This window comes from Eschrichtius robustus, chromosome 15 (assembly GCF_028021215.1).
Source record: "Eschrichtius robustus isolate mEscRob2 chromosome 15, mEscRob2.pri, whole genome shotgun sequence".
NCBI classification, from domain to species: domain Eukaryota; kingdom Metazoa; phylum Chordata; class Mammalia; order Artiodactyla; family Eschrichtiidae; genus Eschrichtius; species Eschrichtius robustus.
In genome coordinates, this window is record NC_090838.1 from 64,808,378 (window position 1) to 64,952,556 (window position 144,179).

The 144,179-nt window shown below is 43.3% G+C and overlaps 1 protein-coding gene across 3 annotated transcripts; it reads left to right on the forward strand.

The window, feature by feature from the left end:
* The first annotated feature begins 58,603 nt into the window (after nt 1-58,603).
* Nucleotides 58,604-119,708, forward strand: HK2 (hexokinase 2). 3 transcript variants are annotated; one of them, XM_068563937.1, is made up of 18 exons: nt 58,604-59,124; nt 78,018-78,180; nt 93,847-93,995; nt 98,574-98,693; nt 99,302-99,397; nt 100,194-100,293; nt 100,618-100,801; nt 103,222-103,377; nt 105,061-105,294; nt 106,444-106,748; nt 108,088-108,236; nt 108,492-108,611; nt 111,696-111,791; nt 112,241-112,340; nt 112,442-112,625; nt 113,931-114,086; nt 115,296-115,529; nt 117,397-119,708. In XM_068563937.1, the coding sequence occupies exons 1-18, from the start codon at nt 59,062-59,064 to the stop codon at nt 117,539-117,541; spliced, it is 2,754 nt and encodes a 917-aa protein (XP_068420038.1). In that variant the 5' UTR covers nt 58,604-59,061; the 3' UTR covers nt 117,542-119,708. The 3 variants fall into 3 exon arrangements, with proteins under 3 accessions (XP_068420038.1, XP_068420040.1, XP_068420039.1); XM_068563938.1 differs by lacking the exon at nt 58,604-59,124 and adding an exon at nt 74,968-75,030; XM_068563939.1 differs by lacking the exon at nt 111,696-111,791.
* The last annotated feature ends 24,471 nt before the right edge of the window (nt 119,709-144,179 follow it).

The following is a 144,179-nucleotide window of genomic DNA, read 5'->3' on the forward strand; positions in this document are numbered from 1 at the left end:
TGGGTTTGTTTTTGTAGGTCCTTTTCTTCTTTTGTGTTTTCCACTTAGAGAAGTTCCTTTAGCACTTGTTGTAGAGCTGGTTTGGTGGTGCGGAATTCTCTTAACTTTTGCTTGTCTGTAAAACTTTTGATTTCTCCATCGGATCTGCATGAGATCCTTGCTGGGTAGAGTAATCTTGGTTGTACGTTCTTCCTTTTCATCACTTTAAATATATTGTGCCACTCCCTTCTGGCTTGTAGAGTTTCTGCTGAGAAATCAGCTGTTAACCTTATGGGAGTTCCCTTGTATGTTATTTGTCATTTTTCCCTTGTTGCTTACAATAATTTTTCTTTGTCTTTAATTTTTGCCAATTTGATTACTATGTGTCTTGACGTGTTTCTCCTTGGGTTTATCCTGCCTGGGACTCTCTGTGCTTCCTGGACTTGGGTGGCTACTTCCTTTCCCATGTTAGGGAAATTTCCGACTATAATCTCTTCAAATATTTTCTCGGGTCCTTTCTCTCTCTCTTCTCCTTCTGGGACCCCTATAATGTGATTATTGTTGTGTTTAATGGTGTCTCAGAGGTCTCTTAGGCTGCCCTCATTTCTTTTCACTGTTTTTTCCTTATTCTGTTCTGTGGCAGTGAATTCCACCATTCTGTCTTCCAGGTCACTTATCCGTTCTTCTGCCTCAGTTATTCTGCTATTTATTCCTTCTAGTGTATTTTTCATTTCAGTTATTGTGTTGTTCATCTCTGTTTGTTTGTTCTTTAATTCTTCTAGGTGTTTGTTCTTTAATTCTTCTAGGTCTTTGTTAAAAATTTTTTGCATCTTCTCGATCTTTGTCTCCATTCTTTTTCCGAGGTCCTGGATCATGTTCACTATCATTATTCTGAATTCTTTTTCTGGAAGGTTGCCTATCTCCACTTTATTTAGCTGTTTTTCTGGGTTTTTATCTTGTTCCTTCATCTAGTACAAAGGCCTCTGCCTTTTCATTTTGTCTATCTTTCTGTGAATGTGGTTTTCCTTCCACAGGCTTCAGAATTGTAGTTCTAGTTGTTTCTGCTGTCTGCCCTCACCAAGGTCATCTTTAACAAGAGAAACAAGGTTTCTCTTTACAAACGATTGAAAACACATGTATACATATAGTGTTTACAGAGTTTAAGCAAACTTCATTTTTGACAGAAGAAAAAATGTTTCCATTCCATGGCCAAATGTTAAACCAGAGGGAGTTTGTTAGCCTGGGTCCACAAAAGCTCTTGTCCATGGGGAGCCTGAGGTCAGAGGTAACAAACTCATGTTTGTTGGGAAGACAACATAAATAATGAACCAAGAAACTGTGATGCAATAGGAAATGGTGTAGGCTACGGCTCACTGGAGAGCAGACACCCCATTTAAAGAGGACAGCTGCTATTTTCTCCCCAGTTTTATATCTGTGCAAGAGTGAGAGTCCACTGTGATCAAATTTTCTAATTTTTTAAGAGAAGCCAAAAATGCTGACTTTTGTAAGAAATTTCCCAATCTAAGGAATATTGTATGGGTGCTTCATGACATGAATCACCAGTTTCCAGTCTCTGCCCACTAGAGGCCATCTACTCATGGAAATCACCTGCACTTGTCCTCACTTTTCCTAGAAGGAAGAGTAGCCATTTACAGGAAAAAGTCCAGTCTCCCTAGTCTGACGTGAAAGACTCTTGACTACTTTTCCCATGCTCCCCTCATGGTTTACACTTCAGCTCTGCTGAGCTAAGTGTAGCTTGTCTCATGTGCAAGGAACAAAGAGTCAACTTCCACCTTAATTTAAACTCTTAGGAAAATGGAGTTTCACTTAGGCTGAGCTGAGATGGAGTGAAATTCTAAGGTGTGTTCACAACTTTTTTCCTACATTCCTTCCATTAGGTAGTGGGATTGAAAACTGGCTGGGCTTTTGTGACAATTTCAACCAAGAGAACAGGTGGGAGTGATGCTCTATAACCTCCGAGGCTAGGTTGTGATAGGCAATGCAGCTTCCACTTTGCTGGCAGGAACTCTCCCTCTTGAAGTCTTTGGCCGCCATGTAAGTAGTCTGACTTCAGCAACTCTTGCTGAAAACCAACCTATCATAGTTTACAAGTTTAGGGACCTGTGCGTATGGTGCTTTCAGTCTGAAGAGGAAGTTAGGGTGGCAGGTGTGTGGTGGACCTGTATGGTACCTGTGACTTGGTATCTTGCCTTTCCATGCTGTGCTCCATGTTTTATACTCACCCCACTCCCAACACCTACTCATCTTTTAAATGTCAATCCAGATTTACCTTCCCTGTGAAGCTTGACCATTCCACTTGGAAACACCCTTTGTCTCTTTGCACTCCTGCCTCACTTGAGAGAACTCATGTCTTCCCCATCCATCTCCTGCAGGAGGCTAACCACTCATGGAAGGCTGGGCCCAGAGTTCATTCATCTCAGTACCCTCAATGCTGGCCTCTGCTGCTGGCTTATATTGGGGGCTGGATAAATCATTGGTGAATGAATAGATGTGTTTAGTTAAAGGAGGAGAAAAGGAGCCATAACATTAGCTACTCTTGAGCTTAGAATGCTTTTTACATCTGGGTTGAGAGGCCAGGTTCTCTTTTACTGCTTCTTGCAGCACTGTGACACTGGCTCATTGGTTATGTCATTCTGTTACCTGCAGTAGGAGCAGGTTCTGTCCTAAGCGTGTAGTCTGGAACTTGAAGCACATTTTCCCTCATAGAAACAATGCTGCAAGTCAGTAATTTTCAAATTGAAAATAAAACAAACAAACAAAAAATTCATGAAACTCTCTTCAAAAGAGATTGTTCTTTGAAGCTCATTTCCTCCTTTGCCCCCTACACTCCTTTCCTCCACTGTACCCCCAGCAGATTCCCTAGGGATTCCTAGAAGCTCAGATTTGAAGCCACAGCCATAAATGAGTGTTGGGCCCTAGTAGGACCTAGGAAGCCCAGCGAGCACCTGAAATAAAGGCCTCAGTCCACTGACTACATGCCCAAGACATGATAATGCTTTAAGTGAACTTAACTCTTTCTGAGCTACATTTTCTTCATCTATGAAATGGGGAAAATGATAAAAACTTACCTTGGAGGGTGTTGGGTCTTAAAGATAATGTACGTAAAATGCCTGTGGCAATGAGGACTGTAGTAAATGTTTGTTGATTATATGACCTTGTCCTCAGGCTGCCAAGAAGTTTCACTCAGCCTAGGAGTGTTTTTCTCTGAATTGTCCTGTGCTCATGGGGTCAGGGTCTCCAGCCTCACTGCCAGTGGTGAGTGACAGGAAGGGTCACATTTATCAGTGACCCTGTAACTATCCATAAGGCATTTATATGAGAGGGTGTGGGGGAAAGATACCATCCAAGATCTACTCTAGTGAAGGATGGTCAAGTGGTCAGACATTCCTCAGAAAGGTTTGTAATGTGAGGTTAAGCATGGTAAAATGGAAGTTGAAACTTTTGGGTCCAAAATCTGTCTTTTCCAATTACTAGTGTGTGCATCAGTTTCCTCATCTGTTAAAAGCAGATGATGATGACGATGATGATGACAATGACAATGATACACATCTCCTCAGATTGATAGAAGAATAACTGAGTCAATGCATAGGAGAGTAGAGCACATTGGCATTGCTCACAAATGTTAGCTCTTATTGTCATGCTTTCCCCCTTTGCTCTTTCTGTAGCTAGTGATAGAAGAATCAAGTCCTCCAACAAGAGTGTCTCTCACCCTTTTCTTTCTTTTTCTTAGCCTCTAGATTTTTTTTTTTTCATCCCAGACCTGCTTAGTCAGAAAGTCTGGGGTAGGGACCCAACTTAACCTGTATTTTAACAAGACTTCCAGAGGATTCTGAGGCATGCTAAAATTTGAGAACCCCTGTTAGAGATCAAACTTCTGGAATCACTTGCTTAAGAAACTCTTGTTATCTAAGCTCTCAGAAGTCCTGGGTTTATATATGTAAAATAGATGCTGCCAAAAATAATGAAACCCTGGAAAAATTTTCTACTTGCTACACTGAGACACCATATTGAAGACAGCATTATTCTAAATGTTTCTGTATCACTTCATTTAAGTTTACTTATTTAATAATTTTTAAATATTTATTTATTTATTTATCTGGTTGCACCAGGCCTTAGATACAGGTCGCGGGCTCCTTAGTTGCAGCTCACCAACTCCTTAGTTGCAGCACGTGGGGTCCTTAGTTGTGGCATGCGAACTCTTAGTTGCGGCATGCATGCAGGATCTAGTTCCCTGAGCAGGGATCTAGCACTTTAAAAAAGAACTTTGGTTCATATATCTAATTCCCTTTCAAATTTGAAAGTGGAAAGTACTTTCCCATCGTTGGCACCTATCATATGTAGTTTGTGTTAGATAGACCTACTCTGTGTTACTATAGAGTACTCACTCATTTATTCATTTGCCATTCATCAATTAATCACCATTCAGCTCTTTGAAGTGTTGATTTATCATCTATCAGTTTAGAGCAATCCTTTATGCATTAGGAAAGAACAGATCTGCTTTTATTTTTAGGTTTTATTTTAAAAATAAGTATTTTCAGTGGTGTTGGGAAGCTTGCAAAGAATTTGAGTGAAATTGGAGAAATTTTCTCTAGCACTTTAAAAGTCTCTGGAGTCCCCTTGGGCTTCTGCCACACTAATGCCAAGATAAAGTAAGAGTTTCCAGGATTTTGCTGGTTTCGCTGAGTTCTAGACTCTGGGTGCAAATGAATTATATCCCAGTTCCTGGAAGGTTTTCAGGATAGAGGAATGGCTCCAGTGGTGCTCTTTGAGCCATTTAAAGGCAATGACAGAAGGCCTAGAAGAAAAGAATTAAATAAAAGTCATTTGCATGGCCAAGGGAGAGAACACGGCTTGCTCAACTACCACTGGCTGTGTTTGGCTTCAGTCCCAGACAAGATTCTAGACTACATTATTTATCATAATAATAATAATAGTAATAACAATAATAACAACAATAATAATAAAAGTTCATGAGACTTATGGGAAAGCGACAATCACTGGCATTCAGCTTGAGATTTTTAAAAACAGAATATGTCAGTCTGAACTTTTTCTTTCTTTAATATTGTTTCTAGGCTCATCTATTAAGGAAATATATACAAGGCCTGGAGCAGAATACAGACTCAATCCATATTTGTTGATTGAACAAATGGAGGTTTTTGATAAAGTCTTTTATGACCTAGTTGATAAAGCACAATGCAGGCTGGATGCAAGGGCAACTAGCTGGGTTAAAATAGCCCAGAATATGTCATTCACACCAGTCTGGAGGCAGAGTCCTGATGCTGGGCCACAATCCCCCAGAAAGCTCTCCATGACATGGATGTAATATAGAGAATAGGCTCTTTGAACTGCATTGGGCAGGGTAACATATGTACTGAAGGATGGAATCCAGATCGACAGACCTTTCTTATCAATCTTTAAAACCTCCCCTTGCTCCCCCCATATAAGCAATACCTGCTCATTGTAGGCAGTCTGAGAAATATAGAAAAGACTAAGGAAGAAAATAAAAAGAATTCATGATCTCCTCTCACTCAAATATAACTGTAAGCAGATAAGGTAGGGGGTTCCCAGAGAAAGAGAACCAGGCATGGCTTTCTTGACATAAGAGAAGCCACTTTTGGCCTAAGCCATTTTGTGATCTAAGCCTGGCCACAATGCTTGCCCTTGAACAGGTCTCAGTAATTAAAGATCTTAAGGGAACAAAAGAACCCAGAAACTGTTATGGCAAGAGAAGTAACAATAGCAAAGATAATATATCAGGTGTAAAGACTCCCAGTTCTGTTTCAATGATAAAGATTAGCCTGAAGTGCTCAACCACCAGAGCAACTGGAACCTAAGGGATGATGATGTTGACCTTCTCTGACCCTTGTGACTTCCATCAGCTAAAGCTTAGACTCTGTCCCGCCCAAGCCCCTTCATGAATGTGCATATCCCCATAAACTTCCCCCAAAGGAAAAAAAAATAAATTAAAAACAAACAAAAAAACAAACAAACAAACTTCCCCAAATTTGCTGTGCAGGGAGATGCTGCTTTGGGGAAGGTCCCTGGTGTTCTTACTTGCTGCAAGTAATAAATTCTCCTGATCTTTGGCTTAGAGGGGAATCCAGTTTTCAGGTAACATAACCATGGCTAATATGTTGGTGTATTTCTTTGCAGAACTTAATGTATATGCATTTTTAGCTAGATAAGTTAATTTTATAACCTCTTTTCACTTAAACTGAACTCTTTTAAGGTATAATTTGTAATGATTATGTAACACTACATTATATTTGTGTTGGCTCTCCATGTGTTCATTTGTTGAATTGAAACAAATAATAGCAATGTTAATAGTACCATATTAATATGGTAATTTACTAAGGCCCAGATACTGTTCTAAGTGCTTAAATTTATGAACTTTTTAAGTCTTCAAAGCAACTCTATGAGGTATTATTATTATCCCCATTTTACAGTTGAAGAAAGTGAGGCATAGAGAGTTTCACTTGCCCCAAATCACCCAAATACTAAGTGGTGGAGGCAGGAATTTCTCTTTCTTCTGAAGTCAGTTTTGATAGTCCATATTTATTAAATGGTATTGGAATAACTGAATAACCATCTAGAAAAAAATTAGGTTGGCATTCACATCACACTTTACCTTAGTATAAATTCCATATGAACCAAAGACTTAAATATAGTCGATGAAATTGTAAACATGCAAAAACAGTAGTTCTCAATGCTGGCTGAGCTTTAGAACCAACTCAGGAATTTAAGAATTACCATAAAAAAAGAACACAATTTTGCCATCTGCAAAATGGATGAACTTGGAGGACATTACGCTAAATGAAATAAGTCAGACAGAGGAAGAAAAATACTGTATGATATCACTAATAGGTGCAATCTTAAAAATACAACAAATTAGTGAATACAACAAAAATGAAGCAGACTCACGGATACAGAGAACAAATTGTGGTTACCAGTGGAGAGAAGGGTGGGAGAGGAGCAAGAAAGGGGTAGGGAAGTAAGAGATACAAACTATCAGGTATAAAATATGCTACAAGGATATATTATACAACAGCGGTCCCCAACCTTTTTGGCACCAGGGAAAAGTTTCGTGGAAGACAACTTTTCCACAGACTGGGGTTGGGGAGATGGTTTTGGGATGATTCAAGCACATCACATTTATTGTACACTTTATTTCTATTATTATTACATTGTAATATATAATGAAATAATTATGCAACTCATCATAATGCAGAATCAGTGGGAGCCCTGAGCTTGTTTTCTTGCAACTAGATGGCCCCATCTGGGGGTGATGGGAGACAGTGACACTCGAAGTGTGTTGCTTATGCCCAGTCTCCTCTGTGATCTCGTTTTGGTTGCTGTCACTGCAGAAAACCCTGCTTCACAAAGATAGGATGTTGGAAATGGAAGCAGGCTTTTCAGTGCTTCTGTGGCAATCTCAGGATATTCCCCCTTGACTTTACTCCAGAACGTATGGAGATTTGAAGTTGTCTCAAACATACTTCTAAGGCCACTGCCTTAAAAGTTAAAAGCAGTTGATCCTCTTCTAGCACGGACAAAGTCGATTCACCTGGCTTACACATGAAGGGGTCGTGGATCCATTCCTTCCCAGTTCAGGGGTCTTTTGTGGTTGGGAACTAATGCCCAAACTCTTTTGGAAGCTGAGATAGGTGATCATGCACCAGGTAGGAAAAAGAAGGCCCTGGCTCAGTCTCTTTCAAAATCTCTGCTAATGTTTGAAACATGTCAAAAATCCCAATGTTCACTCATCGCCGCCATAATTCCAGTCTGGCTTTGAATGCATCCACTTTATCTGCCGACTTGAAAACAGTTGTCGTTCTCCCCTGAAGTGACAGACTGTCGTTGAGCAGGTTGAAAATGTCACAAAAGTAAGCAAGTTTTGCAACCCCTTCTGTGTCACTGAAATGTGCTGCCAGTGGTGACTGTTTTTCGAAAAGAAATCTCTGGAGCAGCTCTCATAACTCAAAAACTCAGGTCAGTGATCTACCTTTAGAAAACCATCTCACTTCTGTGTATAAGAGAAGACGTGTGTGCTCTGCGTCCATCTCCTCACAGAGCTGCGTGAACAGACGTGAGTTAAGGGCGTGTACTTTAATGTGGTTGATAATTTTAATCACATCCTGCAAAACGTTGTTAAGTTCAGGTGACATTTTTCGGCTAGCCAGCATTTCTCTATGGATGACACAGTGCGTAGACTCACATTCAGAAGCGACCTCTTTGACCAGAGAAGTGAGACCAGAAAGCCATCCAGTCATAGCAGCCGCTCAGTACGTGCATATACCGACACAAAATGAACAATTCAGCTTTCCTGATATGTAATCATTCAAAGACTTGAATAGTTCTGCCGCTGTGGTGTTGGTTGGCAACAAAAGTGCACATAACATATTCTCATGCACGTCCTCCTGAAAAATATATCGCACAAAAACAAACATTGTTGCCTTGTTGTCAACATCGGTAGACTTGTCAACCTGGATTGTGTACCACGGTGACACATTAACAATTGTGCCTCAGTATCCTCTGCTATTTCATCAATTTGTCTAGTTAGTTATGGCACTAGACAAAAGAGGAACACATGCCACGTTTTGAACTGCAGCCTCTCGTAAAAGTTCATGACAAATGTCCTTAGCAGCAGGAAGGATCAACTCTTCACAATAGTAAAGGGCTTCTTAGCTCTAGCAATGTGGTTAGCCACTAAGAATGATGCTCTCAGTACAGACATATTTGATGAAGTGGTGGCCTTCAATAATTGCTTCTGTTCTTCATGTTCACATTTTTTTCTTTTGAAAAACTCCAAAGGCTTGTCTTTTAATGCAGGGTGCTTGGGCTCCATGTGGCAAAGCAGTTTCGAAGGTTTCATGGCTTCGTTGGATAGCCAGTCGCCACATATTATACAAAGCGGTCTTGGAGAATATGAATCACCTGTTGCAAAGAACCCATAATTTAAGTAAGACTCTTGGTATTTTCTTTTAAATGTAGCTTTTTTGTTGTTGGCAGTCTTAGTCTTCTGCTGTCTCATCATTGGGTCTTTCCCCCTTTTCACAGAAGCTCTCCACTGACGTTTGTATTTTACTCATTTTGGCTAGGGTTAGCTTGTGGGCTTACCAAAACTGACTGAGACAAGTGTGCAGTGCAGGAAAGAGGGGCGGATGGAAGTGGTAAATAAAATAATGGGCGGGCCATGGGCAGACCAAAATAAGTGTCGGATTCTGACTTAAAGCCTGTCACCAGATACAGCTGTACAACTGAAGTACATCAACTCACTTGCACTATAAAGCCTGCCACCAGATGCAGCTTAATTGTCACTTGTCACTCGCTGATAGGGTTTTGATATGAGTCTGCAAGCAATTGATTTATTACGCTCACTGTGCAGTCAAACCTCTCTGCTAATGATGATCTGTATTTGCAACTGCTCCCCAGCGCTAGCATCACCGCCTCAGCTCCACCTCAGATCATCAGGCATTAGATTCTCATCAGGAGCACGCAACCTAGATCCCTTACATGTACAGTTCACAGTAGGGTTTGAGCTCCTATGAGAATCTAATGCCCCTGCTGATCTGACAGGAGGCGAAGCTCAGGTGGTAATGCAAGCGATGGGGAACAGCTGTAAATACAGAGGAAGCTTCGCTCGCTGGCCTGCCACTCACCTCCTGCTGTGCAGCCCTGTTCCTAACAGGCCAAGGACCAGTACCGGTCTAGAGGTAAGGCCTAGGCATTCATATTTTTTAAAAGCTCCACTGGTAATTGGTATGCAGCCAGGACTGAGAAGCATTGACCAAAAGAAAAACTGTAGATTAAAAAAAAAGTCTGGGAAAAGAGAAAGCTTTTCTATGTATTATATAAAACTCAAAAGTTCAAAAGAAAAAGGTGATAAATTCAGTAGTGAGCAGTTACTGTTTAATGGGTATGGAGTTTCAGTTTGGTAAGATGCAAAGTTCTGGAGGTGAATGGTGATGACCGTTGCACAGCAATGTGAATGCACTTAATGCCATTGAACTGTACACTTAAACATAGTTGAAATGATAAATTTCATGTTGTATAAACATTTCCACAATAAAAAATTGCATTAGAAAAAAATCATAGGACTTCCCTGGTGGCACAGTGGTTAATAATCTGCCTGCCAATGCTGGGGACACGGGTTCGAGCCCTGGTCTAGGAAGATCCCACATGCCACGAGCAACTAAGCCCATGCACCACAACTACTGAGCCTGTGCTCTAAAGGCCGCGAGCCACAACTACTGAAGCCCGTACACCTAGAGCCCATGCTCCTCAACAAGAGAAGCCACCTCAATGAGACGCCCGCACAACGAAGAGTAGCCCTAGCTCGCCGCAACTATAGAAAGCCAGGGTGCAAGCAACGAATACCCAATGCAGCCAAAATAAATAAAATAAATTTATAAAAAAAAGAAAAAGACAACATAGGCACAACAGACAGTTTACAGAAAAGAAAATACAAAAGATTCTTAAACACATGAAAAAAGACCTTTTTCACTAATTGTAAGAGAAAATAAAATTAAAACTACACTAAAATATCATTTTCACTTAGATTGAGGAAGATAAAAAAAGTTGGATAACTCAATTGTTGGTAAGGACCTTAGGAAACAGTCATTCTTATTCCTTGCTGGTGAAAGTATAAATTTGTATATTTTCTATGGTGGGCCTATTTGGCAACATCTATTGAAATCTCCAATGTGCATACAATTTGATCCCATAATTTCACATCTAGGAATTTATACTACAAAAATATTCATATACAAAATGACATAAGTATAAGGTTATTAACTGCAATATTATTTGAAATAGCAAAAGATAAATCCAAACACCTATCAATAGAAGACTTGTCAAATAAGTTTTGATATGTCTATTTTGTGTACTTTGGAGTACTCTGTGGGATGTTAGAAAAATAAGGTAGATCTTTACATGCTAATATGGAATGATTGTCATTATGTGAAAACAGCAAGAGAAAGGGTAAAGATAGACATAATTCTATGTATGTAAGAAAATGGTTAAAAAAAAAGTAGCCTCTGGGAAGAGGACTGGGATATAAAGAAGACATTGTATGTTTTTAAAAATATTGATTAAAAAAGACCCCTATGAATATTTAACTTTTTTTCTTTAAATAAAGCTTCACTGGGGGAGGGAAAGAGCAATATAAAATAGCATCTAAAATGACAAAGGGTCTAGGATTTGTCGTTGTCTGCTTGTTTGTTTTTAAACAGCTGGGGAAGACTTGGGTATGTTCATGTGATGCAGGGATAGCATCAGTAGAAAGGAAAGGCTCCCGGAGCCAGTTATCTGGGGAGTGAAATCAGGATTAGGCAGGAGGCCTTAGCTTTGGGCAGGAGCAGACACACCTCCTTCCCTGACCTGGGTGAGATAAGGGGAGGATTGGTCCCTAAACAGATGAAACTGGGTGCGTGGGGTGGGGTTGAAGGAGCTCCAGACTTGAAGTCTCTATTTTCTCTGGAAAATATGAGATAAGTTATCTTCTGCTAGTGAGGGAGGAGTTGGTGGCCCAGGGGCATGAGGAGAGTGGTTAAAATTTAAAGCAGCTTGTAAAGCAAGCAAGCATTGAGGAGACTCAGAAAGTAATATTGGACAGATTTGAGGGCCTCATAAACCTTCAGTGATGGCAGTCTGTGAGGCTGAGTTTTCTCCAGCAGTTTTCAGCAACCTGGGTCACTGGGGCAGAGGGCCAGCAGAGAGTGAAGAGCAAGGGGATGGGCAGATATGAAGTGTCAGAGTGGATGAGGTCTGAGGCCAAGTGGGGAGCCGGTGAGTTGTTTGTCCTCTTTGTCTCCCCAGTGGACTGGGACCACTTTTTACCCTCAGGGCAGGGAGCCCCATCCCATCCCAGGCCCACTTTTCAGGGTCCCCAGGGTCTGATAGGGTGCCTAATCATGGGACACACCCACGGAATGTTTTCTGAATTATTCATTGACCTTGCAAAAGTAAAAACAAACAAAATCCAAGTCCTTCACTTTATTAAAGCTGTAAGGAGTCTTTTTTTTTTTTTAACATCTTATTGGAGTATAATAGCTTTACAATGGTGTGTTAGTTTCTGCTTTATGACAAAGTGAATCTGTTATACATATACATATATCCCCATATCTCCTCCCTCTTGCGTCTCCCTCCCACCCTCCCTATCCCACCCCTCTAGGTGGCCACAAAGCACCGAGCTGATCTCCCTGTGCTATGCGGCTGCTTCCCACTAGCTACCTATTTTACATTTGGTAGTATATATATGTCCATGCCACTCTCTCACTTCATCCCAGCTTACCCTTCCCCCTCCCCATATCCTCAAGTCCATTATCTAGTAGGTCTGCATCTTTATTCCCATTGTAAGGAGTCTTTTATCACATTAAAATAAGCTGGCATTATCCAGCTTATTTACCTAATTTGTTCACCAGAGTTGTTTGCTACTTTCAAATGTGAAAACCGGGACTTCCCTGGTGGCGCAGTGGTTAAGAATCCGCCTGCTAATGCAGGAGACACGGGTTCGAGCCTTGGTCCAGGAAGATCCCACATGTGGCAGAGCAACTAAGCCCAGGCACCACAACTACTGAGCCTGCACTCTAGAGCCTGTGAGCCACAACTACTGAAGCCCGCACGCCTAGAGCCAGTGCTCCACAACAAGAGAAGCCACCGCAACAAGAAGCCCGTGCACTACAATGAAGAATAGCCCCCACTCACCGTAACTAGAGAAAGCCTGCGCGCAGCAACGAAGACCCAATGCAGCCAAAAAATTTAAAAAAAAAAAGAATAAAAATTAAAAAGGAAAAAACAAATATGAAAACCACTCTCAAAGATATTGAAGATCTATGTTTTTAAATACGCTCCAGGCTATGATTACAATGACAAATGATTTGCAGGATTCCAAGCATCCCCTCGTCTTTGCTAAAAACATTTTCATCACTGTACTTAATATTCCCCTCTTTAATGATTCACTGCTGCCTACCTCTCTCCCAAAGTGTGTGTGTGTGTGTGTGTGTGTGTGTGTATTGGGGGGGGGTGGTATGGGAGGAGGGTTCTGCAGAGGGAGGGGAGCACTTGCCCCTGTGATGGGGAGACACTTTGGTACTGACTCCTTAGTGTAGGTGGCTTGCAGCTCAGAGGGGCCAGCAAGTGCTCAGTTTGTGAGGAGTGAAGAGGGGAGGCTCTTAGAAGTGATTTGGAGATCAATATGTGTCTTCTGTAATTGGAGAGGGCCAAGCTTCCTCTCTTCCAGCCTCTGGTTTTCTCTCACCTCCATGAGCAGAAGAGCTTACTGTAGCCTCAGAGAAACTCTCATTTGTTCAGGCATTCATCCAACAGTCTTTAAGCAGCTGCTGCATGCCAGCCCTGTGGTAGGAGTAGAAAGGGAGAGGTGCCCAAATCCTGGACACTCCCGAGGTGGCCTACAGACACGTGCTCCAGATGGTTCAAGGGCCCACAAATGCCTTTAGATATTATTATTTGGATTATTTGAATATCACTATTAGAAACTCACTCCTGAACCATCAGCGAGTGAGAGACAGTAGTGCCCTCTAGGGACCCGGCAAAGTACACGTGCCAGGCAGCACGTAGCTGCTAGGGCAGAATGGAGGCGTTGCTATGGAAACTGCCCGGGCAGCCTTCCCTCTCACAACCTCTAGGTTCCTTTCTTTGTAGCCATTTATTCCAGGGAGACACGTGCACAGCTGTCTCTCCTCCTTTTTCTCATCTCTAGGAAGCTACAAAATTGAGGAGGAGTTGTCGGCAAGTGGCATGGGGAGAGGATGAGTGGAGCCTGGGTAGGAAAACAGCTGCAGGGCGGGGGCAGTGGCGGTGCTTCCAGCAGACCAGCGGGGCAGTGGCTCGCACCAGGCTTACAACTCTGCCACTGTGGCTGGAGAAGCCCCTCAGAGCTGATCACATTACATCATACCCACTGCCCGCCCCTCTCCCTGCCCCCACAGGCTGCATGGCATTTAGGAGCAAGGCCAGGCAGAGCAGGATTGCTATGATTAAGCCTCGCTCAGTTTCCCAGAAGCCAAGCACAAGGGTCTGGGGCCTCTAAGGCAGAGCAGTGTAGTTGAGAGAGCACTGGAATTGGAGTCAGGAGGCCTGAATTCTGGCCCTAATCCTGGCATAGTGTGACAATGTTAAGTCATTTCCAACCTTCCTGGCTGTTTGCTCATTTGGAAAATGAGAGGACTGGAGCAGAGCAATGATTCCAAAGTGTGGTATCAGATCCATCTGAGAATCTTTATTAAGAAATGCAGATTTCTAGGCTCAACTCCAGGAATTCCTATTAAATATGTCTGGGGTGGGCCCTGGGAATCTGTATTAAGATGAATGCAAATTCAAATCACTTGCAGAGTCTGTTGATATACTTGAGACAGAGACACCTTGAGAACAGTCACAACCAGGACTTTGAATCACAGAGGTAAATGTCAAGGATACTCAGATAATTGGAGAGAGTATACTAAGAGAATGTTATCTGACTAGTCCCAGGCCTTTATGGCAGTGGTGTCAATTACCTCATTATGTAGTGTCTTTTAGTACAAGAAAAAATTCCCATCACTGAAACCCTCTTAGGAAGGCATAACTTCAAATGTGTACTTTAGCATCAGAAATGGATGGGCACTCATCCAGCCTTTCCTGGGTGACTGTCATCCACCAACTGCCACACCAATGCTGCAAGAGGTGAGGGGCAAAGAATAGAACTCCTAATACTTTCTTGAAACTTTCCTTCCTTCACTTTAGTAAGTCAGTTCCCTCTGAGTCTTTCCTAAGGGAAAGACCTTTTTCATTTATTTACTCAGCAAATATTGATTGAATGCATATGTGCAACTAGACTCTGTGCTGGGCACTGGGGAGACAATGAAGGACAGGATCAAATATAATATGATGTCATGTGTGCTATGAAGGTGTTATAGGACCTAGAGGGGTTCTCAACCCAGGCTGACCCCAAATATCTTCTTGCCCTTCTCCGCCTCTACGTATGGGCATTCTTCAAAGCTCAGTTTTATACAGACATAAAATGGCATTTATTGGCAGAAGGATGGAGCAGAGCAAGGTTGGCCATGACCAGCACACTGGATAGACTGAGGAAAAGAAGGTGGCCCTGGCAGGAAAAATCTCAGAGTTGGTGATGAGAAATTCAGATTGGAGGTCAATCAGTATCCAGAAAGTCCAAAGAGCTTGAAAGAGATGACTATCCCGATAGGCAGGTAAAAACTAGACAGGTAGGTATATATTCCATGACTCCATCAGTGGTCATGTGGACTCAGCCTCAGGGTTCTAGGGCATGACTAGGGTGGTGCTTTGTCCAGGGAAACTGGGAGACTGAACAGGACATCAGGCGTGAACACAGACATGGACTGTCACAAAGGAAGTGGCACAGATTTTCCTGGTCCCAAGACCTAAGAGAAGTATCTCCTGGGGTCCTCAGAAATAGTCTTGTAATATGCCTTGGAACTATTCAATGAAAGCTGTACTAAGAGGGGTTAAAACAAAGTAGACCTACCATGAACTCCAGGCTCTCTTGGTCCTATCCAGACTCTCCTGCCAGAATAGGGGCCGAAGACAACTTCTAAGCATTATATCTAGATGAATGGGTGATTTGCATATCCTTCAAGCCAGGGGCTGACAAACTTTTTCTGTAAAGGGCCAGATAGTAAACATTTTAGACTTTAGGGCCATTAGGTCTCTGTTACAACTACTCAATACTGTCATAGGGTAAAGGCAGCCATAGAGAATCTGTAAACAAATTAGTGTGGCTGAGTTCTAATAAGACTTTTTTTTGGGATACTAAAATTTGCATTTCTTATAATTTCCATATGTCACAAAATTTTTTTTGGAGGGTTTTTTTTCTCCAACCATTTAAATGTGTAAAAACCATTCTTAGCTTGTGGACTGTAGCTATTCAAAAACAGGCAGCAGGCTGATTTGGTCCATGTGCCATGGTTTGCTGACCTCTGCTTCAGATGTTCCTCCATAATGAGTAATTTTTATAACTGATTAAGAAATCAGGAGGTGAAGGGTTTGGGTAACATTAGCTATTCTTACAGACAAACCTCAAAATCTCAGTGGCTTACCATGAATGTATTTCTGCTTATGTCAGGTGTTCCTAATGGGTGGGCAGCTTTCCTCCAACGGGTGACTCAGCAACCTGGGTTCCATCTACCTTCTGGCTCCACTCCCAGTCAGCAGACGGGGGGAGACAAGGTGACGGTGGGGCTGCTTCTCAACCACATCAGCCCAGAAGTGGCACATACAACTGGGCCATGTTTAGATGCAAAGGGTTGGGCAGAGGGAATGCTGAGAAAGACAGCAGCTGGCCATGTCTGGTAATGATGCTCCCCTGTGGAAGAGAGTGTAAATCTGCCGGGTTGCTAGCTGCCCTGCTACAGTGACATTCTTGGACAAGAACTTGAGGGTTGATAGTGATGCTGATTAAGCATGGTTCTGTGAACCAAGCTGAGTGTAAAGAGGACATTCTTCTATGAAGTTAAAGCTACTGACCACACCACATGCCTGAAGTACATGGAGGGCCAAGACTTCCCTCTGAAAACCACTCTGGGTGTGCTCAATACAAACTCTAATATGTAGATGGTGGAAGTCTCAACATTCTTCACACAAAAACATGACTATAACATATTTTGTCTGGAAAAGCTTCAAAGAGTTGTAACCAATTATCCAATATGGCCATAAAAAATCATCAACAAAGAACTCAGGGAACCTATAAGATTAAGCGATATAATCTCCTGTTGAACCTTCCAAAATACAGTTATCTTAAAATGTAGTTCCAGGTAACTTAAGGATTCTCAGCTTTGGCACTCTTTACCTTCTGGGCCAGATACTTCTTTGTTGTTGGGGGTGACCTGTGCATTATAGGGTATCAATAGCTTCCCTGGCCTCTACACACTAGATGCCAGTGGCATCCTTTGCCACCCTTCCTTGGTTGTGACAACCAAAAATGTCCTTGGACATTGCCAAGTGTCCCTGGGGGGCAAAGCTGCCCTGAGTTGAGAAACACTGTGTGACTAAATGATAGAACTTTGTGAATAAAATTGTTGAAAATGAGCCAACTAAATTTTGCAGGTGTGAATATAAATGACAATGTTGATTCTAGAGGTTTGTCTTGGTTCAGGCTTTCTGACAATGATTAGGAATTGGGCTAAGTCCTCTCTTGTTAAAGATGACACTCGATCAGCAGCATAGACAAAAATAGCTGCCTTCAATACATTCCTTTCAGTTCTCAGTATTAGGAGGGCATTTAGTTACATATCCCAAAGCGGTTTCATGTAAGGATACGGGATTGCTGCTAAAATGTGCCAGAATTAACTTAATTAACTTAATAGTTTAAAAACTATTCTCTGATCTGCCAGGTTTTTCCTACCAACCCTAGCCCTGGAGGTGGCTCTAGATTACAGGTTTCAAATACACAAATACTGCTCAGAACCCCTGACCTTTACTATTTTCTGGCTGCAGTCTCCAAGGCCAAGATATAATCAATAAAGCCTGAAAACTGAATCTGTTTCTGAACACATGCTCTACAGTGTGATGGAGAATGCACTTAGCCTCATGGCTGAAACAAACAACAAATTGTTAGTTAGCTTTGTCATTATTATTGCTATTATTATTACTACTGTATAACAATGGGCATTTGCAGAGTGGCTTGCATTAAAGCTATGCAAGCTTGTAGTATAGAATATCTCCCTACCTTGTAGTTCATTAAAGAGGAAATTAGAGCAGAATAAAACCCAGACTCTTTAACATGGCCTTCAAGACCCTGAGTGATCTAGCCCCTAACTAAATCTAAGCTCATCTTGCCCCACTCTTCCCCCGGCTCACCAAACTTTGGCTTTTAAACATTCCTCTCACCTCTGGAGATTTGGCTTCAGTAGGTCCAGGAACGAGTACTTTTTTAGAGTCTCCCACTGGTTCTTATGGGCTGACAGATTTGCAAGTTGTGGCTACAAGTTGTGCATGGCTTAAACCTCAGCCAGCTCCAAAGCCAGACAGTTGCCAAATGAAATAAAAAGCAGGGGCTCTATGAACCAAGGACTTCCTATCTAAGGATGGGGAGGCTGTTGTTTTAGTGGCAATGTGGTCTGAGACTGAACTTGCTGAGAGTGAGGGGGCAGAGGGGACAAGCCCCAGGAGGGCAGATCCTAGTAGGCAAAATGAATAATGCAATTTCCACTTCAGGACATTCTTCTAAGTGTGAGGGATGTGTGTGTGTGTATGTGTGTGCGTATATGTGTGTTGGGGGGAGGTGAGCTCAAGGCCTCAGCTTAGAGCTAGACACTCTGGGGGAGGAGTGGAGTAAAACTTTCCTATTGTCAAAATTCCCTTCAATGGCCTGCATCTGCCCATGAAGTCCAATGTTCAGGATAAACATATCCTACTCTGCTTAGGAATTCATTTGCACACTGACATTTAACGCTTAAGAGCCACTAATGATGGTGGTACAACCTTGTAGGTGTAATGAATGCCCCTGAATTGTACACTCAAAAATGATGTTTTATGTTATATATATATTTTACCACCTCCCGCCCCTCCCAAAAAAGAACCACTGAGCTGGACTAGAGGCTGTGATAAAAGGCAAATCTATATGTATGTGGATGTGGGACATTTAAATAATTCCCTTTAACCTCCAAAAGGAGGATGGGTGGTCAATTTCAAAGAGTTCTTGCTTGTCTGCAGGATTTATTACATTCTGACCTTTCTCGTATTGAACTTTTTATTATGAAAATTAAAAAATACACTTAAAAAGTGGAGAGAATTGAACAATGAACCCCCTTTGAATCCAGGACCCAGCTTTAACAACCATCAACTTTTGCTGTTCTTGTTTATATAGCCCTCTAACTTTCCTTTCTTTCTCTTTCTCCTTTCCTTTTTTCTTTCTTCCTTTCTTTCTTTCTTTCTTTCTTTCTTTCTTTCTTTCTTTCTTTCTTTCTTTCTTTCTTTCTTTCTTTCTTTCTTTCTTCCTTCCTTCTGTATTTTAAAGCATATCACGGGCATATTTACAGTTCATCCATAAACACTTCAATTTTCCTATTCTAACATTAAGTTTTCATAGCTTAAATCTCATTAAAGGATTCATTTGCTGGTCTAAGGATTAATGAGATAAGTTAGCTTTGTCATTATTATTGCTATTATTAGGTTCAAAAGTCAGCTCAGTTTCTAAATTAGTGTTTGATTCTCATTCCATGTGATAGGTGGTCCAACCTTCAAAAACTTTACACTCTACCTGAAAAAACAAACAATGGATATAAAATAAGATTGTGCAGAATTAAAGGCTACAATCACCAAACCACAAATGTCAAAGGGCAGCGAGTGTAAATTCTGTAATAAGACCTGAATCTTGTGCATGTCAGCTGTGCAGGAATTCAAGAGAGGGGGCTGCCTCTCTGAACCACGCAGTTGGAGAGGTCAAGATAAGAAGATACCAGGAATGGGTCTGGAATAGATAATCTCTTTTCTTGGCCCTGAACATTTGGTGTCCCTCACAAGATCATTTGTAACTGGCAAGATTTAGAGATCTAGATTGCTAGTCTTTTTTAGTTGATAATACCTTTCTTTTCTTTTTTTTTAAAATAGATCTTTATTGGAGTATAATTGCTTCACAATACTGTGTTAGTTTCTGTTGCACAACAAAGCAATTCAGCCATATGCATACACATTTCCCCATATCCCCTCCATCTTGAGCCTCCCTCCCATCCTCCCTATCCTACCTCTCTAGGTCATCTCCCTGTGCTATGCTGCTGCTTCCCACCAGCCAACTATTTACATTTGGTAGTGTGTATATGTCGATGCTACTCTCACTTCGCCCCAGCTTCCCCCTCCCACCCTCACGTCCTCAAGTCCATTCTCTATGTCTACCTCTTTATTCCTGCCCTGCAACTAGGTTCATCAGTATCTTTTTTTTTTCTTTTTTTAGATTCCATATATATCCATTAGCATACGGTATTTGTTTTTCTCTTTCTGACTTACTTTACTCTGTATGACAGTCTCTAGGTCCATCCACCTCACTACAAATAACTCAATTTCATTTCTTTTTATGGCTGAGTAATATTCCATTGTATATATGTGCCACATCTTCTTTATCCATTCATCTGTCGATGGACACTTAAGTTGCTTCCATGTCCTGGTTATTGTAAATAGTGCTGCAGTGAACATTGTGGTACATGTCTTTTTTTGAATTATGGTTTTCTCAGGGTATATGCCCAGTAGTGGGATTGCTGGGTCATATGGTAGTTCTATTTTTAGTTTTTTAAGGAACCTCCATACTGTTTTCCATAGTGGTTGTATCAATTTACATTCCCACCAATAGTGCAGGAGAGTTCCCTTTACACCACACCCTTTCCAGCATTTATTGTTTCTAGATTTTTTGATAATGGCCATTCTGACCAGTGTGAGGTGATACCTCATTGTAGTTTTAATTTGCATTTCTCTAATAATTAGTGATGTTGAGCATTTTTCATGTGCCTCTTGACCATCTGTATGTCTTCCTTGGTGAAATGTCTATTTAGGTCTTCCACCCATTTTTAACTGGATTGTTTGTTTTTTTGATACTGAGCTCCATGAACTGTTTGTATATTTTGGAGATTAATCCTTTGTCTGTTGTTTCATTTGCAAATATTTTCTCCCATTCTGAGGGCTGTCTTTTTGTCTTGTTTATGGTTTCCTTTGCTGTGCAAAAGCTTTTAAGTTTAATTAAGTCCCATTTGTTTATTTTTGTGTTTATTTCCATTACTCTAGGAGGTGGGTCAAAAAAGATCTTAGTGTGGTTTATGTCAAAGAGTGTTTTTCCTATGTTTTCCTCTAAGAGTTTTAGAGTGTCTGGTCTTATACTTAAGTCTTTAATACATTTGGAGTTTATTTTTGTGTATGGTGCTAGGTAGTGTTCTAAGTGCTTTCAAATCCTCTGCTGAATACGATCTCTTCATTTCTCCTATAACCTTCTTATACCACTGGTCCCCATCACAAACTCTTTATTCAGTTCTCTCCTTGGGCGTGCTTCCATCTACTCCTTGCTTCTTCTACCCCAGAACCTTCAAGACTCTGTTTATGTTGGGCACTGGGAAGGCACTGTCCCATCAGCCTTTCTCCAGCCTCCTGGTTCTTTAGTGGGGCTGTGGTGGAGCCCACTGCTGCTGTTTGAAACCAGTGAACTTTACTTGTTTTTTGGACTTGAACTAGCCATGGACTCAGAGAGAGAGCCTGATGGGCAAATCCATGTAAATGGTGAATACAAGACTCCAGTGACTAAAAAGCAGCAGGTAGGGGAGGGAAGAAAAGAAGGAAGGGAGAATGGGATGAATTAGGAGTGTAGCTGAGGGTGTAGAAGAGGCTGGTGGCAGAGATCCAGTGCTCAGAATGTCTGGGGCCCAGCTCAACTAGAACAAAAGCAGGACCTCATCATTACTACTCGATGCCTTCCTGGTCTATCCAGGCCATATCAGGGAAAATTCAAGCAGAAATCTAAGTTGGGTCAGAGTGAACAAATTCTGAAGGGAGAGAGATGAAAGATGACCTGAGTTGGCAACAGGCTGATGTCAGGTAGTAACAGTACAGTGGGATTTAGCACCCTGGTGCTCTGTAACCTCTAGCTTCCTGTTCTAGACACTTGTTACTTACAGTGTGGTTTTGGGATTGGCAGCATCTGTATTACTGGGAGGTTGTTAGCAATGCAGAACCGCAGGTCCTGCTCAGACTTACTGAATCAGAAACTTGGGGGTGGGAATTCCCTGGCAGTCTAGTGGTTAAGACTCTTTGTTTCCACTGCGGGGTCCGGGTTCAATCCCTGGTCGGGGAACTAAGATCCCAAAGCAGCGCAGCACAGCTGGAAAAAAAAAAGAAAGAAAGAAGAAGAAAAAAAGAAACTTTGGGTTGACATTCCTTGGCTTGTGGCTACATCACTCCAAACTTTGCTTCTATTGTCGTCATATCCTTCTCTGACTCTGACACTTCTGCCTCCTTCTTATAACACTTGTGATTACATTGGGTCCACCTGGATAATCCAAGACTTCTATCCATCTCAAGATTATGAACTGAAGCACATCTACAACATCCCTTTTACCATGTAAGGTAATATATTTGCAGGTTCTGGGAATTAGGATGTGACATTTTGGGGGGTCCACTATTCACCCTACTACAGGAAACCATTAGAGAAGTGATGAAATTTGACATATATTTTAAGAGTAATTATGGCTGCTGTTTTGAAAATAGTTTTGTGGGGGCAAGAATGGAAACAGGAAAATTAGTTACTATATCAGAGTGAGTCTTTAAATTCTGAGGGCCTTGTTGGCTGTTCCCACATAAGCGAGCACATAATTCTGTTATGGGCTGAATTTTGGCCCGTAAAATTCCTGTGTTGAAGCCCTAACCCCTAGTACCTCAGAATGTGGCCATATTTGAATATAGGGCCTTTAAAAGGGTGATTAAGTTAAAATGAGCCTGTTAGGGTGGGCCCTAATCCATTCTGACTGGTGTCTTTATAAGAAGAGGAAATTTGGACAAATGAAGAGACACCAGGGATGTACGCACACAGAGAAAAGATCATGTGAAGACACAGTGAGAAGGTAGCCACCTGTAACCCAAGGAGAGAGGCCTCAGGAGAAACCAACCCTGCCAACACCTTGATCTTGGACTTCCACCTTCCAGAACTTTCAGAAATAAATTGTTGTTAAGCCACCTAGTCTATAGTATTGAGTTGTGGCAGCCCTAGCAAACTGAGACAAATTTAAAATGTCTTCCTGAAATCCAGATGCAGACTCTCCTCCTGACCCCTCAGTTCATGATTCTTGTCAGAAAAGGAAGTCGTGTCAGAAAAGTAGTTGGCAGGATCTTCCTGAAGTAACCTCACCTACATCCCAAGAGTGAACACTTAAAACAATCTTTGCTCTTTAAAAGACACTGTTTAAAAAACGAAAAGAAAAGCCACAGACTGGGAGGAACAATTTGCAAAACACATACCTGATAGAGGCTTGTATCCAGAATACATAAACCACCTAAGTAAGACATGGGCAAAAGATTTGAACAGATACTTCACATTAGACGAGGTACAGATGACAAATAATCACACAAAATGATGATCAACATCATTAGTAACTAAGAATATGCAAATTAAAGCCATAATGAGCCATCACTATGTACCTACCTACTAGAGTGGCTTTAAAAAAACTGACAATACCAAGTGTTTACAGGAATTCAGAGCAATAGAAACCTCATACACTGCTGGAAATGCAAAATGATACAGCCACTTGGGATGGTAGATTTTTAGAAGGTTTAAACATACTCTTACCATATGACCCTGCAATCTTAAGTATTAAACCAAGAGAAATAAAAATGTTTTACTGAAAGACCTGTGTGGGAATATTTATAGCAGTTTATTCATACTATCTCAAGCTGGAAACAACCCAATGTCTCTCAACTGGTGAGCAGATGAACAAACTGTGGCACATCCACACAATGGAATACTACTCAGAAATGAAAAGGAATGAACTATCAATATAAGCAAGAAAATGGATGACTCTCAAAAGCATTATGCTATTGAAAGAAACCAGAAAACAAAGGCTACATACTGCACGTTCCATGACTCTTTGAAAAGGCAAAACTATAGGGATATAAATAGATTGGTGGTTGCTGGGGGCAACCCAGTTGCCCGGGTGAATTTTGGAGGGGTGATATATAATACCATATAATTGTGGTGGTCCTTACATGACTGTATATATCTGTCAAAATTCATTAAAGTGTACATTTAAAATTGGTAAATTTAAATGTGTGTGAATCATACCTTGTAAAGCTGATTTAAAACAATAAGACCCCATACTACCTGGACATGGGGAGAGGATATCTAAGCTATGACTCAGGATAGATGCAGTCCCTGTGCCTTGAGTCCTGATGGCTACTTCTATACAGGTCACTCTACCACAATGGTGGAGCACTGAACCCCCAGCTGTCCTTGTCAGTGGAGGAGACATCGGGATCACTCACAGGCAGCTGTGACAATGTCTTTTTCCACAATGTAGCTGAAGAGCAGGGAAGTGATTTTAATGCATATTAAAGTTTGAAAACCACTAGTTTAAAAGAGGGGTCTTTAGCAGTAATGTATATGTACACACAGGAGGCGCTATCTGTGTGTGTGTGTGTGTGTGAGAGTATCTGTCTGTCTGTTTGTAGGAAGGAGGCTGAGGGGGAGGGAGCATTTATAAGTGCATTTATAAGTGCAAGTAGAATGGGGAAGACAACCTATGAGATTTTAATACCCTTAGATAATCTGGGCTCAAACTACTTTGGGAGAGCTAAGACCCTGTAGATAACCATTATCTTTGACTCCAACTACCTTCTCCACCACTTTTTCCCTGTGACTCCAAAGTCTCTCCCCCATCAGAGGCTCATCCCTTCTCCTTGAGCTTTAGGGACCTTACCATTGTTTTCATCAGCTGTTAATGAGAGTTGCTTAAATCTGTTCCTCAGTTCCTCAGTGTTACATCCTATTATCATCCACATTTTACAAAGAAAAAAGTTTCTTGTCTCAGTTCACCCAGTGAGTAAGTGGACAGCTTCCAGGCTTCCAGCTCCAGGGTCTCCTGGTCCAGATGGCTTCCATAATTTCCCACTACCCCTCACCATCCGAGAGTTTAATTCTGAATATTCCCTTTGTGACCACCAATCAGAGCGAGGAGGAAAATGGGGTGGTGGGGACAGGGGGCCTGGCAACAGGGTACAGAGGTGACCAGGAGAGAATGACTAGGAGATGATGGTTTTGAGCTCCCTACAGTTTCTGTCCCAGGGTATTTGTCTGGGGACAGTGGGGGGCAGAGTTGGGGAAGGTACACCTCTATAAGAGAAAAAGCTGCTAGAAGTGGCAAACAATGTAACTATAATTGTCAGGAGACCACCTCAGGAAGTGGACAACATGCTGTGGTCACAACTATGAGACCCTGATAGAAAACCTCACCATGTGGGAAGAGCAGAGCCCGGAGCCCGGAGATAAGGATTTCTGTCTTGACTTATGTTTACTAAACCTTGAAAAAGTCACAAACCTTCTTTCAGCAAATGCTTAACCCAAATAAGACAATATATTCCAATGTGTTTTGTAAAATGCTACACAAGAAGGAGATATTATTCCCAAAACTGGCAAACCTTCATTAGAAGAGCAATCCTTGTGACATGAAAAATGTCTTGTACCACCTTTCCTGAGGCAATGGTGCTGCTGCTTTACACTTGAGCATTTAAAAGCCAGCACTTGAAAGATTTATTTGCAATCTTTGTTCCAAAGTAACTTGCTGGCAACTCACTCAATTCTTTCTAACCAGGCACAGCCGAATGTCAGTGTCAGTTATCTCTTGGGTAGCAGAATTAGAGTTGATTCTTATTTTATTTTTTTATGGTTCTGCATTTAAGAAAACAAAGGCATGGACATGTGAAATAGTGGGGAGGTTTTGGATAACTACAAGAAGTCAGGTGTGTTTGGAAGTTGGAATATTTGCGGAAGGAGATGGGGTGGGAGCTTGATGACAGCTGTGCTGGGGACTGTGTTTGTGGAGTCCTCTTTTCAAAGGCCCTTAGCCTACTCTGCTCTGGGTTTAAAGCTGTGGCCCTCAAAATGTGGTCCCTAGACCAGCAGCACTGGCCTTGCCTGGAAACTTGTTAGAAATGCAAATTCTTAGGCCCCACCCCATATGTATTGCAGCTGAAACTCTGGGGCTAGAGCCCAGCTCTGTTTTAATTAGCCTGCACGTTGAAACCTGAAAACCACTGGTTTAAAGCATGCCTAAGCTGGGACAGTGCTCCTTGCTCCCAGTGAGCTGGCAAAAAAGAACCAGTTGCCTCAATCATCTATTAGCCCACCCTTTTGTGTGGGGTCCCCTGGGTTGGTTCTCCAAGCCCTAGATAGGTCCTCTTCTCTGACATAATGGCAGCGAGGTGAGGCCTTGCAGTTGAATGATTAGTTGGGATTTTATTTACAGTCAGAGAACCATCTGGGAGGGACAAACTTCACAGCGCTTGCTCAAATTTAGTTGCTTCTCACTTTGGGTTAAAAAAGATCTGAGACTTCCCTGGTGGTGCAGTGGTTAAGAATCTACCTGCCAGTGCAGGGGACATGGGTTCGATCCCTGGTCCGGGAAGATCCCACATGCCATGGAGCAACTAAACCCGTGCGCCACAACTACTGAGCCCACATACCACAACTACTGAAGCACGCGTGCTCTAGGGCCCGTGTGCCATAACTACTGAGCCCGTGCTCTAGCGCCTGTGAGCCACAACTACTGAGCCCACACGCCACAACTACTGAAGCCCGTGCGCCTAGAGCTCGTGCTCTGCAACAAGAGAAGCCACCCAATGAGAGGCTCACGCACAGCAATGAAGAGTAGCCCCCGCTTGCTGCAAGTAGAGAAAGCCTGCACACAGCAATGAAGACCCAATGCAGCCATAAATTTAAAAAAAAAAGATCTGGAAGTAACCCAAAAGAGGTCCTCAGAAGGCACTGGGTCATCTAGTTCTAGGGTGTTACAGTGTGCTCCTTGCTGGTTCTCCAGACTCTGCAGTTGCTCCCTGCTTGTTCCCATTATCCAAGGACAGAGCCTCCCACCTGGGCCTCCCCACAGATCAAGGAGGCCAGGGGTGCATTGAATTGCTATAAATCCCTCAGGGCCACCAGCTCCAACACCTCGGACTCTCAGATCCCTCACCTGGAAACCATCTCTGCTTTACCTGCATTTACCTTACTCTGAAACCCTACTTAGAAATACAACCATCCCTGTAGGTCTTATCTTCCTTACAGTCTAAAGTGTTTAGTATATAGTAAAGAGTTCAGTAAATAATAGTTACTACTATGGTTATTATTATTTTGTGTTAAACAGGGAGAGAAGGGGTGGAGGGCATCCCAGTAAGAGGAAACAGCAGGGTCGGCTGTATAGTTTGTAAGGCCCAGTGCAAAGTGAGGCCTGGCCAGAGGGCTGAGAAATCATTTTCCCCTTCCCACGGGCTCACTGCCCCAACTCAGGTCTGATGGGTTTCCCCCAAGAGACTGCAACCTCTGTGCAGGGACATGCTAAGAACCTGTGTCAGGGGTGGGAAAGGGGCCGTTACTGAGTCACCTGCCAAAAATCATCACCAGAGCACTGCCAGATCAGGGCAGGGATGGTCACCACCACCTCCTCCAGGAAGCACACCTCACCTTGACCCTCCTCACTCATGCACCCATTGCCCTGAGGCTGGAGGGCAATGGAGGCAATGACCTGGGCAATGACCCAGTTGTCACACGGGCAGGGGGCAGCAGTTGTTATGAAGTGGGAAGGGGGATAGTGGGCTCCAGTGCAAGGAGCAGATGGCCAAAAACTCATCCCAAGTAGGCGGTGGAAGTGGGATCACACATGAGCCGAGGCTCTGAGCCTTTGTGCATGCTCCATTACCCCATTGGACTTCACTTACAAATTCAAAGACATAATTATTAAGAATTTCAAGACAGCAACCAACCAGAGAGCCCTCTAAGTGTGGAACCCTGTATGACTGCCCTGGTCATGTGTCCATGAAGCTGGTCCTGTGGGACAGAATATGTAAAGACATGGCATATAGTGAAACTGCAAGATGGTCCATTGTAAGAAAAAAGTAAGAGTAAGTTCTGAGATGAGGAGACGTAGGAGGGGAGGCTAGAAAGACAGACAAGAATATAATATTTAACAGATAGGCAAAAGTAGAGCCATAAAACTTTGATTTAAGTTAAAGGATATAGTAATATATAATCAATACAAAAAATTTGAAATATGGGACTGTATTAGTTTCCTAGGGCTGCTGTAACAAATTATCACAAATTGGGTGGCCTAAAGCCACAGAAGTTTCTTCTTTCATAGTTCAGGAGGCCAGAAGTCCAAAAGTCAAGGTCTTGGCAGGTTGATACCTTCTGGAGTCTCTGAGGGGGAAAGCTGATGCCTCTCCTAGCTTTTCCTGGTTTCCTGGGTGCCAGCAATCCCAGGCATTCTTTGGCCTGTAGATGCATCAGTCCAGTCTTCACCTCCCTCTTCACATTACCTTCTACTCTGTATCTTTGTCTTTTCCTCTTCTTATAAGAACACCAAGCATTGGATTTAGGACCCACCCTAAATCCAGGATTATTTCATTTTGAGATCCTTTACTAATTATTCTTTTTACAAATAAGGTCACATTCTGGGGTTCTACTGGACATGGATTGGAGGAATTGGGGGGGGGAGGGGACATTATTCAACTCACTACAGGGACAGTAAAAAGAAGAAGAATAAAATCATCCATGCTTCTGCTACCTAGAGCTAACATTGATGAATACCTTGTTATATTGGTGGGCAGTGGTAAGCACTAAGGGCTGGAGCGAAAGATGGGAGGCTGCATGAAGAGGAGTTTGGGAGCCATGCAAAACGATTAGCAGTTGAATTTTAGAAAGATAATAACTTTAGAAAGATAAGACTTCCTTCTGGACTTCAGCCCATCTAGTCCCACCTAGCTTCAAAGGTCTTTTACACTCAGAATTCAAATCTCATTCCAATATGTCTCTGGAACCATTGGTTATCATAAACAAACCTCCTTATTTTATTTATTTATTAAAAAAAATTTTTTAAACATCTTTATTGGAGTATAATTGCTTTACAATGGTGTGTTAGTTTCTGCTGTATGACAAAGTGAATCAGCTATACGTATACATATATCCCCATATCTCCTCCGTCTTGCGTCTCCCTCCCACCTTCCCTATCCCAGCCCTCTAGGTGGTCACAAAGCACCGAGCTGATCTCCCTGTGCTATGTGGCTGCTTCCCACTAGCTATCTATTTTATATTTGGTAGTGTATATATGTCCATGCCACTCTCTCACTTCATCCCAGCTTACTCTTCCCCCTCCCCGGGTCCTCAAGTCCATTCTCTACCTCTGCATCTCTATTCCTGTCCTGCCCCTAGGTTCTTCAGAACCATTTTTTTCCCTGTAGATTCCATGTATATGTGTTAGCATATGGTATTTGTTTATCTCTTTCTGACTTACTTCACTCTGTATGACAGACTCTAACTCTATCCACCTCACTACAAATACCTCCATTTCATTTCTTTTTATGGCTGAGTAATATTCCATTGTATATATGTACCACATCTTCTTTATCCATTCATCTGTCAATGGACACTTAAGTTGCTTCCATGTCCTGGCTATTGTAAATAGAGCTGCAATGAACATTTTGGTACATGACTCTTTTTGAATTATGGTTTTCTCAGGGTATATCCCCAGTAGTGGGATTGCTGGGTCATATGGTAGTTCTATTTTCAGTTTTTTAAGGAACCTCCATACTGTTCTCTAGAGTGGCTGTATCAATTTACATTCCTACCAGCTGTGCAAGAGGGTTCCCTTTTCTCCACACCCTGAACAGCATTTATTGTTTCTAGATTTTTTGATGATGGCCATTCTAACTGGTGTGAGGTGACACTTCATTGTAGTTTTGATTTGCATTTCTCTAATGATTAGTGATGTTGAGCATCCTTTCATGTGTTTGTTGGCAATCTGTATATCTTCTTTGGAGAAATGTCTATTTAGGTCTTCTGCCCATTTTTGGATTGGGTTGTTTGTTTTCTTGATATTGAGCTGCATGTGCTGCTCATAAATTTGGAGATTAATCCTTTGTCAGTTGCTTCATTTGCAAATATTTTCTCTCATTCTGAGGGTTAGCTTTTCGTCTTGTTTATGTTTTCCTTTGCTGTGCAAAAGCTTTTAAGTTTCATTAGGTCCCATTTGTTTATTTTTGTTTTTATTTCCATTTCTCTAGGAGGTGGGTCAAAAAGGATCTTGCTGTGATTTAAGTCATAGAGTGTTCTGCCTATGTTTTCCTCTAAGAGTTTGATGGTGTCTGGTCTCACATTTGGGTTTTTAATCCATTTTGAGTTTATTTTTGTATACGGTGTTAGGGAGTGTTCTAATTTCATTCTTTGACATGTAGCTGTCCAGTTTTCCCACACCACTTATTGAAGAGGCTGTCTTTTCTCCATTGTATATTCTTGCCTCCTTTATAAAAAATGAGGTGACCATAGGTGCGTGGGTTTACCTCTGGGCTTTCTATCCAGTTCAATAATGTATATTTCTGTTTTTGTGCCAGTACCATACTGTCTTGATTACTGTAGCTTTGTAGTATAGTCTGAAGTCCAGGACCCTGATTCCTCCAGCTCCATTATTCTTTCTGAAGATTGCTTTGGCTTTTCGGGGTCTTTTCTGTTTCCATAAAAACTGTGAAATTTTTTGTTCTAGTTCTGTGAAAAATGCCAGCGGTAGTTTGATAGGGATTGCATTGAATCTGTAGATTGCTTTGGCTAGTATAGTCATTTTCACAATGTTGATTCTTCCAATCCAAGAACACGGTATATCTCTCCATCTGTTTGTATCATCTTTAATGTCTTTCATCAGTGTCTTATAGATTTCTGCATACAGGTGTTTTGTCTCTTTAGGTAGGTTTATTCCTAGGTATTTTATTCCTTTTGTTGCAATGTAAATGGGAGTGTTTCCTGAATTTCTTTTTCAGATTTTTCATCATTAGTGGAGAGGAATGCAAGAGATTTCTGTGCATTAATTTTGTATCCTGCTACTTTACCAAATCCATTGATTAGTTCTAGTAGTTTTCTGGTAGCATCTTTAGGATCCTCTATGTATAGTATCATGTCATCTGCAAACAGTGACAGCTTTACTTCTTCCTTTCTGATTTGGATTCCTTTTATTTCTTTTTCTTCTCTGATTGCTGTGAGTAAAACTTGCAAAACTATGTTGAATAATAGTGGTGAGAGTGGACAACCTTGTCTTGTTCTTGATCTTAGAGGAAATGGTTTCAGTTTTTCACCATTGAGAACGAGGCTGGCTGTGGGTTTGTCATATATGGCCTTTATTATGTTGAGGTAAGTTCCCTCTATGCCTACCTTCTGGAAGATTTTTATCATAAATGGGTGTTGGGGCTTCCCTGGTGGCACAGTGGTTGAGAATCTGCCTGCCAATGCAGGGGACACGGGTTCAAACCCTGGTCTGGGAAGATCCCACATGCCGCGGAGCAACTGGGCCCGTGAGCCATAATTACTGAGCCAGTGCGTCTGGAGCCTGTGCTCCGCAAGAAGAGAGGCCGCGATAGTGAGAGGCCCGCGCACCGCGATGAAGAGTGGCCCCCGCTTGCCACAACTGGAGAAAGCCATCACACAGAAATGAAGACCCAACACAGCCATAAAAAATAAATAAATAAATAAATAAATAAGTAAATAAATAAATAAATGAATAAATAAATGGTGTTGAATTTTGTCAAAAGCTTTTTCTGCATCTATTGAGATGATAATATGGTTTTTCTCCTTCAATTTGTTAATATGGTTTATCACATTGATAGATTTGTGTATATTGAAGAATCCTTGCATTCCTGGGATAAACCCCACTTGATCATGGTGTATGATCCTTTTAATGTGCTGTTGGATTCTGTTTGCTAGTATATTGTTGAGGATTTTTGCATCTATGTTCATCAGTGAAATTGGCCTGTAGTTTTCTTTCTTTGTGACATCTTTGTCTGGTTTTGGTATCAGGGTGACAGTGGCCTCGTAGAATGAGTTTGGGAGTATTCTTCCTTTGCTATATTTTGGAAGAGTTTGAGAAGGATAGGTTTTAGCTCTTCTCTAAATATTTGATAGAATTCTCCTTGAAGCCATCTGGTCCTGGGATCTTGTTTGTTGGAAGATTTTTAATCACAGTCTCAATTTCAGTGCTTGTGATTGATCTATTTATATTTTCTATTTCTTCCTGGTTCAGTCTTGGAAGGTTGTGCTTTTCTAAGAATTTGTCCATTTCTTCCAGGTTATCCATTTTATTGGCATAGAGTTGCTTGTAGTAATCTCTCATGATCCTTTGTATTTCTGCAGTGTCAGTTGTTATTTCTGCTTTTTCATTTCTAATTCTATTGGTCTGAGTCTGCTCTCTTTTTTTCTTGATGAGTCTGGCTAATGGTTTATCAATTTTGTTTATATTCTCAAAGAACCAGCTTTCAGTTGTATTGATCTTTGCTATTGTTTTCTTCATTTCTTTTTCATTTATTTCTGATGTGATCTTTATGATTTCTTACCTTCTGCTAACTTTGGGTTTTTTTTTTTTTGTTCTTTCTCTAATTGCTTTAATTGTAAGGTTAGGTTGTTTATTTGAGATGTTTCTTATTTCTTGAGGTAGGATTGTATTGCTATAAACTTCCCTCTTAGAACTTCTTTTGCTGCATCCCATAGATTTTGGGTCGTTGTGTTTTCATTGTCATTTGTTTCTAAGTATTTTTTGATTTCCTCTTTGATTTCTTCAGTGATCTCTTGGTTATTTAGTAGTGTATTGTTTAGCCTCCATGTGTTTGTATTTTTTACAGATTTTTTCCTGTAATTGATATCTAGTGTCATAGTGTTGTGGTCAGAAAAGATACTTGATACGATTTCAATTTTCTTAAATTTACCAAGGCTTGATTTGTGACCCAAGATATGATCTATCCTGGAGAATGTTCCATGAACACTTGAGAAGAAAGCGTATTCTCTTTTTTTTGGATGGAATGTCCTATAAATATCAATTAAGTCCATCTTGTCTAATGTATCATTTAAAACTTGTGTTTCCTTATTTATTTTTATTTTGGATGATCTGTCCACTGGTGAAAGTGAGGTGTTAAAATGTCCCCTACTATGATTGTGTTACTGTTGATTTTCCCTTTTATGTTTGTCAGCATTTGCCTTATGTATAGAGGTGCTCCTATGTTGGGTGCTTATATATTTACAATTGTTATATCTTCTTCTTGGGTTGATCCCTTGATAATTATGTAGTGTCCTTCTTTGTCTCTTGCAATAGTCTTTATTTTAAAGTCTATTTTGTCTTATATGAGAATTGCTACTCCAGCTTTCTTTTGATTTCCATTTGCATGGAATATCTTTTTCCATCCCCTCAGTTTCAGTCTGCATGTGTCCATAGTTCTGAAGTGGCTCTCTTGTAGAAAGCATATATATGGGTTTTGTTTTTGTATGCATTCAGCCAGTCTATGTCTTTGGATTGGAGCATTTAATCCATTTATACTTAAGGTAGTTATCAATATGTATATTCCTATTACCATTTTCTTAATTGTTTTGGGTTTGTTTTTGTAGGTCCTTTTCTTCTCTTGTGTTTCTCACTTAGAGAAGTTCCTTTAGCATTTGTTGTAGAGCTGGTTTGGTGGTGTTGAATTCTCTTAGCTTTTGCTTGTCTGTAAAGGTTTTATTTCTCCATCAAATCTGAATGAGATCCTTGCTCGGTAGAGTAGTCTTGGTTGTAGCTTTTCCCCTTTCATCACTTTAAATATATTGTTCCACTCCCTTCTGGCTTGTAGAGTTTCTGCTGTGAATCAGCTATTAACCTTATGGGGATTCCCTTGTATGTTATTTGTTGTTTTTCCCTTGCTGCTTTTAATATTTTTTCTTTGTATTTAATTTTTCATAGTTTGATTAATATGTGTCTTTGCATGTTTCTCCTTGGATTTATCCTGTATAGGACTCTCTGCACTTCCTGGACTTGATTGATTCTTTCCTTTCCCATATTAGGGAAGTGTTCAACTATAATCTCTTCAAATATTTTCTCAGTCCCTTTCTTTTTCTCTTCTTCTTCTGGGACCCCTATAATTTGAATGTTGGTGCGTTTAATGTTGTCCCAGAGGTCTCTGAGACTGTCCTCAATTCTTTTCATTCTTTTTTCTTTATTTTGCTCTGCAGTAGTTATTTCCACTATTTTATCTTCCAGGTCACTTATCCGTTTTTCTGCCTCAGTTATTCTGCTATTGATTACTTCTAGAGAATTTTTAATTTCATTCATTGTGTTGTTCATCTTTGTTTGTTTGCTCTTGAGTTCTTCTAGTTCCTTGTTAAATGTTTCTTGTATTTTCTGTATTCTATTTCCAAGATTTTGGATCATCTTCACAATCATTACTCTGAATTATTTTTCAGGTAGACTGCCTATTTCCTCTTCATTTTTTTGGTCTGGTGGGTTTTTACCTTGCTCCTTCATCTGCTGTGTGTTTCTCTGTCTTCTCCTTTTTCTTAACTTACTGTGTTTGGCATCTCCTTTTCACAGGATGCAGGTTTGTAGTTCCCGTTGTTTTTGGTGTCTGCCCCCAGTGGCTAAGGTTGGTTCAGTGGGTTGTGTAGGCTTCCTGGTGGAAGGAGCTGGTGTCTCTGTTCTGGTGGATGAGTCTGTATCTTGTCTTCCTGGTGGGCAGGACTGTGTCTGGTGGCGTGTTTTGGGGTGTCTATGGCCTTATTATGATTTTAGGCAGACTCTCTTCTAATGGTTGGTGTTGTGTTCCTTTCTTGCTAGTTGTTTGGCATGGGGTGTCGAGCACTGTAGGTTGCTGGTCGTTGAGTGGAGCTGGATATTAACGTTAAGATGGAGAACTCTGGGAGAGCTTTCACCGTTTGATATTACGTGGAGCTGGGAGTTCTTTGGTGGGCCAATGTCCTGAACTCGGGTCCCCCACCTCAGAGGCACAGGCCTGACACCCAGCCAGAGCACCAAAACCCAGTCAGCCACACGGCTTTTGGGAAGTCTGCGGTCTTCTGCCAGCGTTAAGTAGGTGTTCTGTAGGCGTTGTTTCACATATAGGTGTATTTCTGATGTATTTGTCGGGAGGACGTTGATCTCCACATCTTTTTCCTCGGCCATCTTTAAGGTCTCCCCAGAAACCTCCTTGTAGCCTGAGTCTCTTTAAAATAAACAAAAATGAACAAACGAAACGTTCCCCCGCCTTTTGGAAATCTGGTTCTCTCTGGGAAACACTGGGCTGTTCATTCACCAGCTACCATGTAGGGAGTGGGGGCAGGTTGTCAGAATTCTTCTAGCATTTTGTTGCTCTTCCTGAAACATTTTCCTTCACCTTCTTCTAAAACCCTTTCTCCTTTGGGACAGTACCCGCCAGTCTTACCAGTGTGCTCCGTGGATCTTCTTCCTAGTCCTTGAGGTTCTAGGGTCCCAGATTATTGTGTTTTTGCCCAGCTCAAGTTCTGTGTCATCTTGGGCAATTTTTACCATGAGGTCAATCCACCTATATCTGGATTCAAAATTTCCTGATCTCATGATTTATTTAATAGATCTATATTAAATTTTTGTAACCTATAAACAGAGAATATATGGTATTTTCCAGCATTCCTGGGATATTTAGCTGGAAGCAAAGGTTATCACTGCTCTCAAAAATCTTTCCTAACACATCGCTCCTCTTCTGTCTTCTTTGCTCTTCAGAAACCAATCTTTTGAGAACCATGTCACTTTGTCCCATCACAGACATTGATGGTTCATGGACATGTGACCTGGGTAGGTACATCAGGGCTCCATGCTCAGAAGGATCCCACACTTGGCTTAATGATCTGCTGTTGCCATCTCGAAATTCTTAATAATTTTATCTTTGAACTTGTGTTTAGTAAGTGAAGTCCAATGAGACAATGGAGCATGAACATGAACAGAGAAGATACTTACAACATGTGTCTGCTAGTCCTTGCTGCCCATCCATATGGCATTCATGATGCCCGATGGGCACAGAATTCTATTTTATAGCCCCAGAAGCCACATTTTCCATTTCAACTAGAACTTGCTTCACATGCAAAAAGAAGGCATTTTAAGAAACAGAAACAATTGAGGAACACTATCATATCCTTTCTTACTGCATCAGCCAACCGCTTACTCTGAAAATGATGACATAGAAAGCAAAGTTCCTTCTCCTTTCAGTCCTTCCTTACTCATCAGTAAGCCGAAGGTAGGTAGAATTGTATACATTAAGAAGTGAAGTTAAAACAGGTGAGTTAGTTTTGTTCTGATAAAAATGAAATACACATTTTGTAACATGTACCAACTAAAAAAATACAGATTCTGTGATTTTAGTGATTCTGCATATGAGTTATATGATTTAAATGCTCTTGCGTTTGCATATAAAACTGGCATTCCACCTAAAGACAAACAGTATACTTCATACTAATAATTTAAATTTTTAATTTTTTCTGTACTCAGAACGACATTAAATAGCAAATGAAAAACATCATGAGGACTTCCCTGGTGGTGCAGTGGTTAAGAATCTGCCTGTCAATGCAGGGGACATGGGTTTGAGCCGTGGTCCGGGAAGATCCTACATGCTGTGGCGCAACTAAGCCCATGCACCACAACTACTGAGCCTGCACTCTAGAGCCCGTGAGCCACAACTACTGAGCCCACGTGCCACAACTACTGAAGCCCATGTGCCTAGAGCCTGTGCTCCGCAACAAGAGAAGCCACCAAAATGAGAAGCCCACGCACCACAAGGAAGAGTAGTCCCTGCTCTCCACAACTAGAGAAAGCCTGCACACAGCAACGAAGACTCAACACAGCCATAAATAAATAAATAAAATAAAATAAAATAAAATAAAATAAAATAAAATAAATAATAATTTAAAAAAAGAAAAAGAAAAACATCATGGCAGGGCTTCCCTGGTGGCGCAGTGGTTAAGAATCTGCCCGCCAATGCAGGGGACACAGGTTCTAGCCCTGGTCCGGGAAGATCCCACATGCTGCAGAGCAACTAAGCCGGTGTGCCACAACTACTGAAGCCCGGATGCCTAGAGCCTGTGCTCCGCAACAAGAGAAGCCACCGCATTGAGAAGACCGCAAACCACAACAAAGAGTAGCCCCCTCTCACCGCAACCTGAGAAAGCCCACGCGCAGCAAGGAAGACCCAATGTAGCCAAAAATAAATAAATAAATAAAATTTAAAAACAACATCATGGCAAGTCAAGAGAGAGAACATGGAAGAAAAAAAGCTTTATAGATTTAGGATCATGGCCCATATGCTTCCTCTCCACCTGGCATCATGCTCTGCAATTTCAACATTCATTTGGTTGATCCACAGTCCAGAGATATATGTTTTGGAAAAAGACAGTGTGTTTTCTTAAGATACAAAGTTGTACATACATGAAATACTTAGAAAAATTGACCCTATTTTATACAAGGATGTTTATTTCAATACTTCTTATAATAGTAAAATTTTGAAACTATGTTTATGGAATATAAGGTATATGGAATGTAACATAAACTCTTCCCTGAGCCTCCAGCCTGCTGGTCTGTCCTGCAGATTTCAAATTTGCCAGTCCCCCCAATCACATAAGCTAATTCCTTAAAATAAATTCCTCTCTTTATCCACACACATCCTATAGGTTCTGTTTCTCTGTAGAATCCTTACTAATAGAAGGTTCTACACTTTTCTTCACCTGTCCATTTCTATGACCACATCTGGATGGTGTCATGATCAGAACCAGCACCATCTCAGAAATCTTATACCCATTTAGCACCTCAGATGGCACTCTTCTCTGACTCTTAGACCTGTGTCTACACACCTGTTTCTTCAGTCTCATTGAGATCTCTGATCCTGTCATCCTTCTATTTTCTCACCATCCATTGACCCTCTTCTGGTTGACTCCTTTGTCCTTCCCAACCAGCTTAAGCTTCCACAACCCATTATTTCCGTCACTCTTATGCCCAAACTTTCAATTCCCTTACCTTTGTCCTTTTGCTCCAACTGCCCTGCCAATTGTCAACTTTAGATCATCTTAGCTAACTGCTACCTTCACTTCTATAACCACAATTGATGTATTAGGGTTCTCCAGAGAGACAGAATTCCTTCTTCCTTTGGGGTATGTCAGTATTTTTCTCTTGAGGACTTCAATTAATTGGATGACTATGGAGAGTAATCTGCTTTACTCAAAGTCTACTGATTTAAATGTAATTACATTTAAAAGATAGTTTGACCAAACATCAGAGCACCAGAGCCTAATCAAGTTGACACATAAAGCTAACTATCACAGCTAAGTAGCTGCAAAAACTCACATTTTCATTTAACAAATATTTGTTGAACACATAGAATATGCTGTGTGATGAAAACACAAAGATGGATAAAGGACACAGTCCTTTTCCCCCCAAGGAATTTATCATCTCTTAGTGTGAGGCAGACACAGAAGCAGACATTTGTGATACAAGGTGATAAGTGCTATGATGAAAAAGGTATTAGAGGTAATATCTGTTAGTAGGATACAAAATTTTATATGGATCTATTAAATCAATGATAAGATCAAGAAACTTTGAATCCAGACATAGAAAGAATCAACCTCATAGTTGAAGTTGTCATATAGGATGACACAGAACTTTGGTTAGATAAAAAGGTGGTGACTGAACTGCATCTTGGAGAATAAGTAGGGATTGGGTAGGTAATGAAGGTAGAAGAGGCCAGGGCATTTCAAGTTGGAAAGTAGGGCGATAAGGGAGCACATAGCTTGAGTCAAGAATCAGAGATAATGTGGTGCATCAGGAATTTGTGTTACTCGATTGGAAAGGTGGGGAAAGCAGAAGGAAAGGTTCTTGAGTTCCATGTTTACTGGGAATCTGCTATTGCCAGATACAAGTATGTGTATGAGGGTTGGGGGAGAGAGGATGCAGTGTGGGGTGCATTGAGATTTTTCTACCTCCATGGAGTTAGAGCATAGGTTGGGGACACACACATACACACACAGACACACACACACAGACACACACACACACACACACACACACACCCTACTATGGGTTCTCCATGGGCTGGAGTGATCAGAGGTGGCTTTGGCCACTGTAGTTATACGTATCTTGTATTTGGGGCGGTGGAGAAGGGGCACTCCTAGGTGGAAGGGAAGGACAGCAGAGAGAAAAGGTGCAGCCATAATGTAAACAAAGGTTCAAAGGAGGCTCATAGGAGCCCATTTTCCACTGAGAAGAGACCAAGCTTGCCAGAGGGGAGAGTTTGTGCCAAGGAGGAGAGTAGGACAGGGAGAGTGATGATTACAAACTTAAGTAGTTTGGACTTGACACTGTGTGCAGTGAGGCTTGATCAAAGCAGCAGTGTGGTAAAAAAAAACAAAACAAAAAGAAAACCCCAAAACCCAAACAACTTTAGGTGATATGGATGTAGACACAATTACTAAAGTGTAGGCCTTCTGAGGGTGCAGGGAGAGTAGGAGACATGGCAATATTATGAAGGGCTTTGAATGATAAGCTAAAGGCTTGAAGTTTATCTTTCAGGCTAGCATTTTTCAAAAAGTTTTAAAGCAGTGGAACTCTTTTTTTTTTCCCCTCAAAATAATCTTAACAGAAGTCCAATATATCAAACAGATACAAGCAGCTGTCTATCAGGTTTTCCTGGTTTGAAAGCCCCTGATGAAGGTGATGTGGATCCGAGGAAGTTGTAAACTCTGATGGCCATGTAGGATCTGGGTTGGAAGGGGAGAGGGTGAAAGCTGAGAGGAAGGTTAGAAAGAGATGAGAGTCTGGATGTTGGAGGAGGCAGCAGAGATGAAAGAAGCAGGTGGATTTGAAGGATTTAGAGGAGAAAGCAGTGGGGGTGGTGAGGAAGCAAAGAGTCCAGCTTTAGTCAGGAGGGAGGAAGGAGAGCTCTTGGTATGGTGGAGGGGTGAGATTCTTGGCTGCCATCAGTGAGGAGAACTTAAAAACATCTGGTCCAGTTGTGTGGCCACTGTTACAGATGATCATTATTTCTTGTCCCCAAAACTTTGTTCAGTGCTGAGACTTTTTGGAAGAACTTCTGAAAGAAGCTTTCGAATTTAGAGTCTCATGAAAAGTGCAGTACTATGTATTTGTTCATGCAGTCTGAAAGTCTGAAGAAATAAAAGAACTCCTCCATTTGGGTGTCAGGGAAGTTTTATATGAAAGATCCAACATGGTTCTTGATATTGTTAACACTGCTGTTAAGTCCTGTGCTAAAATTACTTTCACAGGTGCCAAACAGTCAAGCATTGTGAAGGGTTTGAGATTTTATCTGACTTGAAAGCTACAAGACTGCCTCATGGATGCTGGCAGAAGACACAAGATTCCTGGGCCAGAGACAAAGGACAGCTTATTACTCACAGCAATAGTAGTAGCTAGAGTAACATCATTTTTGCATTGTTTCATCAGACCCCAATTTCTACAGGGTGGCATGAAAGAGCCAAGTAATGCGTGCACATGTAGTGGGTTACATTTTAAGAGAGGAACCCCAATTTTAGGGAACTCAGATCTTTTATAATGGATAGTAAGCCTACCTGAACTTTGTCCTGAAGGGAGACACTATCTTTTTTATTTTTAAAATTAAAAAAATTTTTTATAGAAGTATAGTTGATTTATAATGTTGTGTTAGTTTCAGGTGCATAGCAAAGTGATTCAGCTATTTTTTTCAGATTATTCCATTATATGTTATTGCAAGATATTGAATATAATCCCTGTGCTATACAGTAAATCCCTGTTGCTTATCTATTTTATGTATAGTAGTTTGTATCTGTTAATCCCATATTCCTAATCTGTCCCTCCCTCCCTCTCCCCTTTGGTAACCATAAGTTGTTTTCTGTGTCTGTGAGCCTGTTTCTGTTTTGTATATAGATTCATTTGTATATTTTTAGATCCCACATATAAGTGATATCATTTGTCTTTCTCTGTCTGGTTTACTTCACTAAGTGAAGTACTTCACTAAGTACTTCACTTACTTCTCTAGGTCCATCCATGTTGCTGCAAATGGCAATACTTCATTCTTTTTTAAGACTGGGTGATATTCCATTATATATATATATATATATATATATGTATATATTTGTGTATATATATATATATACACGTATATATTTGTGTATATATATATATACGTGTGTGTGTATATATATATATATATATATATATATACACACACACGTATATATATATATATATATACGTGTGTGTGTATATATACCACATCTTAAGCCAATTTTCTGTTGATGGTCACTTGGGCTGTTTCCATGTCTTGGCTATTGTAAATAGTGCTTCCATGAACATTGGGGTGCACGTATCTTTTCAAATTAGAGTTTTCCTTTTTTTCCAGATGTACACCCAGTAGTGGGATTGCTGGATCAAATGGTAGCTCTATTTTTAGTTTTTTTTAAGGAACCTCCATACTGTTTTTCATAGTGGCTGCACCAATTTACATTCCCACCAACAGTGTACGAGGGGTCCCTTTAGGGAGACACTATCTTTATCATACTGGATAGTAAACAAATTTGTCTCATACTCTGGAGGAAGACACCATCTCTGTCTTCAAGGCGGTTTGCTGTATAGATATTCCTGAAAACATAGTCTGGAATAAAGGCAGGCAGAGCTCTGATCCCAAGATATGCAGAAATGCCAAAAAAACTCTGGAGAATTGTCCCTTAACGTGACAAGGCTCTAATAATGATGAGCTAATGGGGTGATTAATTTCCTTCACTTCCTATCTCTTTCTCCCATTGGACCTATAATACACAGGTGAATTTTCCAGTTGACCTAAAATGTCAAACCTTCTATTACGCTGGCATTCTTTAAAATGTCTCAAAGATCTGACCACTATGTATCTGAAGTTCTCCCTTAAAGGGAAGTTTCACTTGTCTATACACAGTTCATTGATCAGGTCTTCAAGCTACTTTGATTCTTTTTACCTCAAATCTCTCAGGTCCCTTTCTAGCTTGAAATTTTATAAAACTTGATCAATTTTATTTATTTGGACCCAAATCCTGAGCTTATAATTAAGAGGTGTACAAGGAATTTTCAAAAACTCTCTTAAATAATTTTCTCAAGTTTGAGAGAAATAAAATGCATATAGATCTTTGCAGATAAGAGTTGTAAAATAGAGCAGTAATACACCCTGGTGAAAGATTTTATGAGGTAGTTGAAGAGAGTAAGCTTCCACACCTGGGAAGTCCTTCTAAGCCACCAGTCTACTTACTTTATAATCTCACTGGAATGGAGATTCACCTTCTGGCACCTTCAGATGAGGATTAGTTATAGCAACAGCCCTAAAGATGGGACTAGGAACTGTAGTTCCTTCAGGCCAATGTTCTAAAGGAGGGTGTATCCTCAGCCTCTTCTGAGGCTAGAGGGCTGAAGTGGAAGCTGCATCTGTTGCAGTGACCCAGGCCTGTACATTGAATGAAACTAACCTTGTTTCCAGGACAATGACTGACTGAATCAGGGATTGATATCCATACCAAAGGCAACTAGGTATAGACTGAACATCATGGAGCTCAACCCATTGTGAGATGGCTTGAAGAAAAACTTAGCTCAGTAAAAAGGACTTATATTGAATAGGCCAAACGAGTCCAACCAAATACTCCCTATTGAGGAATATAAATGTTAGATCCAAAAAAATAAATAAATTAAAAAAAAATAAATGTTAGATCCACAGAGCTACATTGGCAGACCCCTGGTAAGCAAAGCTGCAGTGTTTGAGTTCTCCTTGAGGCCTGCTGATCATCCAACTTCTGGATCCATTGAAACCCATACAAACTGATTCTCTTGTATCCTCACCTCTGTTTCTAACCCATCCTTGAAATCTTATAGAGTAATATTACTATGCCCTAACTGATTAAAATACCTTTTAATCAAAGTGTGAATAGACCCAGAATCAGAGGTAAAGAAGTAGAGAATAAATCAAGGTTTCTCACATGAGAGAGAAAGCTGAGACTCTAGGACATCATAAACACTGAGTTGGTCCAACATCTGCTGGTAAGAAAAGAAATTAGTTTCACCTGTCCATACTGCTAAATACAAAGGTAGAGGCTTGCTCCTAGGTGCTTTGGAAAAAGTTTATGTGGCATGGTTGGTAATGAATGGGAGACAAAAATTTCAAACACGTTAGAAACTAAAGCTTCTTTGTCCACAGTCCATCACTAGGGGATCTCATCCTTTCCCATGACTTTAAATACAGTCTTATGAGGACAACTCCCATGTTTTATCTCCAGCTAGATCTCTGATATGAAAAAAGTCATAGAACCAGCTGTCTACTTGTCATCTCCACTTAGATTAACACAAACATTTCAACTTAGCATGTCCAAGATGGTACCCTGGATCTACCTGCTGAGTCCATTCTTCCCCATATTCCCCTCAAAAAATGGTAGTATCCATTTGCTAAAGCTAGAAACCTGGAGTCATTCTTCAGCTCTCCCATCCAATCTACCAGCAAGTGCTGTCAGTTCTATCTCCAAACATGTCTTGACTCTGCACTATTCTTCCTCTCTGTGGCCATCACCCTTTGTTGCAATCCTTCATCTTTTGTCGGCTGACTCAAGGGCCTCTTACTGGTTACCTACTCTCTTCCAATCCATGTTCTAGACAGTAGTCAGAGTGGATTTAAAATATTTATACATTGAATCGTGTCACTCACCTGTTTAGTACCCTTTAGAACATAAAGTTCCTCTCATAGCCCTCTAGATTCTCCATGAATCTGAGCCTCATCTCACACTCCTTCCTTTATGCTGCCCCTACTCTGTACTTCCCACAATGACTTGTCCTTGCCAAACCGTTTCCTATTCTGTTGCCTTTGAGCACATTGTTCCCTCTCCTGGAAAGCTTTTTGGCCCCACTCTGCCTGGCTGGCATCTGGGATACCATGCACATCATGCAGTGTTCACTGAGGCTATGTATCAAGGCAGCCCTCTTTCCTGATCACACAATTCAAAATGGGCTGCCGGCTTCTCACTCTCAGAACACCATACTCTGCCCTCATAGCATGTATGGTAATTTGTATTATATATTTATTTGGGTTTTTACTTTTTAACTGTCTGTCTTGAAAATGCTGTAAGCTCCATGAAGGTAAAAATCATATTTGTTATGTTAACCACTGTCTCTCCGAGTTTAATACAGTGCTTGGCATAACAGGTACTCGATAAATTCCTGTTGAATGAATGGATGAATGAATGAAAGCCTACAGGCCAAGGGGAACAGGGTCTTACAGGCTGGGTAAAGATGAATTAAGCAGCAGCATGGCACCAATACTGAGAGAACTTGAAGCATGAAGGCGTGACATGCTGGGTGCTTCTCTGAGAGTCCCATCTGTCAAAGCTCTTAGAACTGTGTGCTGATCATTCTCTAAGTGGGAATAAATATTAACACACCATTATTACCCTGAATGCGAACTCAGCCTGCACAGTACTAGGCCTTATCTCTTGAGATGTTCACCAGACACAAAATGAAGAGAGATGGGTATTCTCTGCCTCAGCCAGGCTGAACCTCTGCCTTTCTCCTTCCTCTTACACTCCCATTCCATACCCTGATATTCTTTGCCCCTTCAAGCTGCTGTGTTCTGCCTCTGCTACTTATTTATCTTTTTGGTGCTCCATTCTCCATGCCCAGAAGACTGCCTTCTCTTTTTTGGCCCCTGCGTTGCAGAGGGGTCTCCGGCATTCTGGCCCTTGCCTTGGGGGTGACTGCTGACTGCTGAATCAACACGGTGCTCGTGTCCTTCCCTCTGGGCCTGCCGACTGCCTTGGCTAGAGAGCCTCCACCTCCTGCCTGCCCCCACCAGGTAGCACTCGCTCTCACCAACAGTAGGTCAGCTTTGTGACCTGACACCCACTCTCTGAGGCTACACTGTAGCTGTCTCTCATGAGGGAGGGAGAGCTGTTCCTCCTGCTCTTGTGGTTTAAGAAAGCAGGCATTACTTCATCACTAAATGCCTAGAGAAACCAAACCCCAGAATAAAAACAGACTCTCTCTATAGTCTCTTTCTACTTCCTTTTTTGTTTGTTTGTATCTACAGTCAATAGAAATTAGAAGCATAACTTAATGGACACCAGAGTTCTGCTGGAAAAAACTGCCTTAGATATATTTATTAATTGTTGTTTAAAATTTCATTGTATTTTATAATGATGCACATGCTATAAAATTCAGTGCGTATGAAAAGGTAAACACGAAATGTTGTCTCTCTCCCCTGCCCACACTGCCCCCACTTCCCCTCTGTAACTTTCTTGCATAACCTTCTGGAGATCTTCTATGTACTTATAAACATGCATATATTTTCACTCTCCTTCCCCTCCCCCAAGTCTTACATTGTTCTGCAGCCTTCTCTTTCCTTTGAACGTGTTCTGCTTCAATAATCCAAAAGCTTTACAACTTTTTATAGCTGCATATAGTATTCCATTTTTTAGGCAAATTTATAATTTGCATTAATAAAATGATGTGTAGTTTCACACATATTCAAGTATATCTGTGAATACATTCCTAGAAGTCAAAAGGTATGTTTATTTTTAATTTGATATATTGTCAAATTGCTGTCTGGAGTAACTTACAAGAGTGCCTATTCCCATACATCTTTGTCAGTGTAGTTTCTAAAATCTTTCATATTTGTCAATCTGTGAGCTGAAAAAATGTATCATTATTGTAACTCTAATTTGCATTTTTCTTATTATAAGTGAACTCAAGTATATTTTCATATGTTTAGAGCATTTATATTTTCTTTTCTATGAACTCTTCATATTCTTGCCCATTTTTTCAAATAGGATAATGGTCTTTTTCTTATTGATTTGTAAGTGATTATATTTTAAGAAAGGTTGTTTATGGTAGGTTTGTCTTGAGGAATTAAAAATTTTTTAATGTAGCTAAATTCATCTTTCTTTTAAGGCATCTGGGTTTTTGTGTGATGCTTAGAAAAGCTTTAATTGGAGGTTACTGCAAAAATTTTCCCATGATTTTTTTCTAATAATTAATTTTTTAACATATAAATCTTTGTTTCATCTGGAATTAATTTTGTTGTAAGCAGTAAGATAATAATCCAAATTAATTTTTCTTCACCGATCATCACCCTGATGCTCCAACACTATTTACTAGTTAATCCATCTTTTCTTCACTGACTTGAAATATCACTTTTAGCATATACTAAACCCCTATATGTCTCTGGGTCTGTTTCTGGGTCTGTCTCTGGTCTGTCTAATCATGATTTAAACTCTTTAACTTCTATCATTATGTCAAAGGGGTTACAACATTATTTTAGGTCAGTGTTAGGGGCGCTGTTGGTATCTAGCAAAGCTAACTGGGCCATATGGAGACTGAATTCTTAATTCTGGCCTAAATCACTCATCATCCAGTCCTTTGCCAACTACAACAAAAGAGGATCTGACACTTTATGAGCAATGGGCCGGGGAAGTCTAGACACCACATCTTGCTCTCAGTTGAGCTCACAACCACCCTATGATGTAGTGTGTTCCTTGAGTTATTTTGGTTGCAAGAAATAGAGACTCTCTTGGGTTGGTTCAAATAATAAGGGGCACATTCTCTTCCTATATAAATAAGGGGGTCATGAATGTCAGCCACCTCATCAGAAGAAGCCCACAACAAGACCTCATAGGAAGGTCTCATGTTTTTTTCTTTGTAAATTGCACATCATTTATATAGTTTAAAAACATAAGCATACACAACTCATCTTACAAGGTTGAATGCATGCATGTTTAATGACTAGAGCGCTGGCCTATGATAAGGGCTGGGGAGGAAAAAGGTGCAGCTATCAGGGTTGAAGAGTTAAAAAAATGAAAATGAAAAGAAATAAATTACAAGTAGCAGGACCTTTCATGGGCTGATGAGAGTGTACTATGCATTGAAGAATAGTGAACAATTTACATCTGAGATTCTTTTAAAAATTAAAAGTCAAAATGTGAAACTCCAGGCAGAACTCACAGTTCACTGGACTCCTTGAGGCAGGTTTCCATTTTGGGGGCAGGTTATACAGGGATTGATTAGAACTCAAAGAGGTAGTGGTGAGCTCTTCTCATAGGAAGAATAGAAAGCACAGGGTAGCCAGGTTTCATGGACACTTAGCTCCTTGTGACTCAAAGTAAGGTCCATGGACCAGAGACATGGCTATTACCTAGGAGCTTGTTAGAAATGCAGAATCTCAGGTCTCACTCCAGACCTGCTTAATCAGAGTCTTCCTTTTAACAAGATCCCCAGGTGATGAGAAAAAATCATTAAAATTTGAGAACCTCTGCTCTAGGACATAGTTTGGGAAGAGGAAGGTTGATTAGGATCCAGTGCAACTCAACCTACTGAGCCATTTCATCGTACCTCCACAGTGGTCATCATAGCTTTGACTGTAGGAGGGAAACAATTCTGAGTGGTGACAAGGTTTAGGACGTAGCCTCAGAGAGAATGACCAGAATACAAAGAGGGTGGAGGTCGCTGGATGTGGGAAGGTCTGGAAGCTATGAGGCTGGGGTGCTAGGTAGTTGTCCATGGGGCTGTTGAAATCTCCCAGGATTCTGCAGGACTTGGAGAAGACAGGAAGACTATGATCCAGGTGCCCAAGAGGGCAGGATGTCAGTAAAATGAGGAAAGACCTGGGGTGACCCAGCTGGAGGCCATGAGTCTTAAAGGAGTGGGACTTTTACTCAAGAATAGAGCCAGCATTGGCACTGGGAATTCCAATCTCACCTGCCAACCCTCAGGAAGAGAAGCCTCTAGAGGAGAGCCAGGGTTCAGGTAAGGTCCAGAGGTAAAGGACACATTCTGCAGGGAAGGTAAGAATGCAGGAGAATTTCTCTGGTACAAAACTGGAGCTCCATAAGGCACACTGTAGATATTGGGATGTGAAAAGAGAGGTAGGAAATTAGATGGAGAAGAGCAAACGTGGAGCAATACATGGAGAAGATGCAGGAGGAGACAAACGACTGGAGGGGAGCCAACATTTTGGGGATGGTATCAGTCAGGATAAAGTGGGTTATACTCCCTAAAACCAACATTACAGGTTGACATTACATCTGCTCCATGTCATCTTCACTTAGGGATCCAGATTGATAGAGGCTGTCTCTGTGCTTCCATGATATAGCCAAAGCTCAGTTTTTGGTGTGCACTTGCTGAAGTTTTCATTGACCAAAGCAAGTCACACGATCACATCTAAATTTAAAGGGACGGGGTTATGCAATCCTACCGTGAACTTAGAGGGAGAACTAGAAATATTTGGTGACTAGAGCTAATGACTACCACAGATAGTGACTATAACTTATGGGGATATGAACCATGGGGTGAATGAAGTTTTAGGTTTAATAAAACTAAGTTATAGAACAGAATTCTGGGATGGAGTCATGTTGGCATGGAAACCAGTTGCCATCCACTGGGGGTGGCTGAGTCCTGATGACACCAGAAGTTTGTGCCTGTTCTGTAGGCATGAGTTAGTTCTCAAGATATTTCCAGAGGCTTAGTAATCAGAAATCTATACAGACATACACAGTTTCTAGGATGGCATGTTAACCCTGCTCTTTGCTCTAAAAAGTTGGTCTTTGTAATTAATGGTTTTGTTTTTAGGCCAAAGAGATACTGGACAAATAACTGTCTCAGCTAAAAAACAAAGAACAGGGATATATTGTTCTGGATGTTTTAGCTGATACTTTAAGCTTGACTCCCTGAACTTACATATCTCTTTGAGACACCCACCAGTGTTGCAAGTGGAGCAGCCAACCACGTATTTTCTCTGATGGCTAAAATCCTACCAAGAGTGATGTCACACTGTCCCCTCTGATAAGGTTTAGAGAAGCAAAGTTTTAATGTTCTTTGATTGCCCAATGAGCAAGTGTCCTGTGGCCATTTTGAGTGCCAGCCTTCTAGTTCTGCAAAAATATAAATATTAAATCACGAATGTTAGCCTCACTGGGTTCTGGGACTATAGATCCATGTATTCTGTTGTGATTTCGCCATCAGTTTATAAATTCTGTGTCTGGATTACTCTGCAGGAGGAAGGTGCTGGACCCCAAAACCTTTGAAGCAGTAATATAGGGGACATTGTTGGCTGCCTACCACATCCTTTCTTTTCCCTAAAAAAACCTGATATTGTTTGGGATCCACCAAATGACTAGGGGAAGGTAACCCTGTCCTCAGCTCCAGGGATGACGCCTGGTTGGTCTAAGCCAGGTGTCTCAGTCTTGGTACTCTTGACATTTTGGACTAGATAATTCTCTGTTGTTGGGGCTTTTGTGTGATTATAGAAAGTTGGGCAGCATCTTTGCTAGTAGCACCTCCAACTCCAATTGAAACAACCCAAAATGTCTTCAGTTATTGTCAAATGTCTCCTGGGAGGCAAAATCACCCCCATCCCCAGCAGAGAACCACTGGTGTAAACCAACCATGATAACCTTACTCCTCTTTCAAGATAACTGGGTTTAGAATGGGTATGTGGCAATTTGACTAATGAGATTAAGGGGAAAGAAGGCTGCTGAGAGTTTCAGGATATGTTTTTTTTCCCTTATAAGAAAGAAACCCAGGGGGAGGCAGGTCCTTTCTCTTTCTCTGGATCTTGTAGTTTGTGGATGAAATCTGGACACGTTGCAGCTATCTTGCTACCAGCATGAAGATGAAGCCAACTCAGGGAGCAAGACAAAGCCAAGACATTCTCAGAGAAGCAGGGCCAGAGCCCTAATGCACCCAGCCTGGAGCCCAGCCCACCACCAGGAAGCTTTTTATTTGAAACAACAAGTATCTTTATTGTTGGAGTCAGGTTCCTTGCACTTGAAATCATCCAAACTGAAGTCATTGGGCGAGAGGGCCCTCACTCATTCCTGCTGGGACAATTGCCTTCTTAATTAAAAGTAATAAATTTCCCATCACTGAAGTGACAGGAGGTTAGGAAGTTTACTTGGCTTTTTGGCAAGTTCATAAGAAAACTGAGCTCCTGTTGTCTAGGGGGCAGGGGTGAGGAAGCTACAAAGATAAGGACCAGATGATGCTGGGCCAGAAACAGATACAGAGAAGTGCAAAGGGATCAAGCTGTGCTTAGGGGGTAGAGGAGTCAGATTTCAATGCCAAGACTGACACAGGCTCAGCTGATTCCCCCCCAAGCACTGAAGCCAAAACACCAGAGTTGCTACTGTCATGGTTTTTTTTTTTTTTTTTAAACCATTGTCTGCACATTGGAATCACCTGGGGAGCTTTAAAAAATATTGATGCCTGGGTTCCTCCTACTCTCCTCACAAGATTCTGATGTAATTGGACCAGTGTGTGGGCTGAGCATCGTTTTTTTTAACTTAAACTTTTCACATTTGGTGGATTCAGGTGTCTAACCCCAAGTCCTTTTCACTTGATTGTGTTGCCTTCACACTAGTAGGTAGTTTTATTAATTTAATTCCTTTTTTTTTTTGGTGAATAAATAATACTTGCACCTGGTGTAAAAGATTACACAATAAAGTCTCTCTCCTATGCCTGTCTACCAATCACCCAGTTCCTCTATCCAGAAGAAAGTTTATGACTATACTACACAGGTATATGTTTATTTTATTTTCAGTTCCTTTTTATACACTAATGATAACTTTGTATGCACACTGTTCTACATCTTGTATTTTTGACTTAACTGTATCTTACTGATCATTCCATATTAATACTTAGCCTCTTTGTTTTTTAATATATGATGACTAAGTAATTCCATTGTATGGATGTGCTTTAATTTACCTAACAAATCCACTAAGAATAGGATTTAGGTTGGTCCTGGCCTTATTATGACAAATTATGCCCCAGTGAATAAACTTACACAACATGTGTAGGTATGCCTGTAAGAAAAATGGGATCTCAGGATCAACGGGCTTGTAATTGATGGACGGTGTCAAACTGACCTCATGGAGCCTGTGTTCTCCTGTCAACAATGTGCTGGAAGAAAGAGTAGTTCTTTCCCTGTGTTAAGATTATTTGATTTCTGCCAAGCTGATGGGTGAAAAATAGTACATCAATATGTTTTAAATTTGCATTTTCGCTATTCTGAGTGATGTTAATCATTTTTTCATACATCAAATAACCATTTGTTCCTTTCCTTTGACCTCTCTGTCTCCTTAACTCAAGGTTTTTTTTTTTTTTAAATAAATCTATTTATTTATTTATTTTTGGCTGCGTTGGGTCTTCGTTGCTGCCCACGGGCTTTCTCTAGTTATGGAGAGCGGGGGCTACTCTTCATTGTGGTGCGCGGGCTTTTCATTGCGGTGACTTCTCTTGTTGTGGAGCACAGTCTCTAGGTGCGCGGGCTTCAGTAGTTGTGGCTCGTGGGCTCTAGAGTGCAGGCTCAGTAGTTGTGGTGCTCAGGCTTAGTTGCTCCGCAGCACGTGGGATATTCCCGGACCAGGGATCGAACCTGTGTCCCCTGCATTGGCAGGCGGATTTTTAACCACTGCGCCACCAAGGAAGTCCAACTCAAGGGTTTTTTAAATTTCTTTTTCTCATTAATTTGAAGAAGCTCTTTGTATGGTACACCATTTTTCCAAAGAGCAGCCCAACGGTGAGAACCACTGTCTTGGAGTCTTTCCTGTCTCCACCCCTCACTTTCAATCTTTTGTTATGTCCTGTTTGGGCTATCTCATACTTTTCTCACTAATTTCACATCTCTGTCCTTCTGTCATAAGCCTAGTAGTGGCCTTCAGCATCTTTCCCCAGGACTTCAGTCTCACTTCCCACCAATCTGTCCTCCACAGTGTTTCCAGCCTAGGTGTTGTGCTTTTAAGTGCTGATGGGATTCTATTACTTCCCTTTTGGCTGAGCCTTCCCTGCCTACCTGCTCAGCTTCCCTCCTGCCAATCCCCACTGAAATCTGCTCTCTAGACCAGAGCACTGCATGCCATTCAGAACAAACCAATCTCTCCTATGTCCCCAAGATGGGGCATTTGCTGTTTCTGACATCTGGAGTTTTCTTTAAACACTGAGTTCTTACCGCATAGAAACTTGATATTATGAGTGATGTGCTTAGGTAACTGGTATTCAGGATCCACCATGTACCAGGCTCTGAACTAATGTCTTTGTATATTCTGTCTCATGATCTCCACCTTGCAGAGGAGGAAACTAGGGCTCAGAAAGGCCTGAGACCACACAGTGTTCCCATGTCAGCCTCAGCATGCCACCATGCTCTTCTCAGGCAAACTGTTTGGGGGATCCATAACCCTGTGGCCATCAGGATGAGGCCATCGGACATGATATCCCTCATGTTTAGGATGGCGCTGCAGGGGGACCTCGTGGCAATATTTCATAGTGGCCTTTTCCTCATTTACTGTGACACTGAATACATCTGTGGACAGGCACCTCGTTACAGAATGTATGTGGAGAGGGTGAATCATCCAGCCAGGTCAATTCATTTATAGTTAGTTCTCCTGGTGTCATTTAGCCTGCTGACTATTTTCTCCTTCCCATTGAATACAGATACCCTATTTTTAAAGTTCATTTGTTCGTTTGTTTTGTTTTTTAGATATAAGTGAAATCATATGGTAGAGGTCTGACTTATTTCACTTAGCATAATACCTCCTATGTCCATCCATGTTGTCGCAAATGTAAGATTTCATTCTTTTTAATGGCTGAGTAATATTCCATTGTATGTATATACATCTTCTTTATCCATTCATCTATGGATGGGCATTTAGGTTGCTTCCATATCTTGGCTATTGTAAATAATGCTGCAATGAACATAGGGATGCACATATCTTTTCAAATTAATGTTTTTGTTTTCTTTGGAAAAATAACCAGATGTAGAATCAGTGGATCATATTATAGTTCTATTTTTAATTTTTTGAGGAACCTCCACACTGTTTTTCATAGTGGCTGCACCAGTTAACATTCCCATCAACAGTGCATGAGGGTTCACTTTTCTCCACACCCTCACCAATATTTATTTGTTGTCTTTTTGACGATAGCCATTCTGGCGGTGTGAGGTGATATCTCGTTGTGGTTTTGATTTGCATTTCCCTGATGATCAGTGATGTTGATCATCTTTTCATGTGTCGGCCTACTGTATGTCTTCTTTAGAAAAATGTCTATTTAGGTCCTCTGCCCATTTTTAAATTGGATTGTTTGTTGAGTTGTATGTGTTTTTGTATATTTTGGATATTAACGTCTTATCAAATATATTGCTTGCAAATATCTTCTCCCATTTAGTAGATGGCCTTTTCATTCTGTTGATAGTTTCCCTCACTGTGCAAAAGCTTTTTAGTTTGATATAGTGTCATTTGTTTATTTTTGCTTTTGTTTCCCTTGCCTGAGGACACATAGCCAAAAAAATATTGCTAAGACTGATGTCAAAGAGAGTACTGCCTATGTTTTCTTCTAGGAGTTTTATGGTCTTACACTTAAGTCTTGAATCCAGTTTGAGTTTTTGTATGTGGTGTGAGAAAGTGGTCCAGTCTGATTCTTCTGCATGTAGCTGTCCAGTTTTCCTAACATCATTTATTGAAGAGGCTGTCTTTTCTCCACTTTATATGCTTGCTTCCTTTGTCATAGATTAATTGACCATATAAGCGTGGGTTTATTTCTGGACTTTCTATTATGTTCCATTGATCTATGTGTATATTTTTGTGCCAGTACATACTGTTTTGATGACTGTAGCTTTGTGGTATACTTTGAAATCAGGGCATGTGATACCTTCAGTTTTTTCCTTCTTTCTCAGGATCATTTTGGCTATTTGTGTTTCCCTACAAATTTTAGAATTTTTCATTCTGTGAAAAATGCCATTGGTATTTGATAGGGATTACATTGAATCTGTGGATTGTCTTAAACTTTGCAGTGCAGCACATTCAGTGACTGTTGGGTGTGGTGGATGTGTTGTCAAGCTTTGGGCCTTCCCAGCCCCTTTGAATACCCTTCTTAATTTAGGACTTCTCCAAGTTGTGACTCCTGACCCCATGGGCCTGTTTCCCCAGCTTTCCTTGCAGCTAGAGCATGGGCATGTGGCCCAGGCTCTGGCAACCAACTGTAAGATGTCAGTTCAGAAGCAAATACCATAAAGAAAGGGGTGCCGTGCAGAATTTCTTCTAGCAAGGATGATGAGAGACAGACATGTAACTGTCAAAGGTGTCTACGGCGTGTCCTGGCTGTAAAATCCTGTGCCCAGAATCAGGAGTTGGGCAGAGATGTCTGAGCCCAGTGGCCACAACGATAGCATTTTTACCAGTGGAGTTTGATGGTATAACTTGCGCATAATGTTTGGATGGCTAGCCTCTGAGTCCGAGTCTCTGGCCCTGCTGAAGATCCTGAAAGGGACTACAGATTCTTCAGTGAACTCCTTTTCTGCTTAAACTAGCTTGAATGGGTTCAGTTTGCAACTGTGACAGATAAAATTAGATTGCCGTGTACACTGTGGCTTCTATTTTTCAATTTTAACTGATTTTAAATGCCTGTTTTTCCCAGTCCCTCAAATTCATACATTGAACTGTGAAACACAAGAGATTATGCAGATTATTAGGGCCCAGCATTAAAGACAATGCAATAAAAGTAGTCCTAATATTTATATTCAGGGCAGGCCCACGCTCAGTCTTAAAATTCTCTATGAAATCCCATTACTTATAACATGTTGCAAACTTGATAAATCCTAATTAGAAAAAGGAACATTTGGCAAGTAGAGGTCTCTTGGCAAAGAGGCAGGGCAGCTCCCTGAAGCCTAATGGTCAGGCTCAGGTCAGTCCTATGTGAGGCAAGAGCCAGCCTTGTGTAAAAACAGACTGTCCTGAACATAGCAAGGGTTTGTTTAATAAATATTTGCTGATTGATTTCTCTCTTGGGGTTGTGGAATGTAAATTACATGGATGTGTCATTACTCTTCAACATTTGTGTGTGTCTCTCTGTGTGTGTGTACGTGTCTGTGAGAGAGAGAGAGGGAGAGAGATATCTGAGGATCAATAAATAATAAATTCCAGGCGTGGAGTCTGGAGCCAGAAAAGTCAAAGATGTAAGTCTCAGCCTTGAGTGAGTAATACCTTTTAGTTTCCCATGTATAAGTTGGGGCTTATAACAATACCTACTCCAGCCACCTCCCAGGATTGGGAGCTTCGTAAGAGATAATATGTACTTAAAGTACCTTGTAATTATTATCTGGTCCATGAAATGGGACCAAAGAGGGGAGTGGGGAAAAGGCTCTAAAATTAGTGTGTGGAGAAGGGATCATAGCTAACATGACCCACTGGGTTTGGTCCCACCTGCCTGGGGTCAACAGGTTTTGTAGCACTGGACTATTGGGTTTCCAAGTATTTCTAAGCAGCAGGTATCCTCCTCTTCCTCCCCAACTCCTAGCCAAAGCCATCAGTTCCACCTCAGACTGTGAAACATCTAAACCTATAGCTTGACTCCCCTACCCACCCTTACCTTCGTTCAGGCCCTGGTCCTATCTTTCAGCTTCAGCCTCTTTCTGCCTCTGGTCTCTGACCTCCTTCCCCTGTATCCACATGGAGGGCAATTATTGCCCTAAAAAAGCAAATCAGATCACGTCACTTCTCTAAGAATCTCTGTTGGATAGCTAAACCTATATATCTATGGTGTTTCTATATCTAAAGAGGGAAGCCCAGTTTTGAGACTGTTGCAATCAGGTGAGAGATGTTGGGTGTATGAATTGTTATACAAAATGTGAAAAATGGTTATCTCTAAGATTTTTTCTATTCATTTATCCAACAAATATTTATTGCATGCCTACCATGTGACAGGCACCATTTTAGGCCCTGTGGATATGAGGAAACAGCACAGGTACAGATCCTGCCCTAAAGAATATACGGAAAATCAATAGGAAATCAGAGTTATGTGATAGTGACTTGGGGAACTCCTTGAGATAAACTGGTCAGGGGAAAGTCCTCTGAGGAGGTGATATTTTGGTTGAACCTCAGTAAGGAGGAAGAGACAGCTGGACACAGATCTGGAGAAGAATATTTCAGAAAGAAGAAAAAGGAAGAGTTAAGGCCCTTGGATGGGAGTTTGACATTTTCGAGGAAAACATACTAGTGTGAGTGCCAAGCAGTGTACTGGGGAAAGTAGTGTAGAGTGGGGTGGACAGGGAGGCAGAGGCCATATCATATAAAGACTTAGAGGCCATTGTCAGGAGTTTGAATTTTATTCTAAGTTTGGAAGACATTAAACTTGAGCCCAGGAGAGACACAGAATGGTTTATATTTTACAGGTCACTTTGGCCCCTGAGTAAAGAACTGACTATAGGGGTCAGGGTAGAGGTAGGCATGAATGGAAGCAGGGGGCAAGGTAGGACAACGCGGTATTGGCTCTGGTTGAGTTGTTGGTGGCTTGGCTAGGAGGTGTCTGAGGACACGGAGAGAAGAGGTCAATTAATAGGATCTATTTTAGGGGTCAAACTGACTGCTGATGGATTAACTGGATATGAAGGTGAGTGGTGGGAAGGAATCAAGGATGATTTAGGGTGGATGGTGATCCAATTTGCTGAGACAACCAGGAAAGGAATAGATTTGGGAAGAAAAGTTGAGTTCAGCTTTGGACATGTTAAGTGTGAGATGCTAGTCACTTCAGTGGGAGATGACAAATGGTAGTTGGAGGAATAAGTCTGGAACTCCGGGAGAGGTCCTCACTGTAGATTTACATTTGTGAGTCATCAGCGTGTAAATGATATAACTGTCATGGGGCTGGCAGGGAACACCAGGGAGAGAGTGTAACTAGATCAGAGAAGAGGGTGAAGGACAGCCCTGGAATATGCCAGCATTTACCAGTAGCGAAAATGGGGGCTGAGGAACCTGGAGAGTGAGGTTAGAGGGAAACCAGGAGGGTAGAGCTTCCCTGGCTCAGCAGAGGATGGTGTGTCCAGATGAGGGATTTGGTCAACTGTGCACAACATCCCTGAGAGGTGGAGTAAGACAAGGGTATAAAAGAGATAGGAATACATAACCAACAAGGACCTAGTACTGTGTGGCACAGGGGACTATACTTAATATTTTGTAATAACCTATAAGGGAAAAGAATCTGAAAAAGAATATACATACACACACACACACACACACACAAAACTGAATCACTGTGCTATACACCTGAAACTAACATGACATTGTAAATCAACTATACATCAAATAAAAAATTAAGTTAAATTAAAAAAAAAAAAGAGATAGGAACAGAGGATTTGGCACTTTGTAGGTCATTATGGTGACTATGACCAAAGCAGTTTTGGACCCAAGCCTGATTGGAGTAAGGGAGAGAGGGGCGAGAATGTGTAGTTGGCAAGGGTACATAGCTTTCAAGAAGCTTTGCTGAGAGGCTAGATCATGGATGTTTATGTTTTTTCTGTTTGTATATTCTTATTTTCCAACAATGAACATTTAATATTGTGTTTTATTATTATTATTATACATTTTAGATAGCACCCCACTGTTTATGAGAGAAGGAGAAACTCCTCAGGAGAACACTGCAAACCCTCACCTTCCCTCCCCTGCGACCTTTCCAACCCCAGGCTTGCTATTCTCCACAATCACCAGTCTCCCATAGGCTGCACTCACTCTTGCTGGCTTCCACCATGTATAAAATTCTGGTGCCAGCATATGATCCAGCAATCCCACTCCTGGGCATATACCCTGACAAAACTATAATTTGAAAAGATACATGCACCCTGATGTTCATTGCAGCACTATTTACAATAGCCAAGACATGGAAAAAACCTAAATATCCATCTATAGATGAATGGATAAAGAAGATATGGTATGTATATACAATGGAATATTACTCAGCCATAAAAATGAATGAAATAATGTCATTTGCAGCAACATGGGTAGACCTAGAGATTCTCGTGCTAAGTGAAGTAAGTCAGAAAGAGAAAGACAAATACCATATGATATCACTTATGTATGTAAGCTAAAATACGATACAAATGAACATATCTATGAAGCAGAAACAGACTCACAGATACAGAGAACAGACTTGTGGTTGCAGGTGGGGGGGGGAGGCAGGAAGGATTGGGAGTCTGGGGTTAGCAGATGCAAACTATTATATATAGGATGGATAAACAACAAGGTCCTACTGTATAGCACAGGGAACTAGATTCAATACCCTGTGATAAACCATAATGGAAAAGAATATGAAAAAGAATATATAACTGCATCACTTTGCTGTGCAGCAGAAATGAACACAACATTGTAAATCAACTATACTTCAATGAAATTAGAAAAAAAAAAGGAAAAACAAAAAAAGTTTGGTGCCAGGCATTAGCTGTGGCTGGGGCTCCTCAGCATCCATAAGCCAACCCACCCCACACATGTCCAGGATCATTTGGTTACACACTTATCACCCACCCAGTTTCACCCACGCATCAGTCCCACAGCTGCAGACAAAGTTCTTTTCCTGCTTTCTACTTCCCGGCTCTTAGAGTGGCAGGATGGGATAACAGGGAAAAGAATTGGGCCTCAAAGACAGACGGACGTGGGTTTCTTCCCTTACCTGCCACTCATTAACTGTGTGACCTTGGGCAAGTCTCTTAAGGGCTCTGTTTCCTCATCTGTAAAACGAGGTTAGTAAATCTCACATCCATTCAGTTTTGTGGTGCCTGGCATAAAGTAAGCAGCAGTTGCGGCGGCTCACTTTGCATCAGCATTGCGTGGACGCCTGGAGCCACAACAGGTGAGAACTAAGATGCTTCAGAAATGTGACCTAGTAGCGGGGGCCCCTCACATGACCCTGAGATGCCAGACAGTGTTCCTCTCCCCGCCCAGGGCGTGTGCAAGTCCGGTGACCCGTCTTTCCAGTCACCCCACACTCCGGGTCTGTGATTATTCCCCCCCCCCCCCCCCCCACCCCGCCATAGCTGGGCCTGACGCGGCGGTGGCTCATGCGCCTTTCCGCCCCAGCCTGTTGCCACGGACCACACGTCTCATCCATGCTGCCTGGCCCCTCCCCCAGCCCCGGGTGCGCCCCTCCAGCTTGCCGGCTCGGGTGTCTGAGCGGCCGCGCCCGCGGGCCGTCCGCTCTGACTGGCTGCACCGCGGCGGCGGGCGGCCCGTGGGCGCACACACCCTCCCCGCGCAGCCAATGGGCGTGCGCGCGTCACTGACCCGGCGGCCCGCGAGCCGGCAACCCCTCAATAAGCCACATTGTTGCACGAAACTCCAGCGCAGGAGTCCCGGGCCGCCGCTAGCACCAGCGTGTCACCGAGTCGAGAAGATCCGCGGGCGAGAGCAGCGCGCGTGTGAGCCGGAGAGGTCCTGTCGCCCTAGTGGAGCCAAGCTGCTATTCTTCTCAAGTTGAGCCTTAGTGATTCTGTGGCTGAAGTTAGTACCTTGACAGTGGGGCATCCCAGCACGTCGCTGGGAGTGATTCTTGGTCCTTCAGCAGTTGTGACTATCAAAACCTGTTTTTAGAGACCCGAAACCCTCCAGCTGGGCGCGCCATCGTGTGCCTTCTTTGTGTACCTCCCGGACTCACCGCTCCCGACCGGGCCTCCAAGCCCGGGTACAAAGCGGTCAGACCGCGCCGCCTTCCTTCCCCGCACGCGCTCCAGCCTCGGTTTCCCAGCTCGGCGTCGTCGGGCCGCGGCAGGATGATCGCCTCGCATCTGCTCGCCTACTTCTTTACGGAGCTCAACCATGACCAAGTGCAGAAGGTAAGTAAGCGCGGGCGGGGGCGGCTGGCTCGCCTGACAACGTTGCTTTGTCCCCGGCCCTCTCTCCGGGGTCCCGGCCGGCTGGGACTCTCCTCTTAGACCCTGCGGGGACCCGCTTCCTCCCCATTCCGGGCCGCGGACGCGGAAAATATCAGCGCGGCGGGGAAAGTCCTGGGCTGGAGGAGCCACGTCCGCTAGGCACTGGCAGACGTGTGCGCGCGTGCGAGGCTCCGGGGCTCGCGCACCGCTTGGCTCTCCCTCTCTGCGGCCCTGCACGCGCTCGCGCTTTTTTTTTTTTTTTGGAGGGGCGGGCCACCCGGCACGTAGTCTTTGACTGCTGGGCCCACGTGGGAGGATCCCCCCTTTCGCTGCCTGAGTTCCGGCCAGAGCACGTGGGGAGAATCGTGGCGGGGGGGGGTGTTGGGGGAAGGCTCCGCTGCCGCACGGGGTTGCCTGGGTTCCTCCCGCGCTAAAGGACCACATTTTGGGGACCTACGATTACCCCTAGCGTTCCTCACGGCCTTGAGGAGGTGGGCTTGGGGAGAAGACCACGCGGGAAGAAGCTGGGAAAGGGTCAGAGAAACTCCGCCCGCCGCACCCCTTCCCCGGAACTGAGGCGCCCGGAACTGTGGCTCCGCGAGGGGCGTACGCCGCCCCCCCCCCACGCCCATTCCCAGCGCCTGCCTCGGGGCCGCCCCGCCTTGAGTACCCCATCCTCGGGCCCGCCTCCAAATGGGGGGCGGACTTTGGATGTTACTTCTGGTGTACCTAAAAGTTTCTCCGAGAGGACCAACACCCCCTTTTCCCCTCTTTGCCGTCTTCCTGGAGATTTTTGTCCTTCTGAAAACGAGCTTTTCCCTGTCGTAAGCCCCGACCTGTCTGCCCACTTATGTCTCAGCAGCACCCCGCCTAAGTCCGAGCTCTTGCTCGGGCCAGGTCTTTTACGGAAGACAAAGCCTCTGGCCCCGCCGGGGAGCCTCGCTCTCTGTGCCTCTGGGTATGGAGAGGGGGTGGGGCTAGGCTGGGCCCCAGGCGCTCTCTGGGGAGAATTGAGTTTCTGAAACGCTCGGGATTTCGGGATTGGCTCCTGGCCCTGGGCCTCAGCTAGGACTTGGGACGAGAGGGTGGGCTGGGGCGGGGGTGGAGGGTGTCCAGATCTGTGAGTCAGTGACAGAGCATTGCTCAATTACATACTTGAAATTTCTGTATCTCAATGGGAACACATTTTTTGGGCAAATGTTTTGACATTATCTTTCTGTGGGGCGACCTGCTCATACTCCCATTCTGGGGATCCTGAGAGCAAAGGAGAGGAAGGTGGGTTGCCATCACAGTGTTTTCAAAGCCGTGGCAGATGAACCCCCAAATACCATGACATTACTTAGCCTCAGACTGGAGTAGGGAGCAGAGGGCCGCTGGTTTAGTTGAGTTTTAGTCTGCTTGTAAGTGGCTGTTACTTTCTAACTCAATCCTGGGATGAGGCTCTGCTCTGCACTTTAATTCAGTTTATTTAAGAACGTGTCTGTGATCCGGCAGGACCTTGGCAACTTCGTTGGGCTTCTTTGCCCAAGAAGTGAGTTAACCCTTGTGACTGTCATCTCTTGGCAAGTCCTAGAATACAAAGCTGGAGGACCATTAATTCAGGAGAGATCTTCTCAGTTGGGTGAATATTGCCCCAGGACATTTAAATTTACTCACCCCCTGTCCAGAGGAAGGAACCTAGGACCACAAATTTACCCTCCCCCAAACCAGAGGATGGAGGCTAGGACTGGAACCTTCCTGGCCTGGAATGGGGAGGGGTCATAGCTTTAGTTCCAAACTGGAAAGAGAATTAACCAGGGTATGTAGAAATGAGTTCTAATCTCTGTTTTGTGGTTTATTAACCACAGGACTCTGAGCAAGTCACTTTGCTTCTTTGGACCGCCAATTTCTTTTTGTAAAACAGGGATGACAACAGCAACCTTCTTCACTTTAGGGAGTTGTGATGATTAAGCACAGCAATGTGAAAAGGTCTTTCTTGTAGTCTTCTCTACACTTGCAGCCTGTCAAGTGTCTCAGGGACACTTGGGTGTATTTCCTCCAAATTACCAATGGGGGCAGAATTGAGTCAGGCCTTAACTCAGCAGGTGTGGAAGCTGGGACTTAGCCTCCCAGCTTAGGTGAGCAAAGCTGCCTGTTTCCAGCACCAGTTAGGAAATAGGGAGAGAATCAGAGAGAATATTTTGGAAGCATCTTTTAAAGTTGCTACTAGAAGGAAGAATCAGGAGAGAAGGTTGAAGCTTGAGTTTTACAGTCTTTTGAGAAGGCCTTGATTTGAACTCTTCTGAAATCCCTATCATTTTACATAATCTGGGTTGTAGTCTGAGGCAGGGAAAATTTAGGTTCACCTGCCCAAAACTAGCCCCATCAGAATCACTTGTCCCCTGATAGACAAGCCCAGTGTTTTGTGCTGATTGACACTTTGAAACTCAGGAGCAAACACATATAGCATTTACTGTGTACCAGGTGGTTTTAAGCTCTTTACATATGTTTGCTCATTAACATTTATAACAACACCATGAAGCAGATACTATTATCAGCATCCCTGTTTTACCGGTAAGGAGCTGAGGCACAGAGTGACTTGTTCAAGGTCACTAGCTTTTTTGTAAAGGCTGGAAATTGAAGCCATGCATTTGGGCTCCAGAGGCCCATGCTCTTGACCACACCCCCTGCCTCTGGGACCATCGGAAGACTCCATCCTGGCCCATGTCTGTGTTCACTCTTGGATGCTGGCAGCACCCTCACCCAGCATGTCCAGAAATGCAGCTAGCTCTTCTCTTGGTCAGATTAGTGGCACCAGTACCCTCTGATTATTCTGACTGGGAGCCCTGGACCCATTTCACTGACTTTCCTTTCTGATTGCTTTACCTTGGTCAGCTGGTCTCTGGGTTACTTCAGAGGCCTCCTAGGGTTTGTTTCCAGTCTCTTTCTGGAGCCAGACTGGATCATTTCAAAAGACTGCATACTGTAACTTATATGTGGAATCTAATATGACACAAATGAACTTATTTATGAAACAGAAACAGACTCACAGACATAGAAAACAAACTAATGGTTACCAAAGGGGAAGGGGGTGGGGGAAGAATACATTAGGAGTTTGGGATTAGCAGATACAAACTACTATATATAAAATAGATAAACAATAAGGTCCTACTATATAGCACAGGGGACTATATTCAACATCCTGTAATAAACCATAATGGAAAAGAATATGAAAAAGAATATGTATATATATATATGTATAACTGAATCACTTTACTGTATACCAGAAACTAACACAACATTGTAAATCAAATATACTTCAAAAAAAAAAAAAAGACTGCATACTGATTGCTCTCTGACCCCACCCCCCACCTCAGCCTCATCTTCTCTATCTGCATTCCCGAAGACTTGAATCACCATTCCTCTAAATGTCACACCTGGTCACACTAGGTGCTTTTGTGTGGCGTTTGTATCATTCCATCATACATTGGAGTTGGTAGTTACAGGGCAGGGAGAATCCTATTTGTTCACCTTTATAGCCAGTTTGTGGCCACTGGTGAGGTGTTCAGTGAGTCCAAGAATGAAGGAGTGGACCTTCCTGGGAAAAGAAGTGGAGCAAGGGCTGCAGGAAGTGGAGGAGGGTGAGAGGCAGCTGGGGGGGGTGCTGGTACTGGGTTGAAGGGGTGGGTATCCAAGGGTGGGGGGACCCTTGGGGGGAAAGACAGTGAGCTATTCCCTCACCAAGGCCTGAGGTGTGGCGTGAGGCTGATCCTGAGGGGAAAGGGAGGCGGGGAGAGAGAGGGGGAGAGAGAAAAAGGGTGTTTACTGTCCTCCAGCAATCAAGGGTTTTTGTCCTGTCTGGAGAGTTAGAGGATTCTTTTAATTAATTGAGCTATAAATAGTATACAAGATACAGGATTTTTGTCTCTTAAGAATGAGAATCAGGATTAACCATGGAAGTGAAATGAAGTATACATGCCTTCCTTTAGCCATTAACCGATTATTTTAACACACACAGACTGGTGACATACAATCTTGGAATAAAGATAGTTCACTGGGGCTCTTTACTATGTTAGTGAGGGGTAGCTTTCAACTCTGGAGTTAATGAGAGGGGAGAATATCTTGGAAGCAGAAAGATTCAACAGAACCCCCAAGAGACAAGAGTTTAATATTTTTTGAGAACCTACTGTGGGTATAGTTACTATGTGGGAAATTGAGACTAAGACACCTTTCAGCTGTCTGGTGAGATGAGGCTCCAGAGATAGATACTTTACATCCACTAAAGGGTCATGGCAGTCATTCCCATGGGATGGGGAATTAGGGACCTCAAGGGAATCTCGATTGATATTTTTTGAGCACCTACTATGTGCCATTAATCTTCAGATAGGGGATGAAAGTATGGGAGTAAAGTACTGATTAAAACCTTAGTAAGATAAATTTTGGCTGAGTTAACTGACATTGACAGGTACAATTTGCCTCATTTGTTCAACTTAGTATCTTAGTTCCAAGTCCCTTTCCTGCTCCAAGACAATTGATGGTAGCAGGAATATTTTGTAGCTTTTACTAATCATCCATTTGTTTTGTATTGTCAAATTTCTATTTCAGAGAGTGGCCAAGAAGCACTTTTTTCTTTACCCCTGAATGAATTAAAATTCTCTCTGAGGCTCCTCAGACAAAGCCAACTTTTTTTTTTTTTTAACATCACTTTTCAAAGTTGAACTTTTCTAGCACCCTGAGGAGTTTGAGGGCAGCTAGGGACCCTTTTCCAGGGAGACTCAAAACAACACAAACCACAACAGTTTTCTCAAAATCTGGCAGCCATAGTAAGGAGATCTGATGTATTAAAAGAGCTCAGGAGCCCCAGAAAACTGGCTTCCTTTGTTCAGATACTTCCGGTTTAAAAAATGGCTCTTGATAACTGGTTCCTCATTATCACTGTTGAGTTTTGAAGTCAGCAAGTTTGGTTTGTTTTCCAACACTGTGTGTTGTCTGTCTTTGACTTTCCAAAGCAGTGGAGGTGGAGATGTGGCAAATCAAATCGCGGAGTTCGCTGGCTGCGACTTAATATCTCACACCATAGATCATAGGTAGCTGTTCCGGCTTACCTCTAAAGCAGGTCTCTCAACCTCGGTGCTATTGACATTTTGGGCTGGATAATCTTGTGAGGGGCTACCCAGCCTATCATAAAGAGCAAGAGTTTTTACGCTACCCCAATTTACAGGGGCGAAGCCTGTGGGGTTTTTTTGTTGTTGTTTGTTTGTTTTTTAACTACTCCTTTAGAGCAGTGGTTTTCAACTATTAGTGATTTCATCCCCCAGGTGGACTTTGGTGGTGTCTGAAGACATTTTTGGTTGTCACAGACAGGTGGATGAAGATGTGTTATTGCATCTAGTAAGCAGAGGCAAGGGATAATGCTAAACATCCTACAATGCCCAGGACAGCCCCCCTGCCAAAAAAAAAAAAAAAGGCTTTTCTGACCCCAAATATCTACAGGTTGAGAAACTGCATCAGAAGAACATGGTCTATCCCCCATTCCAGTATTATAGTGTATCGCTAATGGTCATACAGCTACTTAGTAGTAGCTGCAACTAGGACCATAGTTCTTCGCTCTCAGTGTGCCATGTCATGGGATAGTCATGGTGGGAAGCGGCCTTTTACAAAAGATGAATTTAAGGTGAGGTCTGCAGACCACAGTAGTTAGCAGATGTCCATGACCCCTGGCTGAAGTGTGGGTTACCTGAGTAACTGTTTTTCTGTTTTCAACCAGAAAAATGTGGGCAAGGTAAGCACTCCAGGAAGCCAGTGGGAGAGAAGTTTGCTTAGCTGACCCCAGGAGAACCTCACCCTGGCTGTTGCTGGGGTTTCCCTGAAGGCCAGGCATCTTCCAGGCTTCTGAACAAGGCAGGCGTGTGAGCTGGTGGAACTCCTATCTCAGGGAGCAGAGGGAAGGGGCTGTTGGTACCCACTGAGGGACAGTCCAGCAGTCACTGGGAGAGGCTGTGTGCTGAGAAGTAGAGCCAGGCTCCCTGGGGTGGAATCCTGGTTCACCACAAACCAGCTGGGTGAACTTGGGCCAGTTATTTAACCTCTCTAGGCCTCAGTTTCTTCCACTTGTAAAATGGTGAGTGGATAACACCTTAATAGGGTCTTTGTAAGGATTTAAGAGAGAGTGAATATATGTGAAGTTCTTAGAGCTGTGCCTGCTACATAGTCAACACTTTATGTGTCAAATATTAGTACATAGAGATAGACACACTCTCAGATACCTGACTGCGCTATCCATCTGGGCAGAAGCAAAAGAGGCCCCGCTTCTGTTTTCCTAAGGACTTTTAGGGCATATGGGTTCTGGCCCATTTATGTTCTCTGTCTGATGTTGGATTAGAGCAGAGGACAGGGCCGACAGAAGGATGGAAAGTTCCTAAAGCTGAGAAATAAGGAAGCTTCCTCACTGCCCTGTCCAACTTCTAAAACCTTCTCTTTTCTGGGTATAGGAGACCCATTTTTGAGCTCTTCCTCTAACTTGCTTTCCTTCTGGCCTTCTGGGGATACAGCATCCCCATTGGGTGGAGGGGGGCGTCTCTGGGATGCCTGGGGCATTTTGGTACACCTCAGCTTGAAGCGTCCTCCTTGGGAAGTCATGAGAGACACAGCTGCACTGAATAGTCACAGCATTTGTTCAACCCCTTTTCCCTGTAGAAGTCTAGTCCACTCCCTGTCGGTACCTCCCCTGGAGGGCAGAATCACAGAGGCTCCAATGGCAGTTGCTGAGGCCACTTATGCTGAAGTTGGCCAATGAGATGCTTGCTCACACTTCCTCACATCTGCCCCAGACTCTGGCTTCCCACTGGGGGAATCACTTGAGGTGCCCTGTGCTGTTGAGTCATAAGACCGGGTCATGGTAGGTTTCAGTCCAACTGACCCCTGGAGTTTCAATGAAGGGAATAGTCATTCTCACATTTTCTGGCACATTGAATGGAGAGTCCCTGGCCATCTTGGTTCTCAGCAGAGAGCTCTTTGCCCCTCATATATAGACTCTGGGCTGTCTAGTGTGGCCCCTTCTGACACTGAGGTGCTTGGGGTTCTTGACAAAGCCAGAGAGGACCCTCTGTGTGGAACCCACACTCTACTCCCCCCATCCCTGTACAGCCTTTGTCTTGTCCAAACTTGGTTGGGAGTCTTGGCCTTGTTTCCATGGGAGCAGGAGCTAGACAATCTCCTTTTCCTTGAAGTGCCATGCTTTTTGCACTTTTGTCTGTGGATCTCTAAGCAATTCCTTAATAGTCCTTCCCTGGAGAGTGCGTCAGGCCTGAGAACCTGGCTCTGGGAACCCTCGGTGCCCACCCACCTCACCCAGACTTCCTGCCTCTTCTCACCTTCAGCTCAGCAGCCCTGCCCTGGAGGCCTGGAGATGGTCTATGTTCTTGGAAAGTCTTGTTCCCAACCTCTTCCTTCTGGCATCTCCATATTGTCTGATAAAGGAATGAAACCAGATAAGCCATTGGACAGCTTTAATTTGGGCTAAGTAAGGGAATTTGAAGCTGTCTCTTTTCCTTTTTCCCATTTGAGGGACAAAAGTTCCTCCTGCTTCCTTTTTCCCATTTGAGGGACAAAAGTTCCTCCTGCTTCCTCCCATATTTTCCTGTCTCAACCCCTTCTAATGAAGCCTTCCAGCCATGTCCCACCAGTTCTCTTTTCCCCTCAATTCCCAAAGGTCTTAAAATAACAAACATGTACACCACTTACGAAGTGCTGGGCTCTGTCTATGAACTCTACTACAACTCAGGTCATCCTCAGGCAGCCCTCCAGGGTAGACATTATTATTACCTGTTATTCAGATGAAGACACCAAGGTACAGAAAGGGACAGTACCTTGCTCAAGGGCAAGCCAGAATTCAAACCCAGGCAGTATGATTCCAGAGCCCAGCCCTTAGTGGGGCTGCCTGGGACAACTGGAGATAGCCAGTTGTCTTTCAGTTTCATGGGGTTATCAGTCCGGGGTCAGTTGGGAAGGGACCTTTGAGATCATCTCGTCCAAACCCTTTATTTTACAGTTGAGGAAACCAGGTGCCATGTACTAAGGGACCAGCCAAGAACCCAGTTTCTCCACCATTTCCTGAAAGGAAACCCAGTTTCCTTTCAGCACCATTGGCATAGAATGAGCTCTTCTCATCATTCAGGTATGGGCTCCCCAAGAACCATGAACAGGATTTGCTTTGTGGCCTGTACCTAAGGTGACCCTATAATTTATTGTCCAAACTGGGCTACTTTTGAGAGCAAAAGGGGACACTGTTAACAGTTATGCTGCTACCACACTGTAAACAGATTGTCCTGGGCAAACTGGGATATATGGTTGCCCTGTTTATGGTGGGTGTGTCTGGGGTGGGTAGAGCAGACTGGGAAGGTCTGGGGCTGGACATGGTACAAAGAGACAGACCCAAAGTGATTTGGTCCAGCAGGTGGACAGTTGGCAGCAGACAAGAGTGGGGAGTTCAGATGCCCCTGTGGGCATATAGGCTCAGGGGCAGACTCTGGTCCCTGACATGGGACTGGCCAGGGGAGGCAGAGTTCGACCCCTAAGGGATCTGGGGTACTGGACAGGGCAGCCAGGTAGATTGGGAGGAAACTCTGCTGCTGCCAGGATCACATGCAGTGTGGGTCCAGGCCTGAAGAACAAGGCCAGGCTCTGAGCACCTGGGCAGTCTGCAGTAGCCAGCTCTTCCCCTTCACCCAAGTTACTCTCTCACTCTTCTCCTCGGCGTTCCCGTCACCCCTTGATGTCACCATAACAAATAGGTCTTGAGCATCTACTGTATCTCAGTACTGAGATAGCTCTGGCATCACAAATATGAAGTTGGGAACATGTAGTCAGTGCCTTTTGGTCCTCTGGGACCAGTGAGAGCAAGAGACACAAGTGTCATAAGTGTGTTAGTATAACCAGCTGGGAATTTGGGGAAGGTATTTGGGGAGAGGCCGTTTGTACTGGGCCCTGAAGGACAAGTGGGAGTTTGTTAGACCAGAGTAGGAGAACATTCTAGGCATGGGGTTAACACATATGTTTAACCTTTTCAAGACAAAAACTCCTCAGAATTGTACTGATGTGAGTGATTTAAGTGATTGTAAATCTGTCTTTTATTATAGTGAAAGAAACTGCTTACTCTCTGTCCTTACTCCTTCAGTTTATAATAACTTGTTGACATATTTGCCTCCCACCAAATAGACTGAACACTTGCAGGCAAAAGGGTCTTCTTTATCCTGGTATCCTCAGCACCTGGCGCTGGCACACTCAATTTAGTGCTCAATCATTATGTGCGGGCGAATGCGGACATATTATTCCTTTGCACTGCTGCCCCATAGTCTGAGGATAGGAGGGTCCCGGGACAGGCGTCCCAAATGCCTGTCTCCTGGACCCCAGACAGGTGCTACTGCCTGAGGTCTGTCTGGCTGTAACTCGATGCAGCCCAAGAACTGGAAGAACAGGAAACCCTGTGACTCACGGTGCAACAGGATCCTGGAGGAGTGCCGTGTAAGCCTCCTCAGTGAGCTCCACACTCACCCTGCGCTGCTCCAGGCATGTGAGTACGCAGTGCGTCATCTGGAATCTCCCTGAGGTGGCGCGCCACCCTAGTGGGGGTCCGCCTTGTCCCATCTGAAAAAAGTGTCGAGGCAGATCTGTCACTTTGTTAGCTGCGTTTCAGAGGACAGGAGCCTTAAAGAATCCAGGATCTGCTGTGTCTTTCCCTCCCCAATTCATCCTTTTTTTTTTTTAAATCTTATCGGAAACATCTGGCCTTGGCTTGGCCACATTACAGGATAAACTTGCTGCTCTTTGCACAATCTTGGTCCTCCCAGGAGGAGTCTGTGAAGACATTATCATTAATGAGGCCACTGACAGCAGTTACCTAGCTTTCCTGTGTGGGCACACCTATGCCCGAGGTTAGGGCACTCATCTGGCCACTGGATGTTATGGGTCCTGTCAGGGACTTTAGCCTATGGTTTGGGGAAGCTTCTTCAAACCTTGGTTTCCTTGTCAAAGATTTGCAGTAAAACACTGGCAAAGGAATAATGGAAGATATGCAATTCTTTTGAAACTAAGTTGCAAGCATGAGTCAGCACATAGAGTCATTGGAAGGCTGTGTATGGCTGCATTTAGGTTATGGCTTTCCCCTCTGATTTGACCTCTTTGGCCCTACCATGTGAGTAGGTAGACTAGGGCCTAGTCAGTGTCTTGTCCTTTTTCCTTCCTATGTTTTTAAATTGAAGTATAATTTACATAGAGAACTGAACACACCAGGTAACCACCACCCAGATCCAGTAACAAATTATTACCAACAATAGCAGGTATACCCCCCACTAAATATAATCACTATCCTGACTTCTACCGGCATAGATCTGTTTCTGTACTTACTATAAATGGACTCATATGATCTGTTCCCTTTTGTATCTGGCTTTTTTTTACCCAACTTTATATTGTGAGATTCATCTATATATGTAGTTGCATGTGATGGTAAGTAGTGCCTTCTCATTGCTGTATAGTACCCTGCCCCTGCCTCTCTAACCCTGTTTTGACTATAGTTGAATTAAAGCAGATGACACTAGTCAAAGCCCTTCACTTCAAGAGGGTGTGGTCCTTCCTAAATTTCTTTCTAGGAGGCTAGGTTGGATCCTTGGAGTCTGGTCTAATATATATATATATATAATATATATATATATATATATATAATATATATATATATACACACACACATATATATAATATACATATATATTATATATATACAGTATATATATAATATATATATATATATACACCTGATTGTATCTTTAGGACGAAAACATGAGTGCTAGGAATGCTAAAATTCAGTCAGTTGGTCTGCTTGAGGTCTAGAAGAAGCTAAAATGTAGGAGTTAGCTAGTGTTCATTCAGCATCTCCTGGAGAGAAGGTTCTAGGTACTAAATCAGAAATACCCAAAGACTGGAGAAAGAAGTCCAGCAGTGCAATAGTGCCTCAGGGTGTCCCTGTGTCCTTGGCCCTGACTATGCTCATGGAGTTGCTGTCTTATCCAGTTTGGTCACTTGAATTCACCCTTCTACCAGGAGGGTGGGTTCTATAGGGATGACTGATGAGCATTTGCTCGATCATGTATTATTTATTTTCTGCCTACTTATTAAAAGGATTAGGTGATATGGTTCAGCTTTCATTGAAAGGACTTCTAGAATAAGAGTCATGGAACAGGCAGGAATGATTATCAAAAAACTTAGTTCATTAAAGTCAAGTACAGAGCCCTGAGCTGCCTGATAGTCAAGGCAAAAAGACAGCTCTCCTTTTTTAAATAAATTTATTTATTTATTTTTGGCTGCTTTGGGTCTTCATTGCTGTGCGCAGGCTTTTCTTTAGTTGCGGCGAGTGGGGGCCACTCTTCTTTGCGGTGCGTGGGCTTCAGTAGTTGTGGCACGTGGGCCCAGCAGTTGTGGCTCACTGGCTCTAGAGCGCAGGCTCAGCAGTTCTGGTGCACGGGCTTAGTTGCTCCGCGGCATGTGGGATCTTCCCAGACCAGGGCTCGAACCCGCAACCCCTGCCTTGGCAGGTGGATTCCCAACCACTGCGCCACCAAGGGAAGCCCAGGACAGCTCTCCTTGAGTCAGTTGTTTTAATTTCATTGGCCTGTAGCAGGAAGCACAGTGACTCTGGGCAGCCAGACTTTCTCCTGACACTAAACCCTAAAGAGAATTGACTGACCAGTGAACAGCACAGCAACTTTACACAGTGGGATTATCTTTATGATTCTTCCTTCCCATGATTAAAGGTGATAGGATTAAATCATACTAATATGAAGGCATTGCAATAGGGAGCTAATGCAATGTAGTGAGATGAGTGGCTTTCTGGTTCTAAAGTTCATAACCTCCTTCTAGGATCCTGGGCTTGCCCACACCTTCTGAGCCTTTTCACATGATCTCCCTACTGTCTCCACGTCAACATACATCCAACGACATGTATGTTGGATATGTATGTTCTTAGCCCAGAAGAAATCTCCCCTGAATGCCAATCTCACAGGCCACTTACTCATACATGTGACACTTCTCATGGGCTGCTTTGCATTGTTCTTGCCTTTCTTATCTCCTAAGACCCATCCCTCCATTCATTTCGGAGACATTGATTGAGTCTATAATGAGTTGAGTTCTGTGCTATCTTGTAAAGTCCTAGAGAACAGGAATCCTGATTTCTTAAAAAACTTTAAAAAACATTTGTGTGTGTGTGTGTGTGCGTGTGTATAAAGTTGACCCTTGAACAATATGGGTTTGAACTGTATGGGTCCACTTATATCTGGATTTTTTTCTATAAATATATTCTATAGTACTACATTACTGCATGATTTGCGGTTGGTTGGATGCGGAACTATGTATAAGGAGTGCTGACTGTGGATTTTCCACTGTGTGAAGGTTGGAACTGCAACCCCTGTGTAGTTCAAGGGTCAACTGTATGTATATTTAAAGTGTGCAATTCAGTGGCATTAAGTACATTCACATTGTTCTACAACTATCACCACTATCCATCTCCACAATTGATTTCTTTTTAAATTATGTTCCTGTATACTATAGTGCTTTGCGTGTAATTGGTTTTCAACATAGGCTATAAAATGAGAGAATCTGGGGTCAGCGATTCAGGGGTTGTATGATAGGAATCTTACAGATTTAGATGTTGAAATTTAAGGTTTCTTCTACACTTTCCTTTGAGATCTCTTAAGGTATTCAAGGTAGGATTTATAGCACTTTATATAACAAAGTCTCAACGTTGGAATATTGTTCTTTTCTGGATGTAAGTAGTTTGATCAGGACCATTTTCCCACTGGACCAGATAGGGTGTCCTCACAATCCAGGGAAGGTCACTAGCCATTCAACTGAAATTGGCCTGCAAGATGATATAGGCCCTTGGGGATGCTTGGGGGTAGGATTATCGTTTATTGTTTCTGACAATAGAGTAAGGGATCTGGATGATCCAGATTCTAGTGTCAACTCTGTGACCTTAGTCAAGGCTGTTACCTTGACCTCAGTTTCTCTGAGGTTCCTTTCTGGCTCTCACCTCCAGGCTTTCCTTTCTGGGCTTCCTCATACCAGGCTGGGGCTGTGTCTGCCACACCTGAGCCACTGCACACTTTGAAGTGGAGCCTCTACAAGGGTGATCTTCTGCTTCCTCCATTCCTTGCCTCATTGCTATGGCACAGTTTCCCCTCTTTAGTGCTAGTCTGGAGGAAACTGTGGGCACTTAAGGAGATGGGCTTTCCGTTTGGGGTGTTATCTTATTTCATAAATAGTATGGGGTTAATTTTGTTGTTGAACATAAGTTCATGTGCCCGACAAACGGTGTGGCCAAATACACCGAAATGTTGGAGTTTGGAGCAGAGAAAGGTTTGTTGCAAGGGCCGTGCAGGGAGAACGGGTGGCTTGTGCTTAAAAGACTTGAACTCCCTTGATTGTTTTCAGGGAAGAGTTTTTATAGGCAAATTTGGGGTGAGGGCTGCAAGGTGTGTGACTTTCTTCTGATTGGTTGGTGGTGAGGTAACTGGGCGGTGCTCCAGGAATCTTGTGCTGAGCCTGAAGTTCCCATCCTCCATCTGGATGGGGGCCTTAGTTCTCGCAGAAGAACTCAGAGGTAATTGTTATGTGTATCCCTTGAGGAGGAACCAGGACTCTGCTTTATCGCTGCACTATTGTTTCTTGACTGCTCCTCCTTTGTTTCTGCATTCCCTCCCTTCCCTAGTTAGTAACTGTTTGAATCTGCCCTTTAGAACTCTGCGAAAGTCTAGGAGGCTGAAGCCTTTTTCCTACAAACATGAACCAGGACTCGGAAAGGCTTTTGTACCTGGGAAGGCCCCAAAGGGTCCTGCTTGTTTTCAGTTTCTCTTTAGAACTTCTCTTGCCTGTACGTACCACAGTTCTGTAGAGGAGGCAGGCATGGACAGGTATGTTATGGGAAGAAAGAAATTGACCAGAATTGCCCAATGAGGAAGTTCTAATCTGAAGATTGCTAAATAGATGTATCTAAAACTACTATCTGTCTTTAGTCCCTTGTCTCTGGGTAGGCAAGTGGCCTTCCCATACCTCAGCCAGGCTTTGCTTCTGGCCTGCCTCTGTTTCCCCAGCCTGGAATGCCCCCTCCTTTCCTTCTTTATTCCTGATAGAGATTTAAAGAGGAGCAGCCCAGTGTGATAGGCCACACACCCACTGCAGAAAGAGAAGGAGCAATTTGGGGAACCAGCCCCTGTTTTGCTAACCCCCAATATGATGAAATAGGGTTAAGAAATGTCCTTGATCCTCTGAGGGTGCCACTTGGCAGAGATGAGTCTGGGAGAAGAAGAGGAAAACGGGTGGAGTAAAAGGTTAGATAGATGGAGAGCTTTACATACGTCACCTCATTTATGCCAGTGACTGTTGTGAGCCCTAGTCCTCCCATTTTAGAGGGAGGAAACTGGGACTCAGACACCTGTACAAATGCTAGAGCCAGGATTTGAACACTGATTTTTCTGATGCCACAGCCTGTACTTCACCACAACCAGCTACTAAATAAGGGTTGGCTTGAATGTTTCTACTTTGATATTTTCCAACAACTGAAATTTGTTTCCAACAAGTACAGGGTTTGTCTCTCCAACTGCCAGCACCCAGAATCAACACAGGGTTATTTCACACTTTAGCCTAATGTCTTAAGTAATGACTTTCAAAGATCCCAGGCAGAAAGTGGTAAAAATGACCTTGAGCAGTGTTGACCAGAACATAGCCCATCATTATTACATTATTGACATGGTGGATACCAGCCAAAGGAGAGGGGGAGATGTTTGAGCACCCAGACAGACCTAAAGGTGTCAGTTTGATTAGTCTGGAATAGATCTTTGGAATTCTTAATGTGTCATTCTAACGTGCAGCCAAGTTTGGGAACTATTACCCCAAGTGGCAGAATAAAGAATAGATGGAAATTATCAGAAAGTAGATTTATCTCAGATTGAGGAAAAGCTTTCTAATAACTAGAGCTGACCAACTGTAGAAGCTAACCAACTTTGAGAAGTGGTGAGCCTGTCATGCTTGGAAGCATTCAAACCTAGGCCTGATGACTATTGGGGTAAGAGGGACAAACTAGATAAACTCAAATGCTATGTTCAGTGGGATTTTGAACTCACATTACCCCAAGATCCCTTCTAAGAGTTAGTATTTTTTAGCCATAGTCTTACTATGCTGTTTACATTTGGTAACATTAATGACATTCTCCCATGACTTTACGCCTTCCTTGTGCTCCCTCCCTCTGGCTGCACTGTGAGTGAAAGTTGGCAGGGTTATGCCAAATGCATTTCCTTCCTTCCCAATCCAGGAAAAAGGTCTTTGTATGGAGACTGCTTCTTGTTTCTGACTTCTGCTTCCATTGGCTACCCTTCACTCAACACAGCAGTGCTGACCAAGGCTCGGTGGGCCTCAGTGGTGTGTTTAAGAAGCTGTAACATCAGGTGATTAATCATCCCTTCCTGAGTGGCCCTAAGAAACTCAGGGTGGATACATCATCATGCCCATCATCATGGCCCAAAGAGAAGAAGTTTGGGCCAAGGTGCTATAGTTGCATTTTTCATAGCTGTCCCATATCCTTTCTCTTAGTCTCATCTGATGGAGAGGAAATCGAAGCACTGAGGTCATCCAAGAAACAACAGGGCAGAGAATGCCCTCCTGCACTAAGAGGGTCTACAGGAAAAGCGACAGTGGTGGTCTTAAGGGCCTGGCTTTAGAGCCGGACACCTCAGTTTGAATCCTAGTTCTGCCCCTCACCAAGTGACCTGTAAAACAGGGATGTAGAAGTATTACAAAAGAACAATGGAAGTCAAGTCAGTAAACCCATAGGATGGTTTCTGGCAGGTAAGAAATGCTTGGTAAATGTTTAGCTACTGTAACAATCATCATCATCATCGTTTTCATCTGTCACTGAACACTGAAAGATGATTATAGTCTCTTGGGTAAAGGGCAACATGATTTGAGTAAAGTCTGACTGTTTAACTTGTTAGGTTCTTTGAGAGTTAAGACTGGATTTCCAACAAGCCTTGTAGCAGTTTAAACATCAAAGTTAAATAAAGCATGGCCGCTGTAGAATTATGGCCATTCCACATTTGCTCTTTTGTGCATGTGACCTCACACTCCAAGAAGTGACAGTGTAGCCTCTTAACAAGGCAGTACAGGCTTTGCTTTCCCACACAGGAACTCTCTTGCTTCCTTTGCAACATCCAGAGCCATCCATGGAGGTGGGGGTGGGTGGCAGTGAGGCCTCTGGACCTCTCTTCTCTTTGGGAAAGTAGTAATGTGGGAGCTCCAACTTAGTCATGTGTCAAACTCATGATAATGTCCAGAGATATGTCTGCTGCCTTCTGATCTGCCAGGGCAGCCCCATGGGCCATGCCCTCCACTGTTTGCCCTTCATATCTGTGTGGTGGGATGACTGGAGTAGAAGATGGCCTTTTAGTGGACATGGCCAGCCTGAATGTGCTGTAGTGCCATTTGGCCTGTATAGACCCTGCTGTTCAGCAGAGAGGGGCATTCATCAAGCAGAGCAGGCAACAGCACAGATGAGCTGGGCTGCCCTGTCCAGTCCTGGCTTAGCTTTTTGCACCTGTGTGATTTTGGGCATGTTGCCTTTGCCTTTTGGTAGAATGGAGGAGATAACACTACCTACCTCACAGGGCTGTTATAAGGATTAAATGAGTTAATGGGTATAAAACCTTGAAAACAGGTTTTGCTGAAGGGTTTGCTGTTATTACTATTGCCTCTGAGGGCATCTCAGGCTGCACCTGGACGTGGCTTGGCACTGGCCTCTGGTCTGGTGGCTGGGACTTTGTATGCTAGCACTGAGATGCGTAAGCCATAATGTAGTGTTCCTGGGCCAGCCCAGGCGTCATTGGGTCTGGAACAGGAGGCCTCTGGGGTGATTTAAGTTGCCTTGGGCTCAGAGTCTCCAGCGATTTGTCTCCCACTGCACCAATAGGGAGGGAACTTGTCTGAGGCTGTATGCTTTTTCCTCCTGGGAGCCTCAAATGTCATTGTGGGGGAGGCCAGCCTCCTCAGGAGCACCCTGGCTGGCTCCCCAGGATTGTAGGAAGCCCAGATCAGTGACCCAGCTTGGGGTGGGGGCTGGTGGCCCACAGCCCTAGGAGGCTGAGGCAGACAGTGGGCTCAAGGCAATCGAGGTGCCAGGGGCCTGAAATCAGAAAACAGAATGGATGGTTGGAGTCGTCCTGGTTTAGACCAATGGAGTTAGATGTCTGCTGTGGATCTTTAATAAAAGCTGGCAGCAAGGGAATTTGGGGAAATCCTCATTTCTGCAAATTTAAAACCCTGCATGACGAGCAGTGGTAGTGGTCATCGGCCAAGCTTTGCCCTTGGGAATCCTGGAGTTTTGAAGCTGGGAAGACCAGGGTCCCTTCTGGTCCCCCAGTCTGCTGATGAGACTGAGAGTACCAGGACCACCACCCTCATACCTTGAGGGCACAGCTATGGCCTGGTCCAAGGGTCCTGATTCTACGCCTACCCTTTGTGGCCAGCAGCCTTACCTGTCCTGGACACTGCTGCTGAGAACAGGGATATTGTGGAAACTTGTGTGCCTTCTTGGATGGATTTCTATCAGACCTTTTCCTGATAGGAGAAAATTGGGAATATCCATAGCCAGGGCAGATGAGAGCTTTCAAGAAGCAGACTGTCTGAGGGGGACTCCTGTTGTTTTTCCTTCTCCTGGTGTTAAATCTGGGAAAAGTTCTTGTAAATTTATGTTGGAATCAAGATAAATGAAATGACTAGGGAGAGCTGCCTCTGCCTCTGAGGATGGGGGAGGTTGCTTTACCATGTGTATCGAGCCTCTGTTAATGTGTCAGGCAGTGTGCTAGGCTCCAGGGATGCAAGCGTGAACAAATAGTCATGGTTCTTCTTGCCCTTGGTGCTTATGATTTGGACACTAATAAATATGTATTTCCAAATTGGGGATGGTGTTGTGAAGGGAAAAGTCTGAGTTTGCAGAAAAAACAGTGAAGCCTGATTGTTTTATTAGGCAGAGTAGAGAAGGCGCTTGACTGTTTTATTAGGGAGAGTAGAGAAGTCCTCTGTGCAGAGAGGCCCGAAGGATTGATAAGGGATCCGCAGATGAAGAGCAGGGTGAGGAGCTGTGGGGCCTGCATGAACAGTCTTCTAGGCAGGGAAGGGCAAGTTGGGTGAGTTGGGGGACTGAACCAAGGTTGATCTGCACAAGGAGTGCAGAGGCACACAGTAAGATGGGGAGTGGGAGAGGCCTGGCTATATAGGTAGGGCCTTGGAAGGATTTAGGGTTTGGTGCCAACGGGAAGTCACTGAAAGGTTTTAAGCAGGGGAATAGTAGTCTGTCTGGGGATGGAAAATGGATAGAAGAGGTAAAAGTATTGTAGAATCGGGGATTTTATTAGTCCAGGCAAGAGGCTATGGCTGCTTGGCCTGTGGTGAGGGGTAATAAGGTTGGCATGACTGGCCTTATGAGTGTGGGGGAGGACCAGAGATGTGGGCCAGTATAATGAACCCCAGCTCCAGGGATGTTGTCATAGGCATTTAAACTCAACCTTTCTGAAAAGATCTCTTCTTTTCCCTAATTGGCCTTTCCCCTGGTCTTTAACATTCTCCAGAAATAAAATTTAATTTAAATTTTTAGTTTAGTTTTTTTTTTTTTTTAAAATACAAAGTCCTGTCATAGAGTCTGGTTAAATGGTTTTTAATAATAACCTTCCGTAGATAACAGATTTTATCCTTTTGAGGAGCTGAGTGGCGTTCCATGATGTAGATGCATACCATAATTCATTTAACATATAGGTTGCTACTCTCATTTTCCTCTCTTTCAGGTTGACCAGTATCTCTACCACATGCGTCTTTCTGATGAGACCCTTCTGGAGATTGCTAAGCGGTTCCGCAAGGAGATGGAGAAAGGGCTTGGAGCTACCACCCACCCCACTGCTTCAGTAAAAATGCTGCCTACCTTTGTGAGGTCTACTCCAGATGGGACAGGTACTATACCCCCGGGGGAAGGCTCTGGGTGCTCCATTGCCTGGGAGAGATTTGGGTAACTTTACTTAGGGACCCAAAGAACTATATACAACAGTGAGGGTTCTTTGGTTTCAAGCCTCAGAAGCCAACCCTTGTTAACTTAAGCATGGAGGGATTTGAATGGAAGTCCTGGCAGTCAAGGGAGAAGTAAATCTTTGTCAGCCCTGTCGGGGTACTGCTGTCAGCCATTTGTTTCCCATCCATGTGCTGAGAAAGGCTGTTTGGCTCAGTTTGGGATTTTACAGCTTCACTGAGATTGCACACAATGAAAGTGATGAACAACAAACGTGCCTAATATGGTCACGGCCATAGGCCATGTCAGTCACTCTCGGGCCCATCTAACTGGCACATTCCACAGACTTGTTGGAGAAACAGTGTGGTATAGATTGTTCTAGACTGTGTTTTGAACTCCATGAATAAAGACTACTAGAAGTCCAAATAAACTTGGAAGAATGTGAAAGAGACATGGTACATATTAAGGTATTAAAGGCTCTGAAACTGTGCAATTAGAACCTGTCAAGCTTTGCGTTATCCCCTTATTTGGATACAGAGTCTATTTCATGACGCACCACCCGGCAAGTGATTTAATTAAACTGGAGAAAAGGGACATGGTGGAGACTGAAGTTGGAAGGTGGGTTGGGGCTAGATTCAGATGGCCTTGCATGCACACCTGAAACACTGAGTCTTTCTTCAGTAATAGGCATTGGGGAGTAACTGAAAGTTTTTGAGGGGTGTGAGCAGAACTGTCTTGGTAATGCACATCATCAGCAGTTTATGCAGAGTGGGGGAGGGGGGTGGTGATGGGTGGATGGTAGAGCATAGGGCATGGCCCTGGTGGAATGTAGTGGGCAGAGACCAGAGAGGATTCAAAGGTGATGCCAGGGTGTTGAGCCCAGCTGCCCAGGGGTGGCAACATCCTCAGAGAAGGGAACGGAATTAAGTTGTGCCAGCACTTTCACACAGTTTGTTTCATTTAATCCTCATGACAACCCTCCATTTTAGAGATGAGGTACCTCTGGGGCCACGAGGGGTGAAGGGTGTGGGATGGCTACCTATATATAGAGGGTGAGAGAAAGAGCCCAGGGGGCAGCTGCCAGGGTGATGGAGGAACCAGGAAGCACAGAGTCTGAGAACCGGAGGGAGGACAGAAGGCCAAAATGCTGGCTGGTTGCTGGTGAAGCATCTGCATCTGCAGAGAAACCCTGGAGAGGTGGGGGCGGGGAAAGGCACAGGACAGGGCTTGTTTGTTTGCACCACATGCCTTCAGTGTTTCCATCACGTCTGTGTCCCTGAGGCTTACTTGCTTGAGAGCCTTTGGGGACCTGGTTCATCTAACAAGATTTTGTACCTTTCTACAATTTCTAAAATAAGTATGTGTTTGCTAAAGCCTTGGAACCCAAAGTTGAGGGTGTGACCTTGTTCAGGATTGTTCTGAGTGTGTGTGTCTCAGCCCTTCAAAGAGCTTCTTGAGGTGAGAGGCCTCCTCCAATTCTCGGATATCCCTCATGTGCCCTCTAGAATGGCACATTTACTATACCTACCACTCCCTCTGACTGGCAGCCACACCTACTTTTACTGTTTTTATTTGACATTCTGATAAATTTACTAGCTCCTTAAGACCAGGGACCTTGTCTTTATTCCAGGCACTAGCACTAAGCAAGTATCCTAAATATTTTCGAAGTGTATATTATGGGCTAACAGCTTTTCTGAACACCTACATGTAGTAACTTATTTACTTTTCACAAAACCCTATAGGGTAGGTACAAATTTTAAGTACTTTTTTTTTTTTTTTTTAAAGATGAGGAGTTGGGAGCCTGGGTGGTCAGATAACTTGCCTAAGGTCATATAGCTAATGAGAAGCTGAGTCAGGATTCAAACTCATATATGCCAAAGGCCAGGCATCAAGACTGCACTTGATACATCATGCGTGTATGTGCACGTGTGAGCCTGTGCACTCAGCACCAGAGCACGCATACGCTCAGTGGAAATTTTTTGAAATGGGGTTGGGGGTGGATGTCTGGCCTGGATTATAGGCAGGTGAATAAGTTTGTTGGGGAGAACTAGGTATGGGGCCAACTTTTTCTATTCTCATTGCTTTCCTGAGATTGGATCATGGAGACCTCCCACTGCCTCTTAGAGTTTGCATCCGTTGCTGTATTGTGTGATCATTGAGTCTTTTTCCCTGACCTCAGGCCAGAGTCCTTGGAGCCGGTCTTTGTCCCACCTCTACCCACAGTGGAGCAGCAGGCATGATTTTGGCTTCTATGCATTTGAGTTGCCTGGACTGAGGACAGGAGCCAGAGGCTGACTCCTGTAGGCTTCTTGGGGTGGGAGGGTCTGGTGCAAGACTTGTCTGCCTGACCTTCTTTCCACACAGAAGCAGGGAGATTTTACATGACTTTTGTGATACCCAGAGTACCTCTTTATAACCTCAGATTCTACAGTGTAAATGGAGACAGTGTGTGAAAGGAATACTGTGTTTTGGGATGTTTTATTTACTTAAGCAGAGCAGGTGCCCCCTAGAGTACTAGAGACCAGACTGTAGGAAATGGGGTCCCCAGCCCTTTCATTCCTCATTTGCTGGGGGGTCTGTGGGCCAGCTCCTCATCCCAGCTCTGTGGGACTCAGCCTTTTCTCCTTTGTAAAAATAAGAGGTGGATCCAGCAGTCCTGGTCTGTTCTACACATATCCTGGAGCTAGTGTGTCAGTGTATTTATGCACAAAGTTCCTTGACTTACTGTAATGAGGGGAAAACCCTTTAATGTCCATCAGTTGGGCACTGGTCAGTTAGTGCAGAAAACAGTCCTCTGCAACACATCATAAAGCATGAGATAGATTTATCTAAATTCATATTCTGTAAAATCATGTGTGTGATTTTACAGAATATATATATACACATATATGTATATGTGTGTGTACAGGTGTGTAAAGTCTCAAGGATATGTATTGAGCTATTGGTAGTGGTTCACCCGGAGTGTGAGGTTGGCAGTGACTAGTTAAGTTGAAAATATATGTATATGACAACTAGCAATTCTACTTCCAACTATACCTTGAACAGATTCCCATACGAACTCAAGGAGACACGTCTAAGAATGTTCATGGCAGTGCCGCTTATAATGACAGCATATTGGGAACAGTTTATAGACTGTGCATGTGATGGGATACAATATAGCATGTTACAAAAATGACCATGTATAAATATGGATACATTTAAAAAACAAAGAATGGAAAATTGCAGAAGGACATGTACCTCATAGTAGTTGAATGTTATTTTAAAAAAAACCTCTCCAAGTAATGCTATATGTTGCTCATGGACACACACATATCCTAAAATTGTTAGGATATAAACTGGAAAATGTATACCAGATAAATGATAGGGGTTGCTTCTGGAGAGAGAGAAAGAAAATGGAACTGGGAGGGGAACATGAGGGAATATAATTGAAAGTGGTCAACATCAAGGCTTTGAGTTTTATATTTCATTAGTTGGGCTGTGAGTTATGGAATGTGGCAATGAGGACCAGTGACTCTTCACTAGATAAAGCCTGTCAAAAATGAACATTCTTCTTTTTATTGGCACCCCAGTAAAGTGCTGAGGGGAGAAACGAGAGAGCAGTTATGTGCAGGGACCACTGCCTTTCCCCTGGACTTGGTCACACAGCCTGTGAGGCTTGGCTGGTGCATCTGCTTGCTGGCCAAGGCCGCAGTCCCGGCACTGTTGCTGCTGTTGGTGACTGTGCTTCTCTTCTACAGAAGGCTAGAGGCCTTGCTCAAGTGGTGCCTGGTCCAGGCTAGCCTTCCTCAGAACCCTGCTCAGCCCTTTCCAGTGTTACTTTTTCATATCTGGGAAATTAAACCTTAGATCTAAACCTCTGCTCTAAAGGGACTTAGTCAGTGGCTCTCTAACTTTTTTGGACTACATACTCACAGCAAGAAACACATACATATGAATGTTGATATACAACCAAAATAAGTTTCAGGAACTAATGTTTATTCTTGAATGTGACAGATCTATTATCTTCTTTTTTAAAAAAATTCATTCATTCATTCATTCTTGGCTGCGTTGGGTCTTCGTTGCAGCGCGCAGGCTTTCTCTCGTTGCGGCAAGTGGAGGTTACTCTTCGTTGCGGTGTGCCTGCTTCTTGTTGCAGTGGCTTCTCTTGTGGAGCACGGGCTCTAGGCGTGTGGGCTTCAGTAGTTGTGGCATGTGGGCTCAGTAGTTGCGGCTCGCGGGCTCCAGAGCGCAGGCTCAGTAGTTGTGGTGCACGGGCTTAGTTGCTCAGCAGCTTGTGGGATCTTCCCGCACGAGGGCTCGAACCTGTGTCCCCTGCATTGGCAGGCGGATTCTTAACCACTGCGCCACGAGGGAAGCCCCAGATCTATTATCTTCTATACTTTAAAACTGTCTCTAGTCAGGGCTCACTAATTTTTTTTTTCAGCTTGCAGTGTGAAAGCCACTGTTTTAAATGCTCCTTACCCAGTTTTGTCCTGGTCAGACCTTTGTAAAATTGGCTATTTCTTGCCAGGGGTGAGAGGTGGTTTCAGGGCAGTGTGTGTTGAGGGGTGAAGATCAGAATTCTAGGTTTAAAAGGGTTTGAATTCAAGCTGTTTGCTTTAGAGCAGTTCATTTATGCTGTATTCCTCCATTTTCTCATTTGTAAAAAGAAGAAACATCAGAGGGTTGGCTCTCTCAGAATTAAGGGGGAATCGGTTATGTAACCTTCCCATGTGTATTGTAAACCCAGTCCTATGCAGCCACCATGGCCAGCACCGATTTTACTGAGAGAGGGTGAGTGAATCTCCCAGGTCCTTTTGTTTGGAGGGAGCAGGTGTGAGGGTTCATCCCCATTGTTGGAGGCCCTCCCTGCATTTTGGAGCAAGGACCAGGCTCCAGCTTTCATAAATCAGGTCTCAGCTATTTAATGGTAATCAAAGACCTGGTAGAGAATGTGGGAGAGACTTTAGGAAGTTTCAGGCCATTCGTTTATGATGGAGGCTTCCGTTACACACATGAAATATGAACTTCCAAATTATGGTTTGAGTTCTCTGTGAGAAGGAAGGGAATGTCAACAGTCAGAACCCTGTGGAGGCTGATTTTAAAATATCTGTGCTTCGTAGACTGTGTGGACCATTCAGTGCAAAGAAACATAGTTGGCACAGATAAAAATGAAAATGTAAATGGTCCAAGAATATCTTACTTAGGTGACTGAATTTGGTGTCAGCTGGTATGTATATAAAAAATGTTCCTTATTTGTTTTTTTCTCTAAGACAGTTTTAAAAAGTTGAAAGAATTGTATAATGAACATCCATATACAGACTACCTAGAGTCTACATTGATATTTTAACTAGATTTGTTTTATCACACTCCTCCATCCTTCCTCCCATCAGTCCCTCTTGTTTTATTTGAGGCATTGCAAAGTAAATTGCAGAAATCAGTTCATTTCAACCCCAGAACTTCAGCAGGCCCATTATTAACCAGAGTTCAATATTTGCTCTGTTTTCTTTTGATGTAAAATTTTGTACGAGATGCAAATCTTAAATATCATCTGATGAGTTGACAAATACATACACCTGTTTAATACAACCCCTATCAAGATAGAAAACATTATCAGCCCAGGAAGCTCCCTGCTGCACCTTCCCAGGCAGTCCCTGTCCCCAACCCCCAGAAGTAATCACTGTTTTAAATTTTCCACATGTATTTGTTTTGCCTGTTCTAGAACTTCCCACATATACAATCATATAGTATTTACTCTTTATGCAAGGCTTCATTTACCCATCAAAATGTGGGCTTTATCCGTGTTGTGTATATCAGCAGTTCCTTTTTGGTTGCTGATTCCGTGGTGTGATTGGAATCCTATATGACATGAATTCTATGGACACCTGGGCTGTTTCCAGTTTTTTGTTTTTTTTTTTAAAGAAGGGTATTTATTTTACTTTTTTTTTTAAAGGAATTCCTTTATTTTTATTATTTATTTATTTATTTATTTATTTATTTATTTTTGGCTGTGTTGGGTCTTCGTTTCTGTGCGAGGGCTTTCTCTAGTTGTGGCGAGCGGGGGCCACTCTTCATCGCGGTGCGCGGGCCTCTCACTATCGCGGCCTCTCTTGTTGCGGAGCACAGGCTCCAGACGCGCAAGCTCAGTAGCTGTGGCTCACGGGCCTAGTTGCTCCGCGGCATGTGGGATCTTCCCAGACCAGGGCTCGAACCCGTGTCCCCTGCATTGGCAGGCAGATTCTCAACCACTGCGCCACCAGGGAAGCCCTGTTTCCAGTTTTTGATGAAAGCTACTATAAACATTCTTGCACAAGCTTCTTTGTGGACATATGTTTTTGTTTTCTTCCTTTTCTTGAGTAAACAACTAGGAGTGGAATTTCTGGGTCATAGGGTTTGGGATGTGTTTAATTTATAAGAAACTCCCAGACCAAAGTGGTTTGAACTTTGGTTTCCAAAGTGGCTGAGCTATTTTATACTCCCACCAATGCTGTATGAGAGTTCCACTTGCCCCAATAATTATTGTCTGTGACTCCCTCCACCCTTTTTGTTTTTGGCAGTGTTGAATAGAGAAAGTGTTTTATTGTATCTGTCAGGAATCTCACCATCTTGACCTCTCTGTAGGCAGCCCTAACCTACGCTGGGCTATACATGTGATTGCAGTACCAGCCCCAATCACAGCCCTCTCAGGGGGCCCACTACACACATCACAAGGCATCTGGCTTTCAGAGGACAGTTCCATCTTAAGAGGAAATGCAGGAATAGTTGATATCATTTAATGAGCACCCATGATATCTGTTTACGTAAGCAATCTGTTTTACTCTCCATGCAAACTCTACAAGAGAGACATTTCCAATTTAAAAATAAGGCAACTGAGGCTAAAAGAGATTGCCAAGGTCACCTGTGTACAGTTAGTGGCAGAGTTGGACTTTAAGCATAGGTAGTCTTGACTCCAAGGCCATAAGATTCATGCTTTACATTGGCTCATGTTGCTGAACAAAAGTTTCTGGAGCAAATCAGATTATTATCTTTTAAAATTGACCATAAATATGGATTGACTTTGTACCATTATAATAAGAAGCTCAAGTAGACCCAACTAAAAACCTACAAATATTCCAGCATTCCAATTTATTTATTTATTTTATAAATAATTTACATTTTTAACAAGTTTTTTTTTTTCCAGCTTTCCAATTTAGAAATAAATTATCTTTGTAGTATCTTTATTGCCCTCATTGTCTTGGCAAGATTGTTTAGATATAAGCATGTCTTAAGGCAGAGTGAGATGAAGCCTTTGCTGTATTGATCTTTTGATACTTCCCCACTTCCCTGAATTGTGAATTATTTTTTACAGGTGAATGTATCTCTACCCTCTAGCTAGACTTAATTCCCTCGAGAGCAGGGAATGATGATGATGATGATCATGATAATTTTAAAATGTAGGCTTATAAATGCCAGGTACTATGCTAAGCACTGTATTTGAGCTATCTCATTAATTCTCACAGTGACCCAATGGTAGACACCATAAACCCTGTTTTAGAGAAAAAGAAACTAGATTTAGAGAGATTAAGCAACTTGCCCAAAGTCACATAATGAGCAAGTAGAAGCATTGGGATTTGAACCCAGCCATCTGTGTTCCAAAGCCTGGGCCCTTAGGCGTATCGCTAGAGGCCCCCAACACTGCTAGCACAATGCATTCATTCTTCTATTTGTAACTCAGGCCTAGCTGTTCAGTTCATTCAATAGAGTCCCCTCTGAGGCTGGTCCTCTGTGGGGCAGCAATGTGCTGAGCAGCCTTGTGCCCCATCTTTGAAGAGTGCAAATTATCCTGGGGACATAAGGATATCATTTATCATCATAAATGAAATGATACTAGGTCATATAATGCAAGCACATGATACGATAAAGAGAGACTAGGCTGGTGATAGAGTGCATGGAGGCTGGTAAAGGAGCCCTTTAACCTGAAAGGAGCCCTTATCTTGGTTGCTCAGGACTGTATCAACAGCTATGTAGTGGAGACATAGATCAATAGCTCACATACATGCAAATTAATAAGTGGATTTATATGGTGCCTACAATATAAAATGAAGATTGTATTGATAAATAGCCTCCATATAGTGGTAACTGGAGTTTATTAAACATTTTACATACACCAGGAATTGTGCCAAACACCTTACGCATTCATTGCATTGATTCTTGACCAAAAACTGTGTGTCTGTGTGTCTGTGTCTCTGTGTCCTGGCGAGTGATGGGGAGGTGCTGGCTAGACAGGAGGTTATTACTGTCCCCTTTTAACAGATGATGAAATCTGAGTATCAAATTTCTAATAATTTACCTGAATTTATATGGCTAATACATGTTAAAATGGGATTTGAACCCATGTCGGCCTGCCTGAAAATCTTAACACACTCAACACCTACACAGTAGTGAAAGATAATCATATTTTAATCCTTTGAAGAGTGGTTTCACATCTGTGGAGCTAGTATAACATTTCTCTGTGAGTGGCACATATTTTGAGCTTAAGAAACATTTCCTGAGTATAAAAGCAGCAGGGTGGTGCTTTCTGATGGTGTTTTGGGAGCTTTGGGGGGCACTTACAAAGTGGTATGTGCTCCAGGCCCCTCCCTTCAATTGAAGCAGCTTTATGTTTCTCTGTTTCTACATTTTGCATTCAACATCTTGTTGTTGTACTATAATGGAGTATCTGAAATCTTGGAACTTAAAAAGAGGCTGCCAGAGGTGTTAGTGACTGTGGTGTTTCCAGGTACTTGGGAAATACGTGCCTTGAAACCTGTGTCTGGCAAAGTTAGTTTTGCTGGATTACCTACTCAAGACCTGGAGATTTTTAGTTGTCCTCTCAATTGGAGTCCATGCCATACATTCTTGGTCGTCTGTTGTGGAGTGCTAGCAGGCACTATGGCACCTTCAAGGATCCTCAGAGCTCTGGGAATGCTGCATCAAAGCTACTTGTTTATAGGAGGCTTCCAAAGAAGTCCATTCGATCACCTGAAGAAGCCCTGCCCGGGGTGAGGGACTGGGCTCTGGCTCTAGCCTTAACAAGGCAGTGCTCTGCCACTTCTGAACACAGTTGCCTTCGACAAAAGGGCACTGCTGCTTAAAAATGCAAAACAAAAACAGACCTTTTCTGTTCACAAGTCATCCTTTGTGCGCTGGTTGGCACACTGCTCTGAGCTCCTGATGGGAGGAACAGGTGGTGATCTATTTTAATTAGTGGCAAATACCTAGTGATTGAAAATAGACTGTTGGGAAATTCATCTGGCCCTCACCCCTCACAAATTGCATGGACATTGTGAGTGGGTGACTTGAAGAATGCTGGAGTTATGGCCTGCTCAAATACATTAGTGATATCCCGTCAACCGAGATGACAGTGACTATCACGTTCACGCGGTTACTTACTTAGATGCCATTTTAGTCCTCTTCAGCCTTTCCCTGGGACAGGTGAGTTCCCAGGAGAAATTGAAACCCCTTTATCTCGCTGACTTTATGTATTTGATAAGAACCTCACTGAGAGTGAGCAGAATGGTAGTCCAGGATGGGAAATGAGTCAGCAAACAAACTCTGCCAGAGGGAACAACTTGAATCTTTTTTTTTTTTAATACATTTATTTATTTATTTATTTATGGCCGTGTTGGGTCTTCGTTGCTGTGCGCAGGCTTTTCTCTAGTTGTGGCGAGCGGGGGCTACTCTTCGTTGCCGTGTGCAGGCTTCTCGTTGCAGTGCCTTCTCTTGTTGCGGAGCATGGGCTCTGGGCACGCGGGCTTCAGTAGTTGTGGTGCGCGGGCTCAGTAGTTGTGGCTCGCGGGCTCTAGAGTGTGGGCTCAGTAGTTGTGATGTACGGGCTTAGTTGCTCTGCGGCATGTGGGATCTTCCTGGACCAGGGCTCAAACCCGCATCCCCTGTATTGGCATGCAGATTCTCAACCACTGCGCCACCAGGGAAGCCCAGCAACTTGAATCTTAACCATTGGGCAATTCGATGAAGGGTGGCAAGACCTAATACCCCTATTGCCAGTTCCTCTTAACTATGAGTCCTTATTTCCTTTTTTTTTTTTTTTAATTTATTTATTTTATTTTTGGCTGTTTTGGGTCTTCGTTGCTGTGTGCGGGCTTTCTGTTTGGGGTGAGCACGTGCTACTGTTCGTTGCGGTGCGTGGGCTTCAGTAGTTGTGGCTTGTGGGCTCAGTAGCTGTGGCTTACGGGCTCTAGAGCGCAGGCTCAGTAGTTGTGGTGCACAGGCTTAGTTGCTCTGTGGCATTTGGGATCTTCCTGGACCAGGGCTCGAAGCTGTGTCCCCTGCATTGGCAGGCGGATTCCTAACCACTGCGCCACCAGGGAAGCCCCCTTATTTCCTTTCGATAGAGGGTTGTTACCCCTTCTTTTGTCTGCTTTTGGAGGGGGCCGTTCTTAATTAGGAGAAACTTCATCAGAGAGAGATTGGAGAGTGTCCAGAAAGGTGGGAACGGAGGTTTGGTATAATTGTATGAGATGGCACCAATTTGCGGCTACCAAGAAAACCTGCCTCAAAAAGCCTTAGTAGGTCCTGGGTCCCTTTGGGGAGAAGGGTGTGTCACTTCTTGCCAGTGGATGTGTGTCTGCCACCTCCCACTCAAGTTTGAGAGCATTTGGCCCAGAGGGATGGGCCAAGTTACTGATAAAGATTAGGGCACCTTTGCTTTCTTTTTCATCACTTTATGGCTTATTTGCTTCCATCCTAGATTCTGCGTCAGGTAACCCTCAGCTTCCAGGAACCAGCACCATAAGAGATATGGGCGAGGTGCATAGGGACTGGCATGGGTGCTAGGGTCAGATGAACTTGGGGTCAAATCCAGCAGTTGTTTACCCCTGTATGATCTTAACTAAGTGACACAGCTTCTGAACCACAGTGTCACTTCCTTTGCCACCCAGGCCAGCTTAGAGCCTGTGGCAACCTCTGGGTTTTATGCTCTTGGCATCGATAATGAAGAATTCCTTATTTTTTTTGGCCACACCACGCGGCTTGCAGGATTTTAGTTCCCCAACCAGGCGCTGAACCCGGGTCCTCAGCAGTGAAAACGCGGAGCCCTAACCACTGGACCACCAGGGAAGTCCCAATAATGAAGAATTCCTTATTTGAGGATTTACAACTTTCTCATGAACAGCCTTCTTGCTCACTGCAGTAGAAAACTTTGCTAGAGAGCTAGACCTGGATTTAAATCTTGTTTTCAGTTACTTGGCCTGAGCCTTAGTTTTCTTATCTGGAAATTGGGATCATGATGTCCAATAGGGTTGTTGAGGATTAATGAGATAATGTTTATGAATATCACACAACAAATTTCTCTTCTTTTAAAAATATCTACATGGTGGACCTTAAATTAACTAAACCTCCTCCACACCTGCCTCTGTCTTTCCGTTGTTTTATTGCCACAATAATCACATGCAAGTGGGAAAGTCTGAACTGTGTCCCAGAGACAAGAGAGATGAAGACAGGGTTCTGGGCTTCATTTTTTTCAAAAAGTCACATAAGAAAGTATAAGATGAATTTGATCTTTTAAATAAACCTATGGTGAAACCTTGCTTCTTTTATTTTAGCAGTGGTGGTGACAACATTTAGAAGTAACGAGAGATTTAGAAAGGGCAGTGAAGACAAATATCCAACCGGAGAAAAATAATTGCAGATGTACAACCAACAAAATAGTTTCATTAATATACAAAGAGCTCTTTTATGTTATTAAGAAAATAATGAATATATATTTTTAAAAGACAAAACATGTGAGCAGAAAATTCACAGAAGAAAGAATTCACAATGCCAGTCAATAATTCAAAATGTCTAACCTACACCAAGGAAAGAAACCAAGTTTAAAAAATGAGCTGCCACTTTAACCTATGAGGTTGGCAAAGATTAATTGTACATAACATAGGACACTGGTGACAGTGACACCCACCTGTTGGTTTATGTGGAATTTGGAGAGAATTTTTAGGAAGTTAATTTGCTAATATCTTTGGTAATCAAAAACATAAATCCTTAGAACCAGCAATTCAAACTCTTTTCTTAGAATGTGTCAGTTAATGGTCTTCCCTGTTTTTATAATATAAATGTATCTAAGGACACTCAAGAAACGTTAATAATGGTTACTTTTGGGGTATGGAGAAGAGAAGAGATGTTTGCTTTTCATTTTTTCCACTTTTGTACTGTTTGAACATTTTAAAAATCAGGTATTAAAATTGTTTTCTAGACATAACAGCATGCTTAACAATAAAAGAAATCTTACCTCTGGTCTTATGGTCTCCTCAAATATTTTGTTTAATAAATGAACCATCAGTAAGCAGATGCAATATGAGATGTTTTCTTAATACATTGCCTCAAATACCAAGTATACTCATTCAGCAGAATGATCTCACTGGACCTTACTGGCTTGTCTGCCCTGTGGCTGTGTACTTAAGAAACCTGCTGTAGACATGTTCTCCTGCCCCAGAGCCTCACTCCTGCCCATCCAGTCTGACTGTCCCAGGCCCATAGATGCCATCCTCCTTCACACCACATCACACACTCTCTGCTCTGGGCTTCTGGGATGTCCCGGAAGGTTGACAGTGTAGGTAGGACCTGGGCCAGGAGTAGGATAGGTGTAGGTAGGGATTGGAGGGGCTGAGGAGAACTAGGAGAGGAGCTACATAATCAAAGGAGTAATAACAGTGACAGCAGCAGCTGTTTATTGATGGCTTACGGTGTACCTATATATTCACATAATGTGTTCTGTATTTCATGTAAGCTCATGACCCCTGGGAAAGTCAGCATTATGAGCCCTGTTCTGCAGCTGAGGTGACATGCTCAGAGAAGCCATACAGGTAGTGAAGCAGCTGAGCTGGAATTCAAAGCAAAGCTTGTTGCTTCTCTGTGTGAGGGCCTCTCATGGGTGGTGTAGAGGCAGGGACTAGGGGAGGGGTCCATCCACTGTCCCAAGGGGTCACCTTAGGATTTAGCTCCAGGAGTCATGATGCTGGGCCTGCCTCAGAGATATTAGACTCTGGAAGGAATAAAGTCTTTGGCTATGGTAGCTGTGATCATGTGTGTTTGTGGAGGGAGCATCAGGGAGGAGGGATGCAGAGGAATGTCTGATCTGGTGGAGTCTGAAAAGAATGACATTTCTTCCTGGGAACGGAATTCTCAGCAGCACTGTATTATTTGTGGTTTCCCTTCAGTCCATCAGCAAATACTGCAAAACCACCATTCTTGATGGAGCTGTCCTCTCCAGTGAATCCAGCTGGGCTGGCCTTGAATCATGACCAACCAGGGGCAGCCTCGGCAGCCTCAATCCCCCACGGTTGCCGACTCAGCAGATTCATGTGTCCTGGGGCAGAGTGCTGATGTAGGCAGTTCATCTTTGATTTTCCTTTTCATCCCCCGTGACAACCACACATAGTTTTCCCTGCAAACTGGCTGACGTCCCACTACCAGGGGAGGCTCAGAACTGAAGTGTCTGGAAAAGTCATCCATGGCCACAAGAGGCGCAGTCTCCCAAGATGGGGTTGAGGTTACCCAAGCTATCTAGTGACTGTAGCTAGAGGGCTGGGGGGACCTCCAGATGCCAGGGAAGGGATGGAAAATTAGTACCCCTGAGGGGGAATGCTAAAGTCACTGGAGAAGATTTCAATGGCTTTCCTTGGACAGGTTTCTTCAGTCTCCCCTCTGAATGTTGCTTTTACTTTTTTCAGTCTGAGAGACAGTCCTAATACTGGGCCTGGGAGACTTTTAAGTGTGGGTGTCAGGCAGTGTTTGCCGAGAACCTGGATGGAAAGTTTCTAGTACTTATTTAGTGTGTCCTGAGTTCTTGGCACTGTGCTGGGTACTTGAGGCACATTATCTGCTCTTCCCCTCACCTCAACCACATGAGGTATGATGTTCCTGCTCTAGAGATGAGGCAGCTGAGGCTCAGAGGCTCAGGAATTTGCCACGGCCAGAAAGTGGCTGGGGTTCTGATGCAGGTAATGTGGGCTTCAGAGCCAGTCTCTGTATATTGTTACCAGCAAGCCACGGTTGTGTGGGGGCAAGTCCCCACGGAATGTCGGGTGAATGATGCCCACCCCAAGTTGCCCCTCTGGACGGTAGGGGCTGTGTGGGTAAGTGCCCTCAGGGAGCCGGGCAGATGTAGCTTTTCTCAGGGCCAAACAGTTATTGCTGCTGAGAAGAAGTGGGTCAGAATAAATCCTTGTTTCATTTAGTCAGAGCACTTCCCTGACCCTCTGATCCATTCTCCCTTACTTCAGTGGCAAGTCTCCCATCAGGAAAGGGGCCGAGTGTTGACAAACATGCCAACAAGTGAATCCCCCCGGAAATAATCATGTACCCTTCAAGAAGGTGTGCGGCAGGACATTGGAAGACTGATGGAGCAGGACTGGTTGAGGAGGCTGCTGAGGGGACAAGCCTGCCTTGTTCCCCCGTCCTTGCCTGCCCCGCTGGGCCCCGGCCCTGGCTCTGGCCTCCGAGCCTCTTCAGCACTTCCATTCTGTGCTGTAAAATGGCACGTGTCCCTGTAGCCGGTATTATCGTCTGGAATCTGGATGTTTCCTGTTCTGCACTGCTTATTTCCTGGAGAGACTGGACTGTGCTTTCCTGGTGACACCTGAAGATCTTGACCCACTTGTGTCTGTGGAGTCTCCCTCTCCTCCCTCTGCCCCAGCCTTGTGGCTTGTCTGAGTGGCCTGACTCTTGTCTTATATACTCTTAACTCAGCACCTGGGATCTTTTATTGGTGGGGGCACCTGCTTGACTTATTTGCTAGGCCTCTTAATTTATAGCCAGCTGGATCCCATTCCACTCCATCATGTGACCCTCATCCCGCCGAGAGATGTTGCTGTCTGTCACTGTATACAAACATTAAAGAGTACATTTTGTTCAGGGATCACAATTTGGCAAAAGGCCCAGGGGGCCACAAGCTTGTAGCAGCGTGCTGGGTGTCCTGGGGCCACGAAGAACAACACTGAGGCCTGGGGGACTTCCCTGATGGCGCAGTGGTTAAGAATCCGCCTGCCAATGCAGGGGCCACGGGTTTGAGCTCTGCTCCAGGGAGATCCCACATGCCACGGAGCAGCTAAGCCCGTGCACCACGACTACTGAGCCTGCACTCTAGAGCCCGTGCTCCTCAACAAGGGAAGCCACCGCAATGAGAAGCCCACACACCGCAACGAAGAGTAGCCCCAGCTCGATGCAACTAGAGAAAGCCTGTGCGCAGCAACAGAGACCCAACACAGCCAGAAATGAATGAATTAATTAAAAAAAACCAAAAAAACCCCCAAAAAACCTGAGGCCTGCTCTCCTGGTGCAGGGCTTGCTGGGCCCTGTGAGCTTGATGGGGACTTGGCTGAAAGCCCTTGGGAAATAGCTCTTGTGAGGGGGTGGGCACCCTATCACTGGATGTGAAACTGTCTGATTCTTTAGGTGAATTCTGAAAGTAATATAGAAGTGTTTAGCATTAAGAAAAAGAATCAGACAATACATAAAAGTGTGTAGAAAAAAGACCCGCTGGCCACCTCATCACCCAGAGATGACCAGTGTTTATGGCAGGATTCTTGGGTTTTAAGTTTTGGTCTCTGTGAAACAGTTACACCTTGTCTTTCCCAAACTAACAGTGGTCCTTCTCTCTGCAGAACATGGAGAATTCCTGGCTCTGGACCTTGGAGGGACCAACTTCCGTGTGCTTTGGGTGAAAGTGACAGACAATGGACTCCAGAAGGTTGAGATGGAGAACCAGATCTACGCCATTCCCGAGGACATCATGAGAGGCAGTGGCACCCAGGTATGACCCATCTCTTGGGGTGGCCACTGGGGCTCTGGGCCCCACAGGAGCAGATACTGCTCCTTCTCTGTGGTCTGGAGGGAGGAGACCTTGACTGAAGCTCAGATTCCCTGTCCTCTCTTTGCTGGGTGATCCTCCTCCATGCCTGGAGGCTAGGTGGGGGGCCTCTATCAGGAGAGGCGCACATGGCCAGAGGGCAGGGAGTGTGGCACAAGGCCCCAGGGTCTGGATGGGCTTTAGTGGGAGGGAGTTTGATTTTTCCGTCTCATTTGAGGTGTGCTTGCATGCACTGGTTATTGAGGAAAGCCTACTGCCAGGAGGCTGGGCCAATATACCTGGACACCTATGGTTAGTGGTGTCATTGAATAGCAAGTCAGTAGAATACACGGTTGTGGTTTGACACTGCCACCTGCCACGGTGGTCATTCTGTAGCCCTCTGACTCACAGTTGTTAGCATAGCGTTGCATGAAATGGGACCTGCCTCTTTGCCTTTTTGGTTATTTGCTCCCTCTTTTTCTTGCCTTCTGAAACAGAAGAGCTTTTACACACAGGAATGGGAGCCTGTTGAGAAAACACTAAAATCCAGCTTCTGGGTGTCTGTTCTACCTGGCACTGCAGTGGGCTCCGTGTGCTTCCACACTGGCCCCAAATCATGCTTAGTCATCCCCATATCTCTGTGACCTCTAGAGTCACATTTTGTACTCGGCACATACAATAAAAAGAGTGGATGGAGAAGAAATGTGAAATCCAAGTAAGAGTCATCTCAGTAATAGCTAGACGAGAACGAGCAAGGATGGAGTTGCTGTCATGATAGTGTCCAAACATGTGTTGAGCATCTACTGGACACTGGGCCACTGATCCTTGCTGGGAATCAAAGTCCTGGTCCTCCCCCTCCAGGACTTCAAGTCCAACTGGACCACCAAACACACATATCAGCCCACAGAAAGTAATACATGTTGTGTTGAAGTGGATGAGCAACCATCAGGAGGAAGAGCTGACAGGAGTCAGGCTGAGTGAAAGCGCTCTGTATAGATTTCCTAATTTTATCCTCACACTAGCCCTAAGGCTGGGTGCGCCTACTATCTCCATTTTCTAGATGTGGAATCGGGCTTTGAAAGATTGAGTGACTTGGCCTTAGATTACAGGGGTGGGAGGGGCCAGAGGCAAGACACAAAGTCAGATCCATATGACAGGAGTCTGTGTTTGTCCAACTCTAGGAGGCTCCACTTTTTAGGCCACATTATGTAGTCCATGGGTGCTTCCTGGAACTAGGCAACATGGTGGTCCAGGGTCCCTACTACCCTCAGGGTAAACCTGTTTTCCTTGTTTTAATGCTGGGGTTGGACACGGGAGGCTGAGTCTCTGGGACAGTGGGATTTGAGCTGCACTGAGGTTGTCACGTGGCTCCAATATACAGAAACAAAATGTGTTAGTCCGAAAGAATCTATGAGACCCATCTGGAAGAAACTATGAATCTACTGTGATATTAAGAATCCTTCAAATAAATGGAAAAAAATGCTATATAAAAATGAAACAAAGAAAACTAGAAAATATAGGTGCTTATTCCATCCTAAGAAAGGGAAAGAATGCTATTGTCCTAAAAGCAGCAGAAAACACTTGGTAAAAAGATTGGAAGGAAATTCATTGTTGCTATTTTAGTGGTGGAATTACTGATGCTTTTTTCCCTATCTTTTCCTTTTTCTTTCTTTCTTTTTTATAATATTAAGTATCAGTCTTTTAATTAACTATAGGGAAACAAATGGATTTAAAAAATAAAATTTAGTTAAAACCAAGACCAAATCACCAAGCTCAAAACTTGCAAAAGTTTTTGAAGATCTGTGAACCTGGGCAGTGTGGGTCCCTGGACAGAGTCTGTCTTCTGCCACATGAACTTTCACATGAGAGCAGTGAATTACAAATGGTAATAGCAGCCACTTTAGATTTTTTAAGGTGTTTCCTGTGGGAAGGGGAGTGAACAGATTCTCAGACCAATAAGGAAGAGGAAACTTTTCTACCTTCATAAAATGATGCCCTTTGAGCCTTTTTATGGCAGGAAGATGTTAGCTGTTTCTCCCAGTATCTTATCCTTAGGTCATCAGCTAACAGAAAAGGATATAGTCTTCCTTTTAAGGAAGCAGATGGTCTCCTTTTACCCTCTTTTAAAGAGCTGTAGGTTCTTCTAACTCAGAACTGTCCAATAGAACTGTTCACGGTGGTGGAACCATTTGATATCTGCCCTGTCTAGTGACGCAGCCACTAGCTACGTGTAGTATTGAGCACCTGAAATATGGCTAGTGTGACTGAGGAAGGGACTTTTAAATTTTTTATAATTCTAATTAATTGAAATAGCCACAGATGGCTAGTGGCTACTGTATTGGGCAACACATTATTTAATGCCTCTTCACTGTCTCTCTCTCTTTTTTTTTTTTTTTTTCTGCCTTCCCCTGTTGGTAGTGCAGTTGGAAAGAGAGCAGTGATCAGGGCTGGATGAGGGGAAACCATTTTACTTTTTCCAACCCCTCCCCCCATCTCTGATGATTGGCCTTATCTCTTTGCACAGCTTCTGCAACTTCCTTTTTTTGGATTAAAAACTCCTGTACTAAAGATCATTTTGACTAGAGTACCAGGAAGAAGGTGCTGGGAATTTGTTTAACCCTATTGTAAACTTTGTCTCTGATCAACTTCCCAACAGAACAGAACTTGCTGAGTATCTATCTAGAAACCCTATTTCCACATTAAAATACTTGATCTCTGCTCAAGGGAGTTGGCACTTTGCATTGGGGATCCTCTTAGTGAGAGAGCCCTGTCATTGCCCAGCGTTTCCTCTTGAGAATGTTTTGGTTTGGAAATTGAGAGTTTCAGCATCAGCTGAGGTTAATTTCGCACATGATCAGACAGAGAGACAGGATCGATGTGGGAAGTTCAGTTAGAGCTGGCCCCCTTCTAGGAGGGGCTTGTCTTGTCTTCCTAGCCTCTCACTGAGCATACCCCAGACATCTGGGGAGCCAGTGCATCTCTCAACCTACCCTGCCACCCCAAGCCTCTCAGTTCCTTTATAAATGCAAATACTTCTGTGGTTTAGTGCAGTGGTTCTCAAACCATTGCTTCAGGATCACCTGGAGGCTCTACCACACCTGTTTCAGCAGGTTTAGGTTTGGGCCCTAGAATTTGCATTTGTAACATGATGGTGATGCTGCTGTGGACCACACTTTGGGGACCCCAGGATTAGTGGAATCTTCCTTGCTTCTGCCTGGAGAAGGAAAGGAATGTTGTCCACTTTCACCTCCCTTGGCTTTTAGATTTTGCCATCTGGTCAACCTGGCGCTTGGAATCTGCTCAGTCTCTCTTTTTTTTTTTTTTTAACATCTTTATTGGAGTATAATTGCTTTACAATGGTGTGTTAGTTTCTGCTTTAAAACAAAGTGAATCAGCTATACATATACATATATCCCCATATCTCCTCCCTCTTACGTCTCCCTCCCACCCTCCCTATCCCACCCCTCTAGGTGGACACAAATCACCGAGCTGATCTCCCTGTGCTATGTGGCTGCTTCCCACTAGCTATCTATTTTACATTGGGTAGTATATATAAGTCCATGTCACTCTCTCACTTTGTCCCAGCTTACCCTTCCCCCTCCCCGTGTCCTCAAGTCCATTCTCTATGTCTGCTCCTCAGTCTTTTTGACCTTTGCTTACTTTTTGCACCAGAATGTTCCTGGCCTCAGTCTCTAAGTGTCTGGAATGGTCACCAATTTCTCTTTGGGGATGCTGAGTGGGCAAAAAGGAAGCCATGGGGCTGTGGGCTTTGGGGCAGATTGAAAGTCTGGATGATTTCTTAGGCTTAGGATTTTTCTTAGGGGCCTTGGGTCCTGCTTAGAATAGTCACGGTTGTGAGGCTGCCCACCCATAAAACCCTATTTATTCTTCAGTGTTCTTTGTGGACTCACTTGAGTGTTCCATACTGAAGTTAGAATACAAAACTAACTTCTTGGAATTGCTCCCAGAAAATTGGTTTTCTAGAGTGGAGGAAAAATATAAAAGTTACTTATTTTCGTTAAGTTCATTTATAGAATGCCAACAGAGAATGTCCCATCCCCTCCCCCAATCACAAGAGACAGGGATGCTAAAATACTTCTTGGCAGTGAGATGGGCTGCCCTTTCTGGTAAGACAGTCAGCTGTGCATCCATGTCAAGGGAGGTTCTGACAGAGCCACCAAAGGATATTCTGTTGTCAGGGCTTGCGGTGACTTTCTGATTAGCTTTGGCTATGGTTTCCCCTGCCTAATGCAGTTATTTTGACAGTGGGTTGGATAAATGGTTTAAGTGGAAGACAATATTTAATAATCACTAACTAGTGTTAAGTCCTTATATGTATTGACTCATTTAATTTTTTTGGTAACTCATGAGCAGGTGCAGTTATCACCCCCATTTTATAGATGAACAAATTAAAACTTCAGAGGGGATACATATCTTGCATGCATGCAGCTAAACTAGTTCCTTTCTGAGCCCAAAGTCCATGCTCTTAATCTCTATGCTATTCTGCCTCCCTGCTCATCTTCCTGTGTTGTGTGCCCTTAGCTGTTTGACCACATTGCTGAATGCCTGGCCAACTTCATGGATAAGCTACAAATCAAAGACAAGAAGCTCCCTTTGGGTTTTACCTTCTCATTCCCCTGTCTCCAAACAAAACTAGATGAGGTAAGATGAGTTCTTCAGACACTTTTGTTGCTTCATTCTTTGGACTGGGAGGACTGGGAAGAACTCTGAGCCACCTGCTACCTTTACAATGGACGTTGTAAAGGAGGTTGCTCTGATGGATCGAGTGGACAGTGTTTGAATATTGGGAGTTCTGTCCTTCTGGAAGAGCGTGTGTAGGTATGTGTGAGAGCGATGGTAAAGAGGTATCGGAGAAGAGGGGGTCTTTATCACTGTCAAATGGCAATTTGCAGGACCATATACATTGCACATTATCCTTATCCCTCTTAGGGAAACAGGAGTGAGAAATTAGTCCGGGACTCCTTTGTTCTAAAGTGTTATGATAGACATCATTGAAAGTTAATGACGTTAGGATACAAGTGTCTTATTTTGGTATTTCTACAACCTGCTCTTTCCACTTCTTGGGGGCAGTAAATCATTCATTTAGTCTCCTTTCTTGGTCATTGACAGAGTTTCTCCTTCCTAGACTAGTTAGGAAGAAATATACAAATTCAGTCATGACTTTAGTTTAGCCCCATGGAAGAGGTCTCCTAATGATGAGGAGTGTGGTTGAGTTTTGTGGGAGTCAATATTCCTTGGTCCTTTTCCAGAGTTTCCTGGTCTCATGGACCAAGGGGTTCAAGTCCAGTGGTGTGGAAGGGAAAGATGTGGTTACTCTGATCCGGAAAGCCATCCAGAGGAGAGGGGTGAGTAGGGCAGCAGAGATGGGGAGGCAGGAGCTTGGGGTCTGGAGGCTCTTTACATTCTTTTGGGTCCACTCTGAAGTCTTTCCCTGTCTGTCCTCAAATCACCATGAGAATCTTTTGTGGTTCTTAATGAGAAGTTTTCTTTTCTTCTTCTCTGCTATGTTACCCAATAATCTTTATTTTTTTCCAGTTTTATTGAGATACAGCTCTGTATAAGTTTAAGGTGTGCTGCATAATGACCTACCTATATTGAGAGATAGTTAGCATGCCAGTGATCTTATATATGATCAAATGCCTTTGGGGTCTTCATATTAGCATGATGGACAACTAATCTTAGTCTTGGTGCGAGAAAAACCCTTTAGTTCTTAATCTGAAGAAGACTTGAATATCATTTTCAAATGAGAAAGTTGGGATGATATTGATATTAGGGTGGAACAAGGTAGAGAAAGGACATGATAAAGGTCTTGTCACAGAAGGACAAGACCTTCTGGGAGGGAGGGAGAGATAGAGAGAGAAAGAAAAGAAAAAAGAATGAGAAGAAAATGATGACAAGATGGGCTCTTCTCAGTGTAGTGATGGCTGTGAACTAGACCGCAGGGCTGCTGTCAGTGAAGTCCTCCAAGATGAGGACCAGCAGGGTGGGAAGTGAGATGCTGCTGTTAGACTGGATCTGGACCCAGTTTCCAGCTCTAGCCTTGCACTTGAGCTGTGAGTCTTACTGCTCTTTCTCTTCATCTTCACATCTGTAACCTTTCTGTGACAGTGAAAGTCAGAAGCCCACCTTTTATCCCTGCAGGACTTTGATATTGACATTGTGGCAGTGGTGAATGACACGGTTGGGACCATGATGACCTGTGGTTATGATGACCAGAACTGCGAGATTGGTCTCATTGTGGGTGCGTGAGCACTGGGTGTGAGGAGCAGTGCTGGCCGATGGATTGTGGGGGTGGGCTGCAAAGAGAGGAGGGGTCCATGGCCTGGATGTCCCTTTGTATTGAATACTTCATATTGAAAGATAATGGTGCGGTCACTTTGGAGGGCTGAGCCAGGACTTGTGGAGTTGTGGATGGTAGTGGGTTGGACCATGTTGGGATGTTGGGAGTCTGCACTGAGGAATCCCAGCCACCCTGGGTGGTCTCAGGACGGAGGTTTAAGAGGGAGGTGGGGTTTGGGGGGAGGATGGTGCGGGTGGGTGCTGAGCAGTTCCTTATTTTGTCCAGGCACGGGCAGCAATGCTTGCTACATGGAAGAGATGCGCCACATCGACATGGTGGAGGGTGACGAGGGCCGTATGTGTATCAACATGGAGTGGGGAGCCTTTGGGGATGACGGCGCGCTTGACGACATCCGCACGGAGTTTGACCAGGAGATCGACATGGGCTCTCTGAACCCCGGGAAGCAACTGTGAGCAGCCACCCTGTGTGCGGTGGGCGCAAGGGGTGGGCTCCAGAGCTGAGGTGGGGGCTGGCCAGGGCCGGGGGGTGGTTCTCATTTTTACTTTCCAAACTTATAGCCCCCAAAAGTTGCCAAGACACCCACTGCTTTATGGGAATGTTGTGCTTACTAATACATTGTGACTATCAGTTGCTGAGATGGCTCTAAAAAAGATAGAGCAAGCAGACAAAACAGATTATGGGTAATGATTTGACTGGGTCTCTCAGAGCAGTCATTTTAGAAGGTTGTATTCTTCATATTCTAAGTGTGCGGCCCTGCTCTTTCTTTCCATCTTCAGTTTGTAAGCTGTCCATAGAAACAGTTTGTGCACGACATAAGAAGTCATGTTGAGATGGCAAAGATTAGGGATCTGAAAGCTCCTTTCGTAGTTCCCAGCTCTGTCACTGCCCAGGGGATGAGGCTGTGAGAGTTGGCTCCTAATTACTGGCTGAGGTTCTGACTCAGACTCCTGCAGCATTGCCTATTATGAGCTAGGCTGGGTCACAGCAGTCCCAGGGCTTCCCGCTCCAGCCGTAGCCAGACCCAAGGCCTGTAGAAAAGTTGGTTAAGGAGCCCATTTGGCCACCTCCCCTGGACCTGTGGTCCAGCCCGGATCCTGGAGTGGCCTGGATGAGGGGCTCTAGCATTTTGGACCCCTGAAGTCTCTCCAACCTGGTCAGACTTGGTTTTTAGTTACTTTTGATTCTTACAAAACATTATTTCACTCTCACAAACATTTGCCCGATGTCCTTATTAAAGATCTTGAAACAGGGATTGCTGCAAGCTCTGAAGGCAGTTACAAAACGTTTTGAGCAATCAGGCCCTCTCTGGTCTTTTTTTCGAGGCTTGCGGGATCTTAGTTCCCCAACCAGGGACTGAAAGGGGCCCTCAGCAGTGAAAGCGTGGAGTCCTAACAACTGGACCACCAGGGAATTCCCAGGCCCACTCTGGTCTTACTGGTGTTGTGACTGTTGTAGGAAATCTTCTAGTACCAATCCCTGCTTGGAGAGGAAAATCCAACCCTATAAACCAGCTTTATAAAAGAGAGTCCTTTTCTTTACAGGGGGAGTCCTTGCTTCCTCAAAGCACAGTTTATTTAAGTCACAAGCTTCTCTCACATGTTGAAACATGCGTCCATTTCATAGACTGTCTGTGTCTGCCATGGCTGGTGAGAAATTCATGGACTGAAAAAACTGCTCAAAAAGAAAAAAAGTGCTGGGAGGACACGTACCAACGTGTCAGCTGTCCCTGAAGTTATTATTGGGCTTGAGGAGGAGCTTTTTTTCACTCTTTATATGTTTCTAAATAAATATTTTCCAAACATTGACTGAAACAAAGTGTTTTTAAAAACTGAAATAAAAACTTTTACCACTCACACTTCAGAGCCCCACTGGCCCCCTCCCCTATCTGTCATAGAACCAGCTATTTTGGAGAAGGTGCAGAAGCAGACCTGTGAGTTCCTTACTGTTGAAGCTGGGCTACCTCTCAGGCAGCGTGCCTGTGCTGGTGCTTAAACATTTTAAACATACCTTCTGCTCAGGCAGTTTTGCCAGCTCTCCACTTAGCTCCGGTTCTGCCATACCTGGCTTTGGGTCTTGAGCAAGTCACTTCCCGAGGGCCCGGCTTCCTCTCTTTAGTTTGCACCAGGTGATATCGGAATCCCATCCACACCCCTGCTCTGGGCCTTCTCTGAAGGCCTTCGTAGATTAGTGCCCCAAGGCCCTGTGTGCCTCCTCTCTCTAGGACCTAGATCCTTTCTAAGATACCAAGAAAGGACCTTTTTTGCTAGAAAGAATTGTAAGGGCTTGGTTTCTCCTGTCACATATCTAAGCCAGAAAGACGATCTTGTAAAGAAAACAGTGTCACCTAGTGTTGAAAAAATAAATTACCCAACTGCCCTCTCAGCTATCCTGTCACCTTTCTCCTCGGAAACTTCCAACATGTCTCACTCCCAGATTCCCAAGACCACCTGACATTTGGTACTCCTTCTCATCTGTCCCAACCTGTCCTTCTACTCTTGCCTCATCATCCTCCCACCCCAGGTTGTTTTCACAGTTTTCTCAGGAATCCACAAATGGCCTGCAAGGGGAGGGACAGTGTGAGGTGATGAGTTGCTGGCCCTGTGCCCCAAATTTAATCAGATTGACCTTTTTTTTTTCCTCTTGTAAATAAATATTGAGGTTCTACATAAGATTTCATTTTAAAAGAGCATTTATTTGCTAGAGAAGGAAATACCATCACTTCTCTACACCTCTCACTCCTAGTCAGTGCCACACAAGTTAGTGCTTTGTTCTGCATCAACCCCACGTGTGTGCATGTTGCTTCCACAAGGAAGTTGCGAGTTCATTGGCAGCAGAGACTTAATTTTTTTGGTGTGTATCTCCCTGCAGATTTGAGAAGATGATCAGTGGAATGTACATGGGGGAGCTGGTGAGGCTTATCCTAGTGAAGATGGCCAAGGAGGAGCTGCTGTTTGGGGGGAAGCTCAGCCCTGAACTCCTCGCCACAGGCCACTTTGAGACCAAAGATGTTTCAGATATTGAAGGGTAAGCTTCGGGTCCTTCTCTGTTCACTGGGACCCCAGAAGGGTGGACAGGTGGCTGGGGAATGAGGAAGACGCACGGGCCCTTGACCCTTCAAATGTGGATGGCAGGAGGGTCTCACCCAGTGTGAGGCCTGGGCCTCACATGGCAGGCCTGTGGCTTGATGTCACTGGCCAGATAGTCTCCACTCTTGTCTGTTTTGAACGTGCTGACTACCAAAGTGACTCATGGTGCTGGGGACAGCTGGCCCCCATGCAGGGACTCACGTTTTTGCACTTGTGTTCCTGCCTGGCCCAGAGACCTAAGCTTAATGCTGGAGGCTCCCTGTGGGTCCTTTAATGACTCACTTGCATCTACTTCCTTTCCCTTCTCCTGAAGATCTGACATTTCATTCCCCATTGGTGATTTTCAAAAAGGGCTCTGTCCTGACCCCTGCTTCATAACAGAAAAATAGGTCCTTGGATGGCCCCGAGATTGACCCATTTATTTCCAAAAGGTAGGGCTGAGGCCTACCTACATCTTCACAGAGTGGCAGGAGTGGGAGTGAGGATGGCCTGATTTTTGTTTTTCAGTTAACAATATCCAAAGGGTTGGGTCTGGTTTCCTGTTCTTGAGACTTCCACTTGTCGCCTGACGAGGCCTTGTCTCAGGGACCAGATGGTGGAGAGGAGGTGATCTTGGTGCTAAAGAGAGCAGTGAGACAGTTCAAATGACTTTGTTTTAAGTGGAATTCTTTTTTTTAAATTTATTTATTTATTTTATTTTTGGCTGTGTTGGGTCTTCGTTTCTGTGCGAGGGCCTTCTCCAGTTGCGGCAAGCAGGGGCCACTCTTCATCGCGGTGCGCGGGCCTCTCACTCACTGTCGCGGCCTCTCTTGTTGCAGAGCACAGGCTCCAGACGCGCAGGCTCAGTAATCATGGCTTACAGACCCAGCCGCTCTGCGGCATGTGGGATCCTCCCAGACCAGGGCTCGAACCCGTGTCCCCTGCATTGGCAGGCAGATTCCCAACCACTGTGCCACCAGGGAAGCCCTTAAGTGGAATTCTTGAAGGAACTGTACCTACTTGTTAAAGTTGGAGGGGATGACAGTACTCATATTTGTGTGGCACTTAGTTCCCCTAAGAAGAGGGCTAATCTCATAGCATCAACCCTTTATCACCGTCTTTAGACGCAAGGTAAAGCAGTGCTGACTCCATTGTAAAGTGCAATAGACTCTGACTGCCTTATAGAGAGAAAATAGGATGGGCTCCACAGCTGGATTCCTGTGGTCAGAGGGACACCATTCCCACTAACCTGAGAAAGGCAAACTCACACACACACAACTTGGTGCGTAAAGCCCCAAGACCAGGGCCTTGTCCTCCCATAGGATGTGCGTGAGAAAAATTAGTTGTTCTCACTGGGGGGAAAATGGGCACCTGAAGTACTCTGTGTGTGTGTGTGTGTGCGTGTGCGTGTGCGTGTGTGTGTGTGTGTGTGTGTGTCTGGGAGAGGAGCTCAGCTTGTGCTTTCCTCTCCTCCTTGTTCACTGCTTCCCCCCCCATAGGTGGACAGAGCAGTGAGGTGGGTGTCTGCCCTCCCTGGGACATGGTGTTTGCTGGAGCCGAGGGCTTTCTTTGTCGGCCCACATACCCCTCCCACTGACCACAGTGAGTGAACCCCTGCCCACACGCTGTTTCTGTTTCCCAGGGAGAAGGATGGCATCCAGAAGGCCCGCGAGATCCTGGTGCGGCTGGGCCTGGACCCGACACAGGAGGACTGTGTGGCCACTCACCGGGTCTGCCAGATTGTGTCCACACGGTCAGCCAGCCTGTGTGCGGCTACGCTGGCAGCCGTACTGCGGCGCATCAAGGAGAACAAGGGCGAGGAGCGGCTGCGCTCCACCATCGGGGTGGACGGCTCTGTCTACAAGAAGCATCCCCAGTGAGCCAGCATTCGGGGCCTCTGAGAGGCCTGACTCTACAGGAACCCTGTTTTGCACTGTGGGGTGGTGGAGATGGACCATAGAGTTGAGGTTCTTTGTAGAATAAAAGCTCCCAGTGGGGCAAGCAGGAGCTGGGAGTGTGTTTTCCTTGGCGTGGGTGGAGGCTACTTCTGAAGGCTGCCAACTAGGGCTTTACTCAGAGCTCTCCTGGCTTCTAGGGGCTCTTTTTCTGCACCCTCTTATTTCCAGCTTCTCTGGCTCACCTGGGTATTGATTTGATCCTGCCCTGCCCTCCATGTTTTGATCCCTTGGTCATAAGTGCTGAAATACTCAAATTTCAGTTGGGACCTGAAGGATTTCTCTCAGTTGTGCCCACTTACTATCCCATCATTTTCACCTGATATGAGTGCCATGTCAATGGGCCTTCATTAACTGAAGGTAGATGTGGAAGGTCTCAGCCATTCCATTCCCTAGGCTCCTAGTCCAAAGCTCCAAAAACTTTAAAGTGCACACGAATTACTTGGGGATCTTGTTAAGAGGCAGATTCTGATTCAGAAGGTCTGGGTTCAGCCTGAGGTCCTGTATCTCTAACAGCCCCCAGCGATGCTGGTGGCCTACAGGCCACACTTGGAGTAGCGAGGCCCTGGAGACCATGGCTCCAAGCAGCCACCACACAAGAATTTCTTGCTGAACACACCTATTATCTTTAGCTGTTCAGACACCTCTAGGGTTGTTGGCAGAAATGGGCCAAAGAGAGGCCAAAGTCCAGAAGAGCATTTTGACTTTTTCCTTTTTGGGTCTTTCATAGGCAGCATCTAATGAAATGAAGGATGAAACATGAATAGTAGTTGGAGTCAGAATCACCTGAGGCTGATAAGTTGGGCAAAGGAACTGTGGCCTATGGGAAGGGGGTCTTCTGTGAGTGCATGCAGGTGACACTGGCTTCCCAGAAGGCCACCCTTCCTTTTAGCAGGGTGGTCGCAGTTGAATATCTGAGCTTTTATACAGTGACCCTTAACTTGGGAAAGAGTAGGGAGAGGATGTTTAGGGTGTCATTTGGGCTGAGGTGGTGAGCTACTGCCCCAGCCATTTGTACCATTGACTCTAACTGTGGACACCCACCTCTTACCCCACGTCTGTGACTGCAGTTTCGCCAAGCGTCTTCACAAGACCGTGCGGCGCCTGGTGCCCGACTGCGACATCCGGTTCCTCCGCTCTGAGGATGGCAGTGGCAAGGGGGCAGCCATGGTGACAGCAGTGGCCTACCGGCTGGTCGATCAACACCGAGCCCGCCAGAAGACCCTGGAGCCTCTGAAGCTGAGCCGTGAGCAGCTGCTGGAGGTCAAGAGGAGGATGAAGGTAGAAATGGAGCGAGGTCTGAGCAAGGAGACTCACACCATTGCCCCCGTCAAGATGCTGCCCACCTATGTGTGTGCCACCCCTGATGGCACAGGTATGCGGCAGGGCTGCCACCCAGCTCACCACAGGGTTCAATCGCTGTGGGAGGACTCCCTTAGCCTTAGCATTGGGTGTTCAGGCCAGATTGTTGACCGTGTTTCTTCAGCTATAGTACTGGGAAATTCTAGTGTTCAGTGGTCTCAACCAAGGCATTCCTCTGCTAAAACTGAATGGTGATAATAGTAAATACTTAATGAATGCTTACTATGTGTCAAATGCTTCTCTAAGCATTCTACACGTATCAATTCATTTAATTTTTAACTGTTAACAGAGATTAGTAGTTAATTTTGTTTGTTAACAAGCTATTATGTTTTGCACAAAACCTAGGCACAGAGAAATTAAGAAACCTGCCCAACTTCACACAGCTAGAAAAATGGCAGAGCTGGGATTCAAATCAGGAATTTTGGTTCCGGGGCTAGCTCTTATAAGGCCAGGGGTTGGCAAACTGAGGTCCATGGGCTAAATCTGACCCACTGCCTATTTCTGTAAATAAAGTTTTATTAGTACACAGCCATGCCCATTTGCCTACATGCTGTTTATGGCTGCTTTGTGCTACCATGGCCAAGTTGTATGGTTGCAGCAGGGACTATGGCTCATAAGGCCTAAAATGTTTACTGCCCAGCCCTTTACAGAAAAAGATTGCTGACCCCTGCTCTAGGTCTTGCAATCTAAGAAATGGAGGTCTTTTCGCAATTCAGAAAAATGATCATTGACCAGGCCAGTGTGGTACAGCTGGTACAGGTTCCAGAGCTGGAGACTGGGACTCAGTTCCAGCTCTACCATCTTCCAGCTGTGTGGCCCTGAGCACAGCCAGATCTCTCTCCTCCGTAGAGGGGAATGCAATGCCTCCCTCTTAGGGCTGCCTGAGGGTTGCATGGAAACTGTGTGTGACACACGTAGTGCGTTGTGACTGTCCTAAAAAGGAGGGTTTTCTCATTCTAGAAAAATTTCCCTTCCGTTTCCTTTAAAGAGTTGGACTCTGTTGTTCCTTCTGTATTCTAGAAACTTATATAAGGTGGCCTTTGATTTAGTACAAGTGGCATGTCTGGAAATTTTGGAGTATACTGTATCACCATTTCTTTCCTGTGTTCTGGAGCTCTGGAGCTCATTGTGACTCCTGGGGCCCCACAACTTGAATTCATTTGAGAACCACAAGGAGCCAGCAGGTTTCTGGCCCCAGGGATCTTATTTTCTATATCATTAGGTGGAGCTCACAGTCCATCACCCTGAGGTTGTCCAGGGTCTCCTGGGAGAGCTCCCCATTAGGGGAAGGTGTTTAGACTGTCACTCTAAACATCAGGAAGATGCATCATCTTCCTGGGCTTATTTTCCAGAGAAAGGTGACTTCCTGGCCTTGGACCTTGGGGGTACCAATTTCCGGGTCCTGCTGGTGCGCGTGCGGAATGGGAAGCGACGTGGAGTGGAGATGCACAACAAGATCTACTCTATCCCGCGGGAGGTCATGCATGGCACAGGGGATGAGGTGAGGCAGGGTGGCACCTCTGAGAGGGGACCCCAGGAGACACCCACTTCTCACCTGGGAGGACAGTGCTTTCTCTGCTCACCTGTGTTCCTGGGGAGGGCTACATGGGCTAGGGCCCTGGGCTGGCCTTTGCTTAGGTGTGTGCCTGAGCTGGCGTTTCTCCTGGGTGGAGGCCTCGAGCTGGTGCTCAGACCCTGGTGGGGCAGCCTGCCTGGGCCAGGGTTCCCCCTCTCAGAGCCCAATTTCTCCTTGCAGCTCTTTGACCACATCGTCCAGTGCATTGCCGACTTCCTTGAGTACATGGGCATGAAGGGTGTGTCCCTGCCTCTGGGTTTCACCTTCTCCTTCCCCTGCCAGCAGAACAGCCTGGACGAGGTAATAGTGCCTTCCTGGAGGGCTCTCCTATGGGCTGTACTGACTCTGAACCAGCCAGAGTTTTGAACAGGGGAGAATGCTGAGCTGAGAGGAAGAAAACAAGGGCATGAGTGACCAGTCATGGGGAAGGACTTGTTGATGGGAATGAGCAAGTCAGAGCTGGTAGAGGTCAAGCAGGTAACAATCTTTGGGATAATGATGATGATGCTAATAATATCAACAACTGACATTTTTAAAGCATTTTATGCGAGGTACTCCTAGGCTTCCTGTGTGCGTAATCTCATTTAACCCTTACAGCAACCATATAAGGTAGGTGTTTGTATACCCGTTTTGCAGAAAGGAAAACAATGTCTACGGAGATGCCAAATATCTTGCAGGTCATATAGCTTGGGAGTGGCTAAGCCATGATTTCATTCCGGTTTCCTGACACCTGAGTCCATGCTGTCGATTATGCTCAGCTGCTTCTGAGGCTCCTGTTTTGGGCTCAGGACATTTCACTCCATCTCCCTTGGCTGCCCTGGTGTTTCTCTAGTGTCACCTTTGCTTTTCATTTCCCTGTCAACTTGCCTCGGATGAATGAAGCAGGTGGTTGAAGAGCTGGTGCTCTCACATGTTCTGGACATGGGTGTGTTGAAGTGTAGCAGAGCTGAGTAGGCAATGCCTAGGCTTACTCAAGGCAGATGATTGGTACGTTAGATATCAGAATACTCTTATTTAAGCAGTTGTTTCTCTCTGTCTCGATCGGTGTTCTAGAAGCTTACATGCTTGGTACAGGTGGACATATGCTGTGGATGGAGTTGCCAGGGTACAATGGGCATGGTTCCTGCTATAGGTGCTTACAAACAAACTGGACTGAGGAAGCAAGCTCAGAAAAGCAAGAGCTGCTCTTTGGAATGTGGCAGCAGTGGAATGATGAAGCCCTGAGGATGATGTTAATCTGAGCACATACCTGGAGGGCATGAGGAATACTTGGTCAGAAGAATGAGTTGCTGAGGAAGAAAGGCAGGCAGGCCTGGCAGTATGGAGAAAGGCATGTAGGTGGGAACAGTCATAGGTACAGTGGGCTTGGCCCAGTGGCGGGAAAAGGCCTGCATTTCCAACAGGGTCCCTGGAGCAGCAGGCCTTACGTTGCTCAGTTGAGTTTTGTAAATGCCTCCTACTCCTCCCTTCTGAGAGTTAAATTCACCACGTGCACTAGCACAGGAAAGGTTTTAGGAAGTCCTGCAATAAAAACCCTGCCTAATCCAGTATTTCCCAACATCTGTTAACATTTGTCCAGTGTTAACTAGTCCAGTATTGCTTTTAGCTTTCCAACTTCTTTGTCTCAACATATTATTTTTTTCAGTGTCAATGCATTGGTTTTTAAAGCCTTCACATTTGCGTCAATTTACCAAAAGGACTTATCAAACATGTGTATAAATATTTATGTGATATTTAATGAAACATCGCTTATTGTAACAGTCATTAGAAACAAACCAAGTTGTCCAACAGTTGGGAAATAGTTAAATCATGAGTCATTCACTGCCTCATATCAGCAACTAGTTTTTTCAAGAAATTTCAATGATTTGGGAGAACACTGGTGGTAAGACTAAAAAAATATTTTTAAGAAACGTATAATCTCTATAATATAGAAATATACAAAACGTGATTAATAGGAAGATAAAAACATAACATTGCAGTGTATATGCTTCCAGACTTTTCCTACTGAAATATTTTTAACAGACACTATCTTACTTTTCAAGTATAGCGACAGGTATATATGTTTATATATTTATCTGGTGGCTCCCCAGGCATGTTAACTGTTTCTGTTAGTGCTTGAATTGTAAAATTCCAGGTCATTGTATTGGACTTTATACCATATGTTCTAAGTTTCTGTAAGGAGCATGTATTCAGTCTAGAACTGTGAAAACTAAGAACAAACGAAGCAGAAGCTGGGTTTTGTCTGTTGTTCTGTCTGTAAGCTGGATTCTGCTCTGCTGAGATCACCCTGTTGATGGGAAAACCAGCAGGTGCTGAGGTCCAGAGGCCTCAAGCTGCCTGGATTAGCTGGTGGCCACGGGCAGTTCTCCTCAGCTGTTGGGGCCTCTCTATGTCTTATTGTTAAGGACCACCTGCAATAATGTAATTTGAACATTCTGTACGCTTGAAAGTGCCAAATACAAAATTTCATCAGAGACGTCAAGCTAATTTGTAGACAAGAAAATCAGGTGGAGATAAGCACATAGTTGTTTGGATGTGGGTGTGTAAACCAGGCCACTGCTGAGATTGTACTTTGTTTTTCCGAATTTCCTGGGATCTGAACACAGCGGGACTTGTGAGACCAAACTCCTGGTCCATGAAATGCCAGGCTGGTTGATATAAACAACCAAGCAAGTCGTGGAGAAACCATACAAGTGGGTGGATAGTGAGCACACAGCCCACTTATAGGTTCTGACCTCTCAGGAAGGGGGCCTGGGGGTCCTTGATGCTTGTTCCCTGATGGGCTATGGCAGCAAAGAGGGAACCAGGGAACAGTATATGAAACAGTCCCCCATATTCAAAGCCACCATGTATCTGCTCCTGGAGGACCCTGTGACACAGCAAAGGGTACTTGTTCACTTCGTACTAGAGTTTGAAAATTTGGAGACACAAACCTGCCCCTCTGTACGATGTACAGGGCAAACTGCTTTTCCCAGTGAAAGAAACAAGCGTATAGAACTTAGTTCCTTGGCAGGGGCAGTCGTATGGTGCTTATGAGCCCATCCATTGGAATTGGTGGGCCTGGGGGTGAGTCCTCCTCTCTTCCAAGCTGTAGGCCTTGGGCAAGTTACTCCAGAGCTACAGTTACCTGTAAAATGGGCATGATAATGATAAACATTTCACAAAAGTGCTGTGAGGATTAAATGTTGTAACACATGGGTTGTGCTTAGCCCAGTACCTGTTGCATAGTAGGCACTCCTAGTAGGTGAAACAGGTTTCGAATAATTTGTGGGTGAGATGATTGGTTTTTAAAGGGCATCTGTATAACCTGTGAGGTTGTGGACTAGAAAATGACCCAGGAGCCCTTCTCTGATATCCACATCCCTGCCCACGTGTGATTTTTAGAGCATCCTCCTCAAGTGGACTAAAGGCTTCAAGGCATCTGGCTGCGAGGGTGAGGACGTGGTTACACTGCTGAAGGAAGCCATCCACCGGCGAGAGGTGGGAGAGGCGTGACATGAGGCCCGAAGTGATCTGTGTGTTCAGAGCTGGGGGAAGTGTTAAGTGCAGTTGTGTTGGTCAAAGGGAGAGTTAACCTAGTCCTTCAGCAGTTGGTGAGTGTACACTGTGTGTCAAGCCCTGCTCTTGGCAACTGGGGATTCAGGAACGCCCGCAGAAAGCTCTTGTTAATGTAAACAAACCCATGAGCTAATGTCAGGTGCTCTTGAGCTATGAAGGAGAATGAAGTTGGGTGAGGACAGAGTGAGTGGGTTGGGAAAGGGCAGTCTTTTAAATAGCATAACCAGGGAAGGTCTCTGAAGAGGTGATATTTGAGTAGAGAACATGAACCCTGCCTTATAAGTTTTAGATACATTTAAATCTCCCTTGCAAGGGTCTGAAGGGAGAATATTGTGGTTCATTTGTGGATTGGGATCTGCTGTTGCTCTCAGGAGTTTGACCTGGATGTGGTTGCTGTGGTGAATGACACAGTTGGGACTATGATGACCTGTGGCTATGAAGACCCTCACTGTGAAGTTGGCCTCATTGTTGGTAAGGACTTGGGCTCTACTTCCTGTGTGGGGACACGCAGCCTAGGGTGGGAGGGCAGAAAGTGCAGAGTGAGGCCCTGACTGACATCTCTTGATTGGCAGGCACAGGCAGCAATGCCTGCTACATGGAGGAGATGCGGAATGTTGAGCTGGTGGAAGGGGAAGAGGGGCGGATGTGTGTCAACATGGAGTGGGGGGCCTTCGGGGACAATGGATGCCTAGATGACTTCCGCACAGAATTTGATGCAGCTGTGGATGAACTTTCCCTCAACGCTGGCAAACAGAGGTAGGTACCCAACTGCATGCAGGCCCTGGTATGTTCATCTCAGAGCTGAACAGTGATGAGTGATCAGGTCCTCCACAACAGCAAATCCCGGGACACTCATTCTCTTGAGATGTTAATAGAAGAGATTTCTTTGGAAAGGCTTCTTGTCAAATACATCTGGAAAGTTCTGGGTTAAGTCCTTTTCCCCCTGCTGGACTGTGATGCTCATGAAGTCCAGTTGGGAAAACAAATCACAACAGTTATGTTGCAAGGAGAATTTCATATAGGGAACAGGTCACACAGGTTTTAGAGGGATGCAAAGACAAAAAGGGATGCTGAGGAGCAGTTAGTACATGTAGCAATCAGCTCCTACCCTGAGGACTAGGAGAACAGGTGGGCGAGAGTATTAAAACCTAGATCTGGAACTTGAGGAAAAACAGACAGTTGAACCACCTGCTGCCATCAGGGTGAAGAAGCATTGCTGGGGTGAGGCAGATAGGAATAGGAAGCAATAGGAGCAAACCTCTTTCTCCTCCATCCATCCAGTATATAGCACCCTCTACTGTCATACTGGACAAGGGGGTAGACCCAGCATCACAAAGCCCCTTGTATGGTGGGATCCCATTAGGAAGAGGTTGCATGTAGTGTTTCCTAACTAGATTAATCAGGGACCATACTTCTGCAGAATATACTTTGCAAAATATTTGTTTATAGTAGAGGTCACAGGCTAAAATGCCTCCAGGAGCCAGGCAGGCAACATTAATGAAAGAAACAGGCTGGAGTAAGACAAGATTGAATGATGATGGGGTTTTGGTTGAAACTGAGAACATTGACTTTTAAAGGCACTAGGTAGAGCCAGAAGACCCTCACGCCATTGAGTAGTCATGTTTCATTCTAGTGGCCAGAACAGGGGTCTCCAGCTGGCACTAGCAATAAGTGATTAGGCTGAAGAGAAAACATGCTAAATTCTCAGCAACGCAGGGCATTAAGACAGCATCTTACCCTTCTGGAAGTGTGGTGGGGTTTGGGTGTGCGTTCCTTCTTGACGAGTTGGGAATAAGCCTTGGAAGGGAAATGAAACCATAAAATGGGGTCAATCTCAGGGAACCCCTTGGGCCTCAGGACACATTTTACCGAAGGCTATGAGTCAGTATGCGTGGATGCCAGGAATCCTGCCTCAGTGAGTCAAATAGCATTTCCTTCCCACGAAGGGGAATCTGTATGCCCTCTACCTTCTAATGCAATGGGGGTGACTGAGCTGGTGTGTATCTCAGCACATCCCACCACCTTCCTTCTTAACCTCCATGAACATTACCTGCATTGCAGGTTCGAGAAAATGATCAGTGGCATGTACTTGGGCGAAATTGTTCGTAACATCCTCATCGATTTCACCAAGCATGGGCTGCTCTTCCGTGGCCGCATCTCGGAGCGGCTCAAGACACGGGGAATCTTTGAAACCAAGTTCCTGTCTCAGATTGAGAGGTGAGAATTTAGGGCCTGGAATAGGATGGACTGTATATCCTCCTTTTCATGGACAGACAAGCTGGGATTTCCACAGTTCAGGTAAGATCAGGGTGTGGCTTACATAAAGGTCAGTTTAGTAGCTCACATGTTTGTATCTATATAGTGTTGTTTTAAAGTACGTTATGAACAGTTGGCATTTTAAGGGAAAATATGTAATATTCTCATGAAAAATCACGGTAAGCTGGATGAGCCTGTGCAAAGAAGTATTGTTGGGTTTTAGACCAATTTCAAAGGTAGAAAGAAATATAGCTGCTCATAGAATGTAAATTGGAATGCACAGAGGAAGATAACCCACTGAAGCACTTATGCTTGGCAAAAGGGTTCTTCTTAACTGCTGGCTGCAGTAATAAGGCAACCAGGATTGAGTGAGGTTGGCACGTCAGGCAATGCAGAAACATGCCTTGTGGCGGCTCATTAAAGCAAAGCCTTCTTCCTCCAGTCTAATGGTGGAGAAGTCTGCTCCAAATTAGAATACTGAATTTCAGAGCCTTTTAAAAATTAATGCTGTGTCATTATTACTCTCATGCATATAGGAAAACAGGAACTGGTTGGCGTACATGAGTGGGGCCCTAGGGCATCTGCACCAGTGAATAGAATATTGTTCTAGTTTGCATGTCTGTTTATTTTCTTCTTATAGTTTTATTTACCTTTGTTTCATAAATAGTGCACAAGTAGATTTCAGACCACCCAGAGTGGGGGAGTAGAAATAGAACAGGCATTTAACGTTGGTGGGTGATGCTTGTCCTGCTGACCTGTGAACAATGAGAGACTGGACAGCAAAGGGCTTTGCAACTGAAAACTGTCGCATACGAGCATCATCACTGTCTTTACTGTCAATATTTCCAAATAAGTGGAATACATGGACGGTGAATTTCCTTTTGTTTTGAGTGTCAGTTTTGTAGCAGCAGTGCCCTACCTTGCCTGGGCAAAGTGGCATAAGGAGCTGTTTCTTCGTGTTCTCTCTGTGAGGACCAGTGAGATGAGCACTAGTTCCTGAACTGAGTTTAAGAACGGAACCACCTCTCAGGGGCAGTGGCTTTTACCCCCAGCTCTCGGAAGGCCAGGTCCCCCAGAACCGTTCCTGATGAAGGAGCCAGGCGCCGGCGTGGCAGGCCACCAGGCCCTCTAGGTATGTGACTGACCACTCACTGTCTCCTCCTGGCCCAGTGACTGCCTGGCCCTGCTGCAGGTCCGCGCCATCCTGCACCACTTAGGGCTCGAGAGCACCTGTGATGACAGCATCATTGTCAAGGAGGTGTGCACTGTGGTGGCGCGGCGGGCAGCCCAGCTCTGTGGTGCAGGCATGGCCGCCGTGGTGGACAAAATACGAGAGAACCGTGGGCTGGACACCCTCAAAGTGACAGTGGGCGTGGACGGGACCCTCTACAAGCTACATCCTCAGTGAGTGCCTGATCTCCACTCTTCCTGCCCATCTTTCTCCCTCTTTCTCACCATTCTTTCCTTGCTTTCCTTTCTCTCTCTTTCTCTTTATTTTATGGCAAATTATCAGACATTCCAAAGAGTGTATATAATATATATATTATAGTTTAAAGATTAATAACTAGAAGTAGGTCTGTGTTTTACCAGCCAGCTTGGAAGCCCCCTGTGAGCCCCTCCCAATTGCACCCTTCACTCACCCCTACCATGAATGAGTGCTGTGGTGATTAAGTCTTGCTTTCTTTTCCCCCTACATATATCTACGTATGCATCTACATTGTTTAGTTTTACTTAATTTTGAACTTACCATATGACATCTTTTCTTTTGTGACTGGCTTTTCTCACACCACATTTATGGTTTTGAGATGCATCCACATTGAATTCTGCAATCATAGTTAATTAATTTTCAAAGCTGTATAGCATACCTTTGAATGACTATACTATAACTTATTCTAATGATGAATACTTGGGTTATTTCTAGGTTTTGACTATTACAAGCAGTGCTCCTGTCAACATTCTAGTAAATGTATGCTGGAACTCTGGATCAAGATTTTTTTCTACAGTCTAGGGTAGGGGTTGGCAGATTATAGCCACAAGTATTTTTGTAACTAAAGTTTTACTGGAATACAGCCATGCCCACTTGTTTATGTGTTGTCTATGGCTGCTTTTGGCTATAACAGCAGACCATATGACCTACAGAGCTCAAAATACCTATCGTCTGTCCCTCTGTAGAAGAAGTTTTCCACCCTCACCTGTGGTATGGAAGTACTGAATTCCCTTTTCTTTTTACTCTTTTTCCTGCCTTTCTCCATCTCTTCTCCCTTTTCTCCTCTCATCACTATTTCTCTTCTCCTTTCTTCCCTCACTTGCATATGTTGAATAAATTGTTTTAAAATTAGGAAGTGTCTCAGTCCCTCTCCCCTAGAAGCTCTTCAACTAAAAGTTAAAAGAATAGAGCTGTGCCCCTTGCCTGGACATGAGGTAGGATGGAGAGACTCATCGATTGAATTGTCACCTGCTGTCACCATGATTGTTTCAGGGAGCTGAGAAACTTGCCCAGAGTCTACACAGTTAGTGAAAAGACTGGACCTTGAGCAGTTCCAAGTTTCTCTTGTTGATGATCAGTGTCATTGTGAAAATAGGAACCTCAGTCCCAAGTGAGGGTCGGAAGGGGGACAGAAGTCCAGCCACCAGCACTGGGGCTTGGTGTTAGGAGCCTCTGTTCTCAGCTCTGCAGATGGGGAGGAGCAACTTGTCCATGCTATGGTGGGGAGATGATGATGAACGGTCTCTTTCTCTAGTCCCATATCAGGAAGAATCTGTGATTTCTGTCATCTCTCAACACACCCTCCTAAGTCTGCTCCTTTTGCCTTTAATGACATTTCGGGTTAGATATGAGTCTGATGTGAGTTAATACCTCTGGAAAATAGAATATCACACATGTGGCGCTTCATCCTTCCCTCCAGAGTTGATGAACAGGTTGTATATACACTGCTGCAAGGTATGCTTGTGACGTCCACGACTGTTGAACTTCTCTTTCACTGCTTAGTTTTAAGAACACAGCTTGCCAGAATCTCAGACTTTTGTCCTAGAGTTGACTCTTAGCTTCCCACTTGCCCACTGTGACATAGAATTTGGGCATGTTGCTAGTCTCTCCAAGCTTCAGTTTTCTGAAACACAATACATAGTGTTTAATACATGGTAGCTGTCATCCTCTTTCCCATCTCAATTATTCCTGGGTTTCCAGCATCACTTCTTAGGGTCCCATCTCTGAGGACACAAATCAGTAGTGACTAAGGTATTTTTTCTGTCTTCTTCCCAACTTTTCCAGCTTTGCCAAAGTCATGCATGAGACGGTGAAGGACTTGGCTCCAAAATGTGATGTGTCCTTCCTGGAGTCGGAGGATGGCAGCGGGAAGGGGGCGGCTCTCATCACTGCTGTGGCCTGCCGCATCCGAGAGGCTGGACAGCGGTAGAGCCCCTGAAATTGGAAGGACTTCCTCTGGTTTCCCTTCTTTCCTGCTTTAAATTATAACTTGATCCCCTTGTGTCAGAGACAGACCCCTTGGCTTTTCCTTGGCAGAGAGGACCTTATTGGACTGGGTTTTGTCTCTGTCTACTCACTGTAGAGTTTGGTACCCAAGGCTTAGCCCTCCTGAGATAAATACAATTGGAAGTAAGGATTTGTTCACACTTGTCACAACCATTACCATTGGTTCTCTTAAAACTTGAAAAAAAAAAATTTAACCTTTAGTAATCCCCCTGGCCAAATTCCATGTCTCTGTATAATCCTACAGGGTGGGGACACTAATGAAAAAATATGGTTGCTTCACCTTGGAGCCTGAACATGACATTTCTAGGTGGAGAGCATCCCTCAGCATGGAAGTTGATGCTATTTCTCCTCTCAGAGATCTGGGAGGTCTCCACTGACTTGAGCCTGATTCTCCCATAGGCAGGGAGGAGGGGCAGCAATGGAGGTGAAACCCATGGATAACCATGTGGCAGCCCCTCTTCAACCTCATCTTTAAGCATTTGCCTAGTGGGTTCCAGTGGATGCTATTCCTGGAATCAAAGCATCCTGAGTCTGAGCAAGCAAAACCAAAGCCAAGAGTCCTGTGAGTGGGCTTGTTGTCACATCTCCTTGTGGGTTCACAAGTCATCCATAAGCAGTGGACCTTTGGGGGAGGGAAGACTTTTTGGTCTGTTTAAAAATTTTTTCCTGCAGAAGTGGAAGCACTGTATTTTCATTTTAATTTATATTTGAAATTTATTTAGTTCATGAAGTACATCTGCTCCTTCATTTTGACACTGTACGTAGTGATCAGTTGTATGTAACGTATTTATATGTTAATTTGTTATGTCTGTAAATACACAGGGTCTCATTAGTAGAACAGTGTAGTTAAAAGATGGAAGATGAAGATTCTGATTGGTTATTAGAAATACCTCATTCATCTGCAGGAAAAGAAGGAAAGCCTCTTTAGGGTGAGCGAATGGCCAAGCAGCTCCTTGCCAGCTCCTCCTTTCCCTGCAGACTCAGAAACTTGGAAGGTGGCTGGGGACAGAGTGAAGGAGGCTGGGGCTATGGATTGAAGAAACCACACTAACTGGCTGCTCAATCTAGGGACTTTCCTGGAGCCATATTACATGAGATGTTAACAAAGGAAACAGGAATCACTTCAAATAGACTCTGCTTAGGAATCTTCATTCTTAGGGCAGTTATTAATATTTTAAACCTCTCTAACAAGATAAAGGAAGCCACCAAAAACATTTAAAAAATTGTCTAATTGTTGATAGCAAACCCAAACAAAACAAACAATCAAACAAACAAAACTTCAGGGACAACACTTTTGGTGGATTTGTGCCCTCCTAGCAAACTTCGCCTTCGGTTTGTTTTGTAAATGTTCTACAAGAGGTGTTGTCCACAGACTTCCCTACACTGACCTGTTTTTACAAGAAGTGTTTATTTCAAACTGCTTGGTGCGGGGTTGGGGGTGGTGGTGGTGAGGCGAGACATAAAAACCTTCCTTACCCTGCTGTTTAGAGTGCAGTTAATTCTGAATCTGAAAGCCCACTTCTGCCCTAAAATGATCACACCCCCACACGTTAAACCTGAATACTTCATAATAAAGAGGGGATGGCCTTTTAACAATGTTGAGTAGGATACAAGGATCAAAACAGAAAAATGGAAAGACACGACTCAATAGCACCCAATTTTTGCACATTTATCAAACTTGTACTGAGAACAGTGTCTAGATTTGTGTATCATTAAAGGACGCCCAAGAAATAGAAATGAATCTTAACTTTTAAACTTGAAAATTAGGCACCATCTATGAAATTGCGCATTTTTAAAAGGTAGAGCTGTGTGTGTGGCTATTTAAGATGTGTCGTTGGTTTCCAAAAAGGAAAGCTGGAAAATGCAGTTTGAATGTTTGTGTTCCCACAGTTAGGTGACAGTTCCTTGCTGACGCTGCTTTGCCCATGTAAATACGTTGACTCTCAGTCTTTGGCTGGGATGTGCTCAATAGCAGATCATCTCAAATCCTTGAGCCCTCAGTCTAGTGAAGATGTTGTCATGTACAATAAAGAACTAGTTGAATTAACTGTGTGATGTTAACTATTAATAAATTTTAACATTTTTCGAAATATTCAGTGTGTGATTCATGAGCATTTTTCAAGAGTGCAGTCATCTTTCGAGCATATTAGTACTTCCTGGCCCATCTCAGTAGTTGATGAGTGTTTTGATTTTGACTATATGTGCTTGACAGGCATGTAGCTAACACTTGGCCTTGACCCCAGGTATTTCTCACTCCAGAAACACAGTCCCAGTGGAACGGGAAGGTAGATGACTTTTCCTAGGCCGTCTTTGAGCCCCTAGATTTCAAGCACCACTGAAGAACCATGGCTGGCCCAGCAGTCTACTGTTTAAACAGTTTGACTGAGATGTAGCAGAACCCTTAGGGACTTTGGGTAGTCTCCCTATAGGCATATGTGATTCACATTCAGGATATAAAGCCCTTACTTATATGAACATCTAAAAAGCACTTGCCTCTGTCCTATCCTTACAGTCTTTCAAACCCTCTCCCTAATAAGCAAAATACAAACCTAGGAAATAAACTTCTCACAAGTTCCTAGTGATACCCACTGACTTTCACATGGCCCTGTTTGACAATAACTGAAGGGGGAGGCAGATCAAGGCTAACAGAATGCTAGAGATAGCCAGAACACAAAATTCAACCTAGCTAGTTGTAAAGGAAAAGAAATTTAAATTGGACCCTATTTTTCTGACTTCAAATTGGTGAGTTTATCGGAGCATTCTCATATACTGTTGGTGGAAATGCAAGGTACAATTATTTAGGAGGGAAATAGGCAATATCCACCAAAAAATAGTCAATATCCATGTTTTGTGTAATTTTCTAGAAATTTGTGCAGAGGAAGTACACATAGTTGGAGACCAAGATTTAGCTTTAAGGGTATTGGCGACCGTATAACTTAAAATAACAAAATAGGGGAGCTCCGTACCATGGGTCTGCCTACCTTGTACCAGGGTCCGGTCAGGAAGACAATCTACTCCAGTTATTTCGAACAGATTTTAACACAGGGACTTGGTTATGCAGGTGATAGGAGAGCTGAGAAGTCCCACAGTATAGAGGAGCAGCCCAGAGGTTAGCAACATCAAAAAACCCCACTTCTATCCCAACGGCTGGGCCAGATTCTGGAAGCTGGAACCACAGTGCTGGAGTGGGAGGTGGTTAGAAATAGAACTAGAGGGTGGGAGGGCTTCTCCCTCCCACCCTCTAGTTTTCTGCAGTGTCTCCCATTGGCTGACCCTACCTGTGAGGCAGAGCAGAGCAGGGGAGGGTGGGACCTGGAGCTAAATAAGTGAGGGGCATGTACCCTGTAAAACCATTACAGTGTTACTGAAGGATATTTGGTATCATAGAAAATGTTGAAAGTATGCTGAAAGTATGTTACAAAACAGTTTGGGGCCTTAGCCCCATTCCTCAGCAGCTCTCCCTCAGATGTCCCCACCTCTGCGACTTGGGCACCCCTGTGGGACTCTGGAGCAGGCCACTCTGCTGGGCCTGCCAGCATCATCTGAGCAGCTGCTCAGGGCAACTTTGGTAGCACCGCCCTCCTTAGGTCGCTGCTACTCCATCACAGAGTCTCGGAGAAGAGCCCTCGCTTTTCCCAATGGGGCTCCTGGGTGGACATAGACCCTTAATTCCCCATAGATTATAATACTGGACAAGATGCTCAGAAGGGAGTTTTCTCAGGTTTCTGCACTCAGAGACCCTGAAAGCCTCTGGGCCACCCATACTCACGGGTTTCCCACAGGCTTCTCCCTAATCAACTCCCATCCACCTCCTCTGTCGGGTTCCTCACCACTGGGAAGTCTATTTCCTGCACCCAGGTTGCTTCCAGCTTGGAAATAGCTTTTCCAGCCTCTGCCAGCCTGTCTTACTTTTCACTCCCTTCTTTGTTGCTTTGTTTTCATTTTTTGGGGGCACCAGGGGCAGAAGGCTAGATTACTCACACCCCGCCCCCCCTCAATTCAAGGCATTTTCTAGTCTTTGCAAGGAGTTTTCTTGCTTTTTTATTTTCTTATTGCCTTTTATCCTCTTGTCCATTCTCCACTCACAAGTGGCAACCGTGTTATTGTATTGATGTGCAGCTTATTTGTGTGTCTTGTGTGCATGCTTTTTTTAAAATTAATTTTTATTGGAGTATAGTTGCTTTACAATGTTGTGTTAATTTCTACTGTACAGCAAAGTGAATCAGTTATACGTATACATATATCCCCTCTCTTTGGGATTTCCTTCCCATTTAGGTCACCACAGAGCACTGAGTAGAGTTCCCTGAACTATACAGTAGGTTCTCATTAGTTATCTATTTTATACATAGTATCAGTAGTGTATATGTCAATCCCAATCTCCCAATTCATCCCACCCCTCCACCTTTCCCCCCTTGGTATATGTTTGTTCTCTACGTGTGTGTCTCTATTTCTGTTTTGCAAATAAGATCATCTATACCATTTTTCTGGATTCCACATATATGCTTAAATATACGATATTTGTTTTTCTCTTTCTGACTTATTTCACTCTGTATGACAGTCTCTAGGTCCAATCACATCTCTACAAATGACCCAATTTCATTCCTTTTTATGTGTGAGTAATATTCCATTGTATTATGTACCACATCTTCTTTATCCTTTCCTCTGTTGATGCTTTTTTAATTTACAAAATGCTATTGGCTAAAAATTGCTTTTTGCCTTTTTTTTTCTTTTTAAAGACTCATGGATGCTGCTATTGGGCACACCTGATTCTTTACTTCCAGTTATTGCATAAATATCCCACTGTGTGCATGCACTCTGTTTTCCCACCTGTACTTCCAGTGATGGACATGTGGATTGACTCAGCTCCAGCTACACAAACATCACTGCACTAGAGAATGGACTTGAGGATATGGGGAGGGGGAAGGGTAAGATGTGACAAAGTGAGAGAGTGGCATGGACATATATACACTACCAAACGTAAAATAGATAGCTAGTGGGAAGCAACCGCATAGCACAGGGAGATCAGCTCTGTGCTTTGTGACCATCTAGAGGGGTGGGAGGGAGGGAGATGCAAGAGGGAAGAGATATGGGAACATATGTATATGTATAACTGATTCACTTTGTTATAAAGCAGAAACTAACACACCATTGTAAAGCAATTATACTCTAATAAAGATGTTAAAAAAAATCACTGCAACAAGCATCCTTGCACATTAGTCATCTTTGTAATTATCTCTCTGGGCATGTACCCACCCAGGAGCAGGAGAGCTGGAGCATAGGTTGTGCTTTTGCTTAATTTGACCCTCTCCTGCCAAGTTACTCTCCCGAAAGTCTGCCCCCAGCCACTAATCCCACCGGCAGCGAATTGTCACAACACTTGGCATTATCCTGTTTTCTACTTTTTATTAATGTGCTTAAAATGAGTTTGTATGATTGTTTTAATTTACGTTTCTCCACTATGACTTTGAGCATCTCTTTTTATGTTTCCTTCAGTTAATTGCCTGTTTGTATTCTTTGCTGATTTTTCAACCAGGGTTCTTTGTTTTCTCTTTCTGATTTGCTGGAAACCTTATTTAATCTAGATGATCAGTCCTTTGTTGGCTTCAGGTATTGTATCTTCTCCTAATCTGTCAATTTAGTCCACAACATCCTTTGTTGACTAGGAATACTTTCTTTTGGTATAACCAAATCCAACAATTCTTTTTGCTTTATGTTTTGTACTTTTGACCTTTCTTGCCCTTAGCCCATTAACACTGTCTTCTATTAATTTTATTAAAAGTTTTACTTTTTATTTTAAAGGGTTAATGTAAAATCGTTAGGGAGTCCATCTTTCTATGTAATATCAGGTAGAGTACAGTTTTTTTTTTCTTCATGTTATTAGTGAGTCTGCCCTTTCCCACTGATTTGTGACCCCTCTTCTGAAATATATTAAGTTCCCAAGGATCTGTTTCTGAGTACTTCTTTCTGCCCCATTGACTGTTTTCATTTGTTCTTGAAACACTAACAGACTGTTTCTATTACCACGACTTTTTAGTGTGCCTTAATATCTAGCAGGGCAAGTCTCCCCTCTTTTCTTTTTCATATTTGTGCTATTCATGGTTGGTCCTTTATTCCTCCATGTAAATTTTAGAATAAGTTTATCATATATCTGAAAAAAAATCAGCTTAAATTTTGGTTAGAGTTGCAAAGAAATTACTGATTTGGGAGGTAGAATTGACCTCTCGAATGTTTACAAGAACGTTACAAGATTATGTGTATTATAATCTTTTCTGCTTTTCTCAGAGTTTCAAAGTTTTCTTTAGACAGGTTTTGTGAATTCTTTAAGTTAATACCCAGACAGTTTATACTTGTGCACAATCCTTGATTTTTATTATATTTTCTTGTTGATTATTACAGGGATTCTTGGCCTCGGCACTGTTAAGATTTGGGGCTGGATGTGAGGGCTTTGGGGCTTTGTTGTGAGGGCTGTCCTGTGCATTGTAGGATGTTAGCACCATTCTTGTCTTACACCATCAGATGCCCGTAGCAGCCCTTCCCTTCAATGTCTGAAAATGTCTTCAGACATTGCCAAAAGTCCTGTGGGAGTGGGATACCCACATAAAACACTGAACCCAATATTTTGTCCCAAGTAGTGTATGGGACATGTTTAATTATTTATTTCTTATCTAAAATTCAAATTAAACTGGGTATCCTTTTAAATGTTATTTGTCCAATTTATCAATCCTATCTGAGAGGCAAAATCACTCCTTGTTGGGAAGCACTGGTGTAGAGAAAAGTTAGCAATTTGTGTATGTTGATCTTATTTCTGATAAACTTGCTCAATTTTATTATTAATTGCAGTAGGTTATTTATTCTGTTGTTTTTTTCTATGTAGATTACCATATTTTTAAATAAATAATTTGTTTTGTTTTTCCCTTCAATTGCTAAAACTTTTTGTTTTCTTTTCTTACCACATTGATTAGGATCTCTAGCACTGCTATACAGTAGCAGTAATAGTACACTTTTTAAAAAATTTATTTTTCATTTACTTATTTATTTTTATTTTTGGCTGTGTCGGGTCTTAGTTGTGGCACACGGGATCTTTGCTGCCGCACGCAGGATCTTTGCTGTGGCGCATGGGCTCCTCTCTAGTTGTGTTGCACGGGCTTCTCTCTAGTTGTGGCATGTGGGTTTTCCTTTCTCTAGTTGTGCCACATGGACTCCAGAGCGCGTGGGCTCTGTAGTTTGCAGCAAGTGGGCTCTCTAGTTGAGGCACGCAGGCTCAGTAGTTGTGGTGCGCAGGTTTAGTTGCCCTGCGGCATGTGGATCTTATTCCCCTACCAGGGATGGAACCCACGTCCCCTGCATTGCAGGGTGGATTCTTTACCACCTGAACCAGCAAGGAAGTCCCAGTAGTACATTTTTGTCTCCTTCCCAATCTTAAAAGAAACGTGCCTAAATTTTGTCCATTGAGAAAAATGTTAGATGTCGGTTTTAGGGTACCAATTTAAGGAACTTCTTTTTTCTATTCCTAGTTTGCTAAGATTTTTTTAAATTATAAAATCTTAAGCAGATGTTGTACAACATTAACGGCTTTTTCTGCATCTATTGAAAGAGATGCATGTTTTTTCTCCTTTAGGCTTTACTGTAATGAATAGCATCGATGCATTCTCTGGAAAATCTTCCTTTATTGCTGGGATAAATTATATCTTTTAGTACATTGTTGGATTAGTTCACCTGGTATTTTATTTTTTGCATTCTCATTCATAAGTGAATTATTTTTTGCATTCTCATTCATAAGTGAAATGAGGCTATCTTTTTTTCTTTTGTATTGTCCTGATCTGCTTTTAAATAAAAATTACATAACTTCACAAAAAAGGCTGAGCAGTTTTCTCTCTTTTTTAATTTACATATGTGAAAGTATACAGAATAGATTACTGAATCCTCTGTGTTTCAATAGTTATTAACTCATGGCCAGTCTTATTTGGTCTATAGCCCCATGCTCATCTCCTCATATTATTTTGAAGCAAACCTCAGACATTTTATCATGACCACTACAAATGCTCCGGTATAAAGATAAGAACCCTCTTTTTCCAACCTATCCACAATGTCATCACCTCCTCCCCAAATACTCATAATTCCTCAATGTCAAGAAACACCTAGTCAGTTTTTAGACTTCCAGTTGTCTCATAAATGTCAATACAATTTTTAAAAGTAAGAATCCAAACAAAATCTACATGTTGTGCTTGGTCACCTGTCTTCTAATCTCTCATAGCGTTCTGCTCCCTTCCAACTCTGTTTTCCTCTCTTCTGAAGAAATCACATTGTCTAAAGTTTCCCGTGATTGCATCTTTAGTTTGGCATGTTCCCCTGTCCTCTGTATTCCTGTAAGTTGGTAGTTTAATCTCAATTCTTGATCAAATATATTGATAGATTTAGTATTTTAGCAAGACTACTTCAGAGTGGTTCTTGCATTATTCTTTTATTTTTATGTGTCTGTAATTATTCCCCTTTTATTGTATATTTGCATATTTCAACGTTTAATGTCCCTTTCTCACCCCTTTTCTTGATCAATCTTGCCAGAATTTTATTTCATTAATCTTTCCAAAGAATTAGCTTATGAATTTTGTTATTTTTTTTTGTTTTTTTCTCCTTCATTTATTTTTCACCCTATTTTTTTCCTTCTTGTTTCTTGAGCTTGCTTTGTTGCTCCTTTTTCAGCTTCTTAAGTGAACTGTTTAGCTTATATTTGAAGTTATAAATTCCCTTCCATCTACTGTTTTAAGTCCCACAAATTTTAATACATTGCCATTTCACTGGAATTCTAAGTAATTAATGTGGTATATGCTTTTTTTTTCACCTTATAAAATTCGATACTCTCTTATTTAGTTTCCAGTAATTTTTTTTTTTTTTCAGTCTGCATTGGGTCTTTGTTGCTACGTGCAAGCTTTCTCTAGTTGCGGTGAGCAGGGGCTACTCTTCGTTGCGGTGCATGGTCTTTTCATTGCAGTGGCTTCTCTTGTTGCAGAGTGCAGGCTCTAGGTGCGTGGGCTGCAGTAGTTGTAGCATGCAGGCTTCAGTAGTTACGGCACGTGGCCTCAGTAGTTGCGGCTCATGGGCTTAGTTGCTCCGTGGCATGTGGGATCTTCCCAGACCAGGGCTCAAACCCGTGTCCCCTGAATTGGCAGGCAGATTCTTAACCACTGTGCCACCAGGGAAGTCTCCAGTAATATGTTTTTTAAACTATCTTTTTGTTATTCATTTCTAATTTTTTTGCATTATGGTCTGAGAACATGGTCTGTTTGATATTCAATCTTTGGAATTTGTCAAGTCTTCCTTTGTGGCCTAGTATATGGGCAACGCTGTAACCCTTCTAGAGGTGTCTAAAAACTCTGTATTTTTTTGGTATAGTGCATAAAATTAAGCAAAGAGAGAGAAGCACAAGCACAGAGACAGAGTGACTGTGGATAAGTTCTAGATGATTAACATAAGTTACTTCTGGGTTTCTTGGTGGTAAATTATAGGTGGCCTTTGTTTTCTTCCTGGACAGCAGTTTTTGTTTGTCTGTTTCCTAATATTCTTGAAATCAATGTCAAAGATTTCACATGACACTCACTGCCCTAGGTTGGTAAGAGCACTGGTATGGACAAAGGATGACATTTGCCACTGTAGATTGTGTGGATGACTCATCTACCTTTCCTGGCCTGCCATCCTGCTCTGTAAAAAGAGGGGATTTAAGCTCCTCACCCAGCTTGAACATTTGTGTTCTGTTATTTGTAAGCTCCGTCTGCTGCTGGTGTGGTTACAAGAAAATCCTTGCACCTTGGCGGTCATCCAGGCTCAGGTACAATCACCGTAGGAAACCTCACAAAACAGGCCCTCAGGGTCCCACCCACAAGCAGTGGGGGCAGGGAGGAGGCCTTCCTCTCTGCATTATCAGGAGATGATGTGACCTTTTGCCTTCTATCATTTAGTGATAAACACGTTTCTTTCTCCCATGATGGTCTCTGTTCTCCAGGCTGCAAAACCATTTCCAGGGAATGCAGGCATGAATGGTGCCAACTGGATCGTGGAAATAAACAGGAATCAGTACCCTTGGCAGTGCTGGGACTTCAGGTCCGCTGAGAGACAAATGTGTACTCTTTGTTTTATTAAATGTTTTCCTTCTTAATAAGCAGTGGGAAATGCCAGAACAATCTGCAGCTGCTTGCTGACCCTGGGGACTGGGAAGGGCGTATTTCTGAGACTCTATTTTTGGTTTACTCAGTCATGCCAGAAATATCCTCACCTTGGGGGTGCCAGAGTTGCCCCAGGGGACCAGCTCTGCCTTCTATCTGGGTGGGACCAAGCAGGACCAAGTGACGCTTTCCTTGGCAACTTTCTACAAATTTCCAGGCCTCAGATGTTGCCATAAGGCCATTTCCCCATGCTCCATAGAGCAAAAACATCTGGCAAATGACCTTTGTACATTTGTATTATTTAATTTATATACATTATGCAGAAGCAAGTATGAATTTTCTTCACAACATTTGGATGCAAGAAATGTCACAGTACTGAAATTAGCTCTGAGCCCTCCCTCACCAAGAGAATGAGATGTCCAATGTCAAGTATTATTGGGGTGCTTTTCCCCTCCCAGGGATGGAGCAGGAATCCCTGGGAGGGGCACAGTCCAGTGGCACCTGAGAAAGGCCTCTAGTCTTTAAGCACACTGTGGTCCCCTGGCTTTCTGAGCCAGCCCAGCCTGTTGGAGAGGCCCTGCTACCTGGAGCCTGCCACAGCCCCTGCCCAGGAACACATCCCATCTCGCACCAGATGCTGCCCAGACCCTGCTGAACAGATGGCAGCCCTGGAGGCCATACTGGCACCCCATGCCTGGGCTGTCAGGAGCCCTGCCTCGGATACACCCTGTGTGGTTGGCTGTGGGGGCACATGGGAACTGCCCCCGCTGTGGGAACCATCCCACCATTCTCTTCCTGATGATCCCTGTCCCCAAATTCCTCTTTGGGTCTCTGATTCACTTTCAAGACTGGAAGCTGCTCCAGCCTTAGGCACTGGATGGATATATTTTATTTAGATTCCCCCAAAACAAGCAGATTGTTTTAAAATTGTGTGTGTTTCCTTTGCGTCCTACATTATAGACAAGATTTCAAAGGAGGAGGGGATGGAGAAGGGAAGAGGGAGGAAGAAGTTGCTAAGAAGGCTTGTCCACTCCTGGTGAAAGTAGTGAGGTATAGAGAGAATGGGCAGAGGGCTTTGGTCTGCCATGTGTGTTCAGGGCACTGTGCAGCCGCTCACTCCACCGTCAACTCTAGTACCTCTGGGTTCCCATTTTGCATATCCCCATCCTGCATAGGTGCCCCCAAAAGCACCCATCTACAGCTAGAGAGGGCTGAATATCTTAAAGAGATGGCCAGACTTCCCAAGGCAGGTGGTTCAGTGGTGTACTGTAAATCAATAATAACTCAGTAGTCAGTTAGGTTTATTGTAAATCAATAATTTAGATTTCCCACCTGAATGCTGTAGTGGGAGCAGAGAGCAGGCTGGCTCTGAAGAAGTGCACTCTGTGAAACTCGCGCCTGGGTAGCCTAGCCTCTCACTGAGGTGCTTGGGGCCTCGCCTGGCTTTGTTTCGAATACAGAGACTTTCAAGTTCTCTTCCCTCTGTGTTTATGGAAACCCTAGAGTTCTTATTTTTCTCCTGCTCACACTGTTTCTTTCGCCTTTATAACATTGTCTCTTCTGGCTCTCTAGAATAAATTTTTTTTTTGCTGATGATTCAATGCTGAATCCTGACTTAACTGTAAATTGGATGAGGGATACTTTTGCAGAAGGCTAGGAAAGGACATTTAATCAGAGTGTGGAACGGGGAGAGCTATATAATATTTCCCACTGGCAACACCTCACTAGGCAGAGTGAGGTCAGGGATCAATACCACCCCCATCAAAAGCTAAAGGAGAGGCCTCCAGGTCTCTCACTGCACAAGTCCACTGTCGCTGGGCAGAGCCTGGCCCAAATAGGCAGAGCAAAATCTTCTGTCCACTAGCTCCAGCATCCACCCTGCATAGGGTCAGTGGGAAAGCACACCTCACATGACAACTCTGATTTCATCAGTCAGTGTTGCAAACATTACTTTCCTAGAGTTCTTTTCTCTTCTATAACCCCAACATCTTCAGACTGCCCGGAACTTTCTTTCTCTGATCTAATCATTCACTCCTTCCTCCTCTCAACCCTTCCTCTAGGCCCCCTGGAACTCCACAACCAGTAAGTTACTCCAGAGGCCCAACCTCATATCCAGATGTTCCCTCTCCCTCTTGCCTCAACTCATTCATTCATTCAGTCATTCAACACCCAGATTAGAGAACCTTCAGGGGATATGCAATGTCTGCAGTTGAAACTTGATTTAGTAACTCAGTCTCATATCTTGAACTAATGGGCTTTGTGGTAGTTGTGATAATATTATATTTTATAGCTCATGTAATCATCTTTCTAGACCCTGCCTCTTCTTATGGAGTAAATGAACGCACACAACAGGCATTACTCCTTGCCTTGAGTGTGGGGCTGTGAAACTTTTCAGATGTATCATTCTTGGTTATATAATAATCAAAATACAGTGATATTTTGAAACACTTGGCAAAAAATTTCATTTATCCAGGAAGATAGCTGTCACTGATAAGGAATGCCTTCGGGCAGTCAATACAAATGCAGTAGGGTATCGCTGGAAGCCAGGTACTTTTCATATGCCATATGCCATTCCATTTATTCCTGTCAACCACACTGCCTTCACCCTGCCCCCACAAATTATAGCAGAAGTGATTTGCCTAAATTGAGCTCTGTTATAGAGGGATGCTCTGTCTGAGGATTATCTCCAGTCTCTCAGCATGATTTTTAAAAACTGGATAAATGGATACAAGAAAGAATGAAGGACAGATAACAGCCCTATAGCAAATAGAAGGGTGATAAACAAAAGTCAAAAACTCAGGCACATGGACAGAACAAAGCAAAGGACTTTAAGACACTTTGGAGGGGAGGGGTGGCAAGCAGCTCCACTTTATATAGCTCACTAGGTTCTGAACTTATCCTTATACTAAATTAAGGTGGAAAATGTGCCACTAAATAATGAAAATTACAAAGAATCAAAAGAAGTGAGATTATTATTGATGTACTCTGTTTAAGAAAACAAGAGCATAAAGAAAGAAAACAAGAGCATAAGTTTTGACATTAAGAACATTTTTAAAAAAGATTATTAAATTAAAGATATTTTACCTTTTAAGCCTGTCAATAAATGTAGCCACTTTCCCCTATATTTTAAAAATAAATAACATAAATACCATTTAATACATGAAAAAATTATATATTTTATAAATTATATGAGAAAGCTACTTTATGAAGAGGAAGATAAAAAGGTTTTGTACAAGCATATTCCCTTTATCTCCATGAATATAAAGACTAAATTATAAAACTTATTGATAGACAGAAATCATACAACTCTATTGAGTTCTATAATGCAGTTTCCCCATAGCATAATACTAACTAGAGACAATGTATACAATGCATTGTCCGCACCAGACACTCAGTTATGGAATATGATCTTCATTCTGAATTCAGCTCCAATGGTAATGCATAATCTCTAATTACTTTTTGTTTCATGGACCACTAAGGAAAGTACAAAATTCTGAATTCTAAAATATTCATTTTAGCAATTTTACTTTCTTGAGACAAATCGTGATCACTCTTTTCTCTTCATTTTGAAATGAGGTCAAGTCATGTTTATAATAATGGGAATAAAAATATGGAATATAATATGGAATAAAAGTGAAAATATAGGGAAAAAAAAGACCTTACAAATCATTGTAAGGCTGTTGGAACTTGCTCCAAGTGAAATGAGAAGTCATTGGAAATGGTTTTGAGCACAGTAATGCCAAGAGCTGAGTTATGTTTTTAAAAAGAACACATTTGCTGCCATGTAGAGAATAGGCAGACACAGAAAAAACAGTTATGAGGCTACTGAAATAAATCAGGTGAGAGATGATAGACCAGGCAGGCAGCAGTGCCAGAGGTGAGAAGCTGTCAGAATCTGGATGCGTTGTGAAGATAAAGTCAATAGATTTGGTAGTAGAATAGATAGGGAATGTGAAGGAAAGAGAGGATCAAAGCTGACTCAAGGTTTTTGGCCTAAGTAACAGGAAGAATGGAGTTGTCATCCACTGAGATGGGGAAAGCACTAGGAGAGGGGCAGGTTTTGAGGAGAAAAGAGATCTATTTTGAACCAACTCAAGAGCAACAGTCACCCTAGCACCCAGATTATGGTCTTCAAACATCATGTCCCAGGTTTGCTGATCCCAGATCAGGGGCAGGAAATGCAGATGATCCTGGGGCATCTTGAAACATCAGGTAGCAAGGAAGTTATCAAAGACAATTATGATCCTGGCAGAAGGACTAAACCACTTGCTAAAGATGGGATAATGGGAGCATCAATAAGGATCAAACTGCAATGGATTTAAACATCATCAAAGATGTTTAAAACAAAGATGTTTATAATGATATGAAAATTGTTCTCTTAATTTGTTTGTGTTGGAGAATGTTAGGGAACCAACCCATTATTCTGAAAAGTGGTTAATAAAAGGAAAGAATCAAGCGTTTATCCTGCTTTTCCTATATAAACTATACCTCAGGGTAACAAAATAGTAGATGAGGGTAAGTTTCTCTTCACAGAAGTATCCCAGCTAATGAATGAAAAAGAATGATAGAATTTGAATATCACCATCTGACAATATTAATGAGGTATTAGGCCCAGGCAATGAGCATAAACTGCTCTGAATATGACAAAAAGAGAGAGAAGCAGACATTGTGTGCCTCCTGATGGAAGGCTGAACCTCCACGTCTAGAATCCAAATATCAATTTGCAGGTAATACAGAAGAGTGTGGGACATGTTAAACTAAACCATGGGGTGCATTCAGCAAAATCCAAAATGAGGAAAACTCTGTGGAAGAAATGGCCTTGTTTCAACAAGTAAGTTGAAAAGAAAAAAGACAAGAGGAAGAACCTGTAGATTAAAAAAGACTCAAAATATATATCAAAAAATCACAAGGCAGCTTCAAGATGGCGGAGGAGTGAGACATGGAGATCCCCTTCCTCCCCACAAATACATCAGAAATACATCTACATGTGGAACAACTCCTACTGAACACCTATTGAACGCTGGCAGAAGACCTCAGACATCCCAAAAGGCAAGAAACTCCCCACGTACCTGGGTAGGGCAAAAGAAAAAAGAGAAAACAGATACAAAAGAACAGGGAGGGGACCGGCACCTCTGGGAGGGAGCTGTGAAGGAGGAAAGGTTTCCACACACTGGGAAGCCCCTTCGCAGGTGGAGATCGCGTGGGGGTTGGGGGGTGGAAGCTTCGGAGCCACGGAGGAGAGCACAGAAACAAGGGTGCAGAGGGTAAAGCGGAGAGATTCCCGCACAGAGGATCGGTGCCGACAGCACTCACCAGCCTGAGAGGGTTGTTTGCTCACGCGCCGGGGCGGGTGGGGGTTGGGAGCTGAGGCTCTGGCTTCGGAGGTCAGATCCCAGGGAGAGGACTGGGGTTGGCTGTGTGAACACAACCTGAAGGGGGCTGGTGCACCACAGCTAGCTGGGAGGGAGTTCAGGAAAAAGTCTGGAACTGACTAAGAGGCAAGAGACCATTGTTTCGGGGTGCACGAGGAGAGGGGATTCAGAGCACCGCCTAAACGAGCTCCAGAGACGGGTGCGAGCTGCGACTATCAGCGCGGACACCAGAGACGGGCATGAGACGCTAAGACTGCTGCTGCAGCCACCAAAAAGCCTGTGTGCAAGCACAGGTCACTATCCACACCTCCCCTCCTGGGAGCCTGTGCAGCCCGCCACTGCCAGGGTCCTGTGATCCAGGGACAACTTCCCCGGGAGAACACACAGCACACCTCAGGCTGTTGCAACGTCAGGCCAGCCTCTGCCTCTGCAGGCTCGCCCCGCATTCCGTACCACTCCCTCTCCCCCAACTGAGTGAGCCAGAACCCCTAATCAGCTGCTACTTTAACCCCGTCCTGTCTGAGCGAAAAACAGACACCCTCAGGCGACTTACACGCAGAGGCTGGACCAGATCCAAAGCTGAACCCCGGGAGCTGTGCGAACAAAGAAGAGAAAGGGAAATCTCTCCCAGCAGCCTCAGGAGCAGTGGATTAAATCTCCACAATCAACTTGATGTACCCTACATGTGTGGAATACCTGAATAGACAACGAATCATCCCAAAATTGAGACGGTGGACTTTGGGAGCAACCATACATATATATTTTTCCTTTTTCTCTTTTTGTGAGTGTGTATGTGTATGCTTCTTTGTGTGATTTTGTCTGTACAGCTTTGCTTTTACCATTTGTCCTAGGGTTCTGTCTGCCCATTTTTTTTTTTTTTTTTTTTTTTTTTTTTTTTTTTTTTTTTTTTTTTTAGTATAGTTTTTAGACCTTGTTACCATTGGTGGATTTGTTTTTTGGTTTGGTTGCTCTCTTCTTTCTTTCTTTTTTCTTTTTTTCTTTTTTTTATTACTTCTAAATTTTTTTTATTTTTAATAATTATTTTTTATTTTAAGGACTTTATTTCTATTTATTTTATTTTTTTCTTTCCTTCTTTCTTTCTTTTTTTCTCCCTTTTCTTCTGAGTTGTGTGGCTGACAGGGTCTTGGTGCTCTGGCCAGGTGTCAGACCTGTGCCTCTGAGGTGGGAGAGCCGAGATCAGGGCATTGGTCCACCAGAGACCTCCTGGCTTCATGGAATATCAAATGGTGAAGCTATCCCAGAGATCTCCATCTCAACACGAAGACCCAGCTCCACTCAACGACCAGCAAGCTTCAGTGCTGGACACCCTATGCCAAACAACTAGAAAGACAGGAACACAACTCCACCCGTTAGCAGAGAGGCTGCTAAAATCATAATAAGGTCACAGAAACCCCGAAACGCACCACCAGAGGCTGTCCTGCCCACCAGAAACACAAGATCCACCTTCATCCACCAGAACACAGGCACCAGTCCACTCCACCTGGAAACCTACACAACCCACTAAGGCAACATTAGCCACTGCAGGCAGACACCAAAAAAACCGGGAACTATGAACCTGCAGCCTGCAAGAAGCAGACACCAAACACAGTCAGTTAAGCAAAATGAGAAGACAGAGAAACACACAGCAGATGAAGGAGCAAGGTAAAAACTCCCCAGAACAAACAAACGAAGAGGGAATAGGCAGGCTACCTGAAAAAGAATTCAGAGTAATGATAGTAAAGATGATCCAAAATCTTGGAAATAGAATGGAGAAAATATAAGAAACTTTTAACAAGGACCTAGAAGAACTAAAGAGCAAACAACCAATGATGAACAACACAATCAATGAAACTAAAAATTCTCTAGAAGGAATCAATAGCAGAATAACTGAGGCAGAAGAACGGATAAGTGACCTGGAAGATAAAATAGTGCAAATAACTACTGCAGAGCATAATAAAGAATAAAGAATGAAAAGAATTGAGGACAGTCTCAGAGACCTCTGGGACAACATTAAATGCACAAACATTTGAATGATAGGGGTCCCAGAAGAAGAAGAGAAAAAGAAAGGGACTCAGAAAATATTTGAAGAGATTCTAGTTGAAAACTTCCCTAATATGGGAAAGGAAATAGTCAATCAAGTCCAGGAAGCACAGAGAGTCCCATACAGGATACATACAAGGAGAAACACGACAAGACACATATTAATCAATCTAACAAAAATTAAATACAAGGAAAAAAGTATTAAAAGCAGCAAGGGAAAAACAACAAATAACATACAAGGGAATCCCCATAAGGTTAACAGCTGATCTTTCAGCAGAAACTCTGCAAGCCAGAAGGGAGTGGCAGGACATATTTAAAGTGATGAAAGAGAAAAACCTACAACCAAGATTACACTACCCAGCAAAGATCTCATTCAAATTCAACAGAGAAATTAAAACCTTTACAGACAAGCAAAAGCTAAGAGAATTCAGCACCACCAAACCAGCTTTACAACAAATGCTAAAGGAAATTCTCTAGGCAGGAAACACAAGAGAAAGAAAAGACCTACAATAACAAACCCAAAACAATTAAGAAAATGGTAATAGGAACATACATATCAATAATTACCTGAAATGTAAATGGATTAAATGCTCCAACCAAAAGACATAGACTGGCTGAATGGATACAAAAGCATGACCCATACATATGCTGTGTACAAGAGACCCACTTCAGACCTAGGGACACATACAGACGGAAAGTGAGGGAATGGGAAAACATATTCCATGCAAATGGAAATCAAAAGAAACCTGGAGTAGCAATTCTCATATCAGACAAAATAGATTTTAAAACAACGACTATTAAAGAAGACAAAGAAGGACACTACCTAATGATCAAGGGATCAATCCAAGAAGAAGATATAACAATTGTAAATATTTATGCACCCAGCATAGGAGCACTCCAATACATAAGGCAAATGCTAACAGCCATAAAAGGGGAAATCGACAGTAACACAATCAGAGTAGGGGACTTTAACACCCCACTTTCACCAATGGACAGATCATCCAAAATGAAAATAAATAAGGAATCATAAGCTTTAAATGATACATTAAACAAGGTGGACTTAATTGGTGTTTATAGGACACTCCATTCAAAAACAACAGAATACACTTTCTTCTCAAGTGCTCATGGAACATTCTCCAGGATAGATCATATCTTGGGTCACAAATCAAGCCTTGGTAAATTTAAGAAAACTGAAATCATATCAAGTATCTTTTCTGACCACGACGCTATGATACTAGACATCAATTACAGGAAAAAATCTGTAAAAAATACAAACACATGGAGGCTAAACAATACACTACTTAATAACCAGGAGATCACTGAACAAATCAAAGAGGAAATCAAAAAATACCTAGAGACAAATGACAATGAAAACACGACGACCCAAAATCTATGGGATGCAGCAAAAGCAGGTCTAAGAGGGAAGTTTATAGCAATACAATCCTACCTCAAGAAACAAGAAACATCTCAAATAAAAAACCTAACCTTACACGTAAAGCAATTAGAGAAAGAAGAACAAAAAAACCCCAAAGTTAGCAGAAGGAAAGAAATCATAAAGATCAGATCAGAAATAAATGAAAAAGTAATGAAGGAAATAATAGCAAAGATCAACAAAACTAAAAGCTGGTTCTTTGAGAAGATAAACAAAATTGATAAAGCATTAGCCAGACTCATCAAGAAAAAAAGGGAGAAGACTGAAATCCATAGAAACAGAAATGAAAATGGAGAAGTAACAACTGAAACTGCAGAAATACAAAGGATCATGAGAGATTACTACAAGTAACACTATGCCAATAAAATGGACAACCTGGAAGAAATGGACAAATTCGTGGAAAAGCACAACCCTCTGAGACTGAACCAGGAAGAAATAGAAAATATAAACAGACCAATCATGAGCACTGAAATTGAGACTGTGATTAAAAATCTTCCAACAAACAAAAACCCAGGACCAGATGGATTCACAGACGAATTCTATCAAACATTTAGAGAACAGCTAACACCTTTCCTTCTCAAACTCTTCCAAAATATAGCAGATGGAGGAACACTCCCAAACTCATTCTACGAGGCTACCATCACTCTGATACCAAAACCAGACAAAGATGTCACAAAGAAAGAAAACTACAGGCCTATACCACTGAATGAACATAGATGCAAAAATCCTCAACAAAATACTAGCACACAGAACCCAACAACACATTAAAAAGATCATACACAGTGATCAAGTGGGATTTAACCCAGGGATGCAAGGATTCTTCAATATATGCAAATCAATCAATGTGATTCACCATATTAACACATTGAAGAATAAAAACCATATGATCAACTCAATTGATGCAGAAAAAGCTTTTGACAAAATTCAACACCGATTTATGATAAATACTCTACAAAAAGTGGGCATAGAGGGAACCTACCTCAACATAATAGAGGCCATATATGATAAATCCACAGCAAACATCATTCTCAATGATTGAAAGCTGAAAGCATTTCCTCTAAGATCAGGAACACGACAAGGATGTCCACTCTTGCCACTATTATTCAACATAGTTTTGGAAGTCCTAGCCACAGCAATCAGAGAAGAAAAAGAAATAAAAGGAATACAAATTGGAAAAGAAGTAGTAAAACTGTCACTGTTTGCATATGACATGATACTATACATAGAGACTCCTAAAGATGCCACCAGAAAATTACTAGAGCTGATCAATAAATTTGGTTAAGTTGCAGAATACAAATTTATTACACAGAAATCTCTTGCATTCCTATACACTAATGATGAAAAATCTGAAAGAGAAATTAAGGAAACACTCCCATTTACCAATGCAACAACAACAAAAAAATACCTAGGAATAAACCTACCTAGGGAGACAAAAGACCTTCATTGAGAAATCTATAAGACACTGATGAAAGAAATTAAAGATGATACAAACAGATGGAGAGATATACCATGATCTTGGATTGGAAGAATCAATATTGTGAAAATGACTATACTACCCAAAGCAATCTACAGATTCAATGCAATCCCTATCAAACTACCAATGGCAATTTCTACAGAAGTAGAACTAAAAATTTTAAAATTTATTGGAAACACAAAAGACCCTGAATAACCAAAGTAATCTTGAGAAAGAAAAACAGAGCTGGAGGAATCAGGCTCCCAGACATCAGACTATACTACAAAGCTACAGTCATCAAAATAGTATGGTACTGACCCCGAAACAGGAATATAGATCAATGGAACAGGATAGAAAGCCCAGAGATAAACCCACGCACCTATGGTTAACTAATCAATGACAAAGGAGGCAAGGATATACAATGGAGAAAAGACAGCCTCTTCAATAGGTGGTGCTGGGAAAACTGGACAACTACATGTAAAAGAATGAAATTAGAACACTCCCTAACACCATACACAAAAATAAACTCAAAATGGATTAAAGACCTAAATGTAAGTCCAGACAGTATAAAACTCTTAGAGGAAAACATAGGCAGAACACTCTATGACATAAATCACAGCAAGATCCTTTTTGACCCACCTCCTAGAGAAATGGAAATAAAACCAAAAATAAACAAATGGGACCTAATGATACTTAAAAGCTTTTGGACAGCAAAGGAAACCATAAAGAAGATGAAAAGACAACCCTCAGAATGGGAGAAAATATTTGCAAATGAAGCAACTGACAAAGGATTAATCTCCAAAATTTACAAGCAGCTCATGCAGCTCAATATCAAAAAAACAAACAACCCAATCGAAATATGGGCAGAGGCCCTAATTGACATTTCTCCAAAGAAGATATTCAGATAGCCAGCAAAGACATAAAAGAATGCTCAACATTACTAATCATTAGAGTAGTGCAAATCAAAACTACAATGAGGGAGTACCTCACCCCAGTCAGAATGGCCATCATCAAAAAATCTACAAACAATAAATGCGGTGGAGAGGGTGTGGAGAAAAGGGAACCCTCTTGCACTGTTGGTGGGAATGTAAGTTGACACAGCCACTCTGGAGAACAGTATGGAGTTTCCTTAAAAAACTAAAAATAGAACTACCATACTACCCAGCAATCCCACTACTGGGCATATACCCTGAGAAAACCATAATTCAAAAAGAGTCATGTACCACAATGTTCATTGCAGCTCCATTTACAATAGCCAGGACATGGAAGCAACTTAAGTGTCCATCAACAGATGAATGGATAAAGAAGATGTGGCACATATATACAATAGAACTTTGCTCAGCCATAAAAAGAAACGAAATTGAGTTATTTGTAATGAGTTGGATGGACCTAGAGACTGCCATACAGAGTGAAGTAAGTCAGAAAGAGAAAAACAAACACCGTATTGTAACACATATATGTAGAATAAAAAAAATTGGTTCTGAAGAACCTAGGGGCAGGACAGAAATAAAGACGCAGATGTAGAGAATGGACTTGAGGACGCGGGGAGAGGGAAGTGTAAGCTGGGACGAAGTGAGAGAGTGGCATGGACTTATATATACTACTAAATGTAAAATAGCTAGTGGGAAGCAGCCGCATAGCACAGGGAGATCAGCTCGGTGCTTTGCGACCACCTAGAGGGGTGGGATAGGGAGGGTGGGAGGGAGACGCAAGAGGGAGGATATATGGGGCTATATGTTTATGCATAGCTGATTCACTTTGTTATAAAGCAGAAACTCTCACACCATTGTAAAGCAATGATACTCCAATAAAGATGTTTAAAAAAATCACACTGTGTAGGTTTTATTTGGATCCTGATTCAAACAATCTTACGGAAAAAATTATGAGTGTATTGGAAATGTGAATACTGACTGGCTATGACATTAAGAAATTGTTATTTCCTATGACTGCCTATTGGTAAGATGATCGTGTTGAAAAATGAGGCCTTATCTTTTAGAGATAAACACTGAAATAGGCACAGTTGAAATGATGCAATGTCTATGTCTGGGATTGGCTTCAAAATAATACAGGGCTGGAGGGAAGAGAAACAAGATTGGCCACAAGTTAGTAATGGTTGAACCTCTGTGATGGGTGCGTGGGGATTTGTTATACCAGTCCGTCTACCTACTTTTGTGGATGTTTGTTTGAAACTCCCTATTATTATAAGTAAAGAAAGAAAAGATAAGAAAGAAAGAGAAGAAGGTAGAGAAGAAGGGAAGAGGTAAGGAAGAAAGGAAAGAAAGGAGATAAGTTTTGTTTTGGGCATGTGGAGTTTGAGCTGCTAATTTGATATCCAGACAGAGATGTTGAGTCAGTAGTTGAGTATGTGGGACTGAAGTTCTGGAGACAGTTAAGGCAAGGGACAACAGTTAAGAAGTCCTAAATTAATAAATATATGAAAATCATGGGACTTGATGAGATCACCTTAAAAATGAGTAAAACGTGAGAGAAAAAAGATGTTACAGACTAAATCTTAAGAATTTCCAAAGTTGAGAGGCCTGGAAGATGAGGTAGGAAAGGAGCTGCACTGTTGACCATTGCATTTGGCAGAGAGAGGTCATTGCTGACCTGGATGGACCACAGCAGTTTGAGGGAGGGTGAGGTGTTTTCCAGAAGGCAGAGGAGGAGACCAGAGGCAGTGAGCATAGTTGAGTCTTTAGAAGAGTTCTGTAATACAGCAGCAGGGAAATGAGACAGAGAAGTGAGTGGGATATAGGGCTGACAGGTTATTTTTCAAGATGGGAAGAATTGCAGCATGTTTTTATTTATTTATTTTTAACATCTTTATTGGAGTATAATTGCTTTACAATGGTGTGTTAGTTTCTGCTTTATAAAAAAGTGAATCAGATATACATATACATATATCCTCATATCTCCTCCCTCTTGTGTCTCCCTCCCACCCTCCCTATCCCACCCCTCTAGGTGGTCGCAAAGCACCGAGCTGATCTCCCTGTGCTATGCGGCTGTTTCCCACTAGCTATCTATTTTACATTTGGTAGTGTATATATGTCCTTGCCACTCTCTCACTTCATCCCAGCTTACATTTCCCCCTCCCCGTGTCCTCAAGTCCATTCTCTACATCTGCGTCTTTATTCCTGTCCTGCCCCTAGTTCTTCAGAACTTTTTTTTTTTTTTTTAAGATTCCATATATGTGTGTTAGCATATGGTATATGTTTTTCTCTTTCTGACTTACTTCACTCTGTATGACAGACTCTAGGTCCAACCACTTCACTACAAATAACTCAATTTCGTTTCTTTTTATGGCTGAGTAACATTCCATTGTATATATGTGCCACATCTTCTTTATCCATTCATCTGTCGATGGACACTTAGGTTGCTTCCATGTCCTGGCTATTGTAAATAGAGCTGTATCATGTTTTTAATATGATGAGAATGACCCAGTAGAGAGAGAGAGAGAATAAATAATGATGGGGGAGAGAAGGGAAGTTGCTAGCTGGGGGTTCTGGATCTTCCATGTGAGCCCAAAACAGGTTCATGATCAGGTTAATTACGATGCATTTGGTGTTAGGGCTCATGGATCAGCAGAGGGTGCCTTTGTGAGGTTCTGTGACAGCCCAGGTTGAGCTCATTTTGGAGAGTGAACTGACTCAAGTGTGTTGAATGCTGCTGACAGGTTACCTAAGATGAAAACACTCAATGTGGAGTGATTATTAATCACAAGAAAAACAATTTTGGTGGAGTTGTGGGAATGAAATTGATTGAAATGGCTTCAAGAAAAAATAAGAGGAGAGAAAGTGGAGTCTGAGTAAAATAGAGTGGTGATGGTGGGGAGAGATTTTGGGGTCAGGGAGTTTGTTTTAGGATGGGGGAAATTATAGTGGGCGTATGTTTTGGGGTATGATTCAGTAGAAAGATAAAAAATTATTCAGGTGGTCTTAGATGAGCCAATGGATGAAGTGGTGGCCGTGAGTAGGCACGAGGTTGGGATCCAATGGAGGCCTGCATTTGGGAACTGCAGCCTCATCCTTCCTGTGCAGGGTGGGGGCAGGCAGAAATATAGGTACAGATGCATGGGGGTTGATGCAGTGCCAGGAGCATGGGAAGAACAGGGGGTTGTTCTGGATGACCGATTAGTTTTTTCAGGTCTAAAATTTATCTCAAAAACAAACTTTTTATTAGAGTCTCATTGTCAGTTCTTTCCTAGTCTTCATCTTGCAGATCTGACAATCATTAAATACTGTTGGTTCCACCTACCAAGCAGGCCTTGACTCTACTCTTACTCACTGCAATGCTGCCCCTTTCACCAGCACCACTGGCTTTGCTCATACTGCTGAAGAGCTCAGGCTCCACAGCTGGCTGACTTTGAATTTAGCTTGAATCTGGTGGGTTTGAACTCAGCTTGAATCTAGTGGGCATTTGATGGCTGCCTGTTTTATCCATTGGTAAATTGGAATAATTATAGTTCTTAACCAATAGACCAATTTAGAGGATTAAAAATAAAACTGGATATCAAGCGCTTTCTCTGCATGTCCCTGGCACATATAGGTTTGAGCTGTTAGCTTTCTCTCCCATCTTCACTTCTACATTTCGGAGTGAGCTTTCTATTGCACAGAGCTCTGCTTTAGAACCTCTGATGCTCCCTGCTGCCCTTTGGATCAGGTTTGAACTCTTTCACCTGTCAAACCAAGCCCTTCAGGATTTGACCACACCTCCTTTTCCAGTCCCGGGTCCAGCACTTCTCTTCTGTGTTTCTTTGCTTCAGACACAGAAACTTGCCACTCTCCAACCCATATCCTTTCTTTTTGCTTCCACAGTTTTACAGAAGATACTCCTCCCCCACCTCCCAACCTGGCAAAATCCTGCCCATTCTTTAAGACTGGAAAATTGGAAAATTTCCCTGACCTCCCTCTGGATACCTCTAATTCCTTCTTAGCTCTGTCCCTTGCAACCAAGTCCAAGCTCCTACTGCTCACTACACAACAGGCCAATAAATTGAGAGACAAGGTGTTGGGGCAAGGAATAATGACTTTATTCGGAAAGCCAGGAGTCCAAGAAGATGGTGGACTGTGACATTACTAAAGAACCATCTTGCCAGGGTCTCGATTCTTGTTTCTTTTATAGAACAAAGTGGGGAGATGAGGAGGTACAGTGAAAAGGCCATAAATTGTTGCAAATATTTCCTGGTTTTGGCCAGACTCCAGGAGGGGATGTATTAATTTCTTCTTCCCTGCAGCCATTCACAGGTGGGAAGGGTCAGGAAGTTTTCTGTAAGCTGAACAAAGATATTTTAGTTTAACATTCAGGCATGGGGGCAGGATTCCAGAGATGGGCCATATGTATACTTTAAGGTATAGGCAACATCCCTTTAGTGATTAACTTGTAGCAAAAACATCAGAAAACAAAGATTAAAGTAAAAAAAAAAAAAAAAAGGTCTGATATGGAGTCAGATTTGTTATTTCCTATTACACCTTACCTCTAAATTTGCTTGCTTGTCCTCCACACAATGAGCTCCCTGGGAGCAGGAGCACTGTTTTGTTCCTTTCTTTATTTTTATTGCCTTGGACTGTCTCTGGCACCAATAAACTTCTCGGGGAATGACCGTGTTAGTTATTCCTTCCTTTGTATCCATCTCTTTTCCAGCCCTTGGTATTACACATTTGTTGAGGGTTTGTCTTCTCCATCATGCCATGAATGCCATGGGAGAAGAGACGTTATCTTTACTTCTGCCTACATTGCCAGAGCTTAACACACAGCAGTGGCTTAATAAATGATTTAAAGGATGAAATAGAATGAAAGGACCTTGCCACCGCCCCAAGTGCACGTGGCATCCCCGCAGATTCTGAGGTGGCCTCCAGATGGCGCCCGCTGCTCACAGGTGCCCCTGGGCAGTAGTCCCGGTTGCACCGGCGGGGCGCACAGCCTGCGTCAGGCAGGTCCCTGGCAAGAGAGCAGCCTGGGCCCCAGTGGACACACTGCCTTCTCTGGGCCAAAACATAGCTGTGGCAGGGGGGCTTCACCTCCCTGAGCTCTTGGGCCTCCTTGCAGATAGCTCTGGAATGTTATTTGGGGAGGGAGAAGGGGACTGCCGCCTTGCGGTGCCTCTTGGG

Bases quoted from the DNA above. Each gene is read 5' to 3' on its own strand.
- HK2 (XM_068563937.1), top strand. From the start codon at position 59,062: ATGATCGCCTCGCATCTGCTCGCCTACTTCTTTACGGAGCTCAACCAT. The intron at 106,749-108,087 runs GTATGCGGCAGG...CTTATTTTCCAG, and splicing joins TGCCACCCCTGATGGCACAG to AGAAAGGTGACTTCCTGGCC. The intron at 111,792-112,240 runs GTGGGAGAGGCG...TGTTGCTCTCAG, and splicing joins AAGCCATCCACCGGCGAGAG to GAGTTTGACCTGGATGTGGT.